Here is a 142,126-nt window from a genome sequence, read left to right as displayed (position 1 = left end):
TCCGCTTCTGTTTTATGGGAGAGTTCATCCCATTCATGTTCACAGTTATGATTACTATCTGTGTCTTTCTCTCCATCCTATTTCCCCCCCCCGTTTATGCTTTTCTTTCTCCTTTCTCTCTTTCCCTCCTCACTAGTGTTTTGCTTTTGACCACTGTCTCCCTCAGTCCCCCCTCCCTTCTATTAGCCCCCTCACTTTTCTTCTCCTTTACCCTTACTACTTCTTCTCTCCCTTCTATCCCCCTCCCTTTTCTTTTCCCTTTTCCCTTTTCCCTCCTCTGCCTATAGGGCAAATTAGATTTCTATACCTAACTGATTATGTTATTCCCTCCTTTAGCCTGAATCTGATGAGAGTAAGGTTCAAACAATGCTCATCTCTCTCCCTTCTTTCCCTCTACAGAATGGGTTTTTGTGCCTTTTCTTGTAACATAATTTACCCTTGTCTGCCTCTTCCTTTCCTTTTCTCCCAGTACTTTCCCTTAGTTAGATTAGGTTAATCCACTTACTTAGATCCATTTAACCCACTTGATTAGATTTTTTTTATCATTCCATCAAAGTCAACTTATACTCACACCCTTTATGCATACTCCTTTAAAGTGGTGTAATAACAATACAATTCTCAAGAGTTACAAGTGTCATCTTCCCTTGTAGAGATGTAAACAGTTTGCCCTTATTAATAACATGGTTTTTTTTCTTGTCTCATTTACCTTTTTATGTCTCTCTTGAGTCCTGTATTTGAAGATCAAATTTTATGTTGAGCTCTGCTCTTTATTGATCCTTGGTTGTAATCCAAGCTCCTTTGCCTTACAGAATATTGTATTCCACACCCTACTGTCTTTTAATGTAGAAGGTGCAAGGTCCTGTGTAATCCTGACTGTGGTTCCATAATATTTAAATTGTTTCTTTCTGGCTGCTTGCAGTATTTTCTCTTTGACCTGGTAATTTTGGAATTTGGCTATTATATTCCTTGGCGTGTTCAATTTGGGATCTTTTTCAGGCGGCGAGCGGTGGATTCTTTCTGTGGCTATTTTGCCCTCTGGTTCTAGGACCTCAGGGCAGTTTTCCTTGATAATTTCCTGAAATATGCTGTTCGGGCTCTTTTTTTCATCATGTTTTTCAGGTAGACGAATAATTTTTAAATTGTCTCTCCTGGATCTATTTTCCAAGTCAGTTGTTTTACCAATGAGGTATTTTACATTTTCTTCTATTTTTTCATTCTTTTGTTTCTGTTTGACTGATTCTTGCTCTCTCATAGTCATTAGCTTCCACTTGTCCAATTCTAATTTTTAACAAATTATTTTCTTCTATTAGATTTTGTACCTCCTTCTCCATTTGGCCAATTATGCTTTTTAAAGAGTTGTTTTCTTCAGTGTACTTTTTTCCAGTTGGCCAATTGTATTTTTTATGGACTTGTTTCCGACAGTTAATTTTTGTCCTTCCTTTTCCAAGCTATTAACTCTCTCTTGCATACCTCTCATTTTTTTCTTCTACCTCTCTCATTTGACTTTTAAAATCTTTCTTGAGCTCTTCCAAGAAGGCTTTTTGGGCTTCAGACCAGTTCCTATTCCCTTTTGAGGTTCCAGATGTGGGTTTGTTGACAATGTCGTTCTCTTCAGAATTTCTGCCTTGATCTTCACTGCTCCCATAATAAGAATCTATCGTACGTTTTTTTTTGCTCATGGTGTTTGCTTATTTCCTGGCCTTTAAAGAGACTGAGCTCTCTTCCTGGGGAGCACGGGGACACTGACCCAAGCTTCTTGTGTTGGGAGCCTGGGGCCTGCTCGCTGGCTTTGTGTGCTGGGGCCTCCAGTGCTAGCGGTTGGAGGCTGTGGGGTTCTGGCAGCTTACCTGGTGTTGGGCTGGAATCAGCAAGGCTGGAACTCTAGGGGTAGGATTGGGTAGTCTGGCCCCTGGAGGCTGCCTGCTCACCTGGGCCTTTCCTTCCTCTTGCTTTCTTCGCCTCCTTTCAGATGGATGTTTTGCTGGGGTTGTTGCTCCGCCTGCAGGGGGAGCCCCTGGAACACTTCCCAGAGTTTTGCTGGGGCACTGGGAGACTTGGCTGCTGTAGAACACTTACTGAGGCACTCGGGGGTCCTGGAGTTGGTGTTTGCCTGCTCCACCACTTGGGGTTCAGGATCTCCCCCTAGTATGCTGAGGTGGGGCTTTCTGCTAGCTTGCTGGGACTCCTCCTGTTCTGTACTGTTCCCCTTCCCCCAGGGCAAGAGGGGCCTTTCCCATTAATCCCTCAAGCTACCTGGGCTACAGGCCTGCTGCACCCCATCTTTCTGCTGATCTATTCCAGGGTTTTTCCTGGGGCGATATTTTCTGGGCTTTCAGATGTTAATAAGGGTCAGTGAAAGCCACTTACTTCTTACTCTGCCATCTTCGCTCCCAGAAGTGGAACTCGAGAAATTTGGAAGAGAAGGGGGTTAAGGGGAAAGATATAGAGTTCAGTTTCAGACTTGTTCAGTTTGAGAAATCTCCAGGACATCCACTTGAAATATCCAATAGGCAATTGGTGACATGGGACTTAGTCTCTGGGGAGAGATAGGCTGGGTATGTAGATCTAAGAATCTTCTGCACAGAGATAATAGTTAAAACCATGGGAGTTGATGAAGTTATCAAGAAAGAGAGAAGAAGAGAGGAGGAGGAGGAGAGGAGAGAGGAAAAGAGAAGAAAGGAGAGTAGCAGATAAAGGAGAGAGGAGGAAAGGGGAGGAAAAGAAAGGAGATAAAAGTCAGAACCTTGTGAAATACAATTAGAGGGCCTGATACGGATAAGATGGTAAATGAGACTGAGAAGAAGCAGCCCGACAGGTAGGAGGAGAGAATATTACAAAAACCCAGAGAATAATAGTCAGCTGTGTCAAATGAAGCAGAGAAGTTGAGAAGGATTAGGCCTGAGACAAGACCATCTGATCTGGCAATTAAGAGATCATGGGGGTAGGTAGGTGGTGCAATGGATAGAACATCAGCCCTGAAGCCAGGAGGACCTGAGTTCAAATCTGACCTCAGACTAAACACTTGACACTTACTAGCTGTGTGACCCTGTGCAAGTCACTTAACCCCAATTGCCTAAAAAAAAAAGAGAGAGAGAGAGATCATGGTTGGGGCAGCTAGGTGGCACAGTAGATAGAGCTCTGGCCTTGGAGTCAGGAGGTCCTGAGTTCAAATCTGAAGTCAGACACTTGACACTTACTAGCTGGCAAGTCACTTAATCCCAATTGCCTCACCACAAAAAAGCAAAAAGAGAGAGAGAGAGAGAGAGAGAGAGAGAGAGAGAGAGAGAGAGAGAGAGAGAGAGATCATGGTCTTTGAAGAGATCTAAGGTGGCCAAGGGTGGTCAGGTGGGTTAACAGTGATTCATTCATTAGCTGTGTTGAATTCAGAAGTGAACTTGGTGGTGCAAATGTTACATAGAAACTGCTTTAAGTATAAGCTCCCTTTTCCCAGAGAGTGAGGTGGTAAAAGGGAGAGTATGCCACCAGACATTGGGGGAAATGTCTATACTCCCATTCTTACTATATTTTCACAGTTAATATTAATTTGTAAAAAATGAACTGATATAAATTGGCTAAATGAAGTTATTCATATTAAATGTTAATATGAATAAATAGCAATTGGTTCAGTGAAACTGAAGTCCTAATCTGAGGCAGTTAACATTGGGGAAAACATATCAGAATAGGGTCTGACGCCCCAAGAAGGACAGAATCAGGCACTCACAGCACCTACAACGTGCCAGGCACTGTGCTAAGAACTTCATCAAGATTGTCTCATTTGATCCTCACAACAATTATGGGAGGTAGGTGCTGTTATGGTCTCCATTTTACAGGTGAGGAAACTGAGGCCAGACAGATGCGAAGTGACTGGCCAGTGGTCATACAGCCAGATTTGAACTCAAGTGTTTCTGTCTCCAGGCCCAGCACTCTATCCACTGTGCCACTTAGCTGCCCCATAGCAACTACAACCTCTTAGAAACACCCTTAGAATCAGGTGAGATAGAGCTAGCCTTGTTCTGGGGTACCTGACTCATCAGTGAGCGTATGAGTCAGGATGAGGATCCTCAGCATTTATAAAAACCACAGTCTCTGTCTACTATACCATCCTCTCTCTACCGTGTATTGTAGAGGGATTTCTTATTCACGTATTGCTTAATTCAGTGGCCTCTGAGATCCCTCCCATCTCCAACGACCGGGGAGAAAGTGTTTCAAGTTCCAGTTGAGAATGGAGCTTAACAATTTGGGTACTTAATATGTGCAAGGTTGAGTACACAAAAATTCCTATGGTTCTGTGATCTCCTAGATGTGAGGAGAGGAATGAATAAATGAGTGAGTGAGTGAGTGAGTGAGTGAGTGAGTGAGTGAATGAGTGAATGAATGAATGCATGAGTGAGTGAGTGAATGAATGAGTGAGTGAATAAAAAAAGAATCATTAAGCACTAATTTTATGTCAGGTACTATGCTAAGCTCTGGAGATACAAATATTTTTTAAATAAGACAGCTCTTGCCCTCAAAAAGTTCACATTCTAATGGGGGAAGACAATCCACACAGGGGAGTGGTGAGCAGGGAGGGCCATTTTGTTCCCAGATGATAGAAAGGGGAAGCAAGAGACGGTAGCAGGAAGATGGTGAGAAGGCTCGGGTAGATGGCTGGATCTCTTGTGAAGCTAAGGCAGATTCTGACTCAAGGTCCAGAGCAGGCTAAGTCAGCTAATTTACAAAGTATTATTAAGCAATTACTCTGTGTTAAGCTCTGGGTATAAAAGAGCATACTTTCGTATTAAAAAAAAAATCATCCCCAATCATGTGGTTTAGGCCCTAGAATTAGAGCTCCAAAGATAAATCGACTATTTTCCACAGGAACTAGGAGCTTGAATTGGAGATGACCTGGGTCTGGGTCGGGAGTGGAGGGCTCTGGTCCAACTCCAACCCGTCCATGCCTACCTTTCCTGGGTCCATCTCCTCTTGCAAGTTCATCCTAGGGGTTCCTCCCAAATGGAAGCCTTCCTCAATTTCTCTTGACACCACAAAACTATCAGTGGAGCCCACGAGCTTTTCTTTACTCATCTCTCATTCTTACCCTGGGACCAGCTCATCTTCTGCCCATACATGTCTTTGATGACACACTTTATGCCAGATCGCCTTCATAATTCCCTGTTTGCTTAAGCCGACTCACACCTGCCATGGGCATCGTCCTTGCTTTCTGGGCAGTATAGCTTTTCCATTCTTAGAAGGCTTGCCCCCAAACAGGAACAGCAGTACCTCTTACACAACGCTTCAAGGTTTGCAAAGCGCTTGACAGACGCCTCCTTATTTGATCCTCACATCAACTCTGGGACATTGGTGCTATTATTATCCTCATGTTGCAGATGAAGAAACTGATGGAGACAGAGGTTAAGTGACTTCCCCAGGGTCACACAGCTAGTAAATATCTGAGGCTAGATTTGACCACAGGTCTTCCTGATTCCATGTCCTGCACTCTCTATCCACTGGGTCTCCTAGCTTTTGAACAATAAAAATAAAACAGTCTCTGCCCTTGTGGAGGCTAAATTTAACCAGGGATGGGAGGAAGATAGGAGGGAGATTTACAACATATATACAAGTAAATAAGACATGAGATAGCTCTGGCAACGATAATGCCCACTGCCATAGTTACTAATCCTATCACCTGAGGATTATTCCACCTCCTCATTAAAACGGCTACCGATTGTGACTGCCATGATGTAATGTCAGGCCAATCAGAAGAAGACGCTTATAGAGCTGAAGGTTTTGCTGTTATCTTGCTGATAAAGACCCTGTCAGCCTTCACTTGGAGCCTTTGGTCATTGAGAGAGGCCATTGGCCTGATTTATTGATTACCACTTTTCTGTTTCTGTCCTGTCCAACTCCTTTTTTCCCCATTTGGAGTTTTCTTGGCAGAGATACGGGTATGGTTTGCCATTTCCTTCTCCAGCTCATTTTACAGATGAGGAAACTGAGGCAAACAGGTTTAAGTGACTGGTAACATAAAAGTTCTTATGAAGGAAGCACCCCTCCTGGTGCCCTAACTTGACAAAGAGAAAACGGCACCACTCGGGACCAGCTCTGACTCCTCCCAAAAGGTTCATTACAACTTTTCTTTTTCTCTTAGGCTTTTTACTTCATCCAGTGGCAAAAGGATGGTAAGGATCCTAAGAAAATTTGTTTCATAGGAATGGGACACAATTACATCAGGAATTCAATTCAACTGAATTCAATTAAAAAAGAAATATTTTAAGCACTTACACACCTACCAAGCACTATGTTAGACTCTGGACATACAACAAATGTTCAAAATGAAACCATTACAGATCATATTCTACTGGAGGACATACTTTGGAGAGTGTGTTGTTAACATTTTCAGTGTGAGCATTTATACTTCAGAAATGGCCAAATGCTATGATTTATGGCTTTGTTGATTGTCTCTAGACGTCAGAAAGTGATGCAGAAAATGTCAGTGACATAGATTAAATGCAAAAGTGGGTACCACTGGGTACGTTTTTCCCAGAGAGAACCTGTTGTTAAACATTCACTAGCACTTCCCTGGCCAGATATGATATGTAAACAGAGAAGTAAATATACGAAAATTTGAGAGAGGAAAAGAGGATGGGGAAAAGAGGTTTCCTGAAGATTCTAAGAGGCCTGGACTCACAGTCAGGAGACCTTGGCCTGGATCTCAGCTCCAGTGCAAACTAGCCAAGAATCTTGCCTCTTTTTTTGCTGAAAAAGTTGAGGTTATTAACTGAGAGCTCCCTCTCCCAACCTCCTCAATCCCCATCACTCAGATGCCCTCTGTCACTGTTGTCTCCCATGGTGGAGTGGCCCTTCTCCTCGCCAAAGCTAACCCCTTTTCTGGTGCAAATATTTCCATTCCATTCCTTCTTCTCCAAGAGATTGCCTCTTTTATTATCTCTCATTGATCTTTTTTGGGGGGGGGTTAGGCAAGTGACTTGCCCAGGGTCATACAACTAGTTAAGTGTTATGTGTCTGAGGCTGGATTTGAACTCAGGTCCTCCTGAATCCAGGGCTGGTGCTCTATCCACTGCGCCACCTCACTGCCCCTCTCCTTGATCTTCAATCTCTCCCTGTCCACTAGCTGCTGCCCTACTGCCTACAAATGTGCCCATGACTCCTCTATCCTCATGTGGCAAGGCTGCCCCCCCCCCACAGCAAGGGAGGCAGAATAGATTTCTCTAGCCTCTTCTCCCACTCTTCTCTAAGGGAGATTTTAATTCCCAACAGGAGGATGAGACCAGAAGCTCCGCCATTCTGTTCCCACCAGAGAGAGAAGGGGTACTGGGCTAGAATTATAGCTATCTGCTTCCCTAAATACTGTTAGTCTAAAGCAGTTCCCCTACCTCTGGTCTAGAGGATATTTTCAGTTTCAAGCTAAACCTCTAATCCCTATTCATCGATGGGGAAATGAAGGCCCCTTGTCCAAACCTTGACTTCCTTCCTACCAAATATCAGAGAGCTCCGGTTGAAAAACTCCCCCTGCCAATGCAGAATTACCCCTCCTAGTTTCAGAGAAGTGCTTCCATCACTGAGAATTTTAGTGACTTGGGCCAGGATCACACAAGCAGTACCTGGCAGAGACAAGTCTTGAAGTCAGGTCTTCCAGACTCTGAAGCCATCTCCCTATCGACTCTACCATACTACCTATCCCCAGTCAGCTGCTTATCAGTCACAGAGCCCAAGATGACCTGGTCACTTTCTTCTAAAGTTGTTGTTTCCACTTAAAAGAGTGGTCATGGGGGTGCTCTATCCACTGTGCCACCTAGCTGCACCTATTCCTATGCTTTTTAATGTTTTTTTAAAAGAAGTATTATATTTTATCAAAAGTTTTTTTTCTACATCTATTATTATGATCATGATTTTTTAAATGTTAGTATGTTGTATTATGAGTCAGACTTTCCTAATATTGAACTGCATTCCTGGTAGGAATCCAACCTGGTCACAATGAACATAATTTTTTAATATGTTATTATAGCCTCTGAGCTAATATTTTATTAAATATTTCTGCATCTATATTCATTAGAGATATTGATCTGAAGTTTTCTTTCTCTGTTTCATAGCTCCCTGGTTTAGGCTTCAGGACCATATTTGTCTCAGAAGGAGTTTGGTAGGGCACCACATTTCTCTATTTTTGTAAATAATTTATGAGTTAATTGCACTTTGAATGCTTGAAAGAATTTATTTATAAATCAATATGGTCCTGAGGTTTTTTTCTTCAGAAGTTCCTTTTTGGCTGGTTCAATTTCTTTTTTGAAGATTGGGTTATTTAAACTCTCAATTTCTTGTTCTATAAATCTGTATATTTGATATTTTTGTATGTACTCATCCATTTAATTTGTCATCAATTTTGTTGGAATGTAGCTAAATAAAATAGTTTCTAGTAATTCCTTTTCCTTTGCTTTCAATTATCCTTTTTCAGTTTTGATTTTGGTAATTTGGTTTTCCTCTTTTTTTTTAAAAATCAGATTAGTTAATAGTTATATATACATATATGTATATGTGTATGTGTGTATATATGCATATATACATATATACTTATTCATTTTTCAAAAAGCCAAATCCTACTTTTATTTATCCATTCATTTTTTTTGCTTTTAATTTTATCTCTGATTTTCAAATTTTCTATATTTGTATTTAGTAGTGGTTTTTTGATTTGTTGCTTTTCTGTTTTTTAAAGTTACACTTCCAATTCCCTGATCTATTTTTTCTTTTTTTTGTTGATAATAGTGTTGAGTGATATAAATTTTCCCTGAAGGATTGGTTTGGCTATCTCCCAAATGTTTTGGGAGATAGCCAAAGTTGGATATAGTCAGTGTTGTGCTATCTATTTCTCCCTCTAATTTAATTAACTTTTCCTTAAAGTATTTAGATGATGTGATGATATATACGATGCTATAGATATGTGGTACGTAGATAGCAAGTATTTCTATGACTCGATGATTTATGGTGCCATCAAACACAATGCAATTTCCTGCTTTTCTGTTGCTTTATTGGGGATCATGATTTCTACTCCTATTTTTTAAAATAAAATTTACTTACAGCATAATAAGTTTTGCTCCAGCTTCTTTTTCAACTGAGCGAATCTTTAGGTTTCAAGTGTTTTCTGTAATCGAGTAGATTTTGTTGTTCAGTCATGTCCTACTCTTTGTGACCCCATTTGGGGTTTTCTTGGCAAAGACACTGGAGTGGTTTGCCGTTTCCTCTTCAGCTCATTTTACAGATGAAGAAATTGAGGCAGACAGGGTGAGGTGACTTGCTCAGGGTCACAAAGCTGGTAAGTGTCTGAGGCCAGATTTGAACTTAGGAAGATGAGTCTTCCTGACTCCACAGTGCTCTAACCACTGCACCACTTAGCTACCTAGAAGCTACCTAGAAATACTTATGTATTTAAGTGCTTACATGTCCAAGCACCGTGCTTAGTGCTGGGAATACAAACAAGTCAAAAGAAAGCCAACCCTCAAGATGCTTCCATCCTGATCAGAAAAGAAACACATAGGATGGTGAGGACCTTCCCTTCCCCCCCCACCTCACCCAAGGACTGTGGAAATGAGTCATCAGGAAAGGCCTGGCAATCTTCCTTAAAATGAAGAGTCTGGGGGGAACTAACCAATTGGAAGTTGCCCAGGAGTGAACTTCCGAAAGGGAGAGCTTTTTATAGAGTGGCAGAGAAAGGCCGGTGAAGATGAGTCAACAGTACAACCTGGAGAAACTGTTCTGAAAAACAGCACATGGTGGGTCCTTGGTGGATGCTACTTTCTATTCCATTCATCTGCCTTCCTCCATTTCATGAGTCAGTTCTTCCCCTCTAGTTTCATGGTTATGCTTGTTAACTATTTCCCTTCATCATATCCTTTCATTGTTTTCCTCCACATTTTGCAGAGAAGGAGGTGGAGAAAGTCAAGGAATATGATTCACCCTTGGAATCTATAATTGAAGTTTCTTTCTCTACTCGTCTTCACCAAGACCAGATCCCCACTTCTGGCTCTTGCATTTTCTGTCTCTTTTTAATCCTCCATTTATGGCTAACCTTCTGAGGTTGCATTTGTCTGTCACTATTCCTTCCCTAGCTCTGCTTTCCCCCCTTAAGCCACTCTCTCCTCTCTCCCTTTCTCCATTTGTTCTTTTCATTGAGCTTAATGTATTCTACACCACACTCTGCATGTGTGTTTTCAAACCTTCTTTGATTCAGATGAGTGAAATTCATGAGATTTCCATTCCTTCTACCCCTTCCTCCATTTTTGTAAGTTCTTTTCTCTCACCTACTTACATGAAATAATAGTAAATTCTTCATCCTTATTTCTCATCTCTCCCCTAGTATAATAATAATAACAATAATAATAATAATAATAGCTAGTAATAACTTATATGACACTACAAGGTTTACAAGGCCCTTTATATTAAATATTGTCTTATTTTATCACAACAGCTCTGTGAGGTAGGTGCTAGTATTCTTCCCATTTTTTTCCTCTTTGCTCATATCTTCTCTGTACAATGCCTCTTCCTGAGCTCAAATGCTACAGGTCCATTTACTGGGGTTGGGGATGACTTCTCTATGCAAAACCTCTCCCACCTGGACATTTTTCTTTGCAGTTCTGTATTGGATAGAATAATTACTTCTGGGTTGTTGTTTTTTTTCTTTTTTAATTTCATCTGGAGTCCCCTTCAAGATCTTTTCTCTGGTGCTGTGGGAGAGATGTCTTTACTTGGTAATTGGGATTGGATTTTATTTTTCAGTCTCCATGGGATGGTGTTGGGGCAAAAGGTGAAGGGTGATGGGTCTTGGTCACCAGGCTACTCTTCTGGGTTGACTAGGGATAGGATAGGTGGTATAGGAGGAAGGGAAGTTTAGGAGAATTGAGAGTTGGCGGGGATGAGGGGGAGAAAATAATAGTTCTTCTGTTTTGGACTTGCTGAGTTTGAGATAACTGTGGAACACACAGTTAGGAACATCCAACAGGCAGCTGATAATGTGGGACCACATTCAGGAAAGAAACTAGACTGGCTATGTGGGTCATATATCAGCACAAAGCTAATGAGATGACCAAGAGAGGATGTGTGGAGAGAGAAGAGAAGCTGGATCAGGACGGAGTCCTGGGGAGCACCCACACATAGTGAGTAGAACATGCATGACGATCCAATGAAGGAGACTGAAATGGCACAGCCGATAGGTAGGAGGAGATCCAGTAAGGAGGGGTATCTCAAAAACCTAGGGAGCAGACAATAACCAGGAAAAGGGTTTAGCTAAGCAGGGCTAGTGTTATGACTTTACATACACATATAAATATATATAACATATATGCCTATATATATATATGGAATGACGATCATATTTCTTGCCTTCTCAATAGATAAAAGAGGGGTTTAGAGAGGGAGAGAATTTAGAACTGAAAATAAAAATAAAATTTGAAATTATAAAAAAGAGTATCTAATGCCATAGAAAACTCAGGAAGGATGAAGACTGCAAAAAAGCCTTTGGATTTGATAGTTAAAAAAAATCACTGATTGATGATAATAGCTAGCATTTACAGAGCACTTTATAAATATTGGGGCAGTTGGTGGCACAGTGGATAGAGTGCCAGGCCTGGGGTCAGGAAGATTCAAGTTGAAATCCAGCCTCGGACACATACTAGCTGTGTGACATCTGGCAAGTAACTTCACCCTATTTGCCTCAGTTTCCTCATCTGTAAAATGAGCTGGAGAAAGAAATGGCAAACCATTCCAGTGTCTTTGACAACAAAACTCCAGAAAGGGTCACAGAGTCGGACACGACTGAAATAACTGAACAGCAACAAATTAAAATATTGTCTCAAGGAGCAGTGAGGTGGCACAGTGGATAGAGTACCGGACCTGGAGTCCAGAGGACCTGAGTTCAAATCTGGCCTCAGACCAGACACTTGACACTTACTAGCTGTGTGACCCTGGTCAAGACACTTAACTCCAATTGTCTCACCCCCCCCCAAAATATATATATTATATATATTATGTGTGTGTAAGTGTGTGTGTGTGTATATATATATATATATATATATATATATATATATATATATATATGTATGTATGTATATATTCATTTGATCCTCATAACAACCCTGGGTGGTTGGTTTTATTATTATTACCCCCATTTTTTAGATGAAGAAATTAAGATGCAGAGTAACTTGCCCAGAGTTATAGATAGTAAGTGTCCGAGGCTGGATTTGAACTCAGGTCTTCCTGATTCCCTGTTTAAAACTCTATCCACTGTGGTCCCTTGCAGCCTAAATTGACGTCTTGGTTTGCTTTAGTTTCTCTGCCAAGGGCAATGACCCACGTGCTAGAAGTGGTAGAGCAAAAATGGCTAACAGGGAATTGATAGCCAAAATAAGTCAGGAAATAATAAGAGAGTAACTTGGTACCCTTGATGTATTCAAGGCTTTGACCCACATGAGGTACATCTTCAGGTAGTAAAAGGCTTGATTGGTGTTGTTTTCATACTATACGACTCTTAGTGACCCCATTTGGGGTTTTCTTGGTAGAGATATTGGAATGGTTTGCCATTTCCTTCTCCAGCTTGTTTGACAGATGAGGAAACTGAGGCAGACAGGGTGAAGTGATTTGCCCAGGTTCACCTAGCTAGTAAGTGTCTGAGGCTCGATTTGAACGCAGGTCCTCCTGACTCCAGGCTGGGCACTCTATCTACCGCACCCCCTAGCTGCCCCCAGTAAAAGGTCTGGAAGATGTGATTGTTGAAACACTCTCAGTAACATCTGAAAGGCTGTGAAAAAACAGGAGCTGTACCAAAATATCAGAGAAGGGACCATTTTCCAAAAAGGGAACAGAATAAAACTTTCAAACTTGAGAGCATCAATATTTGTCTTCTGTTCCTGGCGAAATCCTAGGACAGATCCTTAAAGAGACGGTGAAAAGCTAGAAAGGGAAGCCGTGCTTACTCAGGGCCAGCAAGAATGGTTGTGCCAAGAACAGATGGCTTCTGCCCAGCATCACTTCCTTATTTTTTAACAGGACAGCTAAGCTAGTAGATGAGGGGGATGCTGTGGACATTGTTTTCTTATGTTTTAGCAAAGCTCTTGATCGGATATTTCATATCATTCTTGCAGAGGAGACGGAGAAATATGGAATAGATGATAAGACAGTCATATGGTTCAGAACTGGTCTGTTTTTGTTGTTATTGAATCATTTCCGTCGTGTCCAACTCTTTGTGATCCAGTGTGGGGTTTTCTCGGCAGAGATACTGCAGTGGTTTGCCATTTCCTTCTCCAGCTCATTTTACAGATAAGGAAACTGAGGTAAGCAGGGTTAAGTGACTTGCCCAAGGCCACACAACTAGGAAGTGTCTGAGGACAGATTTGAACTTAGGTCTTCCTGACTCCAGGCCAAGCACTCAACCTACTGTGCCACCTGCTCTATGGTTATACTGTAAAAGTAATTGGGTAGTAGGAGATCTCTGGTAGAGGGCCCCAGGGATCGATACTCAGTCTTGTGCTTGATAATATTTTTATTGGTGACCTAGATAAAGGTATGGATGATATGCTCATCAAATCTGCAGATGACCAGAAGCTGGGAGAATCAGCTAACACAATGAATGATGGTCAGGAGCTGAAAAGAATTTATAAGTTAGACCAGAGTTAAAATAAATCAAAACAGATGAAATTCAATAGGGGTAAATGTAAAATTATATATATGAATTTTTGAAAATCAACTTCACAAATTCAGCTGACTCAAAACAGATGAAATTCAATAGGGGTACACGTAAAATTTTATACTTAAATTTTTAAAAAATAATCAGTTTTACAAATTTACTTGAATTGAAACAGCGGAAATTCAATAGGGGTAAATGTAAAATCATGTACCTGAATTTAAAAAAAATCAAATTCACATATATAGGATGGGTGAGGTATGGTTAGAGAATATCTGGGAGTTTTAGTGAACAGCAGTCCCAGAATGAGTCAGCAGGGTGATACAGAAACTATAAAAAAGTGAATGTGATCATGGGCTATAAATGAGAGGAAGATAGCTTCCAGGAATAAAGAAATGCGTCACATTGTTTTCTGCTCAGGTCAGACCACATCTGTAGCATTGAGCTGAGTTCTGGGCACCACTATTTAAGAAGGGTATTGAGAAGCTAAAGAGAATTCAGTATGGGACATCCAGGACGCTGAAAGGCCTTCATATCACGCCATATGAATATTAGTTGAAGGCACAGAAGAAAAGAATATGGAAGGGTGAGGAGGGGAGTGAGAATTAAGAGCTGTCTTCAAGTACTTAAAGTGTATTGAAGAAAGAACAATCACTTGATTTTTAGCTAACTGCTTAGGGCTTGATTCACTCATTCAACCCATCTGGAATACTCTTTTAGAATAAATAACTCATTTTAAGCCTAGGAGGAATGAAAGGGTTGCTAAGATGAACGTTTCCCTCCTCGGAAGCTCTAAGAGTTTATTTTAGACAAAAAAAAGTTGTAAGTTCAAGCACAGTCGCTCCAAACCCCCAGGTCAGTCAATTTTTGATATTTAGGCAGCAATTGGTTGGGCTCTTTAATTCACATTTATATCTGTCTCTGGTTAATCCGTGGCCTCTTTAAGGTTGAAGAAAAATTTAGGTTGCTGGAAACATTTGGATAACGAAACAGTGGTTGATATTCTAACGTCTGTAGATAGACAGACGTAGAGAAGAGACATTGTGGAAAAACCAGTCCTTTTCTTGGGACTTCCCTTAATCTTTGGGTAGGTAAACTGGTGGCATTAGCTGGAGTCTTCTGCTCCAAAGGGGCCAAAGGGGTTCTTCTCCAGCTCTGCCACAGCTCAATCCTATCTTCTTTTTCTCTATCTGCTTGTACCTAGGCTATCCATTCATTCTTTTTTATTTTTTAAATTTTATTTTTTCTGCCCATCCTTTCTAAGTCAGCTCTCTATGACTTCCCCTCTTCTTCCAAACCCTCAGAAATCTCTTCCTGGATGAGATAGCTCCTCCCTTTTATATGTGTTTCTTGGAACATGATCAAGTCTCTCATTAAATGGCTTTGATTAACTCAAGGTGGTGTACAGGCCCTGTTTACATTTTGTTCAGGTTGTCTGACTTAGTCAAGAAGGGTCCTTACCTAACAAAGTAAAATTATATTTAAGTGAAGTAGATAATCAATGGAGTCCTAGGCTTACAAATCAACCTGCAAGCGTTTCTTAAGAGCCTTATTTATTTTACTCTGCAGATGACAAAATGAATCTGTCAGAGATACATCATTTGTTAAACATATACGCATCTGCTTGAAGAGAGATTCTGACCTGCTGAGATTCTTCTCCAGGTAAATCAGAAAAGGCTCTTCCCTCAAGCAATTCAACTTACATTTTGTAATAATTATGAAACAAAAGATGACATTCCCCAGCTGTGGTGAAAACAGAAGTACCTAGCTTAGGTTAGGGTTTTTAGAATGATGAAACAGAGAGCTCAGTGTCGATGTAGGCACACAGTCATAAGGAAGACACCTTTTAGAAATTAACTGCTCCCTCTAACAACTCACTTTTTCAGTGTGGTCCAGTAAACAAAGGGGATACCTATAACTGGTTAACAAAAAAGACTTTCTTTCTCTTAGCTTGGCCCATCATGGATTCTCTCTAATGATCCAGCTGCCAATTCTGCCTCCTCTGGGGAATTAAATATATTAAGTATATTTTGATGAAGTGTTCTGTTCAAAGGAGGCTGATTAAGTCTTTATTCAATCAATCACCAAGCATTTAGGAAGCACTAATTATATGCCTGGCACTGGGGATGCAAAATTAAAAATGTAGATGGGCATACTGGTAGCATCGGGCTGAGTCTTCTGCTACAAAGGGGACAGTGGCTGTCCTCCAGCCATAGCTCAATCCCACCTTCTCTTTCTCTTTTATCTAGCTGTACATAGGTTGCCCATCTTTCTTAATTTTTTTATTTTTTTCTGCCCATTCTTTCTTTTTTAAAAAAATAATTTATTTTTAGTTTTCAGCATTCACTTCCATAGGATTTTGAGTTTTAAATTTTCTTCCCCTCCCTCTCATCCCCCCTCTCCAAAACGATGTGTAATCTGATATAGGATCTACTTATACATTCATATTCAGCATATTTTCACATTAGTCATGATGTAAAGAAGAATTAGAACCAATGGGAAGAACCACAAGAAAGAAGAAATAAAACAAAACAGCAAAAGAAAAGGAGAAAAAATAGTGTGCTTCCATCTGCATTCAGACTCCATGGTTCTTTTTCTGGATGTGGATAGCATTTTCTATCATGAGTCTTTTGGAGATGTTTTAGATCCTTGCATTGCTGAGAAGAGCCAAGTCTATGAAAGTTAGTCATCACACAATGTGGCCATTACTGTGTACAATGTCCTCCTGGTTCTGCTCATTTCACTCAACATTAGTTCATATAAGTCTTTCCAGGTTTTTCTGAAGTCTGCCTTCTCATCACTTCTTATAGCACAATAGTATTCCATTATTCACGTACCACAACTTGTTCAGCCATTCCCCAATTGATTGCCTATTCTTTCTATGTCTGCTCTCTATGACCCTGTTCCTTACCTTACAGGGGATGTGACATGGTACATTGTGCATGTATGTTCTGGCCCACTCTTCCAGAGTCAGACTGCTAACCCTGCCCCTCAGGCTTCCAAGGTACCCTGAAGGATTTGGGGGAATCTCTCTTCTCTCTTGCCATTGGCTTAAGCCTTCACTGGCTGTGGTTCTCCACCCCTGTTAAGTGACAAAAACTGTCAGTTCCACTTGACTACTCAGTTAGCTTTTATAAAGGGATATTTACTTCAAAGATGTGGTGAGAACAAAGTCCAGGCATTTCTCCCAGTACCTGAGACTCCATCTTGGTCTATGGAGGGTAAGCTCAACTTAGCTCAGTTCCTACACAGTATTGGTCCCACCAAGGTCACGTTCAAACACACACATCTTGGCTGCGTGAGTCCTTATCTCAGCTCCCCTTGGGCTAGGTTCCCAAAACTCTTAATGCTTCACTGGCTCCAGAACCCACACTTTGGAGCTGGAAGACCAAGGTGTCCTCCAGGCCTTTCGAATTAAAAAAAGTCACAGAGGTTCCACTCCCCAAACCTAGAATGGAAAAGAACAAATGGGGGGGGCAAAGATCAAGGCTTGCTTCTTGGAGCCACAAGGCCTCAGAGGGGAGAAGGCCCCATGGCTTCTGTTCGTACAGTATGGACTCTCACTAGATGCTATGGGAGAAGGAGACATGATGCTGGGAATACATAAGCCTAAAGAACTGAGGCAAGAGGGAGATGGTGCAAACCTCCTAGATCTTCTGAATGCATCCATACCTGGTTAGCCAACCAGTTACAGAATGTCTACACCTGCTCCACAGTTTCTCCAAGGGCACTCCCCTTATAAGTCATGGAGAGTTTCATCAACCTAGCAAGCTGACATTACACACACACACACACACACACACACACACACACACACTACACACACATACAGTATATGATATATAGAGTATATAATTTGTTATATAAGTATATACAGAATATATATATTATATATATATATATATATATATATATATATATATATATATGCTTACTATAAAAAACAGATATAGGAATAGGGTTTGAATCTGTGCAGCATTCCCCAGATGAGAAACCTCTTTGAACCTATGCAGGTCAGTACCTTTTCTATAACTTACAGTCATTGGATAATAAGGTTCTATGAAGAACCTGCTACTTGGCCCACAAGGTCTAGGATACTGCATCCCTTCCCTATTCTGGGCCCAGACACTCAATTTGGACCAGCTTCAATCCTTGAGAGCACGACCTCCAGTGAAAAGTGTGGTCTCATACTCCCCTGCTTATTAACTCCTCCTTCCCATGTTCTAGAGACAATTTTACTTATGGTATATAGCCTATGGCTCACATCTAGTGTTTCCTCAGAAGGGAAGGAGTGAAAAAAGATACTTACTGTACAATATGAATCAGGTATGAGACAGGTAATTCATTCTTACACACTAAAAGAATGCTAAGCATAAAGTTCTCTCAAGGGAGACTTGATTAATACATATGGAAAGACCAATCAGTCAATAAACATTTATTAAGCACCTCCAGCCCAAAAAAACAAACTTAAGAAAGAATTTACTAACTTAATTTATAACTACTATTTACATTTCACTTTGGCTTTGCACTGTCCAAATAACTCCTGGGCTAGTACTTTCCAAGAATACTGGAGAAGCTGCCAGAGACTCCATTCAGAATCAGTTATTTGTGCTGACTCAGTCTGGGGAACTCCATTTTTGAAGTTAACCTTGAATAGGAGGTGGGTAGCCAGCCTAAGATGGTGGTGGGGAATACTCACTAATTCTGGAGTCTTGGCAGTTGCCTAAGACATGCTCAGTGATTCCATCTGCCCGATATACTGTAATGAGGGAGTGGCTGAGGCAACCCTAATTTCATCTCAAGGGGTGAGGCAACATTAACCTGGGACAGTAGGGGTGGCCCCCATTAATGTAGGAACACAAATGGACAGGATGGTCTGAGCAAGGGTGGGGAGTCTGCAACCTGTAGGCTACGTGTGGCCTTTTGACTGAGTCCAAGTTTTACAGAAGAAATCCTTTTACTGAGGAGATTGTTCTGCGAAGTTTGGATTCAGTTAAAGGGCTGAGCTTGAGGACCTAGAGGGCCATATGCGGCCTCCAGGCTGCAGGTAACCCACTCCTGGTCTAGGGAGATGATGGAGAGGAAAGTGGCCATCTTGGACATTTTCTCCTTAAATTAATTACTCCTGATAACTAATTTCTACACTACTAAAGGAGAGACTGTGATATTGAAATGCAAACGAAGCCAATTTCAAAACTGTATTATCTTTCAAAATCACTATATTAGTTTGGGGGGGGGGCACCTTTTAACTTTCAGCTCCGTGAGATAGGGCATTTAGCATCCTGCCCTAGGTAAGGCTCTGCTCTCTTATTTCCCAAAGGATTCTCTATTTAACTCTGCAGTTATGTGGAATAATGGTTAAAGTGGAGTGAGAGAGATCTGGGTTCACATCTTGCCTCTGTTTCAAATCATAACCCTTAGTTGTGTGACCACAGACATGCCCCTGGATCTGTCTTTGACAAATTTTCCTCCTCTGTAAAATGAGGGGATTGAACTCTAAGGTGATGATGATGACGATGATGATGATAGACATTTATACAGTGCCTACTGTATGCCAGACACTATGCTGAGTGCTCACAATAGCCATGGGAGGTAGGTAGTGTTATTATCCTCATTTCACAGATGAGGAAACTGAGGCAAACAGAGGTTAAGTGGCTTGCCCAGGGTCACCCCACTAATAAGTGTGCAAGGCCAAATTTGAACTCGGGTTTTCCTCACTCCAGGACAGGGTACCTTCTTGCTCTAAATTACAAAATCATAACCTTTCATTAACTTATTTCTGCACTGTTGGAAGACGGGTTGTGGCTTCCTGTTTCTAAAGAGATTGTAACTTTAAGCAAACATGTGCGGTGAATGTTTAACAAACTCTTCCTTCCCCACCCCACCCCCCAAAATCCATTATGCACACATCAGACTTTTAAGGTGACTCTGCCTTATTGAACATTTTCTCCATCACTGTCTTAAATCCAGACAATCCACAATCAGCCTTTGCCAACTTCCTAGTGCAAATGATCACCCTGAACATTTAACCATCGACTCCAGGAAGGCAGTTCGAGCAGGCTCAGAATACACCAATTTAAGCTTTCCCTCTCTCCCTCCTCTTTCTTGTCCCTCTGGGTTAGGTCACTTCTCTGCTCACAGACCTCTGCTCTAACTCCTCTGACATGCAACGCCTTTCCCCCTTGCCCCATCCTCATGTTACCAAACCTTTCTGACCTTAATCTCAAATTATCATCCTTCATGCCCTCTATCATTTGGCCAAGCTCTTCCATGCTTTGTCTCCCAAACACTCTCCCACCAGCCCTGCGTATTTCTCAGGCTGCTGTTTGTTTCTGAAATACCCCTTTTTTCACTTCCCCGAAGGTGGAATTCCTACCCAATCATTAAAGGTCAACTTAAATGTTCGAAAACTCCCACCAGGAAACTTTCCCAAATCTCCACTCTCCTGTCCCTTCCCTCTACTCTTCCCCACCCCAACAACTTTCCCCCTGGAACCACTGTTTCTTCATTTTTCTATTTTTCTAATGCAGTGACCATATAATGTTAGAGAATCATACATCATATAGACTATTGCTCTGGGCTCTATCTGTCTGTCTGTCTTTGTCTGTTTTCCTGTTTTTCTTCTTTGGATGACAAAGCTGGGCCTCTGGACTCTGTCCCACTACCATTCTTTATTTTATTTTAATTTTTTTTCCTTTTTTTAGGCAATTGGGGTTAAGTGACTTGCCCAGGGTCATACAGCTAGTAAGTGTCAAATATTTGGTCTGAGGTCGGATTTGAACTCAGGTCCTCCTGACTTCCAGGCTGGTGCTCTATCCACTGAGCCCCCTCCACTACCATTCTTAAAACCTTGAAGTTTTAAAGCCTCTGACAGCCTAGGTTTTGCTCCCTCAAACAGTTCCACCCCCCAAGGTCCTAAGACCATGATGTCTCTCCCCCTCAGGGTGGGAATGGGGTGTTTCTTCCCTCTTAAAGCCTCTGAGGCTGTGAAGGCAGCTGTCTCTGGGGATGGACCACCTCTTGTCTTGGCACAATCATGTGTGGACCTTCTTGGAGGCTTACCCTCTTCTCCTACCATCCTCTTCGTCATCCCCCCCAAACCCTATCCCAGGACTCATAGCTGATGGGATGATGGGACCTGGACCCCTAAAAGGAAAAGATCATGTCTTTGAAAGCGACCCATATATTTCAGTAGCTCAGATCACTGGCACCTTCACCCAAGGCATCTGGCCCACCTCAGCCCACCTAGATTAAGCTTAATTAGCTTACTTGACAATCCTTTCATTAATGCACCTGACCCACCCCAGACTACTTTAATCCCAACCAGATCCTTTCACTGTCCTTTTTGTATATAAGCATCAGTCTCACCCCCATTAAGTTGCAGATTCCCTGAGAATCTCACTCTTGGCCTTACAATAAATGTTGCCACTTTGACTGGAAGGTTTGAGTACGTGAATTCTTTTCAGCCCTATGCCTTGACATTTCAGGGTTCCCGGCAACCCCAAACCGCATCACTACCATATGGAACCAACTTGGACATCTCAGGAGTCATTCACTGAAAATACTCCTTCACCAGCTTCACTCATGCTATGCTGGAGATTGAACTCTGTTTCTCCACTGCATTCTGTCCTGTTCATTTTTCTATCCCGCCCCACCCCCCCCCCCCCCCCCAGCCCTGGGGCTTTGCAGTTTGGGAACAAATTAGTAGCAAGACAAAATGCTTATCAAAGGGGCTGAGCTGAAATTAAATTGAATTGCCTTAAACACAAACCTGATCTTCCCTGCTCCAGATCCCAGATGCTAATTCGCTGTTCATGGTATCTCTCTCACTCAATAATCTTTTTTTGGTTCTTATGTTGTAACCACATCAACAGAGCCCAAGGTATGTGTCGTGTCCTGCACCCACGGCCCCCTACTTCTGCAAGGAAGCAGGGAAGTCAGAACATTCTCATCTCCTCTTTGGGGCCAAGCTTGGTCACTATCAGAAGGCCACCTTCTGTTTGAGGGGTTTTGTCCATGCCATGTGCATTGTTGTCTTTGTCAAGGTCAATAAACAGTTACAGCAATGACTAGGCAATTGAGTGTGCTGGGAATATCCCCGGAGGTCAGGTGACTTGGTCGAATTTCTTAGTTCCAACGTCTCTGCTATTGCCTTTCCCTGCCCGCCGAAGAGGGAGAAATAAACCAATCCCTGCTAATTAAGACCGATGTTACGGATCATAATTTACGATATCGGTCCCTAAGGAAAGAAGGAGAAGCAAGGGGTGAGAGCAGCAGGGGAACAGATTTAGGCTTGATCTTTGGGAAAACTTCCTAATAATTACAGAGGGCCTGAGTAGAACGAGCTGCCTCTGGAGGTTCCTATTCATGTGTTCTAGGAACCTAGAACTGGAGGAACCTCAGAGGTCGCTAGTCCCTCCATTTTCAGGGGAAGAATCTAATAGCTGTCTCAGAATGGGGAAGTGACTTGCCCAGGGCAGGCAGAACCCATCTCCCCAGCTGCAATTCTCTGCCCTATGCACGAGGCCTTCTTGTTCAGTTAACCAGGAGCTTCCCCAGGGCTGGGCATGGCCCTCAGGGGCAGTCTTGTTCCTGCTTTGGTTGACTTTCTTTCTTTCTTCCCCTTCCTTCCTTCCTTCCTTCCTTCCTTCCTTCCTTCCTTCCTTCCTTCCTTCCTTTCTTTCTTTCTTTCTTTCTGTCTGTCTGTCTTCCTTTCTTCCTTCCCTTTTCTTTCTTCCTTCTTTCCTTTCTTTCTTTCTTTCCTTCTTTCTTTCTTTCTTCCTTCCTTCCTTTTTCTTTCTTCCTTCTTTTCTTTCTTTCTTTCTTTCTTTCTTTCTTTCTTTCTTTCTTTCTTTCTTTCTTTCTTTCTTTCTTTCTTTCTTTCTTCCTTCCTTCCTTCCTTCCTTCCTTCCTTCCTTTTTCTTTCTCTCTTTCTTTCTTTCTTTCTTTCTTTCTTTCTTTCTTTCTTTCTTCCTTTCTTCTTTCTTTTTCTTTCTTTCTTTCTTCCTTTCTCTTCCTTTCTAACATTCATTTTTTTAAACTTTGATTTCTAAAACAAACAAATAAAATAAACTTTGATTTCCAAATCCTGTCCCTTCCTCTTGTCTTAGCAGTTTTATAACTAAATTGTTGAAGCATTGAATTTTAAAATTTTTTTTCAATTACATGTAAAAATAATTTTTAACATTAATTTTTAAAAATCTGAGTTCTAAAATTCTCCCCCTCCCTCCCTCCCCTCCCCCACCCATTGAGAAGGCAAATGATATATCAATTATACACATGAAGTCACTCAAAACATTTTTATATTAGGCATGTTGTAAAAAATAAAAAACTAGGAACATTAAGAAAGGGAAAAAAGTATGTTTCAGTCTGTACTTAGCGTTCATTATTAGTTCTCTCTCTGGAGGTGGAGAGCATTTTTCATCCTAAGTCCTTTGGAATTGTCTTGGATCATTGCCTTGATTTGAGTAGCTAAGTCTTTCACAACTGATCATCCTTACAATATGCCTGTTACTGTGTACAATGGTCTTCTGGTTCTGCTCACTTCACTTTGCATCAGTTCATGAAATTCTTCCCAGTTTTTCTGAAACCATCCCGCTCATCATTTCTTTTCTTTCTTTTTTTTTTTGGGGGGGGTGAGGTAATTGGGGTTAAGTGACTTGCCCAGAGTCACACAGCTAGTAAGTGTTATGTGTCTGAGGCTGGATTTGAACCCAGGTTCTCTTGACTCCAGGGCCGGTGCTCTATCTACTGCACCACCTAGCTGCCCCTCGTCATTTCTTATAGCACTATAGTATTCCATCACAATCATATATATTCTTTCAGCTATTCCCCAATTGATGATCATCACCTCAATTTTCATTTCTTTGCCAGCACAAAAAGAGCTGCTATGTTTTTGTGCTTGTGGGTCCTTTTTCTCTGATCTCTTTGGGATACAGGCATAGGAGTGGTATTGCTGGGTCAAAGGGTGGAAACAGCTTTATAGCCCTTTGGACATAATCCTGGAGGTCTTGGAGCAAAGGTTAGATGACCATTTGTCAGGGAGATTTTATGGGGGATTCCCGGTCAGGTACAGTTTGGAATAAATGGCTTCTGTGGTCCCTGCCATCTCTGAGACTCTATGATTCTGTCAGGACTTGGCACTTTGGGATGACACAGAAAACCTTGGGTGGTTCCTTGGTCCCCACCCTTCTGATGGAGGGGCCTGGCTGGGTCAGTTTAAAAGGAATGACTCCATCCTCTGTCCCTCTCTCTTCTCTGACTCTGAAAAATGTAGCATATACCTGTGTGTGTGTCTGTTTGTCTGTCTTTGTCTCTCTCTCCATCTCTCTGTTATTCTGTCTTTTATTTCTGTGTCACTGTCTCCCTCTGACTCTCTATCTCTGTCTCTGTCTCTATTTCCTTCTCTCTGTCTGTCTCCATTTGTTTTTATGTCTCTCTCTGTTTCTGTCTCTGACTGTTGTTCTGTCTCTGTGTGTGTGTGTCTCTCTCTGACTCTCTCTCTCTCTCTCTCTCTCTCTCTCTCTCTCTCTCTCTCTCTCTCTCTCTCCTCCCTCCTCTCTCCCTCTCTCCCTCTCCTTCTCTCTCTCTCCTGTCTCTCCTGTCTCTCTCTCTCTCTCAGAGTTGCCTGAGACACAGAGAATTTAAGCGATTAGCCCAGGGTCACACAACCAGTACATGTCAGAGGCAGTACTTAGATCCAGGATTCCAGGGCCAGCTCTGACCCCACTATGGCATGCTGCCTCTCAAAACCCATTAAAATAAAATGAAAACAAACGAATCCCCCTTCCCCTCCCCACCAGCTTTCCTTAAGGATATGTCTCAGACACTGGGCTTAATCTTTTCCTGAACATCCTCACTGTAGCCATGGCCATCTTGTAATTAATCACCCTACAGAGCTGATTCCCAGCCTCTCTCTGCTGGGTCTCCACCTTAGGCATCCAGCTTCACCAAAGAAAAGTGTTTCTTCTTTCCCTCACCCAGCTGTGGGCAATGCTCTGGGCCCTGGCCAACTCTGGGCAGAACAGCAAGTGGGGGTGGGGAGGGGGAGCTGGGAGCGACACTGTTGTTAGGGCTCAGAACACAGGCTGGGAGAAGCTTGGCAGGCTCCCTTTCTCTCTCTCCCCTGATGCCTTATTTGAAGAACACAGCACTGGGGCCTGACCTTTAAATGGTCCTGCAGGATTCCCCTGGCAAGCAGCCCACGCCACCCTACCCTCTCCTCATCCCCTTCATGGGGACAGGAATCTGCTCTCTGAGAAAATCTGCTCTGTTTTTCCTTGCAGCCAATCATAGACTTTGTCTTTTCTTTCCTTCTATCCTTCTTTTCTTCCTTTCTTTCTCTCATTCTTCCTTTCTCTCCTTTCTTCCTTTCTCTTTCTTTTTTCTTTCTCTCCTTCCTCTCTCTCCCTCCTTTCTTTCTCTTTCCTCCTCTCCTTTCTTTCTGACTTTCCTTCCTCTTTCTGTCTTCTCTTTCTTTCTTTCCTTCCTTCCTCTTCCTCTTTCTTTCCTTCTTTCTTTTTTCTTTCTTCTTTCCTTCCTGTCTCTCTCTTTCTTTCTTTCTTTCTTTCTTTCTTTCTTTCTTTCTTTCTTTCTTTCTTTCTTTCTTTCCTTCCTTCCTCTCTTTCTCTTTCTCTCTTCCTCTCTTCTTTCTTTCCTTCCTTCCTTCCTTCCTTCCTTCCTTCCTTCCTTCCTTCCTTCCTTCCTTCCTTCCTTCCTTTCTCTCTGTCTCTCTCTCTGTCTCTCTCTCTCTGTCTCTCTCTCTCTGTCTCTGTCTCTCTCTGTCTCTGTCTCTCTCTGTCTCTCTCTCTCTCTCTCTCTCTCTCTCTCTCTCTCTCTCTCCCCCTCTCTCTCTTTCTTTCCTTCTTTCTTTCTTCCCAACCCTGTTGCCAGGGGAAGAAGCTGCTATCACTTTGGCCCAAAGCAGGCCAGAACATGGGGGTATAATTTAGGATGGATCACCCTATTTGATCCAGTCAATCAATTCAATGAACATTAATTAGGTGCTGTGTGCCAGTACTGTGATGGAGGTTGAAGATACAAAGACAATGAAACATTCTCTGCCCTCAAAGAGGTTATATTCTACTAAGTACAAGGTTACCACCTACAAACTGGTTATATGACCTTGACCAAGCCTGTTAACCAGCATTTTGAGGGGTGGGAAGAGGAAGGTTACAGACCTGTGAATTCATTTCTGTAAGTAACTACTGTGTAAAGATAAATAAATAAATGAAATCACTCCACTTGAGGAAGATGGCAACTAATTATTTGAGAGCTGTGTGTAGCACTGAAAAAGTAAGTGACTTGTCCAGGGTCACACAGGTACTATATGTTAGAGGCAAGACTTGAACTCAGGTCTTCTCAACTCCAAGGCCCGACCCTCTAGAGAGCCTTGTACCATGTGGCTTCTTGCAAAACAACATAAGAGGAAGAAGTGGTCTAGGGGAAAGTGTGTGATAGAATCATAGAATCTATAGAATTCCATAGAATCACAATCCTGGGTTCAAAGCCCAGCTCTCCTGGGTGATTTTTGGACAAGTCACCTCTCTGAAAGATTGGATTATTGGGCCTCCGAGGTCTCCCACAGTGCTAAGTCTTGGATCCGCTGATTTCATGTCCTCCCTAGTCCTGAAAACTAGGCTTATCAGCACATCCCAACACTGAAGAAATCTTGGCTACCCAATGGTATTATTGCCTTGGGTTGTGCTTGGAATCCATTAAAAAGCCCAGGTCATTTTCTTCCCCACCTGTAACAACATCTCTGGCTCTCTGGAAACCATGTCCTTGTCCTCCCAAAGAGAATTAATCCACTCATTTTGGGAACTCAGCCTGAGACTGAGCGGTGCTAATTTCTGAGACCTCATCTAACCTACAAGTTATGTCTCCTGTTCATTCTGCCACCCAGAAGGCTGCCAAAGCCTACCCAGCCATCTCACCCATCTTCTTGCTACAGGCCCAGCACCTACCTCCTCCTATCCCGACTGTGACATTCTACCTTTTTCTCTGAGAAGAGTAATCTGATCAACATTACCATTGCAACCCACATGGTCAGGAAAATCAACTCTCCTCAGCCCCTTATTCACTCTCCCTGTGACTCACTGGGCCCAAATCTCTTCCCTATTATGGCAACTGGTCTATCTCATTCTACTTGAAGGTTTTTTTAAAAATAACAGATAGGTCATCACTCACCTACATATGAGCGTTTGCTGGTAACAGTTTAACAACAGCTCTTCAAAACAAACAAACATGTATTCAAGGTACACTTTTAAGTTCAATGTTAACATTTTTCTCCATCATTTTCTTAATTCTAGCCAACTGACAAAACAATAAATCAGAAATATAAATGCTCACATTAAAAATTTAAACTATAGAATATAAGCTGCTAGAGGAAAGAGACTGTCACATTTTTATATTCCCCAGGCTTAGACAGTAGGTGCTAAAATACATGCTTTTTCATTCATTCATTCATTCATTCATTCATTCATTCCATTCCTTGGGCAAGATAAATAGGATAAGGCAATAATATCAAACTCAAATACACACAGATCCTTGCAGGATACATAGTGACTTAGAAAACCACAAGTTAACATTATCTATGATGTATCACATTTTAATTAATTTTTGTTAAACATTTCCCAATTATATTTTATATATTATATTATATATTGTTATGTATCATATATTATTATAATAATGTATAATGTATAATACACATTCACTATTATATATGTATATATGCATGCATGCATGCATGTATGCATATATCTATCTATGTGTATATATACATATAGATATACATACACATACACATACACACATACTCACATACACATACACATACACATACATATACATATACATATACATATACATATACATATACATATACATATACATATACATATACATATACATATACATATACATATACATATACATATACATATACATATACATATACACACACATACACACATACACACATACACACACATACACACACACACACATACACATACACATACACACACATACACATACACACATACACACACACATACACACATACACACATACACACACATACACACACATACACATACACACATACACACATACACACATACACACACATACACACACATACACACACACATACACACACACATACACACACACATACACACACACATACACACACACATACACACACACATACACACACACATACACACACACATACACATACACATACACATACATATACATATACATATACATATACATATACATATACATATACATATACATATACATATATCCTGGTCCACTCAGCCAGAGAGAATTAGTTCGGGCCATCAGGAGACAAGCTGAAGAGAGGAGGCGGTTAGGGAGCCCAGCAGAGTGTCCCAGAGAGAAGCGTAAGGCTTCCCCAAGAAGAGAAAGAACATTGTCCCTTCCCCCTTCCCCCTTTTCCCCACCCAGCAGCATCAGAAGCCAGTTTCCTTGGGTATATGTAGGCACCGCAAGTGTGTCTCACTAACTACGTAGTCTGCGTATGAACTCACTCTTCCCACTGTGTCATGTATATCTGTGGGGTGGTGTGTCCTAGGTTAATGGGGCTAATGTTTTATCACCATTTTTCTTACGATGACATCTCAGGAGATTCTTTGCTTGCAGCTAATTGTGCCTACATGACTGTTAAAGATTCACCGGCGCTGATGAGTTAGTTTTTAAGAGTATGGACCCACAGAGTATCTTGAACTTGAAGCAACAATCATCCCTCTGAAGACCCCATCCTCTAGAGCAGTATGAGTTTGGGAGATGGGACAGGGAGGGAAGCCTGGAGGCAACGCTGTATGAGGTAATTTGGGTGAGGACTGGGGACATAAAATGCTTTATGGAGCTGGAGATGGGGCTGTAGCAGAGTTTTGAAGGAAACAAAGGATTCTGGGTAGTGCTGATAGGGTGATGAGACTTGGACCCCTAAAAGGAAAAGACCATATCTTTGGAAGCAATTCAATCTCTGAATTTTCCCATACATATCCACAGCCCAGATCACTGGCGCCTTGTCCAAGGGTAGTTCTTGGCCTACCCCAGGCCACTTACCTCTCCTTAATCCCATCCAGATCTTTTCACTCTCCCTTTGTTGTATATAAGTGTCAGTCTCACTCCCATTAAGTTGCAGGTTCATTAGGAACCCCGCCCACTTCTACTGGCGTTACAATAAACCTCATCATTTGACTGGAAAAAGGCTGGAGTGATGCCCTGTACCTTGACATTTTGGGGTTCCCAGCAACCCCAAACCGCATCAGTGCAGTGGATAGTGCACTGGGCCTGGAGTCAGGAAAACTCCTCTAGATGAATTCAAATCCAGCCTTAGCCACTTACTAGCTGTGTGACCTTGGGCAGGTCACTTAACATCTGTCAGCCTGTTTCCTCAGCTATAAAGGAATCAATAAAATCAAAATAAAATCCTTTCTCCCAGGGTTGTGAGTATCAAACACTCTCTGTAAAGTACTCATGATCCCTTAGTTGCCCAATCCAATGGCCTTTTTTCAATCCTCATCCTCCTTGACCTGTCCTCAGCCTTTGACACTGTGATCTCTCTCCCCTCCTGGATACACTCCTCTCTAGGTTTTCAGGACACCCTCCCTTTCCTGGTTCTCTTCCTACGTCTCTGACCACTCCTCCTCTGTCTCCTTTGCTCCGTCCTCCTCCTCATACTCTCTAACAGTAGGCATCCCTCAGGCATCTGTCTTGGGCCCTCTTCTCTTCCCCTTCTATACTATTTCACTTGATCTCATCAGCTCCCATGGATTTAACAACCATCTCTATGCTGATGATTCTCAAATCTACCTTTCCTGCCTCAGTCTCTCTGCCAACCTCCAATCTCACATCTCCAACTGTCTTTCAGACATCTTAAGCTGGATGTCCAGTAGGCATCTTAAACTCAACATGTCGAAAACTGAGCCCCCCAAACCCGCTCCCCTCCTCCCTTCCCTATTACTGTAGAGGGCAACACCAACCTCCTGGTCCTTCAGGCTCACAACCTATGGATCTTCCTGGGCTCTTCACTATCTCTCACCTCCCCATATCTGAGCTGTTGCCAAGACTTGTCATCTTTGCTGTCTCTCCAACATGCCTCCCAACAAACAGTAGGCACTTAATGTTTATTGACTATCTGAAACACTTTTTTATTCAATTTGCATGCATTAAACTCTCAAAAATTTAGGCTAAGCTTGTGAGGTAGGGAGGACTACGTAGTATAAGCTAAATTAATTAATTTAGTCCTATTGAACAAGCACTGGGGATGTGCAAATATGCATGCATATACACACATGTGTGCGCACACACACACACATACACAAAATAGTTTCTGCCCTCAGGGACCTCATGTAACACTGGAAAAGTCTGTTATGGGACATTTTAAAGGAAAAGCCATTTTGCTACTTCCAAGAGCATAAAGTAACTCCAACCAGGGCTGTCGAGAAATCCTACCGAAGAGTTGATCTCACCTTTATAACACAGTTAGAATCATCGACTCATAGATCTACAGAGCTCTAAGGGACCTTGGAAATCATCTAGTCTAATCCTTTTGTTTTACAAAGGAGGAAACTGAGGCCCAGAGAAGTTTAGGAACTTCTTCAAGGTCATACAGATGGTAAGCGTGGCAGTCACATTTTTGGTGCTTATTTCAATGGGTGCTTCTAGTATGTAAACATTTCCCGTATATCTTGCTCATTTGCTTATCATAAGCCTTTTCCACTGATAATGGGAGGGTAAACTCCTCCTGGGTGCCCCTGCCCCAAATATCCATCAGTCTGCAAGCATTTATTTATTTGTTTCTGGTGAGGCATATTTTGGTGACTCCAAGGCCAGAGCTTTATCCACTGTGCCACCTAGCTGCCCCCAGCAAGCATTTATTAAGTACCGACTAGGAGACAGCTAGGTGGCTCTGTGGATAGAGCACGGAGTCGGGAAGAACTGAGTTCAGATCTGACCTCAGACACTAGGCGTGTGACCTTGGCCGAGTCACTTAGCCTTTGTTTGCCTCAATTTCCTCATCTGGAAAATGAGCTGGAGAAGGAAATGGCAAACCACTCCAGTGTCTTTGTCAAGAATACTCCCTGTACAATATGGTCCTTATGGTCACAAAGAGTCGGACACATTCGAACAACGAGGTGCCACACATTGTGCTAGGTTGGGGACATGAATAATTGGACTGGTGGCAGGGAGGGGGGCTCTGAGTTCCTGGAATTGTGAGTGGGATTCTGAGTTAGTTATCACCTGAAAAGTCCTCCCTCCTCCCCTCTATAGAATCCTCTGCTTCCTTTAACATTCTACTTGGGTACCTCCTACAGGAACCTTGCTCATGGTCTTACCTTGCCTCAAATTATATTGTATTTACTTAAGTTACTTAACAACAGATGTGGTGTCCCTCTAGCATAAGAGTTCCCAAACATTTTTGATCCCAGGACTCCTTTATAGTCTATTAAAAATTATTGAAGATCCCCTTTTGCTGATGTAGGTCATATCTATCAATATTTACCACATTAAAAATAAAAACGGATACATTTTTATTGTTGTTGTTCAGTTATTCCAGTCATGTTCGATTCTTTGTGACCCTATTGGGGGTTTTCTTCGTAAAGATACTGGGGTGATTTGCCATTTCCTTCTCCAGCTCATTTTTCAGATGAGGAAACAGAGGCAAACAGAGTTAAGTAACTTGCCCGAAGTCACACAGCTATTAAGTGTCTGAGGTCAGATTTGAACTCAGGAAGATGAGTCTTCCTGATTCTAAGCCCACTGCACTATCTATTTTGCCACCCAGCTGGATATGGATTTTTAATAATAATAATAATAATAATAATAAACTTAATAATATGAATAAATTTAATTTAATAATTAATTCATTATAAATAACAAACCTATTACACGTTAACACAAATAGCATATTTTAAATAACTATATTTTCCAGAAGAAATAAATCAGTGAGAAGAGTGGCATTATTATATGTATTTTTGCAAATCTCTTTAATGTCTAGGTTAATAGAAGTTAAGTGGATTCTTCTATCTGCTGTGGCATTCAAGCTGCTGTGATATGCTATTTTAGTTGAAGTAGATAAAGAAAATCTGGCCTCACTCAGATGGGTAGTTGAAAAGGAATGGAATATTTTGATAAGCAAATAATATCTTAGTATTGTTATGAAAATAATTTTGACCTGAAACTATCTGGGGACTCCTAGAGGTTGGACAACACGAGAACTGCTGAACCACTGATCTAATGGAATGTAAGCTCCTCGAAGGGACGGTTGGTTTTTCATTTTTTCCCTCTATACCTAGAACTGAGCTTGGCATATAATAAGCACTAAATAAATGTTTGTTGTATTGAGCTGAAGTGAGCTGAGCTGAAGCTACAGTTAGTCAATCAATGAACATTGATTCAACACTATATGCTAGGCACTGTACTAGGTGCTAGGGATACAAAGATAAAAAATGAAAAATCAATCCTTGCCTTCAAGCAACTTATATTCTATTAGAGATGCAAAAACAAAGCAAAAAAAAAAAAGACGCATCTGCTCACAAGGAGTTTACAAGAGGACCTGGACTTGAGAACCAGATTGAATACTATGAGACCTTGGGCTCCACACAATTTCTCTCTGGGCCTCAGTTCCTTCCTCTGTAAAATGAAGGTGTTACACGCTGTTGTTAAGTTGTGTCTGACTCTCCGTGACCCCATTTGGGGTTTTCCTGGCAAAGATACTGGAGTGATTTTTGTCATTTCCTTCTCCAGCCCATTTTACAGATGAGGAAACAGAGGCAAACAGGATTAAGTGACTTGCCCAGGGTCACACAGCTAGTAAGTGTGTGAGGTTGGATTGAGTGTTCCTAACTCCAGTGCTTTATCCACTATACTACCTAGCTGCCCTGGTGCTGGACTATGTGACCTCTGAGGTCCTGTCTAGGTGAAAGTCTTACTATCTTGGTAATGGACTTCAAGCTCATGTTATATGAGGATTAGGAGAAGGAACTGGTGGGGAGAGGGGTGTTTATCTTGGCAGCTAGCTCTGGAGTCAGGAGGACTCATTTTCATGAGTTCAGATCTGGCCTCTGACACTTACTAGCTGTGTGACCCTAGGTAAGTTACTTCACCCTGTTTGCCTCAATGTGCTAGGGAAAGAAATGGCAAACAAGTCTAGTATCCACGCCAAGAAAACCCCAAATGGAGTCATGAAGAGTCGGACACGACTGAAAAATGACCGAACAAAATCTTGGAGAAGAGAAGGCTAGCTGTTTTCCAGGGCCTTTTAGAGGGGAGGTTAGCCCTGCTTTGCTTGACCCCAGAGGGCAGTACCAGAAACATGGGTAGGAGTTGCAGACCCCACAATTATTGCTGCCCTGCAGTAGAATGGGCTGAGAAGTAGCTAGTTCTCCCTTGTGGGAGGTCTTCAAGCAAAGACCAGATGACCTCTTGTTAGGGGTGCTATAAAAAGTAGGAGTTGGAGAAGATAGCCACTGGGGTTCCTACAGGCTCTGTCTCTGAGTCTGAGAAACTGATCTGGTTAGTTACTGACTTTGGCTGGAACCAGAGGAGAGTTTTACATTTATGCGCCACCTGGTGGCCTTGAATGGTATGGCACCTCTGGTCATCAATTCGTCCAAGGAAGCAGGCTGGAATGTTTACTTGTGTTCCCTCCCCTGGACCTTGGATATGGATGAGAATGCGTCAGGGGACAGATCAATCTTCAGACCTAGATATTCTCAGGGAGCAGATGAGACACACTCTGTCTGCTCTTCCTAAGGCAATTGTGTAGAGAGGAGAACTCTGGACTTGGGGGGGAAAAAAAAAGACCAAAGATTTGAATTTCTCTGTGTCTGAAAAATGAGAGGATTCACCTAGGTCACCTCCAAGGTCCTGACAAACTTTAATCCGGGTATTCTTAGCTTTTTGGTGTGTCCTGACCCCCTCGGACAGTCAGTCTGGTGAAGGCCGTGGACCCCTTCTCAGAATCATATTTTTAAATTCATAGGATTACCAAGGAAACTTATCCTATTGAAATACAATTATCAAAATATTTTAATTAGTTAATAAATCCCAGATTAAGAACCCCTGCACTGAATTCTACTGATTGCAGGAGATTGGGGTTTGCCCTTACTGGATGTGTGAATTTCAGCAAATCACTCAGCATGGTCTCTCTCTCAGGGCCTCAGTTTCCTTCTCTGTAAAATGAGGGGGCTGAATAAAGTTTAACCGCCCTTCTAATGCTAATTGATTATTCATTCTATTGCATACTGCATATTGAAGGTACTCATTGCCAGTTATAGACAGAGTTGGGTATATACTTAATTTTTTCAATAGTTGATATAGTTAATTTTCTTTTTTAATTCATCTAATTTTTATTGACACCTGTTTTACATTACATTCATTTCCAAATATAACCTCCCCCCTTCCCCTTATAAGAGAACTATTTCTTATATCAAATATTTCAAAAGAAAGAGGGGGGAAATCAGCTTAGAATGATCTAACTGTAGCAAGTAGACTTCAACCTCACTGTCCCAGAGAGAGGGGGACATTTTTCCCCTAAGGGATCTAGGAATACTCCTGAGAGATTGCCCCCATTCTCTGGTGTGTTTCCTCCCATAGTCTGCTTCTAATGACTAGTACTCCAGCCCTATTTAACCAATGAATATCAAATAGCTTTCACAAAAGCATATTGACTTTGAAGATATAACAAGAACAAAAGGATATTTGACCCCTTAAAGCCTTGGGGGCATGTTCTCCCATACCACCTCAATCCCTGGGGAGAGTGCTCTCAGACAGCACAGTTTCTACATTACAGCAGTTCCACCAAGTTCACATCTAGATATGGCAGCATTGACAGATGAATCCTGTCTCAGCAACAGCTGGGCTGGGTACCAACATTTTTATAGTAATTATAGATATTTTTCTGATCCTGTTTATTGCACTCTGTATCAGTTCATAGAAACTATCAGATGCTTCTCTGAATTCTTCATATTGACTGTTTCTTACAACACAGCCACATCCCACTACTTTCATAGGCCACAATTTGTTTGGCTGACATGGGAACTTACTTTGGTTTACAATTCATTCCAATTCAACAAACATTTGCTAAACACACTTGTTATATCTTGCCACTGGGCTCTGATGACTCCGGAGGAGAGAGTGAGGCCGATGACTTTGCACAGCTCTGCCTCACTTAAATCCAATCCACTTGCAAGCGAAGATATCGCCTTCCTGATATGAACAGTCTTCTTAGAGAAAGAAGGATAAACAATAACCTAGTATATGCTGGGTACTGTGCTAAGCACCGGGGATACAGTTAAGAAAAAGAAAGCCAGGTCCTACCCTCAAGGAGCTTACAATCTAACAAGAAACGTACAGTTCTTTCCTGACCCAAAAAGTGCTTCTATGAATATTTTGGTGTGGCTTTGACTTTCTTGGGGTATACACCTAACAGTGGGTCTCTGGGTCAAAGGGTATGGACGATTAGTCACTTGTTAAAGTAAGCCACTCAATTTCTCTTACCTCAGTTCCCACATACGTGAGTTAGAGTGGAACTACATGGTATGGTACAGACAAACACAAAGAAAGTTAGGAATGGGAGAAATTATCCCAGCAAGTGGAAAGGGAGATAGATTTAGAGTCAGAGGACCCAGGTTCCGAGTCTGGTTCTGCTAGTTGGTCCAGTGATTCACCTCTCTGAGCCGTACTAAAGGGAGGTGGGCTGGAGGGGACCTAGAGTCCTTTCCAGCAGGAGATCTATGAGCCTGTGATGTGTGAACTTACGGCATCGACACCTTTGCTCAAGAAGAAGCTGGATATCCTAATTCTATGAGAATCAATGCCCTTCCAAGCCAATTAATCTTTAGGTGCCTCCTATGTAGAAGATGCCATGCTGGGCGCCTAGGATACAGACAAAAAGAAAAACAATTCCTGTCCTCAAGAAGCTCACATTCTGCTGAAGGAGATTTAACATGTGTGAAGAGGTTCCCTCATGGAGCAGAGACCATGTGGGTATTATAGGGAGCCATCTAGGCAGGCAAGGCTAGGTGCCAGCAGTAACATCTAAAAGGGCATTTGGATGCAACCACATCAAGCTCTCAACCTCTCTGCTAACAAGCTGTTTCCTTTTTAAGTTTCTCTCTGGGTTCAAAAGCAGTCTAGCATGGATACATTAAAAAATGGCCAAAAATGCAGAAGTGCTCTCTCTCTCTCTCTCTCTCTCTCTCCTCTCTCCTCTCTCCTCTCTCTCTCTCTCTCTCTCTCTCCTCTCTCTCCTCTCTCTCTCTCTCTCTCTCCTCTCTCTCTCTCTCTCTCTCTCTCTCTCTCTCTCTCTCTCTCTCTCTCTCTCTCTCTCCTCTCTCTCCTCTCTCTCTCTCTCTCTCTCCTCTCTCTCTCTCTCTCTCTCTCTCTCTCTCTCTCTCTCTCTCTCTCTCTCTCCTCTCTCTCTGTCGATCTCTCTTTCACACACACACATTTTCTGTCTCTCTCTCTCTCTCTCTCTCTCTCTGACTCACTCTCTCTGTCTCTGTCTCACTCTCTCTGTCTCTATCTCTCTCTGTCTCTCTCCCTCCTCTCTGTCTCTGTCTCTCTCTGTCTCTCTCTCTCTCACACTCTGTGTCTCTCTGTCTCTGTCTGTCTCTCTCTCAAACTCCCTCTCTCTCACTCTCTGTCTCTCTGTCCCTGTCTCTCTCTCTCTCATTGGCTCATGACAGCAGTAGTCTGAACTGGGGAAAATCTCACTTTGGGCTAACTTCCCTGCTCAAACTTGAATTATAGGTTTGATTGTTTGATTATTAATGCCCCTGAATCAGATAGCATGGAAACATAGATGTTAATACATGCATAACTAGGGCTTCTCTGGGCATACCCAGCTCCCTTCACATGGAGCCCAATATGTCCCCTACCGGCCTCCTTCGATTGTCTGCCAGTCATTCCTTTTTGACTCTAGTCTTCTGGCTACACTCTTTTCAATGCGTGTTACTGGCTACACCGGGCATGGACACCATGAACTGGACAGATGAAAGGGAGGGACCCTCCTTGCCTTACTCCGTCTCTCTTACTCCCAGCACTGAGAAATAGGCCTGGGGGAGTTGCTTCTGCTCTGTGTTGTTTTGTCGTCCTCAGTTTCAGGGGCCAGAGGTGATCCTCGTGGGACCAGGAATTTGAGCCACGGCAACCTTTGGAGCCAGGATTGCAGCAGAGTAATGCAGCCAGCCCAGCACGGATGCTCCAAGAAGCCAGGATGGGCTTTGTGCATAGAACCAAGCTTGTACTCCATAGGAAGAGAGTGGAGCTATGACGCTAATCCTCTTCACCTCCCTAGAGACTGAGGCGGTGCAGGGGCAAAAGGGAATTTATAAATTCTACACATTTGGGAGGCAGCTAGGTGGCACAGTGGAGAAAACACTGGCCCTGGATTCAGGAGGACCTGAGTTCAAATCCGGCCTCAAACACATAATACTTACTAGCTGTGTGACCCTAGGCAAGTCACTGAATGCTAATTGCCTAAAAAAAAATTCTATGTATTTGGGGGATAAGTTTCTATATTTGTGATTATACCTTTAAAAGTAAATGTTTCTATGTTAAAGCTAATACATTAGTGACTGATGGGAACTGAGGTGTAGAGGCTACTCCCTATAATTGAGGTAATGTCATAGAGGGCTGAAGCCACTGGTAGACAGTCTAGATACCCCAAACCTCCTTAAGAGATTTCTTCTGGGGCAGCTAGGTGGCGCAGTGAATAGAGCTCTGGCCTCGGAATCTAGTCTCAGACACACGACACTAGCTATGTGACCCTAGGTAAGTCACTTAACCCCCATTGCCTCACCAAAAAAAAAGAAGAAAAAAAAAACAAGAAAAAAAAGAGATTTCTCCTGAGGGGGAAATGGTAAAATCAGGCGGGGGAAACCAGGATAGTCTGGGTTACACATGGTAGAGCAAGCTATAATATGACTTGTAGCCAGTGGGGTTACATTCTCCTTTCCTCCTCTGTCCTCCTCACCAGTTAGTCAGAGAGGAGAAACGAAACGCTAGTTGGAGTGGGAGTTTTCCCAGACGGTGTCTCTCAGGCAAAAAGAGAAGTCTGGGGGCTGCGGTCATCTCACTCAGTGTGAATCTGCTGCTTTGGCCTGGTGGGCTCTCTGCCCCTCGCCCAGCCCAGGCGTCCATTCCCATTCTGCTTCCGTCTGGGCAGGTCTCCGCTGCTAGGCCTGGTCTGATTGTGTCCGCCGGTCCCCGCCTTAAATAACAAGAAGGACGTGTGCCTATCCCAAGCTCCCTGTCAGACATGGCAGGAGAAGTGAAGAACCAGATGTAATCACGTGTCCTCTTCCTTCCCTATTTCTCTGTGTAGCTGCCATCTGGAGGGAAGTCCCTTCAAGGTCAAAAATCCCCCCCAAACTGGGGAATTCGGGGCAGTATGCAGATCTGTGACACTCATGGTCCAATCAATCAACCAGTAAGAACATATGAAGCACCTGCTGCGTGCCAGGCACCATGCCGAGGGCTAGAGATACAAAAAGAGGCAAAAGACAATCCTTTCTCCCAGCGAGCTTACAATCCAACGGGCGAGACAATAACAAATACACACAAAGCAAGCTGTAGACCAGAGAAATAAGAAATAGTTAGTAGAGAGAAGGCACTAGAATTAATTAAAAGAGCCTGAGGAAAGCTTCCTTTAGAAGATAGCATTTTAGTTGGGGCGCAAAGGAAGTCAGGAAGGTGAGAGCAGAGGAGGAAGAACATTGCAGGCATGGGGGATGGCCAGAGAGAATGGCCAGAGCAGAGAGATGGAGGGTCCTGTTGGGGCACAGCCAGGAGGCCAGAGTTACCAGACTGAAGAGTGTGTGTAGGGGAATAAGGTGTGAGAAGACTGGAAAGGTAGGAGGGGGCTAGGTCACAAAGGGCTCTGAATGCCAAACAGGGCAGTTTGTATTTGATGCTGGAGCCACTGGAGTTAATAGAGCAGGAGGATGTCATAATCGGGAAAATTATGGAGGATGGATGTGAGACAGGCAAGCCGCCCAGCAGGCATTGCAATAGTGCAGGGGAGAGGTGGTGAGGGGCCTGCACCAGCATGGGCAGTGTTGAGGAGAGAAGGGGGAGTGTTTGAGAGACGCCTTGGCAGCGGCTTGAATGTGGGGGGAGACAGGGAGGAATCCAGGATGACACCTAGGTTGGGAGCCTGAAGGACTGGGAGGGTAGCGATGCCCTCTGCAGTCATGGGGAAAGTGGAGCAGGGAGGATCTGGGGGAGAGAGCTCTGTTTTGGACACGGTGAGTTTGAGATGTCTACTGCACATTCAGTCTTAGATGTCTGAAAAGCAGTTGGAGATGCGAGACTAGAGATCAGTAGAGAGTTTGGGGCAGGATAGCTAGCTAGCTCGATATAGATAGATAGATGGGTAAAGATAGATGGATGGATGGATGGATGGATGGATGGATGGATGGATGGATGGATGGATGGATAGGTAGATGAATGGATGGATGGATGGATAGATAGATAGATGGATAGATGGATAGATGAATGGATGAATGGATGGATGGATGGATGGATAGATAGATGGCTGGATGGATGGATAGATAGATAAATAGATAGATAGATAGATAGATAGATAGATAGATAAATGGATGGATAGATAGGTAGATAGATAGATAGATAGATAGATAGATAGATAGATAGATAGATAGAAGAATGGATGGATGGATGGATGGATAGATAGATAGATAGATAGATAGATGAATGGATGGATGGATGGATGGATGGATGGATGGATGGATGGATGGATGGATGGATGAATAGATAGAGATAAATAGCTGGATGGGTAGATATAGATAGGTAGGTAGATAAATAGATAGGTAGAGATAAATAGATGAGTGGGTAGGGATAGATAGATATAGCTGATAGATAAATAGATAAAGATGATAGACAGATAGAAATAGATGGATAGGTACAGATAGGTAGAAAGAAATGGATGGGTAGATATAGAGATAGGTAGGGAGATAAAACATTAATTAAGCACTTGCTATGTGGCAGACACTGTGTTAAACACTGGGGATACAAATACAAAAAATGGGACAGTTCCTACGCTCAAGCAGCTTATAGTCTAATAAGGGCAGGCAACATCTACAGGGAAGTTAGAATTAGGGGAGAGGGAGGAATCGTGGATGGGGCACGCCATGAGCATAGAGGAGGTTCCCACCTAAGAGTGTGGTCTGGGGAAAGCCGTCACAGTTGGGTTCCTTGGGATAGAAGTTTCTCCGGGTTGGGGAGTGAAGCCACCTAGGAGGTCGAGAAGCCTGGGAAGTAAACTGGGCCATGAGGCTATTGCAATAGTCCACGTGACTGATGTGGACCTGACTTATGGGTGAGTGCAGACCAGGGAACGGTCAGCCGCTCAGTAAGCATTTATTAAGCATCTGCTGTGTACTCGGCACTCTGGTGAGCGCTGGGAGTACAAAGAAGGGTAAAAGACAACTCCCTGGCCTCAGGAAGCTCACGGACAGAAAGACGTCGCGGCGGCAGAAATGACGAGCAGCATCAGGCCCTCATCCTTCTACCTTTGGTCCCTATTGCTTGGAAAAGTGAGAACAGATGGAGACACGGTGACATCTAACGTTCTCCAAATAAACCACAGTTTCAGCTCAGAGTCTCTCAACGCCACCACAGCCTTTCACCATACACAGCCTACAATCTGCCAAGCGCTGAGGGGGATGCCGACGATTCCAGCCACCTGAGCACCGGTTGGAAGAACGCCCTGGAAAGGATGTAATAGCGGTTTGCGAATGGAGGATCCGGTCTTAAGGAAAGAGGGATTTGTCAAGGCCTAGGATTCGAATCCCACCTTCAACACCTCCCTTTTCAGAGCTTCAGTGTCCTCATCTATAAAATGGGGATGCTACTGACTTACCCTGCAGAGTTGTCATGAGGATAAAACGAGATAGCACGTGCAACTTTAAAATCAACCAATAAATGCTGATTAAGCACCTACTATGTGCCAGGCAGCGGGCTAATCGCCGTGGATACAAAAAGAGGCAAAAGACCATCTCTGCCCTCAAGGAGCTTACAGTCAAATGGGTGCTTATGCCCTAATGGGATGTCACATACATGTTAATTATTATTTTCCCAATAATTCCAGATGGTAGAGCTCAGGACTGGTAAGTAGATCAATAATACCCTGCATATAGGTAGCACTTTAAGGTCTACAAAACCTTGGGTGACCCTGCTAGGTAAAGGATTATTATCCCCATTTTACAGATTAGAAAACTAAGGCTTTGAGAGATGAACTTCCTTAATTAATGGTTTTTACATCTAGTTCTCCTAAATCCAAGGCCATCACTCTTTCCTCTACTCTGCACTATAGATTTTTGCATAATGTTGCCATCCAACTCTTTGTGACTCCATTTGGGTTTTTCTTGGCAAAGATACTGGAGTAGTTTGCCATTTTCTTCTCCAGCTCACTTCACAGATGAGGAAAACGAGGCAAACAAGGTGAAGTGACTTGCCTAAGGTCACACAGTGTCTGAGGCCAGATTTGAACTCCAGAAAGATGAGTCTTCCTGACTCTAGGCCCAGCACTATGGCGCACCTCGCTGCCCTAAAGATCACCTTATAGATAGTTTTACAGATGATTAAATGAGAGGGACCCAGAAAAGGGAAATGAGCTAAGGGCACGGATAGTGTGAGCTCTATGGTCAGAGCACCTGGGGGAAGGAACTGATAACTGGGGGGGAACTGCAAAAGGCATTGAGTAGGACTTGGGACTTGTTAGTGTGTTCTAAGAGGCAGAGGTGAAGAGAGAGACAGCTGTTGCTTCGCTAAGCCTTCCCTTCCCTACACTTGGACAGTTGACTTTTTGAACCCAAGAGAAGGACTTTACATTGATTTCTATTTTAGGGTCCCACAGCTAGTAAGGGCTGGAGCTCTCTTCTCTGAATGCCCACAGAACCTGGTACTTTCTCCAGACAGACAACACTAAATAACTTTTTATAATTAAACTAAACTCCTAGGCACTTATCACATGAATATATGTAATTTGTGTAAGCATTTTAGCCTCCCTTTGAGATTATAAGCTCCGTGAAGGCAGAGGCTCTTCCCTTCTTCATCTCTGTCTCTCCAGTGTCTGGCCCGGTCGATGGGAGGTACTAGTAATCCTTAGGCAGGTGAAAGAACGGAAGAGAGTGTGAGATGGGTGTGCCAGCCTGAGAGTGTGACAAAGAGCTCCCAAGGAATCAGCTTGCAAGTGCAGAGTGATTCAGGTTTGGCAAAACCAGCGAGGGAGATGAGGCTTCCTCCCCGGGAGGCTGTCAACAAACCCAGCGGCTGGCCGCCTGACTCACAGCCCAGATGCCAGTAGCAGCGGGTGGGCACAAAGCAACAGAGGACAGGCGAAGGGCACAAAGTGAGACACGGGGTCTTTCGAGGCCAGCTGGAGTGGTTTGCATTTCCTCCTCCCACTATAGCTAATAGTAGCTAACCTGTAGGTCTGCAAAGGGACTCATGTATATTATCTTGAGTCTTTGAGGTAGGTGATATTCTCTCCATTTTAGAGGGTCATAGACCAAGAGCTAAAATGTGCTCCAGGGGCATCTTCTGCTTCACAGCTGAGGAAACTGAGGCCCAGAGAGGTTAAGGGACTGGTCCTTGGCCTGAGTGGCAGCGAGACTTTTGAGCTCAGGGCTTTGGACTCCAAATCCAGTACTCTCTTCCACACTTTTGTTTCCTCATCTCTAAAATGGGGAGATTGTGGATAGAGCACCAGCCCTGGATTCAGGAGAACCTGAGTTCAAATCCAGCCTCAGACACAACACTTACTAGCTGTGTGACCCTGGGCAAGTCACTTAACCCTATTGCCTAGCCAAAAAAAAAAAAACAAAGATAATTAAAATGGGGAGATTCAGCCTCTGAGGTCATTCTACCTCCAGGTTTATCATCCTGTGACCCAGGTTCAAATCTTTCCCCTGATCCTTACTACCTTTGTGACCTTGGTCAAGTCAACCTCACTGAGCATTGGTTTCCTTCTCTGTAAAATGAAAGATTCAGACTACATTTCCTGGGAGGTCCCTAAGCCTAGGATCCTGGAGGACATCAACTCTTTATCCTTTTTTTTTCTTTTTTGTCTTTATCTCCCCAGTCCCTAGCACAGTGCCTGGCGAGTAGTAGGGGCTTAATAAATATTTGTTGATTGACGTAGTGGTTGAGATTGAGTTCAGGGACTTCACTGAATACTTAACGCCCCCATCCTCTAAAACAACAAGGGAGTACTTTAGAGGGGAGAGGGGCAGAGGGCCTGGATGAGCATCTGAGGAGGAAACCTGAGTAAAGGACTGAGTCCCATCAGAGGCTCTCTTGTCTGGCCCCGTCCCAGGGGCTGTACTTTTCCATCCTGGGAGGCTCCGACTCTCAGGTGATACAGGCTCCCTTTCACCACGGCCCTGAGCTGAACCCTAACTCTCCTCCCCTCCCTTTTCAGACCCACATTCAGTCTCTCTCTGCCCACCCCACAGCCTCACCAGCTAGACCAACTCCGGTTGCCTCTCAGAAGAACATGGGGCAGGCGAGGGCCGTCCAAGCTCACTCTTGAAGGGGCTGGGAGTTCTCAGTGGCGGGGACAAGTGGGGAGAGTGTACTAGATGTGGGGGATGGCGTGGACAAAGTCACTGAGGTGCAGATGGAACGCTGAGGCTGGGGAACAGCTAGGAGGCCAGTTGGACTGGCAGAGAGAATTGAGTTCAGGGAACCAGCTCAAACTTCTTGAGTTATTACAACCTCAGGCCTCTTGGTTCCCCAAACCAGAGTCAGAAGACCTAGGTTTTCAGTCCTGACTCTGGCCCTTGGGTCCCTTATCTTCTGGGAGAAGTCCCTTCCCTAAAGCTCAGTTTCTTCATCTGCAAAATGGGCAAATGACATCTAAATGAGAGGTTAATTAAGGTTAATTAAAGGTTAAGGTTAGCCCTTCTAAATGAAGAGGGTTAAGCTAGGGAATATTAGCAACAAATCACACTTCTTTTTTTTTAATAACTTTTTTTTTTTGGCTAGGCAATGGGTTAAGTGAGTCACCCAGGGTCTCATAGTTAGTGTTATGTGTCTGAGGCCACATTTGAAACTCAGGTCCTCCTGAATCCAGGGCTGATGCGCTATCCACTGTACCACGTAGCTGCCTCTAAAAAATCACACTTCTTCATCAGCTTAAGATTTCCAGAAGGGTTTCCTTCACAGCAGCTGGTAAGGCAGATAGCCCCAGTGACTCCCTCCTCCCCTCCACCCCCATTTTTCAGATGAAGAAACTGAGGCCCCGAGATGTCAAGGGACTTGCCATGATTATACTCAGCTAGTAAGGTCCGTCTGAGATCAGGTTCCAACCCTGGTCTCCTGACTCTTAATCCAGTACTTTGTCAACACTGACTCTGTGGACCCCTTTGGCAATCCCATGAAGCCAGAGGAGCCCTCTTCAGTATTAGGTTCTTAAATGAATAAAATAAAATACAGGGCATCACAAAAGAAACCAATTATGCTAAAATGCAATTATTACAATACATAAAAGACCCCCCTGATATGGCTGTAACTCCAGGTGAAAAATCCCTGTGTCAATTTCTGGCAGCCCCAAAGCCTGTGAAATGTGCTAAGTTCTCAGAGCTCATAGTCTCTGGACAAACTTCTCCCAGTGGTCACACGACAGAAGGAGACCTCTGGGTCCTCCTGTCCGCTGGAATGTCCTCACTGTTGTGGGTAGGGGTTTCGAGTCCCCTTGACTCTCGCGCCTGAGGGGCTCTCCAGAAACCGCCAATGCTCAAGGCAACCTTGAAACCTCGTTGAATTCGAGAATGTCAGAGCTGGAGTAGACCTGACATCTTCTTGTCCACGACGCCTGTTTTACAGATAAAGAAACAGGCTGAGCAAGGGGAAACGATGGTCCCATAGCAGATCCAGGGCTTAAATGGAGGTCTTCACACCTCCATATCAGTGTTCTTTTCACTAGACTGCAATGCCCTCTCCTTATCTGCCTCTTAGAATGGTAGAAATAGTACTAGAAGAAGTCTTGGACATCATCTTACAGATGAGGAAACTGAGGCCCAGAAAACTAGAGACTTACCTAAGGTCACCTGAGGACTATCCTTGAACTAAGGTCCCTGTGGCTCCAAGTTAAGCCTTCTTTTCACTGTGTTATGTTTCCTCCTAGGTTGGGAAGAATGGATGCTAGATAAATGCATTAAACAGCATGCATTAAACACCTACTGTATGTCAGGAGCTGGGGATACAAATCCAGGAATGATATGGTTCCTGTCCTCAGGGAGCTCACTTTCTAATGGGGGAGACAACACATACTGGGGAAGCGATAGCCAGGGAAGGCGAGGAAGGTGCTGGACAGAGTGCTTGCTCTAAAGAGACCCAAGTTCAAATCCCGACTCAGATGCTTTTTAGCTGCGTGATAATAATGATAATCATAATAACAGCAAGCACTTACATAGTATTTTAAGGTTTACTGAGTGCTTTGCATCACCTGATCCTCACAATAACCCTGTGGGTGTAGGTGCTCTTAGTAGCCCATTTTACAGATGAGGAAACTGAGGCTGAGAACGGGTAAGTGACTTGCCTGCCACCACTAGGGGGCGGCAAGGCACAAACCAAGCAGATGTGCTGTGGGAGACTGCTTAGTTATCTGCAAAGTTCTGAGCCCTTCATGAGGAAGGCTTTGGGAGGAGCTTACCCTCCACCCTTTGTTTTCCCGGAGCTTAGCCCGCTGCCAGGCACACAGTAGGTGGGACTGTCTTTTGCCTTTCCCTAGTTTCCCAGCGCTTGGCACATAGTAGGTGCTTAATACATGTTAATTGACGGACTGTACAAAAAAGTCAGTTGGACTAGATCAGGAGTTGGTCTTACACCTTGGAAAGGACCCTGGATTTAAATCTCACCCCCATGCTCAGTCTCTGTGTGACCTTGGCCAAGTCATTGACCATCTGTAAAAGGAGGGCTTGGATAAACTGGCCTCCCTGGTCTATGAGATCAAGACGTGAGTTCAAATTTTGCTCCAGATGCTCACATCTGGTATGTGACCTTGGGCCATTCGTGGGGCAACTTATCCTGGCCTCCATTTCCCCATCTGTAAAATGAGGGGGTTGGATTAGAAGGTTTCTGAAATTCCTTCCCGATTTAGTTCTGTGACTTGGGTTCAAATCTCACCCCTGCACCTTGTAACGCAAGCAGCCTCTCTGGGTCTCGGTTTCCAGCTCTAAGGCTATGATGCCAAGACCTGAGTTCGAATCTCACACCTGACCCTTGTAAGTCATGTCACTCCTCTGGGCCTCAGTTTCCCCAAGTGTAACATCAGAGGTTTGGCGCTTCCTCCAAGCTCCCCTGCACTAAGATGCGGCCCGGGGGCCGGTGCGGTGCATCGGCCCAGCAATGGAAGCCCCGGACCAGGCGCGTGCTCCTGTCTCGCCCCACAGGCCCGAGGCCAAGGGCTTGGACGACGGACCTCGCGACAGGCGACACGTCGCTCGCCCTGTCGCGTCGTTAGCTCATACCGCGATCGCCGAGCAGCCGAGCAGCCGAGCGCGGCGCTGGCCCTTTAACGGCCCCGTCCCGGGGGCCGGCGCCGCGCCTGCGCACTGCGGCTCTGCGCTTGTCATCATGGCGACGCGGGGCCATGTGCAGGACCCTAACGACCGGCGCCTCCGGCCCATCTACGGTGAGTGGCCCCGGCCGGCCGCCGGCCCCGAGCGCCGCCGGCCGGGGCCGAGCCCGCCCCGGGGGGCCCGGGGGGCGGCCGGGGGCCGGGGCCCGGCGGGCGGGCGGAGCGCGGGCCGCTAGGCCGCGCCTCAGCCCGGGGCCTCGCGTGGCCGCCGGCCCGGCCTCCCCCCGCCCCGGCCCGGCCTGGGCGTCCGGCCCGCCGGCAGCCCCGCGGGCGCGGGCCTGGCGTGGGACCCCGGCCGTCCTTCCGCCCGGGCGGGGAAACTGAGGCCCGGGGCGGAGGGGGCGCGCTCAGGGGCGGCAGCGCCGGGACTCGAACCCGGGCCGCCGCTTCCCCGAGGTCATCGGAGGGCTCTTGGCGGGCATTCCCCTCCCCGCGTTGTTATAAGTGGGGAAACTGAGGCCCGGAGGAGCGGGGCAGGCACTTGGCGTGGCACGTTGGGGCAGGACCGAGGCCGCCTGCTTTCTAAGTTCCGGGAGAGTCAGGGGAACTTCATTTACAGAAAGGGAAACTGAGGCCGAAGGGAGAGGAGGGGGCTTGGGTTGTAAATGGTGGGGCCGGGCTCGGGCCAGGCGGGACCCTTGATTTACAGGTGATTCAGTGGTGGAGGGGCCGGGCTGGAGGGGATCATGAGCACCAGACCCTCTTCTTTTACAATTAGGGAAACTGAGAGCAGAGAGAGAAGGGGAGGGCTTTGGCTAGGGTCATGAGGTCAAGGACTCGAACGGGAATGAATGACCAGCTGACCTAAAGAGATCGCCTAGTCTGCTTGGAGCTCAGGGAGGGGGCTTGGGAGAGTCAATGAGAGTCAGAGCGGGAAGGGACCCCAGAAACCATGGGGAGGCTACCTCCCCTCACGGAAGGAGGGGGTGCATCTAGAGAGGCCGGAAGTCTTGATTAGACTCTGGCTAACCAGCTTGGGGGCCTGGCCAGTGTTGGGGGTCTCCCGACCTCGGGGCCCCCAGGATTCTGGATTGAATGACTTTCAGCTGGAAGGCCTTTCTAGACGCAAAGGGAGAAGGGGAATCCCAGGGATTGGAAGCCGTCCCTTTGTCTCTTATCTGTCCTTCCTCTCCTACATCTCCCATTGGTGGTGGCCTCCTTAGCAAAGTCCTGCCTGGCATCCCAGCCTTATCTCCCCTCTCCCCATTCTGCTCCAGCCAGACTGTGGTCCTCTGAAACACTCGGTGCTCTTCTAGCCCTGGGAACGGCTCTTTGCTGTTCTTTATTTGGGCAGTGCCCTCCTCGCTGCCTTTTATCTGTGCAAAGCCTGTCTTATCCTTTCAATCCTGACTCAGATGCCCGCTCTTCCATGAAGCCTCCTGGATTTCCCCCAGTCAGTAAAACCTTTCCTCTCCCAGCAATTGAAGGCACTTGCCTCGTTCTCTGTTGTGCATTCGAGTTCTCTGCCTGGGCGTCCTGGCCCTGGGGTCGTGGAGACTTCTGAAGAGCTCGGGGGCTCCCTAAAATTGACTGGAGAGAGCCTTGCTGCTGTGTCTTTTCCCTGAGGAAGCCTCCTATTAATCAGAGGCTTGCCATCTATGGGACCCCTTTCTGGGGCTCAGTTCTCTTAGCTGTAAAGTGAGGGGAGTGGACTGGCCTCCAGGTAGGGGCCCTGTCCACCTCTGGACTTTGATCCATCCCGTACTTTGCAGAGGTGCAGAAGGGAACCCCCTAGAGAGGCAGGCAGGAAGTGTCTGGTATTGATCTCCTGGACTCTGGTCAGGAGGCCCGGCTTCACAGCTGAGCTCTTCCGCTCACGGTCTTGGACCTTGGGCAAGCCCCTCGACCCTGTACGCCTCAGTTTCCCCACCCACAAAAGGGAACAGTCAGACTTGAATGGCCGAGCATCCTGGGTTGTTGTGAAGATCAGATAAGATGCCTAGTATCCCTTAACCCTGGCCCGGCTCCTCATTCCAGATGAGACGCAGGGCTACTGTGGGGTGGGCAGCTCATGATGACTGACCTCCCCTGTGTTCTGGCTCTTGGAAGTCTTGATTAGACTCTGGCTAACCAGCTTGGGGGCCTGGCCAGTGTTGGGGGTCTCCCGACCTCGGGCCCCCCAGGATTCTGGATTGAATGACTTTCAGCTGGAAGGCCTTTCTAGATGCAAAGAGAGTGTGCCGAGCACATCCCCGCCGTGCCTCTTCGGGCCTTGCTGTGCAGTAATCGATCGGAGGGATGGACTAAAGGAGAAGGACCTCTGTAGGCCAACTTTGGGGACCTCCAGGTGCACTTTGGCTGGCCTCAGCCCTGGGCCTTCTTCTCTGCTGGGACGAATGGGTGCTTTGTTACTTGTCTTTTTAGGTTGAAGCCGGAGAAGCTTCGAAGTCAGTGTTTGGCTTGTGTTTGGGTTTTTGTTTTGCTTGGCGTTGCCAATTGAGGACCTGAGCTTATCGGGGAAGGAGGGTGAGGCCAGCTCCTTTTCTCTGTATCCCAGAGGCCAGGTTTCTTTGTGTGCTAGAACTGATGTACTTTGGTAGCCGCATTCTTATAATGCTTGGTGTGTATCACGTCCTTTGGAGCTGATAGTAACCCTGGAAAGTGGGGACTCAGAGATCAAGGTACACAGCTTCGTGTTGGAGCTGGGATTCAAACTCAGGGCCCTAGGACTCCAAGCCTAACCGTCCACTATGCCAGGCTTGCTGCTTTTCAGTGTGAATGAGTGACCCAGCTGACCTAAAGAGGTCCCCCAATCTGCTTTGTGATGGAGTGGAATGATAGCTCACATTTGTCATGCTTTACAGTTAGCAAAGCACTTTTCTCATAACCCTGTGAGATCAGGCCATTGGACAGCTGACAAAGCTAAGCCATGGAGAAGGGATAGAGGGACAGGGCCCCGAGGTTGTGAATCATGGCAGGGGCCAAGCCTGGGGCCTAAGGGAGGCCTCTGAAGTCCTGGTCCAGGTTTCTTTGTATAACAGGTAACTGTCCTTGGGTTTTCCAGAGGGAAGAGATGCTAGGTAAACTTAGAGAGAGGATCACAGTGATGAGAATTCTGTGGCTGGTAGGGCCTCCACTAACCTTTTTTTTCTCCAAAAGATTATTGATGACTTTTTCTTTTCTTTCTTTTTTTTTTTTTGAGGCAGTGGGGGTTAAATGACTTGCCCAGGGTCACAGAGTGTCTGAGGCCACATTTGAACTCAGGTCGTCCTGGCTCTATCCACTGTGCCACCTGGCTGCCCCCAACTGATGACTTTTTTTTACATCATCCTTCATTCTCTTCCTCCCCCCCACCTCGTGAAATCATCCCTTGTAATTAAGAAAAATAGTTAAGCGTCCTCTGTATCTGACGAAACACCGGCAGCATTTTGGCATTCTTTACGCTTACGTTAATCCTAGTCTTTGCGAATATTGTTCCCGTAGTTATGCATACGTTCCTCCAATTGATCACTTGTCGGTGCTTCATGGTAGATGCCACAAGGTCGCAGTATACTGTGGTCTCCCTGTATGCTTCTTAAAATTGGATTTGTTTGAAAAAGGCTCTTAATGACCAAAGAAGGAACCATTGGTTCCTAAACAGATATTTCAGAAAACTTTGGATTTATCCCACCAGAGGCCCTTTTCTGGTGCCAGATCAGGTGGCCCTGGAGGCTGGTCAAAGGTGATGCCAGCGTCTGGCAGGTCTTGACCGTGGACTGTCAGCGAAGGGCCATCCCAAGGAGACAGGTGTGATTCACCCGGTGCTGCTGTGGGAACCAGGTGGTAGACTTAGAGCTTGTTGGGGATGTCAGGGGTGGAGTTGAAATTCTAGTTGGAGTGCTTGGATTTTGGGTGGGTTTTCTGTGGATAATGGGATTACTTAAGGTATTTCACAAAGCATCTTGCTTCCTTCACCATAAGCTGTGGCATATGCATGATGAGCAAGCTTTGGGTTTGGAGTTTTGGTGTCTAAAAGCCTCCACCCACCCAGCTTATTAGAAACCCTGTTCCAATGGCCTCCTTTAGCAAAATTATTAGAATAAGGGAAATTGCAAGTTCCTTCTGTTCTCAGCAGATTTTTACTCCTGTGTGGGTTGATGGGACATAATGAAGCTTCACTACCAGAGTTTTTGATGAGAAGGGCTTGATTTTAATGCTAAGAAATTAAAAAAGGTAAAACACAACTTCTTAATAAAAGGGAATGACTAGATAATAGCTTTTATTAGGAAGTAAAGCAGAAAAAGGTGCCCTTACAAAAGCCTTGAGATTGGGTTTGTCTTAGACACCAACCTGGCTTCCGGGGGGCAGAGGGGGGACCCCTAGCTGGTCCTGCCCTGGCTGAGCTGGAATCAGGCCCAGCGAGTCTTCTTGGCTTTTTGGCCGAGGCTAGCCTGGCTTTGTGGTGATTTCGATGTTTCTCCCGGGGCCTGGCCAGAGTCCAGCCCAGGTACTTATTCTGCTGCCACTCTGGCGTAAAAGCCCCCTGAAGGTTTGGGGGATATGAGAGGCTTAGCCCTGTGCCCCACCCTGGAGATCTCCTGCAGGTGCCAGGCCCGCTCCCAAGGGACCTTGGTGCTTCAGGCTCGGATGGTGGCCAGCTTCTTCATGAAAAGGGCGTCTTTTGCTCTCTTTTAAAAGCATTTGGCCTTTCCTAAACACTCTGCCTTTGAATTCCCCTGATACCATTTCCACCCTCAGAATGTATTTTTGAAATCTTCTTGAAGAGAATGCAGAACCTTCAGTAACTGGATCCTTATGTTCTACCTGGAGGTACATTTATTAAATGAGCACTTATTAAGCTCCACCTGTGTGCCAGGCACTGCTAGGAACACACAGACAAAAACTGAAATGACCTGTGCCCTCCAGGAGCGTCCATTCCGCTAGGGAGAAACACTGTGAACTTGGATTAGTTAGTATGTGCGTATGTGTGTGGATACACACACGTGTATCCACACACACACACACATTTAGAATAAATCCGCAGCGGTTTGATGTGTAGGGCAGTGGTCAGGGATGCTCAGATAACAGGGCATCAGGAGAGGAATTCCTTGAGCAGCCTTGAAGGAAGCTGGAGATTCTCCCAGGCAGGCGAGGTCAGAGGGGGACCTCTCAGGCATTGGGGGAGGGTACAGAGGTACCAAGATGGGAGATGTGGGTGGGCAGCAGCAGGGAGGAACACTGGGCTGACCAGCAGAGGGGGTGGAGGAGCATGATGACCGGTAAACCTGGGAAGGTGGGCAGGAGTTAGGCTGTTGAGGGCCAGCGCCGCCAACCTGGGGAGATTGTATTTTATCTTAAAGGAAAGAGGGCCCCACGGGAGCCTTGTGACGGTTGGAGCTGGTTTGGAGAGGAGATGGTGAAGGCAGCAAGATAAAGTGGGAGCTGGCTGTGGCCAGAGTCTGGGGAGAGGCAGAAGGCTGACCTGGGCTGGGGGGGGATGGAGAGGTGTTGGGGGGGCAAAGGTCACAGAGAGGCCGCTGTAATGGGAGGAGAGAGTTAGGGCTGCAGCCTTTAGCTTCCCCAGGCTCGGGGAGATGATAGTGTCCATGGGGCGGCTTTTTTTTTCAGTCTGCCATAAATAGTGATTTGAGACTTTAGTTTCGATTGCATTTACGCTTCTTCCGAGACTGATGTGAAGCTTGGAGAAATGGGGTAAATGAAGCCAGATGATGGTTTTTTGTGGGCAGCCTGGCAGGACCTCTTAGGTGATCTCCATCCTTCTTATGACAGTCAGAAATGCCCATGGCATTGGTAGTGACCAGGATGTCCTGGAGCCAGACTGATAATTAGTAGTTCTAGGGTTAGGGCTCACCTGGGCCAGGCACTAGACTCCTGCCCACCTGGGGACTGGGGGGAACTGGAGGCTTCTAGGCTCATGGACTGGCCATCCCAGGGGTGGGGCCAGTGACCGGCCACTGCTGGCAGAGCTGGGGAAGGATGTGTGGCGGGGGAGTAGCTCCAATGGGGCTGACACTCATCTCAGAAGACACATTGAGATTTCTAGGCTGCTGAAGGGGGAGGGAGGCTTTCGTGTTGAATGGAGCCTGCTCCAGGAAGACGCTGTGGGCATCCTCTGAATTTCCCTTCCCTGGGCCAGGTCCCAGTGGCCTCACCCTAGTTACAGCTCTGCGTCATGCTTGTGTGCTGCTGCCTCTGAGCACCAAGGCCGCGGAGACACCAGAGACAGCCTCGGTCCTCCTGCAGCCCTGGGAGGGAGCGTTTCACTTTGGCTCTTCGGGCAGCACTTTCAGATCCCCTTCCCGATGGAGCTCCAGTGTCAGCCGGGCCAGGAGGCTGTAACCCGAGCTGCCATTTCTAGAGACCCAAAGGCGCGGCTCTTTTGCTCCTCAGGAAAGCTTCCCAAACCCTCTGTTCACTAGGAAAGGGAAAGAGTTTGCAGGGCATGTGCACATAAAAAACAAAAAAAGTTTGGGCTCCTGAAGAAAACGTGCTGATTTGATAGCACCTTTGTCACAGAAGTGAGTGAGGCCCTTGCTTCTGCTTCTTGCCCGCCCCATTGCTGCCTCTCTGGTGCCTCGGTGCTCCACACAGGTTCTAGCTTTGGCTTGGGTTGAGAGCAGAGCTGAGAATCCCGACTCCCAGACACAAGGTGGGGTAGACAGGCGGAAATCCCTGGGAGAAGAAAGTTTATGGGAATGAGGTGGGGTTTTCCAAGGGACACCAAAAGTTCCCCAACTTTATGGATTGGAAATTGCTTCCGGGTCTTTGGTTAGTTCAGAGATCACTGAGCTCCTCTTTGGATGTCTCACCATTGCTGATTTTTTTCTAGCTCAGTATGAAAGGGTTTCGTATCCAAACCTCATTTGTTTGGCTTTAGTTGATAGGAATTCTTCCCCCAGCGGTCTCTTTTTAAGACTTTTGCGGTGTGCCTGCATGCCTCTTGCCCACTTTACCTCCAGTCTACATGTTTTCACTCAGGCTACTGCTTTTGGAATTTGTCATGGGACATTGGCACCATTTACCAAATATTCCCCTTGGCTCCTTGGCAAACTTCTCGAACCTCATGTTGAGAACACCTGCTCTAAGGTTGGTCACCCCCTTTCTATACTTGGCCTTCTTGGGGTCCCACGACATCCTGTGTAGAAGTTCTACAGCTAGGGAAACTGAGGCTCCAAGAGCCCATGGCCACACAACTAGTAGCTATCAGAAGATGGATTGGGGCTGACAGCCTCCTGACTCCAAGGCTGTAGAGAAGGGAAGGGCCATGCCCAGGGCCGGACAGCTGCCCAGCAGCCCAGGGAGGACTCGCACCTGGGTCTTTAGGGCTTCAAGTTTAGGACTCAACTCTGTCAGGCCTGGGGTCTCCACCTTCTGAATCGGTGTCTGTCACACACTGGCCTTGCACTGATCTGACCATCTGCTGATATCTCTTCCCAACCTATGGGGGCTTCAAGCCATGAGCAGTAATGTGCTGCTACTGTTCCTTCTCCTCTGCCTTGGCTCGCTGCTGTGTGGACTGAGGGGCTCCTGGTCGTTCATCCCTCTCGTGCGCAGCAAAGTTATGAGGATAATTTTGAGATTTATTGCTCTTCCTCATTCAGAATCCAGTTCCATCTCGCCGGCTAACAACGCAAAGGGTGAGTCATAAACTTGGCCAGGAAAGCTTTTCAGGAAACCTGTTGTGGACTCGATAGCAGGACAGATAGCGATGGAATGAGTGTTGACCAGTGGTGCTAATGTGCCTTTGACTTGGTCCGGAATATGTATGGAAAGGCACGTGGCAAGTGGGAAATGAATTGTGGAGGCCGGCCTTGTGAGTGAGGTTAAATGAATGACTGGCGTAGAAACATCTTTTACTAGGCTTGTTCTCTCACTGGGTTATGCTGCTTGTACGGTAAAGCATTAAAGTTCAGGAGTGTGTGTGTGTGTGTGTGTGTGTGTGTGTGTGTGTGTGTGTGTGTGTGTGTGTGTGTGTGTGTATTTAACTGTTGACCGGTTGGCACTTGTCCAGGCACTTGAGCCCTGGGACTGTAATACTGAGAGAAGGCAACCCAGGGGGCCAACCGCGTGTGACTTTGCTCTTCTCCTTCACTTTGGGTCATCTTTAGGGCCAAGGGCGTCTGACCCTGGATGGACCAGGTACAAGAAGCCTCATTCGACCAGCAGATGTTCACGTTGTGAACACTTGTCAGTATGGGAAAATGGGCTTGCAGACGTTTCACAGGTTTGCTCAGAGTTTGCTTGTCCAGTTGGTTCCTGGCTGGAAGGGAGAGGGTTACCCTCTTCAGAGTCACCAGAATAACCTTTGGGGAGGCAGCAGGGTCATTGCCCTAGGATCATCACCTCTCTGAGCTAGAAGGGAACTAGACAGCCACCTGTCCATCGCCTCCTTGAATTGATGAGGAAACTGAGGTCAGAGAGATGAAGTGTGCTTGTCATGGGCTGGCCTGGAGCAGATCCAGGTCACATGAGCCTCTCGGCTTGGGGGATCCAGGATGCTGCTCATCCAGCTGGTTTGATGGTCCCATGCTGGTGGGCAGATGGCCACCCTGGAGACTGGCTTTAAACTCTCCATCTTAGATATTTGCTGGGTTGTTTATTCTCAGGGGCAGATCTGTACGTGGTGGTGGGGTGGGAAGACCGCCAGACTTTGGGAGTCAGACGCAGGTCATTGGGCTTGTCAGAACCTCAGTGTCCTTACCGTTCACAGTGGAGTAAGGTCACTGGTGGTACTGTCTTCCTGTTGTGGTGAGAAGGGCCTTGGGAAGCTTTTACCTTCCGTCTCCCACGAGCTGTGGTTTTTGACTTTTGCTCTGGCCTTTGATTTCATAGGTTTATGGGGACTCTTGATTCATCCCTGAAGCGTGTGCCTCAGCTGAAGCTTCGGGCTGCCTGCAGGCAGTGGGACAGCCAGCGTGTGGTCAGGGGCAGCCCTGGAGAAGCCAAGAGAGGCCTTTCCCCACAGCACCAGGCTGCCCCTCTGTTGTTAGCCTTCCCTTTCTTCTCACCGTCTGCCTAGTAGAGTTCAGATCGCAATGGTCCAGGCAGAAATTGCCACCCCACTGTTCAGAGACGGTCGGTGTTCAGTAGGCTCTGGCAGAGGGTGAAGTGATTGCCTTCTGTAGTTGAGTAAAAATCTGGAATTCAGTCCATCCTGGGAGGGGCGGTTCCAGTGGCAGTTAGGACTGTGTATGTCCTTGGTTTTATTGCCATGTGGTTTTTATTTGTTTCACTGAGTCTCATTTGGAGAGCTGTTTGTTCTGGGTGACGTTAGAAGACTTCGCGTTTATTATAAGCTTTGTCCCTAAATTTTTACGTGTTATTCTATCGAGGAGATTTAGACCGGTTGTTTTGCGTGTGGGCTCTCCAGTTGTGATGTAGTCACTTTAGTGTGAGTGAGCTTTAGTTATAATTCTGTCTGCTTGATTGTATCTTTCAAGGTATTGAGAAAGTACTTTTTTTTTTTGCAACCAGCAGAATATGCTGCACAGTTTTTTACAGTTTCCTTGCAAAATTTCCATTGATCAGTAAGTCTGGGCTCCTTAAGGCTAATTTTTTCCCTCCTTTTTGGTGAGGCAATTGGGATTCAGTGACTTGCCCAGGGTCACACAGCTAGTAAGTGTTATGTGTCTAAGGCCGGATTTGAACTCAGGTCCTCCTGACTCTAGGGCCAGTGCTCTATCCTCTACACCACCTAGCTGCCGCCTGCCTTGTAGACGTTTTACCAGCCCTGCTCCCAGAAAAGAAGGGGGGCCACTGAGGGAGGAGATGGAGCTCAGACCCAGACATTGGCTGCAGAGGAGCATAGACTCAGATCTGGAGCTGAATAAACCCCAGAAGTCACATCTTACAGATGGGGAAACTGAGACCCAGGCCGGTGAAGGGACTCGTACAGTCACGCAGGCAGGATTTGACCTGGGGGCCTCTGACTCCAGAGCCTAGCTCTTCGCACTAGGCTGCCCTTCCTCTCTGTAGCCATGTCCTGATAAAACAGTTGTGGGGAGAAGTTACACCTTTTGTCTGAGATGGGATTGGAAGGTTGCCTCCAGATTCCAGCACTCGGTATGACTGAGCTCCCCCTATCATAGGATGGACATTCTAGAGTTACTGGGATCTGTCTTTCATTCTGGGCTGATTCAGGAGGGACTTTGGTGATGAGCCCAGATTATGGTGAGGATCCCGGCATCCCACGCCCAGTCATACATCCGTAGTTAGATGGAGGGGACTGTGGGTAGTACGTGCTTTTTGTTTGGAAGTGTTTCTTTTCTTTCTCTAGGCCAGAAAATCACGTTTTTTCCTCTGTTCTTGAAAATCAGCAGCACATGGCCTATCAGTTCTCCTAAACCAGACTCTTAGGGTGGGCAGGGGTTCCCTCTAGAAGCCAGCCCGCTGCTGATGGCTGTGCAGCCTTGGCTCAGAGGCCTGAGGGAAGAGGAGCCCCCCTGCCCACGCGGGGCAGCTCTCCTGTCTCTGACTCTTGTGTTTTCTTTCCGTCGTCACAGATTATCTTGATAATGGCAATAATAAGATGGCAATTCAGCAAGCCGACAAACTGCTGAAAAAACACAAAGATCTTCACTGCGCTAAGGTGAGTCCATTCAGCGTGAGGCATTTTTGATTTGTTGAATTCAAATACACACGCGCACACACCCCCCTTCCTACTGCTCACACGTGGCCTTCCAGCCACTCTAAAGTCATTTGCTAATTAACCTACGAAGTATCTATTCACCTGTGGCTTTTCAGACTGTATTGGCGTAAAGGTGAAATACTCCATGTGCCTTTAAGCGTTTATTTCTATACGGTCTTGTCTTTTCTACTTCTGTATTATACATTGAGTCCATGTCCTTCTCTCCATTTATGAGAATTCAATTCTTAAATCCGTTTAAAACTCTGCTCAAATGCCACCTTCTGCTAGAAGCTAGAAAACTCATTTTTCCTTTTTCTGTACGTGGCCTTTCACAGATCACTTGCTATGAGGTCCTGTGTGGTCCCCATGCGTCTCCAGTGAGAGAAGAGAGGCCAGCAGATCAGATTCACCAAAAAGCGAAACTCTGTTTCTGTCTTCTGCTTTGGAATGAAATCTCTGGGTTCCTTTTCCTTCCCTGAGTCTCTTCCATTCCCTTTCTGGCAGCTGGTTCTTTCCTTCCTCCATAGGTATTAAAAGCGATTGGGTTACAGAGGACTGGGAAGCAGGATGACGCCTTCGCCCTGGCACGAGAAGTCGCCGCCCTCGAGCCCACCGATGACAATTCCCTGCAGGCACTCACCATCCTCTATCGGGAGATGCACAGACGTGGGTCTTTTGTTCAGCTTTGTTTTTAATAACGTTATGTCTCTTTTAAAAGTGGAGAGGCACTTTTGGACATTATGATTTTGTGCACACTTGGGTTTTGTCTGCTTGAAGTATCCCTTGTAATTTAGATGTCCAGAGGGGAGGTGAGCGCTGGCAGCTGGTGTGGGGGCTGGGCAGAGGAAAGGAATGAGGGACCAGGAAGGGAGGAGCTGGGCAGGGCCGAGCCGGCTCCACTCAGTCCTCCCAGCTGTTGGAGCCTTGAGAGCAACATCTCGGGGCAGTGGTCGGGGCTCATAGAACTCTGGGTCCACTGAGAATTGCAGGCTTCCTTGTTCGCTCATTTGCTCATTCCTTCCTGCTCTGTCCACCAGCCTTGACCTCCTTCTCCCCATTCTTCTTTGCTGTTCCGAGTTGCATTTAGTTCCTCTTCAGGGGAGCAGGAGGTCACTAGGCCCACTCGCGTACAACAGCGCGACCATCAGTCCCGTTCCTCGGGGCTTCATTTGTTAGGGGCCTGCTGTGTGCCAGTCACACAGAGGGGCAGTGGGTCAGACAGAGCTCACTGCTTTGCCTCGTCCTCTGAGGGCAGTGCCTCCTTCCGCCCATGCCCCCCCCCCCGGCCGTATCCAGTCACGCAGAGTCAGGCCCTAATTTCATTGAGCTCAGCTCAGATGTCACCTTTGCCTCTCAACTCTTTGGAAATTCTGTTGTCCATATTTCAAAGTTAATTTTCTGCGGAGATGTTCTCCCTGCAGTAGAATGTAAGCTCCCTGAGGGCAGGATGGGTTTGCTGGTCCTTGTATCCCCAGGGCCCAGCACAGTGCCCGGCTATTGTAAGCCCCTAACAGATGCTTGTTGACTGAATGGAATCGAAGCCCCTTTGGCCAGCAGTTGGTCAGAGCTGCTGTTCGTGAAATCTTACCCATCTCGCCTGTTTCTGTCACAGCGGAACTGGTCACCAAGCTTTACGAGGCCGCTGTGAAGAAGGTCCCCAACAGTGAGGAGTACCACTCCCACCTCTTCATGGCCTATGCTCGAGTTGGGGAATACAAGAAGATGCAGCAGGTATTGGTGGCCGCGAGGGCTGGGGGACTGGTTGGGGGTGCTTCTCTTGTGGGTTGGACAAGTGATCTGGCACTGTGTTATCTGTCCGTTCCCCTGGCTTGGAACACCCTTTGTTTTGTTTGGCAAAGTTGCTTCATGAGAGACTGAAAAGGGCAAAAATCCTGAAGTAGGCCTGAAACAGCCAACTGCATGGCTTATGATGTAATTTTATTAATGTCGGTGCTAGTTGGCATTTGTTAAGACGCGAGGTTTACAGAGTACTTTATTTACATTGGATGCTCACAACCCTGTGGTAGGTGCTACTATTCTCATTTCACAGACAGGAAGCTGAGAGGCCTAGAGAGCATAAATGACCTATCCTAACACAGCTAGGAGCAGGATTTGAACCCAGGTCTTCCTAACTCACAAGTTCCAGCTTCTCCCTCCCTCTTCCAGGCCACCTCAGGCCCTACCTTCCATCCTGTGGTATCTGGAAAGCCCCAGCCAGACCTGGTGCCGAGCTGGATTCTGCCCTCCCTCCCCCTCGCCCCAGATCACCCCAGACCCAATGGGCTTCCTAGAGGCCCCTGCCAAAGCCAGAACCTAGCTGCAACACTCTTTTTCCCCTCCCCCGAGCCTACCCTCAACCTTCCTGTCCCCTTGCTGGCGGCCCATCTTGTGAGGAGCCTGGGCCTTGCCTGCCCCTCCAGCCAGACTCTTGCCCTACTCAAAGTGATCTCCCCGAGAGCAGGGGCAGCCCCCCTCTTCCGTCTGTACTCCCGGCTCTTGGCGCATGGGAAGTAACAGGTTAATAAATGCTCCCGTGTTTGTTCCTTCATCATCCATCCTCTCCGGTGGGCTCGACTGCCTCTCACTTACTTTGTCTGCAAAGTGTCTTTGGTGCAGAAAGAGATGCTCGTGGGCTTTTTTGAAGTTTGTTAGTGAATCCACCATTTACGAAACATCTGTTCTATGTAAAACATTTCTGTGAGAAATGACCAGATGACTGGGGCGAAGCTCTGCCCTCTGGAAGTTCACAGTCTGACTGAAGGAGTCCACAAACATGTGACAGCCGTATAATGTAGTGATGATAGGAAGTGTGTATCCTTAAAGCATCTGTTGGGACTTTAGTAAGCTGGCTCTGGTGGGTTACAGCTTGTTTCAGCATTTTCAGATTAGGTTAGTTGTGCCTAGAAATGAGCATGTCTCTGAAATTTTTCCCCCTGATTTTTTAAAAGTGAAGGACTCAGGTAGATGAGAAGCCTGCTATGTCCCAGCACACCTAGAAAAGAACCTTCATGCTAAGTAGATTCGCCTAGAAAAGCTTTCAGGTCCGCTTTATTTTTAGTTGCTGGCTTGCCTTGCCTTTCTGTCATTTAAATGGATTTGTCTTCCTGAGTACTGTCTTCTTTGCTACTTAGGTGTTTGTGGGACCTAACTCATGCCCTTTAATGACGATGCTTTCTTTCGATCCGGTGTTTCTCCTGTGATTGCACATGACTCTCTTCTACAATAAATGTGATGTCAGGAGCCTGTGGGGCCATTTGAGAAATGCCAGGCAGCCTGGCTTTAGGCTTTCTTGTGGCAGCTCCCTTGATGTTCACGGGGTTTGGGATCATATTAAACAGAAATCTTCCCGGCCCAAGAGGAGAGCCAGAGAAAGACCACAGCAGTCACGCTTACCCTTTAGGATTCCCATGGCAGACCAGTGTTCACAGTGGAAACTGTGGCCCCCGGGTGGTCATTGTTAAAATCATCAGGTAAACTCAGAAAGCGAGGCCTGGTCAGGGTGACCTGAGGCCCGGCCTGTTTCTTGCCTCCTTTGGCTTAGGCTGCTTACCGGGCTGCTTTTGACTTTGACTCCCTCAGCCCTGCAGAAGAGAGTAAGAGCTTTGTCCCAGGGGACCTTGTCCTTGATCATGCACACCGGTGTGATTGGCACGCGAGATCTCACATGGCAGGAGCGGCCCAGGGGTGGTGGTGAAATCTTGGGGCACCTGTGTCTTCTTGCCCTGCTCTCAGATGCTCTAGGCTGCTCTCTTTCCATTTTGAAATGGGAATGCAGTGTGTGTTGTTTTTTGGAGCTGGTTTCTTTTGGATCCATAGCAATGTGATGTCTCAGATAAAGTGGGTTTGTTTAGGCAAATCCCCAAGCCAATATCTGGTGGTTGCCTAGGGAGAGATGGCTGCCTATCTCAGACCAGCCAGGAGCACTGGGCAGGGTGGGGCTTATATTGATGATCGTTTAGCACGGTGGTACAGGGATCGTTGAGTGCTTTCATTGGGTCTGAAAAGTTTCCTCAGTTGAAGACTGTCTCTTTGTCTTTCAGGCTGGAATGGCACTTTATAAGATCGTACCAAAAAACCCTTATTACTTCTGGTCTGTCATGAGTTTAATTATGCAGGTGAGTATGGGGTTCAGAATGCCATGGGGGGAGGGGGTGCTTTTTGGACTCCCTGTTAAGCCCTGTCGTTGCCCTCAATAACTTGCTTATCTCATGTTCTTCTGGTAGGGATATGGGGTTAGGGCCGTTTTCAAATATGTACTTTGAGTATTGTCTGTTTACTTTTCACAGAGTTTTTATTGCCTCTCCTCACTAGCAGATAGAGTTTGTTTTTATGTCCTGGTTGGCCTTTTCCACTTGTCATCTTAGCATCCAGTGATATTGTTGTCCCGGGTCATGGCAGCAGATCCTGGGGGAGAGGGGGTTAGGGAGAGCTAACAAGGTGTTTGAGTCATCAGAGATGAGTTAATTAGCCAGCCCAGAACTCAAGAGTTAGTTAAAAAGCCTCGCTTTCATCTGCTTTATTCATAAATAGACATAGTCTTGAGTTGCCAGCAGTGAGGTCATGTTGGGGGTGGGGTGAGCACGGACGACCTTCAGTAGGATTCCTAGAGGTCTTCTGGGGATACTCTATGCCTACAAACCATGTCCTGGCCCAGCTGCCAAAGAGAAAAGCTCAAAGTGCCCCACACCTAGAGTGTTCTCACATTTGGACTCTGGCCACCCTCTGAGGCAGCTGCTGCTGCTCCATTGGATGGGTGAGGGGATGGGGGTCAAAGGTTCCATGACTTGTGTGTAGCCATGTGGGTCATCCCGGGCGTGCTGACTGAGCCCAGCACTTCTCCCACCATTCCTGGCCACCTCCGAAACATCCAAGGGAAAAGAGATTCGTGGCTTCCAGCATAACCCTGTGTGGCTGTGCCTTCATTTACAAGATAGACATTCTGGGGGATTTTGTGTGCTAGGGGAGCTCGCTGTCTGAAGAAGCCCCAAGGTGAATTTGTTGTAATGAGTATTTTCGCAGAGCTTAAGATCAACCCTTGCTTGGATCGGCTTTGTAGATCTCAGTGAGGATGGCTAGTTGTCAGCATTGATGGGCTCTTGACGGAGTTGGGTTGGGGGAAACGTCTTGCTCAAGGCCGCTCATGTGGCAGCTTGACCGATGTCTTTCCTTTCCCGTAGTCCATATCGGCGCAGGATGAGAACCTCTCCAAAACCATGTTTTTGCCGCTTGCTGAGAGAATGGTGGAGAAGATGGTGAAGGAGGACAAGATCGAAGCGGAGGCCGAAGTAGGTATTCTGAGGTCGGGTCTTCTCCTTGTATGACCTTGGGGAGCGGCAGACCCAGCCGACGATGGCTGGGGGTGCTGTCAGTGCTGGGGCTCGTAGTTCAGCTCTGGTGCTTATTGGCAGGAGGATCTCACGCAAGGCAAGGAAACAGCCTCAGTTTCCTTGTTTGTCAAAATGGACAAACATTCCACTGCTCAAACCAGTAACCTTACAGGGTGGTTTTGAGGATCAAATAGAGAGTGCAGGAGAATGCTGGCCATGGTTTTTGTTACCGCTGTGCCAGAATGGCCTTCAGTGTGACCCTGCTGGCCAGGGCACTGTGGCTTCAAAGTCTTTCCACAGGGTAATGTGGGTTTAGATCCCGCAGCTCGACAGCTTTTCATTCTGGGTGGTGTCCCTGGCACTTAGCACTTCACAAATGGCCCACTGGAGGATTCAGGGATTTGCAAAGCGACTCACCCACGTGCTCTGTCTCTGCGAGCGAGGTGGGGTGCCCGGCCTATGAAGGGGCTGGAGAATGTGTTTTTGTGGGGGCTCAGAGCTGTGCCTTGCTGTCATCATCTGTGAACCTCTGGGTCCTTCTCAGCCCGTTGCCTCCAGGCGGCAGCCAGTGTCTGTCTGTGTCCTTTGTGAAGGCGTTCTGCCTGGAAGTGTCTCACTGGTTCTCGTTTTCTTTTGGGCTTTACTCCTCAGGTCGAGCTTTATTACATGATCCTGGAGCGCTTGGGAAAGTACCAGGAAGCCTTGGATGTCATCAGAGGAAAGCTAGGAGGTGACTGCGTGTGGGTCAGGGCAGAGGGTGGGGCATGCAGGCGGCTGCATGCCTGGCGTGGGCCTTCAGACCATATGAGGCACTGTCACCAGAAGGGCTTGGTTTTCTATGATACGAGATGTTAAGCAATGACTTGCAGCACCCGTCACAGACGTCACCAATCTTTTCAGCACAGCACAGGGTGGCGTGGTGGGCTCCTTTCTTCGCGGGGATTGATTTTCACAGGATCCTCCACGGAGCCCTAGAGGGGAACCCAGGGGCCATCGTTGAGACCCCTCCTTTTACGGGGGGAGTCAAGTGACTGGCCTGAGTCCGCACAGAGCCAAGATCTGACCCGGGATCCTCTGACACACTGCTCTGGGCTGGCCTGGGTTGCCTTTTCTTTCCCCACTGGTAGCAGCTTGTTCCATGGATGGGGAGGTGCCACTTGCGGGTTGGCCTTGGGCTGGGCTTCCCCCTTTTGTGATGTCCTCAGTCCATGACTGAGGTGAGAACAGGCCCAGTGTGACTCTTGGAGTCAATGCCACAATTCCATGTTGGTTAACAAAGACACGATCTGTGTGCACCTGCCCTCGTGGCCCATCCTGGCTTTTATTGGCCTTTGAGCCCCGTGATCCTCCAAACCTGACTTGTTCTGAAGGAGAAGAGACAGCAGGATGTGGTGGGCAGAGCGCTGGGGAGCAGGCAGGGGGCTGGAGTGGGGGAGAGGCGTTCTTGTGGGAGGCAGGCAAGGCCGTATACCTGTGGCTACAGGTTGCACATCGTGGAAGGGCACTGCTGAATTTGCAGTGGCTTTCTATAGTTTATTTTCCTAGTCAGTGGAGTGCAGGAGAGGGTTTCCAGGGGCTTTCTAGCCGTGAATCCTGTGACTCTGTGCCCAGCATTAAAATCCTTTCTAACCCTTACTTGCCGAGCTATGCTGAGGTTGAATTGCCAAGTCTGATTGGATCCCAGCTGTGGCTTCCTCTCCCCTCTGGTTCAGCCCTGGGAATTGGGATGTCTGAGGATTCCTCTTCCTCCTTGGTGTCACCTTCCTCCTCATCACCCCATCACCCCTTCCCCCCTGCCCCTCTGGCCAAAGCCATTGGTTCTGCCGTTCTGCCCGGGCACCAGCCTGGGCCTCCTCGGGAAACACATCCCTCATTCCTGCTCTTTCACAGATGGTAGAAGGAGGGAAGGGAAGCTTATTGACCCGCAGTGGATTGTTGGGAAGATGGGGTCACCTCCAGGGTCCCCCCAGTGTCATCCACAAAGAGGCCCCCCAAGGAGACCTCTTCTTAGGAAGGGAATCCCTGTAAATGAATCCCTTTTGTGGTTGTAGAGAAGCTGACCAGTGAGCTCCAGAGCAGAGAGAACAGGTGTATGGCCATGTACAAGAAGCTGAGCCGGTGGCCGGAGTGCAACGCACTGTCAAGGAGGCTTTTGTTAAAGAAGTGAGTGTGCTTGCCACGTTGGCAGGGTGGGGTGAGCGGTGGCCCCCACGCCACCTGACGGGACACGCACTCTCCCCCTCTCAAGCTCGTGGCCCAGGTGTGGAGAAGAGCAGAGGGGCGACTTTAATGGTCTCTGACGCCTTGGTCTTCTTTGATTTTAGCTCAGATGACTGGCAGTTCTATCTGACTTACTTTGACTCCGTCTTTCAACTCATCGAGGAAGCCTGGACCCCTCCTGCAGAAGGAGAACAGTAAGTGGGTTTGTTTCCTGTTGGGAGGGACGGGCAGCCCCTCGGGCTCCTCTCAGTCCCCAGCAGCTCTAGATGAGGGGCAGGCCAGCCTTTCTGGGACGACGGCACTGATCTCTCCCAGCCTCTCCTGAGCAGAATGACGGGCATGCTTCAGAGACAGTGGAAGCGGCGGGCCCCTGCCCGGTGGGGAGGTGGGGAATGCCCGGGGTGGAGTGTGGTCCGCATTGTCAGGCGTCACTCACCTTGGTGGGTGATCCCCAGGAGGGGCGTCTTCACAGAAGTGATTGTGCTGTAAAAACAATGAGCTGTCAATAAAGCTTGTCAACAAACAAGCCGATGTGGCCGTGTTCTCCTTTGTTGTCTGGTGCTCTCTGCTTCCTCCCTGTTGGCAGTGGCCTCAAGTTGGGAGGTGGGGGAGAGGCCCAAGAGTCTGTGTGTCTGTGTATCTGTCCCCAGCTCCCTGGAAGGAGAAGTTCATTATTCTGCAGAAGAAGCTGTCAAGTTCATTGAAGAGAGGATCCTGGAGGAGTCAAAGAGCTCACGGCACCTTCGGGGCCCGTACCTGGCCAAGCTGGAGCTCATCCGACGCCTGCGGCATCAAGGCTGTAATGATGAGCACAAGCTGGGTGAGGAACGGGCAGGCCCCTGCTGGGGTGCCCTCTGGCAGGGAGGCGGGGGGGTAGTTTCTCCTGTGCTTAGGAAGCCCCACTCTGCCTGTCTGCTTAAGGACATTCTGAGCATGTAAATGTAAGTAAGCAGGTAAGATCACCCACTTGTGAGGAGGGGACTGAATCTACTGCCAGAGAATGGGCCTTGTGCCAAAGGCTGACAGAATGACTGGCCCATAGTTCTTCTGCCCTGCCACTCAGGAGTGCCCAGCGCACACACGCACATGCACGTATACTCACACTCATACACACATACACAAGTGCACACACTCATACACATGCAATACGCAATACACTCATACACATGTGTGCACACACAAATACACACACGAGCATAATGCACACGTGCACACCCTCATACACATACACAGGTGCACACACACTCATACACACACGCACATGCACACATGTATGCACACACAAGCATACATGCACACATACACATGTGTGCACACACTCACATACACATATACGTATGCACACACACAATCATACATGCACACATACACAAGTGCACACGCTCATACACACACATGCACAGTCACATCAGTACATATATACATGCACACACATGTACACATGCACACACACTCTTTTTTGCAGGTGCCCAAGTACACGTCATCTTTCATACATTTCTTCCTACTAAAATGGAAGGGCTTAGAGGCACCATAGGAAGTATTGCAGAGAAAGGATTTCCTTAAAATCTGGATCACTCTCTTGCACGGATTCGATGTGTCACTATTTGGCCATTAGGTCTGTAATCTTGAAGTACGATTTTTTGGGGGCAGGGGGCTGGTCTAGGCCGTGACCTCACCAATGTGAACCAGGGTGGGGGGGGGAGGTGAGGAACCTGTTTATGCCGGTGTGTGGGGCCAGTGTAGAGTGTTAGGGTTCTGTGTGAGGTGACGTGAAGCCCCTGGGCTCACCCGGCCAGTTGGTGTCAGAGGTGGGATTTGAAAGCAGGTCTTCCTGACTTGAGACAGAGAGGTTGGCACTGGGGGTAGAATGCTGGGCCTGGAGTCTGAAGACCGGAGTTCAGATCCTTCTCCTCGAATCAGGCCTTGATTTCTTGGTTTGTTCTAGACGGGCCAGTCCTCTTTTCACCCTCCCTGCCCATCATGCCTTTGCCACTTTGGAGCCAGTGAGTGGTCTAGGTTTGACGGCTCACCAGCACCCTGCTCACAGCTCTCCGTAGTTTCCATTCTAACGTGCCCTGGAATGTTCTTTGTCTTTTCGGTAATTTGGTGATTGTATCTCCTAGGTGATCCAGAAGAGTTAATGTTTCAATATTTCAAAAAATTTGGAGACAAGCCTTGTTGTTTCACCGACCTAAAGGTGTTTGTTGACCTCCTGCCCCCTTCACAGTGCACAAAGGTAAGCGTGCTGCCACCAGGGTAAGGTCTTGGAGCACAAAGACAGGCCCCTGTCTGGGAGTGGAGCACTGAGGACTGGCAGCTTTTCTGAGGTAGCCTTGATTTCACTGGGTTGTTTGAGAATCCCAGAAACTCTACCAGGTCATTTCTGAGTCTCTGTTTGCCCTGTGTTAATAAGGGACATACGGGACATACGACGGGTCACGTCCTCCCAGCCTCTGGCTCTCACGGTCTCTGTAGGCCGAGCCTGGCGACCTCTCCTCTCCTGCCATCCAAGGCCCAGCTTCCTGAAGACGCTCGGCGTCTCTCTTGCCATACCACCACCTCTTTTCTTCCACCCTGTGGAATGTGGCTCCTCCCTGCGCTCTTTCTTAGGTGACTCAGTGGATTCTGACCATCCAGTCCAGTGGTCCTTTTTCTATTCTCTTGTCTCCAGGAGAATGCAGGCTGCTCCGGGGTAGCCTGTGCCTTGTAATTCCAGTGCCTTCCCTCTGTTCATTACTTCTCACTTATCCTCTGCCTAACTCGCTGTGTGTGTATTTGTCTGCATCTTGTCTCCCCTGTGAGATCTTAAACTCCTTGAGGGCAGGGGCGGTCTTTTGTCTCTTTCTGTCTCCCCAGCGGTAGGTGCTTAATCAGTGTTTATTGATTGACCAGTTGGCTTTGTAAACTCTTAATCCATGTTTATGGGATTGGGACATTTGGTGCCAAGTTCCCTCTTGGAGATGCCATCTCTTTCCTTGGCTTTGGAGGCACCATGCCATCCTTCTCCACTGTGTGTCCCTGGTCCTGCTGTGAGCTCCAGCCTGCATCTCCCATGGCCTGCCTGTCAGAGCATCTTCTCCTTCACTGCCTCAGCACTGACGCCGAGCGTCCGGCTAGGTCTTAGCTTCCTGTGTCCTGGCCCCCTCTGGCGTCCTGGAGAAGCCTGTGTACCCCTTCTTAGAATCCTCTCTTAAATGCACAAAGTGAAATAGGTAGAATTACAAGGAAACCAATAATGTTGAAATGCAGTTATCAAAATACTGAAAAAGTGTTCACGGACCCGGTGAAGAACTTGTGCTCTCGTCCTCTCCAGACTGTCCCTTACCCTACGGCCCAAACCCACGTATTCATAGATCACTCTTGGCCAGCACAGTGGCTTCCTGGGCCTGGCAATCAGAGTTACGGTTGGTTTCCTCACCATTCAAGGCCCCAAACACTGCTGCCATGCTTCCTCCTGCCTCAGTGAGCAGCGTGGGGTAGTAGGGACAATGCTAACATCACCTGGGGCTGCATTCAGAGGGGCAGAGCATCTAGGAGGGAGGAGGCAAGAGGCTGTGGTACCATGTGTCGGCTTCTGGGGGTGGTGGGGGGCCTTGAGTTCTCATCACGCTTGGTTGAAGGCACCAGGGATGTTTAATCAGGGAAGCCAAGAGAGCTGTGTCATGTGTTTGACAGCACGTCCCACAGAAGAGGGGTTAGCCCTGTTCCCTTTGACCCCAGAGGCAGGATGAGGGGCAAAGCGGCTGACCTCAGACAGTCACTAGCTGTGAACCCCAGGCAAGTCACTGGGCCTCAAGTTCTCACCTGGAAAAGGGGATGATGACAGCACCCACCTCACAGGGCTCTTGTGAGCCTTAAAGCATTTGCTGAATGCTAGCTGCTGTGAGGGTGAGGCTGAGGGTGACGGTGATGTGGTGCAAGAAAGGTCTGCGTGGGTCTCTTCACACTCAGATATTCGGTGTGGTTCTGTCAGTTGTCCTCTCACTCTCCAGCCAGCCTGGCCTCTGGCTGCTCCCCGCGCTCCACCCTCACCCCCCAGCTCCCATGGACCTATGTGATCATCGGGTGGTGTTACTTACCTCTCTGTTTCTTATCTGCCTCTGAACCATAAGCTCTGTGAAGGCATTCACCTTGTCCTGTCTCCACATGGCATCTCTTCTACACCGTGATCTCTGCACACAGTTGTTGAAACAAACTTAGCTAATCCTGGAATCTAACTTGAGCTGTCTAAGATCTCACTCATTTTGTCAGTGTGGTTAGCTCCAGCTCTAACCAGGCCATTACATGGTGGCCTGGCTCAGATGGGGTGCAGGGAGTTAGGAGGGAATGAGCTCCAGGAATGACTTTAACCTCTGTGAGGCCAGGTCTGTGTCTTCTCCGGCCCAGACTACAGGGCTTGGCCCTCACTGGGCTCTTTGTTAAGTCCACAGATCCAGGGCTCCAGCCCTGGTGGTATGTGCCTTCATCGGTGGTGGTGGGGAAGATCAACACTTGGAGGCTGCCCCAGGGAGAGGACCCTCTATTTCCAGGCTGCCAGAGCTAGTCCTGCCCAACCCCGGGGAGAGGCCATCCCGGAGCAGTTCGTGAGGCTGCAGGATGGTCAAGTCTAGCCAAGCTGGAACAGATATGACCAGGCCCCGGGTGGCAGACGGGGGGGAAGGACCAGGTTGACTTACAAGCTTTGCCATCTGTTTCCCCTTGTCAGTTTATCAATCAGCTCCTGGGAGAGGTGCCCCTGTCCACCCCCACAGAAGATAAGCTGGCCCTGCCCGCCGACGTCAAGGGCCTGCAGCAGCACCTGTGTGTGGTACAGCTGATGCGCCTCCTGGGCCTCTACCACGGCATGGATAAGGATCAGAAGCTGAGGGTGGTCCGGGAGCTGATGCTGAGATACCAGCACGGCCTGGAATTTGGTGAGCTGCCTTCCCACGTGGGACTCGCAGGGGCCATCCAGGGGCCCCCTTGGCCTTGAGGTCCAGGCTGTCCTCCCTTCAGACTGCGGACCTCCTCGTGGCACTCTGATAGGACACAGGCTGGGAAATACGGAGTTTATTGTATTCGCCCATTTTTTGGCTCATCTTAAAATACACAGTGAAATGACATGATGAGCATCCTCCTCTGGATAAAACAGTGTGTCCCTTTATAGACAGATGTACCCTTCAGACGCCCACAGGCTTTTGGTTTCATCCGTGTGGGTATAGCCCCTGCGGCCATAAGCAAAGGGTGACTTTTTCTCGGGGCTGCGGCCCGTGTCATGGCTGGTCCTGGTACTGCAGACACCCGGCTGCCGGCTCTAGTGTTCAGAAGCGTTCCCAGAGCTAGGCCTGGAAGTGACAGATTAGGACGCTGAGGCCAGGAGAGGGGAAGGGCCTTTTCCGAGGTCACACAGGGAGGCAGTAGGTAGCAGAGTCAGGATTGGAACACAGATCCTCCACACCAAACCCAGCATCCCCTATACTGCACTGTTTTCCTCCGCCTTTGCTTTCAAGGTCCCAGGGTCACCCCACCCCACCAAGCCATCCAAGTGCAGCTGGGCAGAAATAAAAGCTGGGGCTGTAGTCGACTTAGTTGTGTAACTGCTTGTTTGGTGTTTTGTTTTTCTTTAATGATGCCTTTTTTACATCATGTGCGTTTCCAAACATGCTTCCTTTGGTTCCCCTTAATCCTTCACCTCTAGCAGAGATTAGGAAAGAAACCAGTTTTAGTGAAACATCGCTTGCATCTGAGAGCGTATGCCCTGTTCCGTGGCCACAGTGCCCACCTCTGCCTTGAAGGGAGGGAAGAGCGTCTTCTCCCCTCCCCGAGGCCTAGTTGGGCATTTTAATTATTGCCCTGCCTTCAGCCTTGTTCGTGTTGTTGTCATAAGTCGCTGTGTGCGGGGTTTTCCTGGCTCCCCGTCAGCGTGTCTTCTTCTGTTTCTCCAAGATCTTCATGTGCTCATGCTGTTTCTTAGGCCCCAGTAATAATCTCTTAGGTTCGTGGGTCGCAGTTTATCTGGGCAGTCCCCAAGGGGACCTCCTTTGTTTCTAGTCCTTTGCCATCATAAAGTACTGCTGTGAATCTTTGTTTATTGCTGGGGTGTTTCTCGCCTCTTTGGAGCATGTGCCCAGAGTGGGATCTCTTGGGTGTTGCAGTGTATGTGCGTTTGAAGTCACTTTTTGGGGGAGGCGGAGGGAGGCAGGCATAATTGCCTCCCAGAACAGCTAGCTGGATCGTTAGGCCGCCTGCCTTCCCATGAGCCCGACAGCCCCAGCCATTGCTGTCCGTTGTCTCTGGCTGCTGTGTGAAACTTCAGAATTGTTTTGATTTGCATTTCTTTACTGGTGATTTGAAATAATTTTGAATATGGTTGTTTATGGTTTGCAGTTCTTTTGAGAATTGTTCATATCCTGTAACTACTTAGCCATTGGGGAATTGTTCTTGATTTTCCACAACTAACTCCTAGATATCTTGAATATTAGACTAAGAAATATTTGGTGCAAGTATAGGTGTATATATTTATATTTTTACTAATCTGTAGTTTCTCTCCTTTTACTTCCTAATTGGATTGATTTTGTTTGTGCAAAAAAGCTTCCTAATTTTTTTATTAAGAAGTCTCCCCCTTCCTGGAGTTGTGAAAGATCCCCCTGTCCATTCTACCTCCTGCCCATTTTTTTCTGTTTTTTGCTGAGTGTCCGCTTGGGCCTGATTGTGGCCTGTGGTCCAAGGTGTGGCTCAGTAACTGCCTTCTGAGAATGTTCTGTGAGGCGCAGGGGGTCACGCGTGGGCTCTGAGCGCAGGGAGGACAAGTGAGGCGTGAACACAGTGTGTGGGACAGATGTTTTCCCTAATGCTGAGACAATGCTTTTTTCCCTTTCCAGGAAAATCCTGTTTGAAAACAGAGCTTCAGTTTTCAGACTATTACTGCCTCCTTGCCGTGCACGTGCTCATTGACATGTGGCTAGAAGCAGGTACGCCGTCCCCGCTGGCAGGTCTGTGGGTCCCTGGGGCCCTCTCTGGCGGGATGACTGCACCATGCTGGGCATCTGATAGAAGTGCCCACTGAGGGGGGGTCTTCATTCTGTGCTCCTGTAGAACAGTTTGCTCTCTGTTTCTAGAGCTCTTCCCTGTCTGTTCACCCATTCTCAAAAGGTGGCTTGGCACTTCTTGTCACAGAAGGTGAAAGCCAATGTGAGACTGAGACAGTTACAGGACGCCAGCTCACCTCACTGCCTCCCCACTGCCCTGGGCTGCACTGGGTGAGGTGGCCTCCACAGCCCCTTCCCTGCAAGGCCAGGGCTCAGGAGCAGCACCATCGAGGTGACCCTGCTTTGCAGAGGAACCGGAATGGGCCCATCGAGGCTCCAGATCTTGGTGGCATTCCCTGGCTGACAAGGGTGCGCAGCAGGCGGTCTTCAGGCAGTCCCTCCCGTTGGAACCTCTCCTCTTGGTATCTGGGCATGTGATGGTTTGTATCCATTTTCCTGGTGGTGGTGTTGGATCATTTGCCTTTTTTTTTTAAATCTCCAGGTGAAGAGAGGGCTGCGTGGCAGGCCCTAACATTGCTAGAAGAGGGTTTGACCCACAGTCCTTCCAATGCCCAGTTCAAATTGCTGCTTGTCCGAATCTACTGCTTACTCGGGGCGTTTGAGCCTGTGGTGGACCTGTACTCCAGCCTCGATGCTAAACATATCCAGCATGACACCATCGGGTGGGTAGTAGATACTCAGAATGCTGCGCACTCCACTCTGCCCCCCTCCTCCAGGGATGCTGGGACAGAGCTGTCCTCTGTGCTAGAGATAGAGAGGCCCAGGGAGTCTTCAGTGGGGATTTCAGAGAGCGACGTTCTGATCCTGGCTTTGGGACGAGTCCTCCACCTTCTCTGGGCCTTCTGTAAAATGGGGGAGTTAGACTGGATGGGTCTCTGAAGTCCTTTCTAGCTCTAAATCCTAGAATCCTGTGACCCGCCGTAAAATGGGTCTCACTGGACCTGCCAGTGGTCTGCAATGTCCTATTGGCTTGTTAGAGCTGGGGTTGGCCCGGGGTGGGGGTGAGGGGTCTAGGTTCTAGGGCATATTTGTGGCTGACTCAGTGAGTCCTTATTGTGAAGTCTGTCTGTTTGTTCCCTGGAGATGAAGGTGAGGCCTTAGCTGGCCACCTGTTAAAACTCAGATTTTTAAAAAATATTATTTTTTTTTTGCAAGAAATCCTTTAGCATATCTGTTTTCTACCTCAGTAATAAAGGTTGGAATCCGTCCTTTAAAGCATGCTTTTGGAGAAGTATCAGGTTCATTGAGAATAATCCCAGGTTGAGATCATAGCTCAGGGAGCCCCTTGAGGCCGAGCTTCCCATCGTGAGCCCAGCCGCATAGTGCCTGGCAGCCTCCTGGCCCCAGTTAACCAGGGCAGAGCTGCCCCAGGGGATGCACCGTCATGACATGCCTGTGATCTTTCTTCCAGCTATCTTCTGACCCGCTACGCAGAGCCTCTAGGTCAATATGCTGCTGCCTCCCAGGCCTGTAACTTTGCACTCAGGTTTTTCCACTCCAACCAGAAAGATGTAAGTGAAAACCTTTTCTTCTGTGGTCTCAGCTAATGAATGCCCCAACTCCAGTTAGAGCAGAATGTCCATATTGGGAGGGATCTAGGAGGCCATGGCTAGGCGGGGCTACAGGAACACTGTGATTGGGAGGGCTTTAGGTTCAAGGACCCTCCTCCCCCTCCTCCTCCTGGGGCCAAGCCTGTGAAACCTGTTACATTCTGCGGGGACAGATTCCCCAGTGTCTCTGATTACGTCCTTAGAACTTGGCTGGGTCAGGCCTGTCACTGACATGATAGGACATAGAGACGGGGCATGCCTTTCAGATCTGTGTCTGTTAATGACTGAGCTCTGTAGGGGTGCGCTCTCTCGAAGGGGGTGACAAGTAGTTCATCAGAGTTTTTCAGCCTTGGAACTGAGCAGCCTGCAGACCCCACTGCTCTTCATCGTTGAGTCTGTCAGCCACTGGACTCTGCTTTCACATCATTGGAATATGGAACAGACCTTTTAAAAAAGATGGTTTCATATAGTTTGAACTCGGAATATTACAGACTAAAAGGATGGGCATCATGTTTTCCACTTCAACTGGCCAAGCTGAACAGACTTTCCCCAAACACCAGGATCGGTGTGCCGTGGGCATTGCTGATGGTGTGATGGCCCTCATTGAGGGGCCGGCTGGGTATCTGAACAGATCGGGATTCAAGGGTCTCCATGTGGAAATGATGAGCAAAGTTGGGTTCTGCCATTTAAGAAGGGAAGGAGTCCCCCAGACTGGGAATGGGGGAATGTCTAGATGGGAAAACCTCTCTCCTCAAGTTCCTTGGGGCTGGCATTTGGAAGTCATTGGGAATGCGTGCTGTTGATCCCAGCTGTCAAGAAGGTTCCTAGAGAAAAGGGAGGCTTGTCATCTGCGGGACAGCTGCAGGGCTATCAGAGTGACTCATCCCGTTGAGTTCCGAGGCCTCATATTGTGCATGGTGCCCACAGGTTTTCCCCTGTTGTTTTTGATGCTTAGACTCTACCCTGCTTCCAGAGCCCTTGGCAGCTAAACTAACTTAGCTCTCAGCACGGTGCCTGGCACAGAAGAGGTGATTAATAAACGTGGATGGATGAATGTGTTGTTGTTTGTGAACGTTGTCAGTTACAAAATGAGATAAAAATCTCAAAGCAACAGCTCTGGCAGATGACTTGTCTGTGTTCTGATTAAGGACATGGAGGGTAGTACGTAGGAAGGGTGGCCAGCGTGCTTTCTGAGGAGCTGGCTGCTGGGATGTGGAGGGTCTCCGCTCGGGGGCCTGTGGCTCCCCCAAGGAGGGCGCATGGTGAGAGCTCACCTGTGGCTTCCGGCTTGTTGGAAGGAGAAGTTGGGCGTCAGTGAGTGGGTGTTAGATCAAGGAACTGTTTGGTGCCCAGCACATGACTGACCACAGGCCCTTGTGGGCAGTGACTGGTGTGCCTGCTGCCAACTCTCTTGGTGGGGCTGGTATCTGTTGGTGAAGGAGAAGGAAGGGCAGGTCCTTCGTACACCCGCTGGGGGAACGGGTGCAGTGGTGCTTGTGTCCCAAGGGAGTTGGCTTCCAGAATTTCCTCCACTAGCAGAGCCTGCAGGAACAGTTGGGCTCTGTGCTTCTCACGGACTGTTTACAAGAACATATTTTTAAAATACGAAGACACAGCACGTTCTGAAGAAAACCCCAGTATGCTCCTGGTTCTTATTCCAGCTAAATGTAGGAATGACTGAAGAGATGAATGCTTTCATCTGAGACGCCGGACTGCTTGGGTGATTCGAGCTAGTGGGACGTCTTGGGAGTAACCCAAGGGGGCAATTCAGCCCCATTCCCTTGTCTTAGGGCCTGCTCAGTTCTGTAGGCAAAAGGCTCTATCTTCACCAAAAAGTGGATTTTCATGGTCAGTGGGCAATGACGATGCTTCATTGCATGTTTATAAAGGTGGTTCTCTGATCTTTAAATGTGTCAGAAGTCAGAGGTGGTTGTCTTAAAGTGTTCTTCCGGCTTTGTGTCCAGAGAGCCAAAGGGATATTTAAGGTAAGAAGAATGTGTAGGAGACTCACCAGTGAAAAGAATCTCACTTTCAAGATGGAAGATGGCTGTGAATAATTTGTTCTTTCTCTGTGACATTCGGCCAGTGGTGCCTGGTGGTGGGGCTGATTCGTTGCCCTGAAGGTATAGGATCTTATAAAGTGGGACAGCAGCAGCTCATTCCACAGCTTTCTGCGGAAGCAGGAACCAGGACTCCTCTTAACGCTGATGTATTTTCTAATGTTTTCCATGAAGATGATCCGGTTGATTCAGTATTGATCGAGGTGCTCTCTACTCATAATGGACCTAGGAAAGAGGGCCATGCCCACGGGTGACAGCAGAGCCACAGAAGGTGGGGGCAGGGGGCAGGGGCCAGAGGCCACCTCTGCTCCATGGGCACCTGGATCTTGTGGCCAAAGGCAGTGACTCCTGCCTGTAGATTAATCCACTTCAGCTTGAGTTTAGCTTGTGACAGCTGCTACATGAGGAATTGCAGATGGCCCCAGGGAGGGGACCGCCTGCAGCCTTTTCTGTGGTGTGTGTGCTATTCAGAGCCTTCTATGGAGAGCAGAGTGACATGTTAGAGTATTCAGTAGGCAGAGTATGTTCTAGAGATTCAGAGCCATGCAGCGTGTGTATGTATGTGTGTGTGTGTGTGTGTGTTTGTGTTCATTGTTTCCCCAGCAGCACATTCATAAAGTGTTGCTTTGAAATGGATATGGCGAAGCCCTTGGGGGCCAGAGGGGTGGGGTGAAAAAAACACAGGTTTTTTTCCTTGCAAGACTCTAACTGGCAAGGTCCAGATGAGACCTTCCCTCTGGAAGTGTGAGCTGCTCTGGTTTCCTGCAGCTGCTAGAAATGCCTTTTTATTACTTTGGAATCTGCTGTTTTAAAAGTTGGCCTAACCGAATAGGTGAGTTTGGCATCTATGTCTCTCCTGCCCTCTCTGCAGTGACCAGGGTTCATTTCAGGAGTCCACAGGGGACCCCCATCACCTCGGTGATCTAGAAATAAACAGATGGCTCTGGGACCACCTCTTGGGCTTGCGCACCGAGCCGACTTGCCTGCAGTCTCTAGCCTGGCCTCCTCTGGGCTGGCTGGGGCGGGGGTGCCCCTTTCCTCCATCTGACACTCTCACTCTCCTGATCCTCCTCCAGGGGGACTGTGATGCAGGCAGACTTGAAGGAGATCTGTCTGTCTTTTGGAAAGATGAGTCAGGGGGCTTCAGGTGCCCTCCAGTTTGGTAAAGTAGCGTGGCCTCTTTCCTGCTGAATCCTCCCATTTTTCTTCCTCGCATTTAAATTGTACTCAGCCCTTGTATTCCCTGGGCACCCAGAAAGGAGAATGACCTCGTACCTGAAGTCATTAGTTTAGGGTGGGGTGGGTGCATTTAGCCATCGTAGTCTCCTCCTGACCGCCTGTGGAGTTACAGGCTCCTGGGGAGTCCTTCCTCTCCAGCTGTGACCTCTCGGGGCATGCACTGTCCTGAGCCCTGCCGTGTCTGTGTCCTGCTGTCCCCTGCCCACCCAGGGCCCGTAGAACCCAGGCCTTTGGGTAGAGTAGCCCGCCCCCTCTGTAGGCAGCTAAGGAAAGAGGCACTCTTGCTGTCCTTGAATTGAGCCAGAAGGTAACGTGAGGATTTTCAGGTAGTCCTTCTCTAAGCCCGCAGGATCACAAGTAATCTTTTTAATTTTCTTGTGTCCGTCCGTCTTTAATTTCTCCAGATACTGCAGGCAAACAGCTCACCGAGGTGTCCCGTGGGGGTTTAAAAGCCGCATCGAATGCAGTTGAATTAGCGCCCCTGGCGCAATCCCGCGGCCTGAAATGAACCCTGCGAGGCTGTTTATCAGAGGGTATGTTGTTGACTATTGCCCTATTTTCCTATCATGCAAATTATCCGGGCGTAATGGAGATGGGACAGAGGAAACTGAGGGAGGCCAACAGGAAAGAAGCAGGTTTAGAGAGTTCTCTTGGCAGCGTGCTTGTTTTTTGGCAGGCGTCGGCCTTTTTTGGAGGTTTTTGGAGGCTGGCGCTTTCTTGGGTCCTGATGCTGTGGCCTGCCTCCCTCCCTTGAAGCTCCGTTCTCCATGATACACCAGAATGTCCATCTCTCTCTGCTCTCTGGGGCTGCATCTCCTAGGGTTTGTGTGCATTGACTTCAGGTCACAAACGGGTTGTGTCCTCTGCATGGTGTCACTCAGTGCTCCAGATATTTGGGGTTTTAATCTTTCGTGTTCTGCGAATAGACTGATGGTGGTGTGAGCCTTTGTGGTTAACATTGTTCGGCGTCTCACTTAAATCTTGGTGTTATGTGATATTGTATTCAAATAATAAAATGAGAAGAAGGAGCCAGCATGTCTGTGGGCCTTTTTTTTAGGTTTGGGAGGACCAGGGAAGGCAGTGGCTGTATTTTTGAAACCTCACTAGAAACAGGCTATCCCTGTCCTATTAGGAAGACCGAGTGTGGTCTCTCCTGGAGTGGCTCGGGGCAAGGGTGGCTGCCCTGACAGCCTGATCCAGCCTCTCAGTCAGTGGGAGCGGACCAAGGGGCGGCTTCCTCACTGCCGCGGATGGCAGCCATGTCTGGGTTGTTCTCAGCAAAGGGGATGTGCAGAGAAGGGGGGGGGGGAGGCTGGGAGAAGGTGGGGAGGGAGAGGAGAGAAGCCGGGTTTTCGAGGCCCACATTCTCCTTCTTGATTGTGGCCTTCTGTTTACTGTTGGGTTTTGTTTGGGGTTTTTTGGGGAGTTGCTTTGCTGGCGAGGTTTGCCACAGGCATCTGATCTGTTGAAGATCTTCATGCCGAAGTGATGTTTTTTCTTCCCAGACCTCAGAATATATTATTCAAGCCTACAAATATGGTGCGTTTGAGAAGATCCCAGAGTTCATTGCTTTTAGAAACAGGCTGAACAACTCTCTGCACTTTGCCCAGGTGCGCACGGAACGGATGTTGCTGGACCTACTGCTCGAAGCCAACATGTGAGTCGGGGGGCTGCGATGGTGTGGGGGCGGGCGGTACGGCCACAGACCGGCCCCCATGGCCTGCGTGTCTCAGGGCTGCTCCGTCTGTTTTGTGGGGATTGTCTGTGGGGTGTGATGGTCTTTAGTCTTTGGCCCAGCCCAGACCCTGCTGGCCCTTCTGTGGCATCAGCAACTGAAGGGAAGCCCCGCACTAGCCGCCACTGCACTCCCCTCCCTTTGGGCTGCCTCTGAGAGGCCTGATGTCACGTGGAGGGCTAGCTCCTTCCGCAGGTCGTTTTTTATCCCAGCATAAATGAAACCTTACGATGAGCATAGGTGTTAAGTCCAGGATCAGTATGCATTAGTGCAAAGACAGCTGGATTGGCAGTGAGAGGACCCAGATTCAAATCTCAGCTTTGTCACACGGTCCCCTTGGGACTGTGAGTGAGTTTCCTCACCTTTCATGGTCTCCTGTTATTTCTCTCTAAATCGATCATCCCTACAGATCCTTCCAGCTCTGACACTGGGCCCTGGGATCCCCACTTTTGAGATGTTTGCGAGCATGTAATTTAATGTTCTGGTTAGTTCTCTCTTCTTCCCCTTGCATCCCCTCAGCCTCCATGTTTATGTTCCCATCACAGATCGACCAGCTTAGAAGAAAGCATCAAGTCCATGAGTCTGAGTCCTGAGGAGGACGACATCCCGTGGAAGGATCTGCGTGACAACAGAGACCTCCACGTTTTCTTCACGTGGGATCCCAAGGAGAGGTGACTCACATTGAATTCCAAATCGGACCCACCTCCTTGTGTTTTGTCTTCCTAACTCACTGAAGTGTGGTCCGGCCTGTGTGGTCTGAGGTGGTAGGGGAACCACGGGCAGGCAGTGGCCTCTGGAAAGCCTGCAGGAGCCCCTTCTGTTTGCTCACCTGCTGCTGGGGCTTCTGTCTTCAGGGATGTTTCTGAAGAACATAAGAAGCTCTCCCTGGAGGAAGAGACCCTTTGGCTACGCATCCGTTCCTTGACCCTGAGACTAGTCAGCGGGCTTCCAACTCTCAGTCACCCCGTGGAGCCGAAAAACTCAGACAAGACAGCAGAGAATGGCGTCTCCTCGAAGATTGATATTATCCGTTCACTTCTCCAGCAACTGGAAGGAGTTCTGGATGCGGGAAAGCGATTTGTTGGACGGAAAGTTCAGGTACGGTCTGAAAAGCAGAGCTGGGCCCGGGGCTGGGTTGCCTTTGTGGGAACAAGGGAGGTTTCTGAGGCCTCAGAGCTGAGGGTGGGGCTCTGCGAGACCTGGGTGAATCCTGGTTCTGCCCTTTCCTACGTCATGGACCTGGAGCAAACCCCCTGCCTGCTAGATCTGGGCTTCTGTAAAATGAGGGCATCGGACCAAATGACCGCCTTGCTCCTGGCTAGCTCTGATCTGTGACCTTCAAAGTGATAAGTGTGAGCAAGGACTGTGCCACTTTCTGCATCATGAGCAGAGTCCATCAGCAGCCAGGAATTCACATGTGCACATACGCGTGCACACACACACACACACACACACACACACACACACACACACAAACATACATACATACATACATACGTACATACATACGTACATACATACATACATACATACATAACAGAACCACGGGAACCTCAGAGGCTGTGCAGGCCAGGCCAGGCCCACAGGTTTCCTCTGTCACAGACCAGGTAAGCACTGCCCTGCTTCAGCCTAAAGCCGTCCAATGAGGACGCACTACGATGTGCTTTTGAGTAGCGTTTCTCCTGACCTCAGCTCTCAGCTTGCCTCTTCCTCTCCCTTGCTGCTTTGATGTCTTTTCTGCGGGGGTTCAGAAGCCATCTAATCTGTCTGTGCTGGACCTCTATCTTGGAATCCCTGGTGACAGTCTTGGGTACGCGGCCAGCCTTCTCTAGGCTAAGGTGCCCTTTCTCAAGTTGGGCACCCAGAGGAGACCACTGTCCTGCAGATTTAGCCTTCCTCCCACTATCCCCCAGCAGGACAGGCACCTCCTTCCCGGCCACAGCCCAGCGTGACATCCTTTTTTTGGCTGCCAACCCCTATTGACTCATTATGCCTGCCATCCACTAAGCCTCTTGAGTCTTTTTCTCCATCCGGTCTTATACTAGTGGAGCTGATTGTTTTGAACCAAAGCATACGATTTTATGTTTATTTCAAATTCTATTTCATCTTAATTGATTTTGTCCTGGGTCAGGATATTTTTGAGTCATCAGTGTAACTTGGTCATCCAGTGTAACTTGTTAACTGTCCTTCCTATCTGTGGGTCATGCAGATTTGATAAGCATGCCATTTATGACTGAATTCATATCATTGAGGAAATAGTTAAACATTGTCATGACAGACCCTGGAACCCTAGGCCACTCCTCAGAGAATTCTTTCTAAGGTGTCATGGAACCAGTTAGATCTACCCTTTGGGTCTGGCCATTTATTCAGGTCCCAGTCGGTCTCGTCCTGTCGTTGAACCTGCATTTTTATATCTTTGCTTAAAGAAAAACATGTGCTGTTTTGGGCCAATGCTTAGGAAACTATATCTACAGCATTCCTATGACCCGCAAGTTTATTAAACTTATCAGAAAATTAAATAAAGTAGCCTGTCTTGGCCTGTTTGTGATTTAGATGTACACTGTGGCTCTTTATGGTGACTGCTTCCTTGTCTACATGGGCACTAGCCTTGCCTTTAATAACACACTCGGGCTTTGGCATGCTGTTGTCATCAGCGCCCCCTCTTGCCTTTCTTGAAAAGCCTCTGTGCTTGCCTGTTAACTTTGTTAGCAAATCGCCATTGGTGGCTTGGCGGTCTGCTAGATCTTTGAGGACATGAGAGTGGAGTCATTGTGTGCCTGGGGTTGAATTCCTCTGGGCCAGCTCGTGCTTTCTTACCATCTCCTGACTTGGGATCAGCTCCCCATTTCCCCGTTAGCCGTTTTTCTTCTGACCATTCAGGCCCAAAAATTGTTCTTGTTGGAAAAAACAGAAGCAAAATAGTGATTCAGTGACACCGTCACCTTGTCCAGCCCAAGCAGTCGTCCTGTCCCTTCTTTGGTCCTTTTCTTTTCCTGAATATATCTAAAACTGCCTTTCACCCCCACCCAGCCCCAGCCAATAACCCAGGCTCCTCCCTGGCCCCAGCACCTTCTGAACTTGGTCATTCTTGATGGGATTTTTAGAGGATTGTCCAGTATTACCTGTTCTGGCTCCCAGCTTCCCTTCGTGTCTTTCAAAAATTAACATACATGTGTTTCTGCCTTTGAGCATGCAAAATCCTGCTGTATTTTTGCTTGATTTTTTTTTAAAGTGTATGACTTGGTAGAGAATAATGTTTCCTTTTAGATTCTCCACCAAGTGTCCTGGGTCTGTTTAAACCTTGTGGTGCAGTGGAAAATGTACTGACTGGCTGTGGTGTCTAAGGATCTGTGTTCAAATCCTGATTCTAATGCTTACTGTTACTGCCTGTGTGACCTTGGGCAAGTCACTTATCCTCCCAGGCTTCAGTTTTGTCCTCTGCGGGGGGGTCAGACCAAATGGCCTGTGAGGTCTCTTATCCCATGTGATAGATTCACAGAAGACGTCTTCAATAAGCCACCCGCAAGGCTTGGCTTGCGTCAGTAAGGCCAGCTCGAATCCCTCCTGCCCTGATACTTATTAGATTAGGCCCCTCCATAGAGACGCCCTGAAGAGATGACCGGTCAGCATCCCTGTGGAGCCTTACGGCAGATGTGTGCTCTCTGGGGTCGGTGCCACCATCAGGGGCTGCTGTCTTCTAGGAGCAGTGGATGTGGGGAAGGCCCCCGCACCCTCCTGCCTCTGGGGGACACTTTGCTGATTGCATCCAGGTAGCCGCAGAGGTTGGCTCTTCTCCGACAGTGCATACAAAGTAATGAGGCCTTTTTTCCCTTTCCCTCCCCAGTATCCTTTCCTTGGTCCTGTTCCCACCCGGATGGCCGGCTTCTTCAGCAGTGGCTGCTGTCAGTGCCAGACTAGCTCCTTTTATCTTGTTAGCGATATTTATGAACTAGATACCAATGGCCTAGGTAAGATGCATGCGTGTGTGTGTGTGTGTGTGTGTGTGTGTGTGTGTGCGCACGTGCATGCAAGTGTGGGAGTTTGACCAGATAAATTTTGCTGTTTTTTCAGAGATGGGTTGATTTTGTGTTCCCAGAAAATAAATTGAGCATGATGGGAGGAAGCCCTCTGGACAGCAGAAATTCTAAACTTATACAATAAATGACATTTTATTTCAAATGACAGAATATATTTGACTACTTGGAGGACCTCTGATTTTCCCCCAGCATGTGAGCTTTGCCTGCACAGATAATTCTGTTTAGTAGACAGCTGGCAGGGATCAGTCTGGCTGGAGCCCTTCATCCCTAGCTGCCTGGCCTGATCATAGCTCAGATGGCAGCCAGGGCAGGCTGTGTCACCAGCCTCTCTCTGTAATGTGGAAGGGCCAGATAATGCGAGGCTGGGGAAGCCTTAAAGAGCCTGAGTGGGGCAGCTAGGTGGCACAGTGGATAGAGCACCGGCCCTACAGTCAGGAGGACCTGAGTTCAAATCCGGCCTCAGACATATAACACTTAACTAGCAGTGTGACCCTGGGCAAGTCACTTAACCCCATTGCCCAGCCAAAAAAAAAAGCCTGAGGTCCTGGAGCCTTCCTGCTGCATCCTCAGTGGGGTATAGTACCCATTTGTTTAAGGCAGATCATTTAGGTCTGTTAACAGACATTTCACATTTCACAGTGGCCCATAGCCATGTTAATGTACCAGTTAATTGGGAGATTTAGAAATGGAAGGAATCGGCTTGTTGAGCCTGTGTTGGACAGCCACACATTTGTCGTAGAGAACACGGATCGTCTGAGTTTCTGACCAGTAGAATCACAGTTCTCACCAGCTCAGAATCAGGAGTGTCTTGGTGGAATGTTAACCCCAAGCTTGTACTTAATTCCATTTGCCTTTTTAGCTATTTGAAAGAAGTGGATTTTAATCTCCTCTTCTTTTGGGGTGATTTTTTTGGCCAAGAAGGAATGAGGTTTTTTTTCATTTTGAATGGTGACTCTGGGGGCCAGAGGTTAGAAGTTTGAGGCCCACAAGTGCACTGAGGCCTGCAGAGCTGAGGGTCGGGAAAGTTCTTCAGTGGCTTCCAGAGTTTTGTGTGTCTTTCATGGTAGAATGTGACTACTAAGCTCGAATTTCTTCTTTCCATTTCAGAGGATACAACTGAGATCCAGGAGAGAATAGGAAATAGTTTTGAATCCTTACTAGAACAATTAAGGGGTAAGTGTCTGGACACCAGTGACTTCTTATGGACACACACACACACACACACACACACACACACACACACACACACACACACACACACACACACGTCCTGATTGGCCTTCTTTCTGGGCTCCTGGAGATCAGGGCAATGGTTCTCCTGGCTGTGCCTCATTCTGTGGGTCGGGTGCAGTGTAGATGCTGTGCATGGAGGGGCTGCCTTGCCTTCCCAGGAGCCCTCAGCCCTCTGTGTTACTGCCCAAAGGGGGAGTGTTGGACAGTGGAAATTGGTTATCTGAGGTGATGGGGATTCCCAGTATAAAGCTGGGGGCCCTGAGTAGAAAAGGCACCTTTGGCCTTTTCCTCAGGAGTGGTGCCCATTCTTTCCCAGCTGTGGCCCCTGTGATTTCACCTTGTTCGTGGTCTGGGCGTGTGAAGGGCCCAGAAAGCTCTGGGGCTGCCCTTGTGACGGTGGGGAGGTGGTGAAGAAAGAGGAGGTGCTCAGGACGTGGTCAGCTGGCTGGGAAAAGGCCTCCACTCCTGGGCACTGTCCGCCCCTCAGTGTCCGACAGATGACAGACGCCACCAATCAGCTATCTCGGCCGGAGGCACGAGGAGAGACAAGCCAAGCGTTCCTCCTTTTCTTGCAGAAGTGTTCAGTCAGTGCAAAGGGGACGTCTTAGAAGTAGAAGATGGGAACCTGAAGACTCATCCCAGCATCTTAGAAAACCTGGTGTTCTTTGTGGAGGTCAGTGCTCCGTGTGCTTCCCTCCTGCCTCCTGTTTACTCACATTTGTGCTTCACGGGGAGCTTTGGTTTCCCCTTTAGTCCAACAGACATTGCTTAAACTCCTCCTCGGGGGAGGCCGTGGGCCCTCAGCAGGGCACCCGCCTGGACCAAAATGCCCAGCCTCCGTGAGGCCAGGTGCTTCTAGTACAGCAGCAAAGAGACCCAGAGCCTGGCGTGAGGGGCGTGGCCCCAGACTCCTGCCAGCCAGGGGCCCCTGGCACGTCCCCTAGCCCTCTGCTGGCCTCTGCTTCCTCGTCTGTAAAATGGGAGTCGTAACAGCAGCGCCCTCCCAGGATCCTTGTGAGTGTCCAGAGAGATACTCATCGTAAAGCGCTCGGCCACCCTTTCAGGGTCACATAAACGAGCCCCTCCTGCTGCTGCTGCCGGCCTCTTACCTGCCTCTCAGGCTTTGTGCTCGACCCTGGGAGGAGAGAGAGCAAAGCGAGTTAGAGCTTGGGGATTCTGGGGTGTCTATCAAAAGGCTCCATTTTGAGTCTGAGGACTTGAATTCAAGTCCCAGCAATGCTATGAACTAGTCAAGTCAGCCAGCATTTATTAAGCACCTGCTGTGTGCCAGCCACTGGGCTAAGCGCTGGAAATACAAAGAAAGGCAAAAGTAGTCCCTGTCCTCAAGGAGCTGATAGTCTAACGGGGCAGACACCGTGTGCTCCCTTGGTGTCCTCTTCTGTGAAGCAGGGGTGGTGCTGGAAGATCCCACAGTCCCTTCCCGGCTCGGGATCGTGTCATCCTAAGATCTCCTCCCCTACCTGTTAAATATCTAGATTAATTCATGTTTTCTTTCTTTTCTTTCAGACCATTTCCATTGTCCTCTGGGTGACTAGTTACTGTGACAGCATCCTGCAGCCGTATAAATTAAATTTACAGAAGAGGAAAAAGAAGAAAAAAGAAACCAACGCCCTCATGGTAATAACACCAGATGAGGATCAGTTAAGATCCCCTCACGTTGCCCCCACAGAGGAGCTTTCGGGTAGGGTGTGGGACTCAGATTAAACACAGCCCATGGGGCAAGGAGAGCTTCCTAACTCCCTGGGAAAGTCACAGAGCTGGACGTTTGGAAGAGACGGAGCCAAGGCTCTGCCCTCTCTCTGTCGAGGGCACCGCCACGTTTTCTGTCCCCTCAGCTTCGAAGCCCAGGGGTCCTCGGCCCTGCCCTGCCCTGCCATGTCCAGCCAGGTGCTGGGTCTCCCTAGTTCTGTCTTCATGGTGTCTCTGGCCTCCCCTGGTTAAACCCTCACTTTCCATCTGCTGGGCCAGGAGAGCGGCCTTCCAGTCGGTCTCCTTACCTCCAGTGTCTCCCCTTTCCCCCGCCTCTCATCAGTCTCTTTCTCCTTCTAGGCTGTTCTCACCTTCCTCGCCCCACACACTCCAGCCCCAAGGGTTATCTTGTACATGACATCCCATCTCCCACCTCCACCCCTTTGGCCAGGTTGTCTCTCACACCCAGAACCTTCTTTCTCTTGGGATCCCTAGTTCTTCTCAAGGGTCAGCTCAGGGGCTACTTCTTGTGGAAGAGCATTCTTAATTTCCCCACCCCACTATTTATTTGAGATATTTTCACATATTTTTGTATTTATCTGTGTCCCCATGTCAGATTTCCTTTACCAGATGGAAGCACCCTCAGGGCTTGTTTGTGTTTGTCTGTCCCCAGTGCCTTGCACAAAGTCCAGGCCTGATAAAATCTTGTTGCATCGATGGCCTGGTACAGGAGGGTGTGTGGGCTGAGTGACAGGACAGTGAGGTGGAGGTGGAGGCAGTGAAAGCACGTGCCCCTGGGAGGCGCCATTGTGGAATGGGTGCAGCCTGGACAAGGCCTGTGGGCGAGGGCCACGGGCTCTGCGCTCTACCTGTGGGGCAGGGCATTTTAATTGGTGCATTGGGAGATCTGCCGCTGGTGTTTCTGGGTGACACAAAGTTAGGAGGGACACGGTCATTTTGACAGTCCCAAAACAGGAAGCATCACCAAGACAAACGTACTCAGTCTTGGGGGGCCATCTCCAGTCGTCTTGATCCATATCTGGGCACTGGACCCAGAGGGCTCCGGAGGGGAAGGTGAGGCTGGTGACCCTGCACAACTCTGCCTCACTAAAATCCAACTCACTTGCAAGTCATGGCATCACCTCCCTGATGTCATGGTCCTTGTCCAGGACAAAGGACACAAAACAACTCTTTAGTTTAACAAACAACTTGAGGTGGATAAGATGGGAAAGACATGATTCGTTTGCAGTTATTCTGAGAAAAAGATCTGGGGGCCATAGTGGTCTGCAAGCTCAGGAGTGAATAACATGGCAGCTGAGAGGGGTGTCCCTGGCAGAGGCCCAGGCTGCTTTGCTCTGAGTGCTGGGCTCAGTTCTAGGCACCACATTTTAGGAAGGAGGAGAGCGTCTGGAGGACACCAGGACAGTGAACGGGCCATTGTGTGGGAGAGCGCTCAGGCCCCAGGAGGCAGTATGAAGGCCGTGGCTGGTGGGCGCTGGAGGCACGTTCAGCTCTGAGGGGAGCCTGGGCTGCACGTGGCCTGGGGTGGATGTGGACTTCAGAAAAGGCTGGGTGACCACTCTTCTGCTGCGTTGGGGAAGGAATTCTGGCTCGGGCTGAGTGGGCTAAGTAATCCTGAGGCCCCTTCCCTTTCTGAGATGCTGACAGCCTGAGTAATGCAGAGGCCCAGGCAGGGCAGAGGGGTCAGGAGAGCCCTGGGTCCAAACCCACTTTGGACATCCATGAGCCAGCACTTAACCAAAGTCCTGGAGCGTGTGTTTCCTCATCTGTAAAATGGGGCCAGTGCCTGTAGGTCTGCCTTCCTCGAATGGATGCAGAGGACTCGAGGTGCCTAAAGAAGAGACAGGCCTGCTCTCCGGGGGCTCCTGTTGGGACGGGGGAGATGACCCCAGGAAGCTTGGAGCTACACGTCCCAAGGGGAGGTCCCATGGTCCTCAAGCTGCACTGGTGGTGTTATCTCCACTGAAACATTGGACAGCCAAGGACTGCAGCGACAAGCCCCATCTTTTCTGGGCCTGCGGGAGCAGTGTGCAGGCTACATCCCTAAACGATGGCTGTGGACCCTGGGCTATGGGCTGTGCCGGGAGGGAGGCCTGGCACCTGCTGGTGCCTCCTGTCTCTCCTCAGCAGAACCTGGCTCCCTGAGCTTCACTGCCTGTCCTGGGAGTAGCCATGAGTTGGCAGGTAGTGGGGATGGCTGGCCTCCAGGAGACTACGGGAACTCAGCCCAGGGGTCTGTGGGGTGCTGCCAGCCCCAGGCTTCCTCGCCCTGATGGTCACAGTTGGTGAGCGGCTAGTACTGGGTGCTGCCAAGGCAGGGGCCCTGAATTCAAGTTCCTGGGCTCTCTGGACCATCTGGGTCTGAGGGGAGATGTGTTCATGGTGGCAGTAGTGGTCTGACTTGCCTGGTCCATGATGGCTCCTGCCTCTCCTTCCAGGGGCCTCACTGCCTTTGAGACTCTTGTGGGGCCTGAGAATGGTGACCCTTTGGTCTCTTCTGAGCCTCCCCCCATCCAGTCCATCAAGGGCCTGTGCTGTGGGCATGACCCTCACTGGGCCCCAGGGCTACAGAGGCAAAATGAAGACCAGCCCCCCCCATTGAGGAGCGCCTCTTCTCCTCGGGGATAAGGACGGGTAGGATTATCTGAAGCTGGAGAGGGAAGAGTCAGAGAGGCCTTCCTGCAGGAGGGGCCGGGGGCCCAGAGCCAGAGGCTGCAGGACCTAGTTTGGAGAATGAGGGAGCCAGTCTTGACTGGAAGGTTGTACCTGGGGAGGGGCGGCGTCCCCCCCAGGGAGTGCTCTGGCCTCCAAGGCACTAGGGAGTGGCTGGAGCTTCTGGAGCAGGAGGGTAGCGAGGGGAGGGGAGGGGAGGCTGGAAAAGTGAGCAGGTCTGCCCAGGCTCTTCTCTCCCATGACTGTCGTCCGGGTCGTGGCGGCCTGCTGTGCACATGGGGGTCACTCGGGGCTCTGGGGAAGCCCTGCCGGCCGAGGTCTGGTCCTCGTCTCACTCTCTTCTCCTGTCCCTCCAGCCGCCTGTCTTCTCCAGCTTCCAGCACTACGTGGCTGGCCTCCAGCTGCTCATCTCCAGTGTCCTGGAGCACCTCAGAGGGCTCGAGGCTCTTCTGGCTGCACTTAAACTTGAAGAATTGTCCCTAGAAGACCCTGCCCTTTCCCAGGTAAGAGCCTGTGTGGGCCCCCCCCTCCAGGGTATCGCCCCACTCCGTGCCCCAGGGAGAGGAGACGTACTTCAGCTGGGTGGCCTTAGTTACAGGGCTGCTTCTTCACGTGCACAGTGAGGGCTGGGACCAGGGTCTGTCTCAGGGCCCTCCAGCTCAGAAGCAGCTGTCAGCTCGGGTTTCTCAAAGGCACTTCACGGGTGGGACATTCTAGGACAGCCCTCTTCTTACTTGGGGGGGGTGGGGGTTGATACATACAGTTGTCAGAATGTTAAAACAAAGTTAGCAAGTGTATAGACCCCTTGAAATCATGGAGGGGGGGAGGCAGTCCTTGGACCCTGAGCTAAAAATCTTAACGCTGACTGCGTATGAATCTAGCGCAGCACCAACCCGGTGCCTTAATTAAAGCAGTGACGATGCTGGTGATGATCTTTGCTGCTACTTAGGCAGTTCCTTGACCTTTGCAAAGTGCGTGTTACATGCTTGGCCCTCACACCAACCCTGGCAGGGAGGCACTAGTGTCACCCTTATTTTGCAGATGATGGACCTGAGACAGGTGGGTAAGGTGACTTGGCCAGGGTCACACAGCTAGGAAGTGATTAAAGCTGGATCTAAAGTGGGCCTTCCTGACTCCAGGCCTGGTTCTGTGCCTACCTTAGCCTTTTCCGAGCTTAAAGGACATGGGCGTGGCCTCCTAGCCTCCTGCAGAAAAATGAAAGCACAAAGAAGCCTTTTAAATACTTACTGTGTGCCAAGCACTAGGGCTACCCAGGGAAGAGGGGCCCCCATTTCTGCTCTTGAAGATCTCCCAACTCCAGTACATGAGGGAGGGGTCAGTTGTGTGGCCAAAGAGAAAGGGCCAGGGGCCTGCAGCTGCCACAGTGAGCCAGATGAGACTGAGGGGTCACCGGGGCCAGAGGAAGCACATTTGCACCAAAGTCAGTGCTTTTAGAGCCTCAGGGAATTAGCGGAAGACCTGGGAGGGAGATAGTTTATCAGATCTAGTACCTTCCTTCTCTCCCTCTCTCCCTCCTCTTCTTCCTCTCCTTCCTCCCTCCCTCCCCTCCCTCTCTCCCTCCTCTTCCTTCTCCTCTCCTTCCTGCCTGCCTCCCCAGACCTTACAGTGGAAGTGTGGGGCTTATGTTTGGCCCTGGTGGAGATGGGCGGCTGACTTGTTTGCATCAGGAGCTTGGGCAGGCATTGGTCCCTAGGCTGGTGGGCTTGGTCAGTGTGGGGGAGGGGGCACTGCCTAGGACTGCTCTGATTTTAACTGGAAAGGAGCCCCAGCGAGGTCGCAGGCTGGCCCAGGCGTGTTGGGGTGGGGACGGGGGAGGCCTCATTCTTGTACAGGTTGTCACCGGTCTGTTTCATTCTCATGTCCCTTCTGTTTCCCTCCATATACCTTTTATCCTTTATAACAGAGGACAAAAAAGAGGACCAGGTGTGGTTCTGGAGCTGCCAGGGCTCCTCAGGGCTGGTTCAGGGGCTGCCCTGAGGTCACACGTGTACACACACACACACACACACACACACACACACACACACACAACACACACACACTCTCCAGGGCAGGGACCTCCCTAAGGGCACACGTGTGTACACACACACACACACACACACACACACACACTCACCCTCCCTCTCTAGGGCAAGGGTTTCCCTAAGGTCACACATGTACACACACACACATGGCCCACCCACCTCTGCAGAGAAGGGGGAGGGGTGGCAGCTGTGCTCCAGGCACTTGCTGGGGTGGAGGGGCCCGGGCAGGCCCCGCGGGCCTTGGCCATCGTCCTCTCGTCCCTCTGTCCGCAGGAGGAGAAGAAGTTCACAAAGACTGTGCACGGCAAGGTGCAGAGCAGCTACCAGCACTCGCTTCAGGAAATCGGGGAGCTGCTCAAGAAGAGGCTGGAGACGGTAAAGAAGTTCAAAGTGTAAGCAGTGAGGCCCAGACTGCTCCTAAAGACCCCGGCCGAAGCATCGCCCAGCCGCCGCCGCTGCCGCTGCCGCCAGGAGCCAGAACTTCCTCCTAAAATGCATGAAGGACTTTGATCTTGAATTAATTTTTTTAGGTATTAACTACATCCAGCTGATTAAATTATTGTACATAAAGCGGAAGCCGAGCCCTCCCCTAGGTTTGACCACTTTTTATACATGTTCATTATTAAGCATATGGCAGCAACCAGAGAAACCCTCCTTTTCTTCCTTTCTATCTCCAGAAACTTCTGGGGGTTGTTTTTAGAAGCAGCGATAGCAGCTCAGAAATACAAGCCTCCAGCCCAGAGCAGCCAGACAGCCCTCCCCAGGGAGGGAGAGCAGGGGTCTGGCCTGGAGGCCTGTTGGCCTTGAACTTGTGTCTCTGCCCCCTGGAGCTTCCCAGGGGGTGGGTGCCAAAGAGCCTCCGCCCTGGACGTGCAGGTATGTCCTGGCATCAGTGCCAGCCGGTCGGGCACAAGAGGGAAGGCTCAGGCTGCCCCAGCCTCTGGCCCCTGCCCCATGCCCGCCTCTGAAACCTGAATCAGAGATAGGGAGGCGGAGGAGTGCCCTGTGCAGGGGAGAGAGAGGCGTGTGGACCATCTCCAGGCCCACTCCCGACTAGCCCGGCCTCTTGTCCGTGCATTTGAGAACGACGTGACGGGAATTGCTGTTGGAAAGCCAGAGACACGATGTGCACAATGTGCCGCTGTCACTGATTTCTTCAGCCACATGCTACAATCGGTTCATGAATTAAAAACAGCCAAACAGGTGCTTGAAAATGAAGACGTAGCACTTGAGGGCTTTTACTCGTGTCGGCGGGGCAGGGAGGGAGCGGGCAGAGCCCTGGCCAGTGTCCGAGCCTGCCAGGTTGGACCAGAGTCCCTGGAGCTTCCTGTGTGATCTGAGGTGGAGGGACCCCTCCCCCTAGCACAGGGGAAGGGAACCCCCTGCCCGCTGGGAGGAGCCCGAGATGGCGACTTTGGAGGCAGAATGCCCCTTCCCCTGCCTGGGCACCATGGCATGTGGGAGGCTGGCTTCTTCCTTGACCCTCCGACTACGAGCAGAGTAATAACTGCATCTTTTTCTCCGATGAAATTTGACCTTTTTTTTTTTAATGTCTTGGAAAGGTTGAAAAAAAATCTTCCTATGCAAAAACCACTTGCTTTTTTGGTCCTCCTGGCTTCAAGAGACCTTTGAGGCTTTCAGCAATCTGTGATTTGGCTTAGAGTAATTGATTCTCCTATTTAAACTCTGGAAGAAAGTTGAAAAGGGTCACCCCCCCAAAAAAAAAGACTTAGTAGAAATGCTCGATGTTTGACAGCTAGGACCCTGGAAGAGAGAAGTTTTTGTGGGAAACACCAGTGGTCAGTCTCCTGGGCCGCCGTCAACCAAGGAAGGATGAAGACTGAATGTTCAAAGCGTGATGGACTTGAACTAGGGTTTGGCTACAGTCTCCAATCTCTTCGGGGGCTGGGGGGCCAAAATGCAGCCTTTCGAGTCAAGCTTTTGGAGGGGGGGAGGGTGTGGGTGTGGGTGGACGTGTGTCTGTGTCTATGCGTGTGCTGAAGTGATGCTTTCCATGACCGTCTTGAAATGTACAGTATATAGAAATACCCTCTGAAAGGTTAGAGATTGACCTCAGTCCATTGAGCATGCACAGGGTTGGGGAAGCTTGGCCTCCTGGGGGCACCTTTCCAGCCAATCTCTGCTTCCTGGCGGCGGTCACCCCCACCCCCCAGTGGTTCAGTGTCAAATGATGTTATGGGGGGGGGCAATTGTTATCTCCTTTGTTTCTTGTTGATTTTTGTATTAACTGTCGCATTGAAATCAAATTCAACCTCTTACATCTTGCGATGTCTTTGTATAAAAAAAAAACCGAAAAACTAAATTGTGTGCAGAAATGGCCAATACCTTGTTGATCTAGTCTTTTGGAAACTTTGTCACACCCTATAAATTGTGTACAGTTAAAAAAATCTATATCTATATCTATATATTCTTACATGAGTAAAGAAACACCCTCAACACAATGGATGTCATCTGGTATTTGACAAGGAATCCCAAAAGATCCTTTGCTGCTGGTTTTCGTTGCGGGGTTTGGGGTTTTGGTTTGGTTTTTTTTAAGTGTGCTGAATTGAAATTTTAAAACAAGGGAAGGTGGAGAAGAGAATAGACAAGCCAATAAGGTCACACACCACCACCACCCCTCTCCCACCCCACCCCCCAAAGCTCTTGGCTTGGTGAGTTTGAGATCCGCTCTCCTGAGTGGCATGGAGGTGACGTCGCTTGTGTGGACAGCACGCACATGCACAGGAGAGAAAGTTCTCCAGTCTTGTTCCTGGCAGGACCAGTGTGGGATGCCCGCTCACCACCCCCCTCACTTCCCTCCATTGCGTCTCTTTCCACAATTTTGACTGTTCAAACATTGTGTTTCCATTTCACAATCATTTTGTTCAATCAGAATTTGTCTTTTTTTTTTAAACACATACTGGGTTTCATTGTACCTGCAGCTTTTTTTTTCTCAGCTCTCCTGAATTCTTTGATGTAATTTATGAGGGTAGAAGGCCTGTATCTGTCCTTCAGGAAAATTAAGTGACCCGGGTACAGCAGACCTGCTTTAAACTGGATGGTTGTTTCATTACAAGTTAGCCTACCTGCCTTCTTCCTGTCATCGTCGTTGTTCCGACCCCGTAGGGACCTGCTCCTTTCTTACTTTGGAGTGACCCAGTTCTGAGCTCCGTGCTAAAAAGGGATTATTCATGAATTTCAACGTGCTTTTCCAAGACAATCAGTCTTTTTAAAAAGCCAAATAAGAGTGAAGCAACTTGCAACAGAGAGCCGACCTTGAAGTTAGGACAACCCAGTGGGGTCTGACTTGTACTGGCCATGTAACCTGAGCCAGGGGAAGTCCCAGGGCCCTGCCGTCACTCAGAACACATTCAAGATAAGGGCCCAGCCTGTATTGGTGGAGGAAATTGGCGGGCATTTCCTACACGAATCGAATCACAAGTTTGGGCAAAAAGATGACGAGGGTAATATTTTGCATCAGTAGAGAAGTCTTTCTATATTAATGCAACCTTCCCATTTCTAGGATGCTTTTCAGGTCTGCAGAATTTCTCACACTAGCTCTTGGTCGGTAGTGTGAAGGTGAATATTCCTGTTTTATACATGAGAGAACGGAGAATTTCCGGGGTCTTGGCCCAGTCCCAAGGGGTGCTCCACTGTGTGGGCCATGGCTTGAGACATATGTGGCCATGTGGTTGGTGCAGGGTGCTGGATGTACAGTCAGACCCTGCCTCTGCTGTTAACTACCCGTGTGGCCTTGGGCAAGTCACCTTCTGCCTCCATTTCTGTGAAAAAAAAACAAGAGGGTTGGACTCAACGGCCCATGAGACCCCTTCCAGCTCTGGCCCCCTACGACCACCCAGTCCAGGTTCCTCTGTCCTGTAACATCAGTCGCCTGGGATTCTGTGCTGACTGAGATCAATCACTGTAGGCCAGGTCCTTGGTCATCGGGCAAGAGGCAAACGATCCCACTCCAGCCGGCCCTTGCACCTGGTGCAGGACAAGCTGAAGTAGCCTCTGCTGCCATGTTCCCCCCTCCCCCACCCATCCCCCAGGACTTAAAAGCTGGAAGAGACCTCCAGTAGTGTCCAGTAGATGGAAGGACTAGGCTGGGGCCAGATTGTTAACCCCTGCCAGCCGTGCAGCCCCCTCCGGGCCTCAGCTCCCCCTCTGCCTGGGGATAATGCTGGCGGTGCCTACTGCCAGGCTGCTGGGGAGGAAAGCACGGTTTGAGCAGAGCACTGTTGTCCCACCTGAGGACCGTTCTGCACGTGTACGCCTGTAGGTCAGGGAACGAGCATTCATGAAGTGCCTGCTGTGTGCCAGGTTCTGCTAAGTGCTTTATAAATAGCTCGTTTGGGGTGTATGTGTGCGTGTGCGTGTGTGTATGTATGTGTGTGTGCATGCGTGTGTGTGTGCGTGTGTATGTGTGTGCGCCCAGAGGAGAGCAGGTGGGCCATCTAACACATGGCTGTCACACACCTGGCCAGGTCACCTATCTGTAAAGGATTAGGTTAGGTCTGGATACAACACGTGCACACCTGTGTGTTCATCCTCCTATGGACCTCACCCCCAGCAATGCTCGTCACTGGGCCAGCCCACTGTGTGTGACTCCTGAACGCGCCTTGCCTGGGTCCACTGCTGTTCCACATTGGGAGGATCCCAGTGGGACCGTCCTGGGTGAACCCTTGCCAGCTGACCAGCACACCTTCTTTTGCAGTTTTCCATTTCCTCGTTATGTTCTAGACTCCTCCCAGTACCCCTGTCTCTCCCCATTGTCCCTGGCCCCCTACAGGATACTCACTCCAAACCTAACGAGACAGGTAGATGTGTTCTGGGTCTCACAGTCATGTAGAATGTTCGTATCAAAGGGACGAGCCTTTGTTCTGTCAGGGAATTCGGTGTCAGTGAGGGAGCTTTGCAGCTTCCTGGAGGAAATCTGGTTTGCTCTTTGCCGGCTGTTCAATTCTGGGCCTGATTCTCCCATGTGAACTATTTGTCCCAGACATGTAGATCTCTCTGTCTTTGTGTGTTTCTGTCTGTCTCTTTCCCCTCCTTTCTTTGTCTTTCTTTTCTGCCTCTGTCTCATCAATCTATTTCCTATCACCTTTCTATTTCTAGATCTATCTTATCTATCCAAAATCTCTACCCTCTACCTACTTCCCTATCTTGATATCTGTCATCTGTTTTCTACCTTTGTATCTTAACCTGCCTCTCCGTCTGTTTTCCTGTCTGCTTTGATGGACAGTATCACCTGGTTACCCTTCTCACTCCGTGTCCTCATCTGGGCCCTAGACATTCTTCATCCACTTGGCTTTGCCTGTGTGGATGGTCAAGTCGGACTCCTCTGCCTGGTCCAGGACCTCTCCCAGGAGGCTCTTTGGCATCCCAGCAGCACTCACTTTTGTCCTCCGACCAGAGCACCAGAGGGATCTCAGCAACCCCAGGGAATGCCAGTATGCTTCTCACAGACGACAGGAAGAAGAAATGGACCCAGAGGGGAAAAGCAGCTTGCCCAGAACCACCCAAATGACAAGCTGAACTAACCTTCCACACCACATTTCATGGCTCCAAATCCACGGTGCGCTGAAATCTATCCTTTTGAGGTGTTCCCTTTTTCAGATCAACCATAGGATCACAGACTGTTGGGACCATGTAGCCCGGGGCCCATGAGTTTATTTTTTGTTTTAATTTTTGATGACTATATTTCAATATAATTTTTTTTGGGTAATCATACATTTTATTCATTTCAGGCCATGATTCTGAGACAGGGTCCGTAGGCTTCTCCAGCCTGCTGCCCAAGGGGCCCAACATGCAGGCAAGGTGAAGCAGCCCTGCCCTAGGCCACCTAATGCAACCCCCTCATTCAGCAGTGTGGTGTCATGGAAAGGAAGCTGGCCTGGCCATAAACCTGGGTTCGGATCCCTCCTCTAACACAATCACTGGTGAGTCACAATATTTCAGAGCCTTGGTTGCCTCATGTAGAAAATGACGATGTTTCCTACAATCACCTCTCAGGTTTGATAGAAGCAGCCAGATGTCCTAGTGGATAGACCGCTGGGCCTGGAGTTAGGAAGGCCAGAGTTTGAATCCCGCCTCAAACTAGCTGTGTGAAGACCCTGAACAAGTCATTGAACCTCTGTTTGTCTCAGTTTCCTTATCTGTAAAATGGGGATAATAATAGCACCAATCTCCCAGGGTTGTCGGGAGGATCAAATGAGTTAAAATGTAAAGAATTTTGCAAACCTTAAAACATCATATAAAGGCTAGCTATTATTATGATTGAGATCAAATGAGAAAATGTAAAATGTATATTTTAAATCTCTGCAAATGTCAGTTAACTTCAGGGGCCCTGAGAGTAAGAGTAACTTGGGAATGTTCTTGTAGGTCATCCATAGTGGAGCGATGACCTCTCCAATGAGGTATTTGTAAAGAGCTTAGGACTGGGCCTGGCACATAGTAAGTGCTTTGCAAATCTACTTCTTCCCTTCCCTTCTCCCCTCCCCAAAGTGACACTAAATTGGACTTGTAATCGTTCATATGGAACAATATTTAATTATTTGTGGTTTAGCAAATTCAGGTCCTTCTTATATATGATCAAGGCTGGCGATCTGTACTGGTGAATGACACCACCACCATAACCCTGCCCCAGCCGCTGACGCAGCCCTGACCTCTCTCCTGATCTCCAACAATACCGTGTAGGCATCTCGGGTGCAGGGGGATGCTGGGAGGATCACTCGGACCTCTCTGGTCCTGATTCGGAGTAAGAGCATCTGGGCTCTCCGTTCTGCCGTGTATTACCTCAGTTTCCTTATCTGTAAAATGAGGGCTTCCCTTAGAGCTCTAAATCTATCATCCTGAAACTAATGATTCCCTCTCCCTTTCCCCTTCCCCAAATTTCCCTGTTTTCTGTTGAGGACACAGAGAATGATGCATTTTCTAGACTCTTACTGGTTAATATCTTTGCTAATATGTAGGCTCGTAACCTTGGTCCTTCTTCCTTCATCTTCCCTCTCACATTCAATCTGTTGCCGTGTCTTACTGATTCTACATCATAAATGTGTCCTCTCCCTTCACTTAGCTGGGCCTCCCTCCCACCTGGACTGCTGCAATAGCCTCCTAATGAATAATTTAAAACTTGAAAAAAAAATTATTTTCTGAGAGGCAGTTGGGGTTGAGTGACTTACCCAGGGTCACAAGTGTCTGAGCCTCCTAATAAATAATAGTCTCCTCTCCATCCATCCCCACCAACACAGCTAGAAAATATTCTACCTAAAGTGAAAACCTGACCGTTTACACTCCTGCTTGAAAAATCCTCGGTGGCTCTCCGTTGCCCCAAGACTCCATCACAATCTGCCTCCAAGCCCAGGGTCCAGGCTCATTCCACACTGTTCCCCTTCACACACTCTTTATGTGGCCGCCAGCCTGGCCTCCTTGAGATACCTGATCTTGGCCTCCCCTCTCCCTCTGTCTCTTTGTACACGCTGACCACTTCACCTCCAGCACCTGCCCTCCTCACCTCCGCACCCACATTGTTAGATTTCTGAGTGGCCTTCTCCCAAAGGAAGCATATTCCTACTTGAGCTCTTTGTCTCCTGAAATAAACATACACACACTTCACTTTACATGCCATATCCAATTCCTGAAGGCAGCGACAGTTTGTGTGTTTGGGGATTTTTTTTGTCCCTGCATCCCAACACCCCACACCTGCTAACCCATAGGAGTTCAATGCCTGCAGGCAGCAATAGGATAGAGTGGATTAACTGCCCCCCTTTCCACTTGGGTCACAGGATCCTTAACAGAAGGGAGCCATCATGTCCAATCCCTCCTTTTACAAAAAAGGAAACTGAGGCCAGACTTCCCTGAGTTCTTTTAGCTGCTCATTGTCGGGGATGGGATTTGAACCCACATCCTCTGGCTTCAGAACCAGCCCTTCAGCAGAGCTATTGGCTTGATGCCTTTTGACTTGGCCTGGACACCAACGCGAATAGCATTGAGGTCACTCTGTGGTTTGCGATTATTCTGGCCTGTGAGGACCACGGAAATCCCATCTGGGCACAGAGCCGACGTATTTCCCCTTTCTGGTGGCTTACTTTCCTGCTTGCTACTACCTCCCTCCAAAGGTGGGTGTGACCTTAGGGGCCTGGGGGGCAGTCCCGGAAACACTGTGACCCAGGGACTGTTAGATGTTTCATTTAGAGCTGACCTTAAATAGGGGAGTGTGATAGAAAGAATGTTGGATTTGGAGTCGGGGGACCTGGGTTCATATCCCCACCCTCCACCTGCTTCATGCTAGCTGGGCAACCTTGGGCAGGCCAACCTCTCTTAACTTGTTTGTGCATCTGTAAAATGGGGGGGGGGTTGGGTCATATAACCTCTGCTGAGTTTTCTCTAGCCATTAATGTGCGATCAAATTCACCCTCTCAATTTTAGAGGAAGAAACTTTTTTTAAAATGCCTTGTTCAAAGTCCCACAGCCATTATGTTGCAGAACCAGAATCTGAACTCAGGTCCCTTGTTTGCAGATCTAGTTTTGAACCCACACTGACTCTCCTCACACGCGGTTCCACGTGCCTCCTCTCCTCCGCCAAAACTGCTTTGATAATAATGTGGCCCATGGGAAGGGAGGGGAAATGGAGCCCTTGGGACATGGCTGTGTCTGCTGACTCAGTTGGACCTAAGCGACCCTCGAATGAGGGCAGTTGTACATTATCGGGAGCCAGGAGGTTTGAGGACGTCTCAGCTTAAGCTCGCGTTAAGCCTCCCAAAGCCTCTAATACCCCTGTGGATGATTGCTTCCTTCTCCAGGAAATGTCCCTAGAAGCCATGACAGTACAGTGTGCTCCGGACTGCGCGTCCTTCCAAGGACATCAATGGTAACAAAGTGATCTGTGCAGGGCAGACGAAGGGGCTGGTGAGAGAGCGTGCCTGGGCTCAGCACACCCGGACCTGCTCTGGTACTGCCCCGGGGGCCTCAGTATCTTCATCTGTAAAATGAGGTGGGACCAGAACAGTCACATCTCCCCGGGCTTGTTTCATAACCTGCAAATTGAGGGCGTTGAGAGGTCCTTTCCTGCTGTAGAGTTATGATCTTATAGGGAACTTCCGTTCAGCTTTTATTAAAAACCTACTTACTATGTCAGGAAGACCTGATTTCAAATCCAGTCTCAGACACTCACTAGCTGTGTGACCCTAGGCAAGTCACTTCATTCTGTTTGCCTCAGTTCCCTCATCTGTAAAATGAGCTGGAGAAGGAAATGGCAAACCACTCCAGGATCTCTGCCAAGAAAGCCCCAAAGAGGGTCACGAAGAGTCGAACATGACTGAAAACGACTCGACGACAACTACGTACCAGGGTCTGTGCTAAGCGCTTCACAAATACCTCACGTGAGCCTCACAACCACCCTGGGAGGTAGATGCTATTATTTTTACAGCGGGAGAAACTGAGGCAAAAAAGGATGACTTGCCCACGGTCACAGGGTCTCTGGATAGAGCCGAACTCTGGTCTTCCTGATTCCAGGCCCGCACTATCCACGGTGTCACCTAATTGCCTCAGCACCCCCTCTATCTTCCAGTTATGTCTGACTCTTCATGAGCCCATTTTCTTGCCAAAGCTACTAGAATGGTTTGCCATATCCTTCTCCAGCTCATTGTACAGATGAGGAAACTGAGGCAAATAGTGAAGTGACTTGCCTGGGGTCACAGTTACCAAGTATCTGAGATCAAATTTGAACTCAGGTTTTCCCAACTCCAGGCACCACCTAGCTGCTCCCTCCATAACGATTTTCCCCCCATAAACCTTTTCAAATCAAATCTAAGATTCACTGAAGCTATCTTAAGTACAAGAGGAGCCAACCAATTTATGGGTCTACACCTGCGAGCCCCCCACACTCCCAAGCAGCTCTGTAACTCTGAACAGTTAGAAAATGGCCCGAGACACCCAGGCCTCTCATGGCTTTTTCAAACTACTCGAGAGTATGAGGTGTATGGCACTGATTTCATCATGGCAGTGGGAGTTAGTCCCCAGTGTGGAAACCACTCCCCATGGACCTAAGGAGCGAAGATGTAAGGCTAGAAGGGTCCTCAGTCCAATCCCCCATATCTTACCGCTGAGACGCTGAGGCCTAGGGAGGGGACACAGCCAAGTTTTGAACCCAGGGCCTCTGCACCACTCCAACCTCAGAGCTGCCTGGGGCACTCAGAGGTTAAGTCCAGAGTTAAGGAACATATGAGAGGCAGAGCTAGAACCCTGGCTCTCCTGCTACTCCCACCATGATGCTTCTCCCAGGCTATTTATGATGAATTAAAAAAAACAAATCACCATGGGCAGACACTGGTACAGGCAGTGAGAAAATATATTGTCATGTAGCAATGGTTCATAGAAAACACAGCGTGGTCCATCCTGCAGTTTAAAAGCAGCTCACATCCCCCAGTGACCCCATCCTCCCGTAAAGACTTTGGTAGCTCCCACGGAATGCCCAATGTGGACCATGTAGGAAAGGATGGGATTCGAACCTGGACCCACTTCTGAATTAACAAAGAGGATGTTCATTGCCCTGGACTGCTACCAAAAATGGCGGGGAGGGGGATGGCAGAAATCGGAGTCCAGGGCTAGGGGATCCCCAGGCAGCAGGAGGGAGAGAAAACCCAAAGAAGGAGAGGGACTTGGGGAGAGGGGGCTACCAAACTGGGTCATCGAGACTTTTAATTTGGGAAGAGAATTAGACTGTCCGGGCCCGAGCAGTGCACTGTTTACTGTGGGTGTTAGCACCAAGTCTTCTCTGGGGGCAGCTTGACAGGTGTTCTCCCCAGTTTCACCATCTGGCTGCAGGGGAGGAGGATCTCAGGCGCTTCTGGTACCCGTATCTGGAGATCTCTGATGTGAGGGTCACTGGACCAGTCCCACGGATGCCTCCCCTCCTTCCTGCTCACGTCCCCCCAGGCCTCCCTCCCCCAGGCCTCTTCAGAGCTCCTCTCTCCCCACCCCCTTCTTCTGAAAGGCAGTGAGGATGTTCAGGGTCTTCTGAAGCCCCTCCTTCTTCCCCTCGCTCATTTTGTTCTTCTCAATCAGCTTGGTGAGCCTGGCCGTCTCCATGGCAACAAAGCCCTCACCCTGGTCCAGGATCTTCCCCATGATCTTCAGGTACTGCTCGGCCCACTTCTTCTCGGCTTCTTTGACACCAGCCAGGCTGTCCTGGCCTTGTTTTATCAGGGCCTTCCGTTCCTCTGCCCTGGCAGCGCTGAGGAACTGGGCGGCCAGGGTGTCATAGGCGAGCAGGCAGCCGGGCATGCCCAGGTAGACGCCCTGGCTCTTCAGCCAGCGCTGGATGGCGCCCACCTTCACCGGCCCCTGGTAACGCACTGGCTTCTCAAAGTCCCCGTTCTGGAAGAGGAAGAAGGCCGGGTAACTGTCTTTGCTGAGCTTGTACTTCTCGCTGAGTTCCATATTCAGCTTGTCACCATAATCTGTGAACGGAACCAGTCGTGAGGGGCAAGGCAGCAGTGAGAGACCGGGCACCCAGCGTGACCACGAGAGGTCCCTCCCAGCCCCCTGTCTTTCCTTGGCTGTGCCCCTAGAGAGAGGGAAGGCCACGGCTCCGGGGACTGAGGCAGTCAGGATGCAGTGAGAACTGGGCCCCTGGAGCCTGGAAGGAGCTGCATCTTCACAGGAGCTGGACAGAGAGAGGGGGAAGAGAGGGACAGAGAGGAGGGAGGAGAGAGAGGGAGAGAGAGGGACAGAGAGAGAGAGAAAGAGAGAGGGAGAGAGGGGGAGAGAGAAGGGGGGGAGAGAGAGAGAAGGGGGGGAGAGAGAGGCGGAAGGGAGAGAGAGGAAGAGAGAGAAAGAGAGGAGGGAGGAGGAAAGAAGAGGGAGGGAGGGGTAGAGAGAGACAGAGAGAGACAGAGAGAGACACACACACACACAGGGAGAGAGGAGAGAGAAGGAAGGGGGAGAGGGAGAGACACAGATAGACACACAGACACACGACTGCCATAGGACCCAAGGACCAGAAAGAGACTGCCACCCCCCACCCCAACTTTGGCCTCAGGTCATGAGAGGCCATGGGCAGCCACCCGGGAAGCTCCCTCCCCCCAGCCCTGCTGCTGATTCCCCACCCATCTTGGGATGAGAAGGCCAGGGGTCTCCCCTGCTCCACAGGAGGGATGGGGAGGGAAGCACCTCCTTCAGGGTCTGCCCAGCCTGGGGCTCCTCCTCCTCCTCGGCCCTCCCGAGCGACCCAGCCATACCTGAGATCCCCACCTCGGCGATGAGGAGGTCCTCACTGGAGGCCGAGCTCTCGGCCAGGGTCTTGAACTCATCCTGCTTCTCCCCATAGGGGTACTGGGTGTCAAACTTGACCAAGACGTACTTGCTCCTGGGGAGGACCTGAGGGAGGGGAAGAGGGGGGCTGAGCTGAAGCGGATGGGGGGCGGCCCAGCCCAGGGAGAATTTCAGAATCATGGGATGTCTGAGAGTGGGAAGGACATTGCCTCGGCCCTGGGTTCAAATCCTCCTTGACCAGCAACCTCAGCCTCAAGGTCCCTCCAGGATCAGAGCCACAATCTGATCTTACAGAACTCTCAGGTCATCTAGTTCAACCTGTTCATTTTATTGAGGAGGAAACTGAAACCCTGGGAAGAGGAGGTGACTTGTCCAAGGTCATCCAGCTAGTGAGCAGCAGCACTTGAACCCAGGTCCCTGGGCTTAAAATCCAGCACTCTTTCCACCTGGTTATTTCATTCTTTGTGCTTATATCTCCCGTGGCTGCACACAGTAGGTGCTCCATAAATGTTTGCTGGCTCAGTGTACCACATGGAAGCCTGGAACAGAACTCCAAGCCAGGAGGGAGGGCCAGGCTCAAAGGGTCCTCAGAGGCCATCTTGTCCAACCAAGGGAATGAAGCGACTGTAGCTAGGCCCCACAGATAGAAAAGCATGAGGCAGAATCCGAACCCAGGCCCCGTGACTCCAGAGCTAGGCGCCAGGCAGCAGGAAGGGCAGCCTGGGAGTGCAGGGCAGATGCCAGGGCAGAACACTGAGGGAGGGCGAGGCGAGAGGGCCAGAGGACAAACACCAGGAACACTGACCAGTGAGGATGGGGGAGGGGACGAGACAGGCCGGGCTGCCAGGGGGTGGAGGGGGCAGGAGGGCCCCCCGTCAGCGCCCAGCATGAACCTCGTGGGCCCTCCCGGCCCTGACATCTCCTGTTCTAAGGTCTGTCATCCCCTGTTCTAAGGTCCTTCCCGGCCCTGACGTCCCCTGTTCTAAGGGCCCTCCCAGCTCTGACATTCCCTGTTCTCAGGCCTCGCTAGAACAGGGCTAAGTGGCAGAGGTGGGATTCGCACTCGGGCCCAAGCTCACAGAGCACGTGCCCTCCCCCAGGGGCCCCGTCTGCAATTCACAAAGGCCGTGGAAAGGTCGGGGAGGGGTCCGGAGCTTGGGAGCCTCAAGGGGGTTTCAGGGCGGCCCAGAGCGGCCCCGGGGGTGGGGCTTTACCAGACACCTCCCCCCCACGTGAAAGTCTGGGGGGAGATCCCACCAGAGACCCCCAGCCCTCCCCCCAAGACCTCCTGGGCTCCACTCCCCTGCCCCCCTCACCGGAACCTCGAGCCCGTCTCACCGCGGGAGTCCGGGGGGGGGGTGCGGGCAGGGGCGCAGGCGCAGTCCCTGGGGCTCGGGCTGCGGCTCCCACTTGTCCCCCGGGGATTGGCCCCCACGTGTGGCACCGCCCTCTGGGAAACTCCGCGAGGGGCGGCCTCTGGCCCGCACTAAAATGAAATGGAGCGGAGCGGCCAGCGCCGGCCTCCGCCCGCATGCCCCCGCCGTGCCCCTCGCCCCGCCCGCCGTCCCCGGCCTCTCCCGGACCCGGGCGCCCACCTTGTAGAAGGTGATGGTGTCCAGGGGCAGCGCGCCCTTGGTGTGCAAGCCGCGGCCGCCCGGAGGGGCGCCCAGCAGCAGCAGCAGCGCCAGCAGCAGCTGCAGCGCCCGCGGGGAGCAGGGGGTCCCGCCACCGCCGGCCCCCGCCGCAGCCATCGCGCCCCCCGGCCGCCTGCACCAGCCTGTCCGAGCCGCAGACGCCTGGCCGCGGGGGGCGGGGAGGGTCACGTGGCGCCCCCGCCCCCGCCCCGGAGGGGGAGGAGCAGCCGTCCGCCGCTGGCCCTGCCCGGGACTCGAGGGAGGGGCGCGGTGGGGGGAGGGGGAGAGGGAGGAGGAGCGGCCAGGAGAGGGAGGGGGAGGGGTGGGAGGAGCAGCCTGGAGAGGCTGGAGTGGGGTGGGGGCGGATGGGAGGAGCAGCCTGGAGGGAGAGGAGGAGGAGTGGGGGCGGGTGGGAGGAGCAGCCTGGAGGGGTGGTGGGGGAAGAACGGCCTAGAAAGGCTGGAGGGGGAAGGGGGGAGGAGCATCCTGGTGAGATTGGGCTAGGGGCGGGGGAACAGCCTGGAGAGGCTGGGGGGGCGGAGTCCCAGCCAGAGGGTCCGGCCCTCCCCCCTTTACACATATGCACAGTCACCCACACGGTTAGGAAGAGCTGGGCGGACCTTAAGTCCAGCCCCTTCGTTTGTAGAAAAGGACACGGAGGCCACGGGGTCGTGACCAAGGTCACGCTGGGACTAGGTGGCCGAGATCTGGATCCCGGCCTCTCCAGGGGTTGCTGTGAGCTCTGGCCTGTCTTCCTTCTGACCTAGAAGGGAGTGGCTTCTCAGCCAGTCGGGCCCCAGCAGGCCTGCTTCAGCCAGGCTATAATTTAATGCAGTAATTATATATTTTGAATGAGCGAATGACGTTCAGCTCTGAACAGCTCCCCACAGAAAGTCCATTATTCATTCATTCATTCAAGGTAGCTAGGTGTGTGCTGTGGATGGAGCTCCGGTCCTGGAGTCAGGAAGAGTTATTTATCATTATTAAAGACTTTTTAACATTTTTTTTATTTTGAGTTACAAAAAAGCTGAGTTTAAATCCAACCCCAGACACGTGTTAGCTGTATAACCCTGGGCACGTCATTTAGCCACTGCTCACCTCAGTTCCCTCATCTGTAAAAGGGGAAAATAGGACCTCTTCTGCAGGATTGCTGTGGGGATCAAATCAGATAATGATTGCAAAGTCCTTATCGGAAAGCCTGGAGTAGGCCCCATATAAATGTAAGCGATGATTCTCATTATCGGCATTATTAATGGGACCTACCTCCCAGCGGCATTGTGAGGACCAAATAAGATGTTTGTAAAGTGCTTTGCTGACTTTAAAGTACTATGTAAATGCTAGTAAATATAATGCTACATTGTATATAATTCTATATACTTACACGTCATACACATTTTCATATATTACATATAATCATGTGTTATTAGCTATCCATCCACTTAAGCATACTTGTTAAATATAACAAATCATATAAATAATATAAATATAATAAGCCCTACTGTGTGCCAGGCAAACACCTAGTGTGCTGAGTGCTTCGGATACCCCATGAAAATGAACCAGTCCCCTGCCCTCAGGGAGCTCCTGGAGGTCAGGCATGGCTTCATGTTTGCCCTTCCCTCCCTGGTGGCCCGCAGAGTGCTTGGCAGTCAGCTGGCATTGAATGGATGCTTCCTGGCCTGAACTTCTGGAGAACTTTGAGGGTTGAAAAATTTCTTCTGGGAAGTAGGTTGTGGGAGAACACTATCGCCATTTTCAGATGACAGCGAAATTCAGAGATAAATGAAATCACTTATCCAGGGTCACACAGTCAAATGTCTGAGGCGAGATTCAAACCCTGATATCCTGACTCCAACTCCCATCAGGCGTCCAGACTTGCCATACCATTTCATTACATAAACGTGTATGTATAGGCATATACAATAAGTATTTCTTACCTGCCTACTATGCACAAAGTGAGAGGAAGGGTGGTAGAATGGATAGAGAGTCAGCCTTCCTCTGGGAGACCTGTGTTCAAATCCTGCCTCAGCTGTTGATAAACTGTGTGACCCCAGGGCAAGTCACAACCTCAGTTTCCTCACCTGTAAAATGAGGGGATTGGATTCAAAGGTCTCTGCAATCCCTTCCAGCCCTATTATCCTTTGATCCAAGAGTCTAGGGACTCCTAATCTAATTGGAAGGAAGGCAAATAACTGTTATGCAAGGTAGAATGAGATCCATACAAAGGAGGGATCCAGGCAAAGGACTTGAGAAATGTGAGGAGGAAGAAATCACTTTTACTTGATGCTGGCCACAGAGAATCAGCTGATCCATGTAGTTAGTAAACAAGCCCCTACTAAGTGCAAAGAGAAAAGCAAAACAGACTCTGTCCTCAAAAAGCTTGCGTTCTAACAGGGATAACAAGGTGTACACGTGTAAGCAGACAAAAGACACGTGTGATGGTGGGGGGGAGGGGGGACAGCTGGCCGGGTCCTTATGAGCACAAGCAGCGCCTTCACGTGGACTTGAGCGTGCACACATTCTACAGACAGCTCCAGTCTGCAGCAGGAATCTTGACTCTAGGTAGGGTCTTCCTTCTCCCAACTAGGGTCCTGGTTCCTCCAGGCATTGGCTTCTCAACTCTTTTTGCCGGCTTAGCTTGATTCCAGTTGGACTCTGCTCCTCAGGATGCCGCCAAGCGCCTTTACGCCGGATGATGTGGCACTTAGCACGGGTGCCTGGGTGTGAGGTGAAGCCTCAGAGTTGTTTTAATCTGTACTTTTCTATTTGTGACTGAGTATTTTCATGTGGTTATTGATTGCTTGGACTTCTTCCTCTGAGTCATATCCTTTGCTCATTTATCTCTTGAGGTCAAGTGGGAAATAGTTCTTGTTCTGATAAATTCGGTTCAGTTCCCTGCATATCTTAGAAATGAGACCTTTATCAGAGAAACTTGGTGCAGAGATTTTCCCCCCATTTACCTCCTTGCCTTCTAACTTTAGCTACATTGGTTTTGTTTGTGCAAAACCTTTTTAATTTTATATGAGCAAAATCAAACCTTCTTTGACCCTCTCTACCTCTTACTTGGTCATGAGCTCTTCCCCTATCCAGAGAGGTCAGGTAATTTCTTCCTTGCTCACTTCATGTGTTATGATGCCAGGCTTTTGTCTAAGTCACATACCCATTTGGAAGCTGTCTTCATGTGTGGTGTGAATTGTTGGTCTATACCCAGTTTCTGCCAGACTGCTTTCCAGTTTTCCCAACAGTTTTTGGACCAATAGCTGGAATCTTTGGGCTTCTCAAACACTGCATTACTATGTGCCTAATCTGTCCCACTGATCGACCTCTCTCTTTCTTACTCAGTACCAAATTGTTTTGATGATTTTACGGCTTTGTAGCATAGTTTGAGATCTGGCTTTCCTGAGCCCCTTCCTTCCCACTTTTTGAAGCTGACTCTTTCTTTCACTGATGCGGCATTCATATCCTGCTGCTGTAGAGGGGCAGGAGAAGAACAAGGGACCTCTCTGGGTTTGTCACATCATACCAGAGCAGCTAGGTGGCACAGTGGGTAGGGCATTAGGCCTGTAGTCAAGAAGACCTGAGTACAAATCTGGCCTCAGATACTTACTAGCTCTGTGACCCTGGGCAAGTCAACGTCTATTTGCCTCAGTTTCCTTATCTGTGAAATGAAGATAATAACAGCATCTATCTCCCAGAGTGGTTGTGAGGATCAAATGAGATCATAATTGTAAAGCACTTAGCATGGTGCCTGGTACACAGGAGGTGCTAGACACATGGTTGTTTTTGTTACTAAAATGCCAACTCCTGCGGCAGTCACAGGCCCAGAGCTCCAGCATGGTTCACCACGAGCCCTCACGCTCTGTGGCTCCTATATCCTAATTTAAGCTCACTGCACAAAGGTAAGAGAGACGTGGGGCTGTTCGTAGGCGGTAGGAGAAGAACAGTAGATGAAGACTGAATATTATTGACGTACTGAAAGCCATCTGTCGGAGAAGATGGGATGGGAGGGGATCACAGGTTCAGAAGAAGGGCTACCTCTTCATCTGAAACTAGAGAAAGGAGGAAAATGGTGGGAGATGACGTCGAGGGGTCGCGAGATGAGGAGGAGGGGAAAAGAGGAAGCTCCGTGAATGATTTTCTGGTCATAGCACCAAGCAGAATCTCTAGTTAGGAGATTGGGGAGGGTAAGGTGTGGGGGACTTGAGAAAGTGCGGAACAGCCATTGTGGAGAGTAGGATCGATAATGAATTAAGGAAGAGTAACATAAAAGGTCTGTGCTACAGTGGATAGAGCTCTGGGTCTGCAGTCAGGAGGGTACCTGAGTTCAAATCCAGCTTCAGATACTTCCTAGCTGTGTGACCCTGGGCAAGTCACTTCACTCTGTTTGCATCCGTTTCCTCGTCTATAAAATGAGCTGGAGAAGGAAATGTATCTCTGCCAAGAAAACCCCAAATGGCGTCAGAAGAGCTGACTAAATAACAATAAAATGATAACAATAAAATGATTCTTAGAGAATCCACAAAGGAGATAAACAAGAGAGAACAGGGCTGTGAAAGCCTAGAGAGGAGAATGTGGTAGTCAACAGTATTGAATGCTGGCTAGAAGGAGGTGAAGCAGAGTTATCTATTCCCAGCCTGGGGAGAGGGTGTGCAAAGGCAGTGGGTGAGACAGGAATGGTGGCAGCTGATAAAATCCTGAGTTCAAATCCTTCCTCTCCTGCTTATTAGCTGTGTGACCCTGGGCAAGTCACAACGTCTTTGGGCTTTATTTCCTCCTTTATAAAAAGAAAAGATTGTACTAGATGGTCCTTCTAGCTCTAAATGAATGATCCAGAGGGCAATACTGTTTGGAGGTCAGACAAGATCCTAAGATTTAGAGCTCGGACAAAAGAGACCGTGAAATCCAATGTCACCATGTTGTTGGGTCACTTTTCAGTCGTGTCTGACTCTCTGTGACCCGGTTTGGGGTTTTCTTGGCAGAGATCCTGGAGTGGTCTGCCATTCCCTTCTCCAGCTCATTGTACAGATGAGGAAACTGAGGCAAACAGAGTTAGGTGACTTGCCTGGGGTCACACAGTTAGTCAGCATCTGAGGCCAGATTTGAACTCAAGTCTTCCTAATTCTCAGATCCATGCTGTATCTGTTGTGCCACCTTGCTGACTGTCATCATCACTTTGCAGAGGTGAAAACTGAGTCCCAGAGAGGGAAGGGGACCTATGTAAGGTCATCCAGTAAGGGGCAGTCCTTAGGTTCTTTTGCAGGTCCTCTGCTGTCAACTCAGAAAGAACAGTATCTGGGCAATGCTGTTCTCCAGCCTTACAGCCCTGCCTTGGGCCAGTCCGAGGGGGAGGGAGGGGAAGACAGGATCAGCAGATAGGGTGAAAACACAAACCCTGTGGGAGATGATGTAGAAATGTGGGCCCCCAGTGTTGGCAGACGGCCACCTGGTAGAGGAGCTGGGGCTACAGAGAAAAGTTCTCAAACTAGCTGATTTCACAGCCAAGAACATGGGCTGCTGTGGACCATTCTAGCCCAGGTACTCCTTGAACAATTTGAGACTGTTCTTGGCAGAGACAAAAGTCCTTTGTCTGAAGGCATTTTTTATTAGTTGGTGACGGTCATTAGCACCGTCACCCTTATTGGAGACCTGATTCGGGGCCTCATGTGAGCTCTTTCAGTGGGGATTTCTGACTCAGCAACTTCACCTCTATCATGAACTTTTCGGACACCCTTTTCCCCGCTCCAGTCTTCCTCACCTAGTATTGTGTGTGGTATAGCTGAAAACACACTGGAAGCCATCAGGAGAAATGGGTTTGTGTTTGGGGTCTGCTATCTGTGTGACCTGGTGTAAGTCCCTCGCCCTAGCTCGGCCTCAGTTTCCTTGGCTGTAAAGTAAGGAGACTGGATTAGATAACCCCTTAGATCTTTCTAGCTCAGTATTCCGTGAACAATAATGACAATAGAAATAATAATAGCTAACATTTATATACCACCTACTATGCGTCAGCCACCTACTATGTGTAAGCACTTTACAAATATCTCATTTGAGTCTCTTTTTCTTTTGAATTCAGTGCAGCAGATATTTGGGAGCCACACCTTGGAGTGCAAGGCCTCTCGGGGTGCAGTCCAAGAGTGGAATATGATCCCCATGTAAACAAGCATAGAATAGTATGAGGTGAGAACTTCCTCTATTCTTTCCACCATGGCAAGAGTTCTGTGATTGGTAGGTAAGTCTGAGGGAATTGTCTGAGGGTCAAAGAACTTAGCAGAGTTAAATGGCACACACTCGAACCCTGGTCTTCTTGATTCTAAGGCTAGCCCTCTGTCTACTTCCCTCACAAACACTTGTTATGGTAGAACTGGATCTGGAATCAGAGGACTTCCGGCCTTGGTTTTCTCATCTGTAAAATGGAGAGGTTGGATTTGATGGCTTCTGAAGTCTAGATGAAGCAGTGGATAGAGCATTGGACCTGGAGACTTATCCTCCTCAGTTCAAATTTGGCTTCAGACACTAATAAGCTGTGTGACCCTGGGCAAGTCACTTAACCCTGTTTGCCTCAGTTTCTTCATCTGTAAAATAAGCAGGAGAAGGAAGTGGCAAACCTCTCCAGTATCTTTGCCAGGAAAAACCCAAATGGAGTCATGAAGAGCCAGACACAATTAAACAACTGAGCAACAAAACCTTGTCTTGCTCTTAAACTGTACTCCTAAGCAAAGGCCAGATGACCACATGTTGAGTATATTGTAGCGAGGATCCCTTTCGCAGCTGGATTGGACGAGGTGGCTACTGAGATGCCTTCCAACTCTCAGATTCTGGGATTTGTCCAACTTGTCTCAGTTGCTTACTCTACGCCTCAGTTTCCTCCTCTTTAAAATGATGGGGTTGGACTTGATGACTTCTACTACAATGTCTTCTGTCTCTAGGTCCGTGATCCTATAATTCTTGAGAGTTGTAATCTACATTTTATGTACTATTTCTAGGTTTGAAAAATGCTTTCCTTATGTAAGGAGTGTGTGTGTGTGTATTATACTACTAACCTTAACCCCTCCCCCCCACTTCAATCAATACACAAGAGAGAAGGAAGGCCTGCACGTGTCTGTGGAATCAATCTATCAAAAGCATAAACCAGGTGTGAGAGGGGCTTAGCTATCTCTGTGGACTAGTCAAAGGTATAAAACTAGATGTAATAACTTTGGGAGGCCTGCGTCCTCTCTGAACCCATTGGATGAAAGCGGAAGGGCCGTTGGGATTGGTTGAAAGGATGCTGCACACCTTTGGGTCTGTGTCTATATCAGAGAAGGGATTCTAGCAGGAAGGCAGTCAGGCGTCAGGACAGGGGTCTTGAGGAGAAAGACCTCACCTTGTGCCTGTTCCTTAGGGCGGCAAAGTGAAGGAGGGGTGAGCCCAGAAGGAATGTTACACACACCACTCCCAACCCCACCCTGTTGACCAAGGGACAACTTTATGAACTTGGGAAGGTTGGAAGATTTGGACTTCCCTTTGGCTTCAGTAGCAGAGTCTCCCCAGGATCCTAGAGGTGCCCTAAAGACAACTAGACACACTCAGAAAAGGTGATTCTGGGATTCTGTAAGGAAACTGGCCCTTAGAGCCTGGCAGGAAGCTACCCCCAAGTAATCCGAAGCTGTGAATTTACCTTTTTGGCTACCTACATTTGAGTCCACCTTTAACAGAGACCTTGGGTATGCAAGGGGAGAGAGTGCCCTGGTTTGGGGGGATGTTTCTATGACAATTCCTTTTGCTATGCTTGCTTAGTAAATGCCCCTTTCTTTTTTTATTTTTGTTATCTTTTATTTTATTTTTTCAATAAAATTGATGTATTTAGTTTTTTAAGTTTTCAACATTCGCTTTTATAAGATTTTGAATTCCGAATTTTTTTTGGAGGAGGGGCTAGGCAATGGGGTTAAGTGACTTGCGCAGGGTCACACAGCTAGTGCGTGTTATGTGTCTGAGACTGGATTTGAGCTCAGGTCCTCCTGACTCCAGGGCTGGTGCTCTGTCCACTGTACTACCTAGCTGCCCAAATTCCAATTTTTTTTCTCCCTCCACAAGATGGCATGCAATCTGATATAAGCTATACATGTACAATCATATTAAACATATTTCCACATTGGTCATGTTGTGAAAGAAGAATCAGAACAAAAGGAAAAAACCAAGAGACAGAAAAAACAAACAAAAAAGTGAAAATAGTATGCTTTAATCTGTATTCAAACTCCATAGCTCTTTCTCTGGCTATGGGTAGCATTTTTCAATGTGAGTCTTTCAGAGTTGCCTTAGATCCTTGCACTGCTGAGAAGACCTAAGTCTATTAAAGTTAGTCATCGCACAATGTGGCTATTATTGTGTACAATGTTCTCCTGGTTCTGCTCGCTTCACTCAGCATCAGTTCATGTAAGTCTTCCCAGGTTTTTTCTGAAATCAGCCTGGTCATCATTTCTTACAGCACAGTAGCATTCCATTACACTCATATACCACAACTTGCTCAGCCATTCCCCAATGGATGGGCATCCTCTCAATTTCCAGTACTTTGCCGCCACAGAAAGAGCTGCTATGAATATTTTTGTACATGTGGGTCCTTTTCCTGTTTTTATGATCTCTTTGGGATACAGCCCTAGAAGTGGTAAATACCCCTTTCTAAAAGCTAATTAAATCTGGTTGGCTAACTGAAAACCAATGGGGAGTATATCAGATGGGGTCTCGTGTGCAGCAATAGAGAATAAGGGAAAGGAGGAAGCATTTATAGAGCACCTACTGTGTACCAGGCACTTTTACAAATAGTCTACCATTTGGTCCTCATAACAACTTTGGAAAGTGGGTGCTATGATGACCCCCATTTTATAGCGGATGATAGTGAGGCAGACAGATGAAGTGACTTTCTCAGGGTCACACAGATAGGAAGCATCTAAGACCGGATTTGAACTCAGGACATTTTAACTTCAGGCACAATGCTCTATCCAGTGAGCCACCTAGCTGCCTTGATGCTGGAAAGTCCTGAAACCCTTAGAGTTACCTCAAGAGCCCTGAGGGAAGATGCAGTGTACCACTGTTTGGGGAATCAGCCTTTAAATGTTCATGGGAGTCTGGGGAAATTAAGCTCAGCAGGACGCTATACTTAGAACAACTTGGTGGGCAGCTCACCCAAGTATTTTCATCCCCATTTTACATATGGGAAAACTGAGGCTCAGAGAAATGAAGTGATTTGCCCAGTATTATATAGCTCGTGAGCAGCTTGTAGCATCATTTGCACCCAGCCCTCTTGATTCCATACGTAGAATTCTTTTCACTGCACCTCAAAACCTGCTCCCCTCCTACTTTCCCAGTCTGCTTATGCCTCCTTCCTTTCCATGTGCTCTGCAGTCCGGGTATACTGACCTACCAGTTGTTCTTCAAACAGGGTACGCCATCCCCCATCTCCATGCCTTTGCCCTGGCCGTTCCCCTTGGCTGGGATGCCCTCCCTCCTCGGCTCTACCTCCTGGTTTTCCTGGCTCCTTCCCGGGGCTCCCAGGTGCTGGCATTGCCTCCTCCAGACTTTCCCTCCTTCTCCTCTGTCTGTATCTTCACATTATCTCTCCTATTAGAGGAGAGTAGATGATCATGCCGCTAGAGTGTAAGCCCCTTGAGGGCAGATGCTGTTTTGCATTTGCTTTTTTTTTTTTTTTTGCTGAAGCAATTGGGGTTCAGTGACTTGCCCAGAGTCACACACCTAGAAAGTGTTATGTGTCTGAGGCCACATTTGAACTCAGATCCTCATGATTCCAGGGCTGGTGCACTATTCACTGCGCCACCTAGCTGCCCCTTATTTTTTTTTTTTTTGCTTTTTTTAGGTGAGGCCATCGGGGTTAAGTGACTTGCCCAGGGTCACACCCCTAGTGAGTGTTAATGTGTCTGAGGCTGGATTTGAACTCAGGTCCTCCTGACTCCAAGGCCAGAGCTCTATCCACTGTGCCACCGAGCTGCCCCCTACATTTGCTTTTGAATCCCTAGAGTTTGGCCCATTTAGTAAATCTAACTTCAGAAATTCAACAGGTGGTGAAGGGAAGGGAGGATGTTCCAAGGACAGGGAAAAGAGCGATCAAAAGTATAAGATAAGCCTATTTAAGGGTGCCTGGTGGGTTCAGCCTGGTGTTGGTGAAGCCTGAGTTCAAATGCTGCTCTGAATACTTATTAGGCATCACCCAAGTCATGTGGCAGCTAGGTGGCACCATAGTGCACAGAGCCCCAGGCCTGGGGTCAGGAAAGCTCATCTTCCCAAGTGCAAATCTGGCCTCAGTCACTTACCAGCTGTGTGACCCTGGACAAGTCACTTGACCCTATTTGCCTCAGTTTCCTCATCTGTAAAATGAGCTGGAGAAGGAAATGGCAAACCACTCCAGGATCTCTGCTAAGAAAACCCCAAATGGGGTCAGAAAGAGTCGGACATGACTGGAATGACTGAGCAACAGCGATCAAGTCACTTAACTGCTGCCTGACTCAGTTTCCTCATCTGCAAAATGGGAATAATAAGGGCACCCGCCTCTCGGGGTTGTTGTGAGGATCAAATGAGATAGCTCCGCAAATCTTAAAATGCTACATAAATGCTACTTGTTGGAATCAACTCTAGGAATCTATAGGAAAGGAGAAGAAGATAAGGTTGGAGAAGTAGGATGGTGCTTGATTACAGAAACAGTGACAAGCAGAGTAGTTTAAACTTTGTTGGTTAGGTAGTGGGGAGCCATGGAAGATTCTTGAGCAGAGTCAGGAAATGAACTGAGCAGTGCATAGGGAAGAAGATTCTGGTACGAAGAGCACACACAGCAGAAGGAAGGGGGGAGACCTGTTGTGTGTCCATGGGAGGAGGAGTCCTAGTAGGCAGGATTTTAAATCACAGATTTAGAGATGGAAGGCCAGCCAGTCTATCCCCCTTGTTTTAGATGGAAGGAAAGGGGTCTAGGATAGTTAACTGACTTGCCCCCCAAATCCCCCAGGAAGTCAGTGGTGGAGTTAGGGACTGAACTGAGGTCTTCCGACTCCATCCTTCTTTCCACCATCCCGGGGAGTGATGGCACCTAGCCTAGAGTGATGGCATGAGAACAGAGAGGCGAGACCCAAGGCAAGAGATACTGCTGGAAATGGAGCCTGCACCAGATCTGGCAGCCAATTAGCCATACCAGGGGAGAGAGCTCAAAGGGTTAAAAATAGCATGAGATCAGATAGGAGAGCCTGGCTGAGTGGTGAGGTCGCCAACAGAAGGAGGAACAGATGAGGAGGGAAGGCATTCAAGGCAGAGGAAGAGAGTGAAAAAAAGGCATGGAGGCAGGAAATCCCAGGATGAGTTTGGGAAGCAGAATAGTCCAGCTTGGTCTTGTCTGAAAAGCATGAAGATGATGACTGAAAGGAGGGGGCAGGGGAGCTAACCACAGAGGGCCTTGAATGCCAGGCCAAAAAAAATGTCTGGATTTCATTCAGTTTGATCATGGAAGGAAGGAAGGAGGGAAGGAAGGAAAGAAACAATAATTTATTAAGCATCTACTATGGACCGGTCGCTGTACTAGGTTCTACAGGAATATTATCTCATTTGATTCTCGTAACAACCCTGGGAGGTAAGTGCTATTTTAATCCCCTTTTTACTATTGAGGAAACTGAGGCAGACAAAGGTGAAGTGTCTTGACCAGGGGCATATGCTATTGTTATCCCTATTTTACAGATGAGGAGACTGAGGCCAAAAGTAGTTAGATGACCTGCCAAAGGCCACACAGATAGCAAGCTGGTGAGGATCCAGGCTCAGGTTTACCTGAGGTGCCAGGTGCCATCCACTGAACCACTCAGCTGCCTCTGCATAGGATGATCGCTATGATTTCATGGGTATAAGGAAGTCCTCTAAGGAATATCAGACCATTGCAAGGTGGCATCTCCTCTTAAGTTTATAATCTTAACAGAGTTGCCTAGGGCACTGAGACATTAAGCACCCGACAGAGGGTTAGGTCACATGGGATCTGTCAGAGTTGAGATTCGAACCCATGTCTTCCTGGCTCTGAGGCCAGCTAATTAACATGTTAATTTTTTGCGGGGGAGGGGCAATTGGGTGGCTTAGGAATATTTTCATGTAGAAGATGGCACCTGGGCAGAATGTTTAAAGGCTTGTAAGAGGTGGAAGTGAGGTGGGAGTGCATTCCAGGAATGGGGTGTAAGAGTGTGGATGGACAATCGTGTGAGAAACAGTAAGAAAGCAAGATGCCCACTCTGCCACACGAGAGCTTAGCTCAGGGGTCACACAGCTGGTAATGTTAGAGGGCAGTGTCCCGGATGCTATCCCCTGGGAAACACTGCCCCTCATTAGAGTTCAATCCAATCCATCCCAACAAGCATTTTCTGAAGGCCTGCAAGGCCTTTTGTCCTGGGACAGGGATGCAAAGATTCAAATGTCCCTGCCCTCAGGGAACCTACTGAGACCTCCTCCTCCTCCTTCCTCCTCCTCCTCCTCTTCTTCTTCTGTCAGGGTTAAGTGACTTGCCCAAGGTCACACAGCTGTATCTGAGTATCTGAGTATCCCCAAGTATCAGTATCTGAGGCCAGATTTGAACTCAGGTCCTCCAGACTCCAGGAGAAGTGCTCTATCCACTGCACCTAGCTGCCCCTGACTATAAACTTCTTCAAGGCAGGGATATGCCTGATTTATTTCGTGTCCCCCACAAAGCCTGGCCTAGAGTAGATGCTCCATAAATATTTATTGGAATCATAAACGAGAGATGTATCCTTTCCCTCCCACCTCAGCCACCTTTGTCCAGACCTCCAAACTCAGAGAGGGCTGACCAGGCTTATCTCCCTTCCGCAGGTAGGAATAAGGAGCTTAGCCCCCAGTTCAACTAGCCAGGTGCCCAGACCTTTCCACCGTGGTCACCAAGGTAGCAGGTAGGATTTGAACTCGGCAGCTGCTGACTCCAGAGCTAACATCCTTTCTGCAACACCATGCTGCTGTCTAGGTCTCGGGCTCTTCCCACACTACAAAAACACATCTGTCCAGACGTAAGGAGTGTTAACTTGTCAGAAGCAGCCATCTACAGCCGAACAAAGCAGGCTAGAGACAGAATCAGAGATCAAAAAGGAGTTTGATTTCAAAGTGAGGGAAAAGGCTTGCCAACCAGAGAGTGCCAGGGCCCCGCCCCTCATGGGGGGACCCAGGGCAGTGTGGGGAGATCCGCAATACTTGTACCTACAGCTGTGCAGTGAGCTGTAGCCCGGACAATGAGGATGACTGCAACAATGTGGCAGCTCTGATTCCTAGCAGGGCTTTGACTGGAAACAGTTCTGTAATTTTGCTGGGGCTGAGATCATCCAGAGGCTGAGTGCAAAGGATTGTTGTTATGCCAAGCTCAGGGCACAGCTTGCTCGCTGGACTTAGCTCTGGAAAAGTGTCTCCTAATATAGAGGAGTCTATATGCCCCAACAGGATCCTTGCCTTCACAGATCAGAACTGGAAGGGACCCTCAAGCCCACTTAGTCCAACTTCTCATTTTTCAGAAAAAGAAACTGAATCACAAGGGAGTAAAATGACTTCATGAAAGTCATACAGGCTACTGAGTCAGAGGTAAGATTTGAACCCAGGTCCTCTGACTCCAAAGCCAATGCACCTTTCCCTGTCCCATATTACCTCTTCTTACTTCAATGCTTAGCTTGGGTACCTCCTCCTCCATGAAGCTTTTCCTGATCCACTCCTTCTCCCCCTGATTAGCACATGACAAGGGAAAAAAGTGTAGGGCTTGCAGTCCAAGGATCTGGGTTCTAATCCTGCCTCTTGCATTTATTCCCTAGGGACTTAGCAGCTATGTTCTGGGGTCTCTGCCTCTCCACTGTGGGGAAATACTCCATGGATTTGGCTTCTCCAGGGGGCCTTGTGTCCCCAAATCCAAGCTCTGTCCACCTCCTTTCCTTCATTTGAATTTGTCTTGAGGGAACGTGGAGGGACCTTTCCTGCTCCTGGGGCCTGCCTTCTACTGAGCACGAGAACTCTCAGTTAAGGCTCTGCCTGTAGCTACAGTAGAGTCCCCTCTCTGGCACTTCCTCTTTTCCTTGGGGCTTAGCCCCCCCCCCCATGATGTCCTCTTCACTTTCTCTCTTCATTCAGTTTGTCTCCTGTTATTCCCCTCCCCCTCCCTTTCCCACTCTTTTTCTCACTGTTTTTCATCCCTTTCCTCCTCTAAGTCTTTATTCCCCCTTTACTTGCTCTCCTAGACTCATTCTTTGGGTGAGCTATGAGAGGTCCGCTGTGGGCCTCAGTCTCCTCATCTGTAAAGTGAAGGCTGCTGGACTGCCTAATCTCTAGGGCCCATAACAATTCTGTGTGTCAATGAAATCAGAACTCAAGTGAAGGAGGAAATGGGTTTACCTGGGCTTTCTTCCTTCCCCTTTCTCCACACTCTCTCCTTGACCTCAAGGAGCTTGGCTGGATGGGCAGGGGAGGAGCTCTCCGGGGCTGGACTGGGGGAGGAGCTATCTGGCAGAGGCCGTAGGACTCAGAGCCAGGCAAACTTCTGTGGGGAGCACTGGGACCCGGGGCCCCATGGCCCTCCCATCGGAGGCCAGCTACCTGGAAGACAAGTGGGACTCGGTGAGGATGCCCCGGGGACCCTCAGGGAAGGGCTAGCCCTCTTTCTTTCCTGCCTCCTTTCCTTCCTGTCCTCTGCCCCTCGTCCCTAGGCGCTCCTTCCTTTTTCCCTCTGTTTGCTAGTTTTCTCCATTCTTCTGTTCTCTCCCCTCACTCTAGTACTATGGCAATTGAGCTCTGTTGAGTGTCTCAGCCCCACATAGCCCCCTCCTCTTCATTCTTTTTCCATTTCTCATGTTAGCGCTCTCACGTTTCTTTCCTTTCATTGATTTTCTTTTCTCTCCTCCTCTCTTCTCTTCTCCTTTCTTCTCTGTCTCTGGGTCTCTGTCTGTCTCTGGGTCTCTGTCTGTCTCTGTGTCTCTGTCTCTGTCTGTCTGTTTCTCTCTATCTCTCTGCCTCCTCTATCTTTCTTACTCTCCTCCCCATCTGTCTCTCTTATTCCTCTCTGTCTCTCTCCTGTCTGCTTCTTTCTCATCTCTCTGTCTCTTCCTCTGTTTCCCTCCCTCCTCTATCTCCCTCTCTGTCTCTCCTCTATCTTTCTCACTCTTCTCCCCATCTCTCTCTCTCTCCCCCCTTCTTTCTCTCTGTCCCTGTCTCTGTCTCTCTTCTTCACTCTCCTTTCTCTCCCTCCCTGTACTTCTGTCTCTCTGTCTCACTCACTTTCCTCCCCATCTCTTTGTCTCTGGCATTCCTCTTCCTCTCTTTTCCCTTTTCCTTCTATTTATTTTCTCACTCATGTCTCCCTTTTCCCTTTCCTCCTGTTTCTCTGTTCTTCCTGTTTCCCTCCCCCATCTTGTAGGCACATCCCTGAAGGCGATGCAGGAGTCTGAGCATTCCGAAGCAATCAGGTCATCCAGGCCCCAGACTGGCGCTTTTACCCCACTAGCTTTAGGGCCCTTTGGGCTCTGGGATAGGTGGTGAAGCCCCCGCCTCGGCAGCTGTTTCTCCACGCCTCCGTTCTGCTCCCCTTCTTCTCATCCCCATGCCTCGTCCTATTTAGTCTTCATTTTCTTGGAGCTTTAAAGAACCAAATCAAGGACCGTGTTCTACCACAAGCCTTTACTGCTCCCCCAGCTCCTAGTGCCCACCCTCCCCAACTTGTTGGTGTTCAGTCGTTTCAATTTGTCTGACTCTTTGTGATCTATTTGGGGCTTTTTGGGCAAAGATACTAGAGTTGCTTGCTTCTCCAGCTCATTTTATAGATGAGGAAACCAAGGCAGATAGGGTGAAGTGACTTGTCCAGGGTCATACAGTTAAGTGTCTGGGGTCACATCTGAACTCAGGAAGGTGAGTCTTCCTGACTCCAGGCTCTATCCATTGCAGCACCTAGCCTTCCCCAACTACCTTGCTTGTATTTATTTGGGTTTATTCTCTTTATCTTTATTCTGTATATTTTTGCTTATCTCCTCGATTAGAATGCAAGTTCCCTGCAGAGACTGTTTCACCCTTGGTACTTGTTTCTCCAAGTGCCTAGCTTAGTATCTAGCACACAGTAGCCATTTAATAAATGCTTGTGGGTTGGTTAATTAGAAATGTCTTTTGGCTGGACAGCTGTGTACTAATAAGATAGGAACATTTGAGTGAAAGTGGAAGCAGCTCTGGTGGTGAGTGAGGTCAGAGGGTTTGGGTTCAAATCTCCGCTCTGCCTCCCTGCTACCTGTATAACTTTGGAGAAATCACTAAACCCTCTCTGGGCCTCAGTTTCCTCATCTGTAAAATGAGAGGGTTGGGTTAGATAGCCCCTAAGGTTCTTCTAGCAGGAATTCTTAACCTTTTTTTGTGTCATAGACCCCTTTGGCGGTATAGTGAAACCTAGGGATCCCTTCTCAGAATCATGATGTTAAATACGTAAAATAAAATACATAAGATTACAAAGGAAGCTGATTGTAGTGTACAGTTATCAAAATATTGAAAGATGAGTTCAGGGACCCCAGATTAACAACTAGTGCCTAGGATGTTGGGCAAGTTACTACAACTCCCTGGGCCTCAGTTTCCCCATTTGTAACATGGGTGGTTGTTCTGTGTGGGCTCTAAAGTCTCTTCCAGCTCTAGATCTGGGCCCCTATGACCTCCTTGGGCCTCAGTTTCTCTATCTGTAAAATGAAGAGGTTGAAGTAGAAAACCTCCAAGGCCCCTTCCAGCTTTCAGATTCTTTTTTTTTCACCGAAAATCTCACTTTCATATTTCTCCTCTTTTCCCCCTCCTCAGATTTTTTCTGCCATACAATGGATACAGTTTGTCATGGCTACCCTCAGGTACGTCTACTTCACCTGGTGGAGGAAGGGTGGGCATGAGGGAGTCTTAGCGAATCTGGAGCCCCCGACCCTGGCTTCTTTTATCTTTTTTCTGCAGAGTTGTAATGTTCTTCCCTTCAGAGTGCCCCAGTGCCCTTTCCCCTAGTGACATCTTGAAACTAAAGAGTGATGCAATGAAGTTGAGACTTTCCCCCCTCCAAATGAAATGGTTGATGTTAGCTGAATTATTTATAGCACTTTAAGGTGTGTGGATCTATTTGACTTAATGTCTGCCTCACAGCACTCCTGGGAGGTTGTTGCTATTATTATCATTCCCATTTTACAGATGAGGAAACTGAGGCAGACAGATTAAGCAAGCTAATAAGTTGTATTACAGGAGCAGAGTGTCATAGATCTAAAACTAGAGAGAAGGGTCTTGTCCAACCCCTATTGTTTTAAAGAGGAGAAACCTGAGATGCAGTGACTTGCCCAAGAGCACACACCTACTTAAGTGTCTGAAGTGGGATTCGAATCCAGGTCTTTTTGGCTCTAAATTCACTGCTCTAGTCATTTCTTGCAAAACCTCCTTAAAGTCAAATTTGATGGCCAAACAAGGTCTCCTAGTCTGTTTTTAATTAGCTGCCTTTTAACCAAAATCTTTATTAATGCCTTTTGGGATTTATGGGTTGGTCATGTTAGATATAGCCTCACCACCACTTAGAATCCTCTCTTGTAACAGAGAAAAACAGTCAAGGAAATCTAACTGCACAGTGCCCACATCTGAGAGTATACACAACATTCTGTCCCTGTAGGCCTCCACCTTTTTTACTCAGAGGGGAAAATGTGTTTCTTCCTTGGTCCTCTGGAACCGAGTGACCAATGCCTTTAAACTGAGTTGTGATTAATGCATAGCTGCTTTCTTCTTTTCTGCCAGCATTATGGGATCAAGTTCAATCATTGCCTATACTATCTTCCAGAACATAATGAAGTCCCCAGAGGTAAGTAAGCTTCTACCTTTGTTTGGATTCTGGGTATTTTGACGAGGGAGCTCTTAGAATAATAAGATCGTAGAGTCAGGGATGGAAGGGACCTCAGAGGCTGTCTCTAATCCCCTTGTTTTTACAGGTGAGTTTTTACAGCTGAGCTAGCTAGCTAGCATTTATGGAATGAAATGCTTTTCAAATATTATTTCATTTTATCTTCATGACAACCCTGGGAGAAAATGCTTTTATTATCCTCATTTTTCAGTGAGGAAACTGAAGCCAATAGAATTTAAGTGGGGCAGGATTCCTGAGGAATCTTGAGGAAGGATTAGAACTCAGGTCTTCCTGACTCCAGGACCAGTGCTCACAAGGATACCTAGCTGCCCAGGGAGATAAAGTGACTTGCTTGAGGTCAAGTGGCATCCAGTAGGCAGATGCTTACCTATGTGTATACAGTTAGCTTGTTAGCTGGTTCATGCTGATTATGTGGCACCCATGATATACAGTGTCCTATGCTAGGTCTGATGAGGATGAGGAAAAGTCTGTCTTCAGTTCAGCTAGCTGGATGCAGATGTTAGAGCCAGCCGGCTCTAACAGCTCAAGAAAGACACTAGAACAGGGTGGGCAACCTGTGGCCTCAAGGCCACATGTGGCCCTCTAGGTCCTCAAGTGCAGCCCTTTGATGGACTCCGAACTTCACAGAACAAATCCCCTTAATAAAAGGATTTGTTCTGTAAAACTTGGACTCACTCAAAAGGCCACATCCAAGGACCTAGAAGGCCCATGTGGCCTCAGCTTCCCTACCCCTGCACTAGAAGTATAATACTATTAATAACAATAACGATGGCTCACATTCTTACAGCATTTTGTACTTTCTTAAAGCCTGTCCCTACAACACCCTGGTAGGGTAGCACTAGACTTGGATAGAGTTGTAACCCCAACTCTGCTAATGTTCTGGCCTCATGGTCCTGGGAGAAGTCACCACCTGTGAACCTGTTTCCTCATCTGTTAAATGAGGGAATTGAACCAGATGACCTCTAAGATCCTTTCCATCTCTAACTCACCAGGATGTGGATTTAGAGCTGGAAGGGAAATTAAAGGTCATTTGATCCAACTCCTTTGTTTTACAAAGGAGAAAAATAAGGTCCATTTGAGGACATTCAACCAGAGAAGCCGTGATGGTATAATGGATAGAGCAAGGGAGTTTGAGTTGAGAAGACCTAAGTTCAAATTTTGCTATAGACACTTGATCCTGTAGTTATATTACCTTTATGAGCCTCAGTTTCCTCATTTGTAAAATAGGGGGAGTATCAGAGTCAATAAACAGTTATTAAGCACCTACTATATGCCAGGCACTGTGCTAAGTGTTAGGATACCAAAAAAAAGGCATAAGACAGTCCCTACCCTCAAGGAGCTTACAGTCTACTGGGGGGAGGGAGACAACACAGAAAAAGAAGCTGAAAAGGGATAGGAGGAAGGAAGGTGGGAGGGAGGTGGTACCCAAGCAAGGGATATGATGACTTTATGACGCCACGGAGAGAAATGATCTGAGGAGGTGTGAGTTTCCAAGTCTTCATCTTTCAGAATGATGGGTTTCTAGATAAAATCCAGAAAGACAGGACTGACCCCTCCCTAACTCACAAGTGGGTCTTCCTTTGTTGTGGGGATCAGATGAGATAATATGTTAACTGCTTTGCAAACTTGAAAGCACTGTATGAATGTTATCTCTTATTTTTGTTGACATTGTCCTGGATCACACAGGAGGAGTTAGATTGGAACCCAGGACCTCTGAGCCCAAATCCAATGCTCTATCCACTGTACCACGTGGCTTTATTGGGAGGCCTGGCTTCAGTTTCTGCCTCAAATAAGTGGCAGAGTTGGAATTCAATCCCCGTCCTCTGGCTCAAAGTCTAGCACTCACTCCTTTGCATCAGGATACTCTATAATTCTATTTCACTAACGAGGAGACTGAGGTGGGGTGGAAGTTGCAGAAAGGCAGAGTGACACTTGAGCAGCTACATGGCACCCTAGTGTACAGAGCCTAGAGTCAAGAAGACTCATCTTCCTGAGTTCAGATCTGACCTCAGATACTTACTAGCTGAGCAAGTCACTTCGCCCTGTTTGCCTTAGTTTCTTCATCTGTAAAATGAGCTGCAGAAGGAAATGGCAAATCGCTCCAGGATCTCTGCCAAGAAAACCCCAAGTGGGGTCAGGGAGAGTTGGACACATCTATAAAGACTGAACAACAACAAATTGGTACTTGATGCAAGGAAAACCTTTTAATGATTAGAGCTATCTCATGTGTGATGAATGGGTTTTGACCCAGAGATACATGAACTGTTTGTGATCCAAGGATCATCGAGGAAGTTCAGAGACACTTATTACCATGTTGGCTTCAGAGGCATGACATTTTTGGCCACAGTGGCTCTTAAAGACCATCTTACAAGCTGTAGCAGGATGTAGGAGCTATATCACAGAAAGGTAACCTAGGCCAGTGAAACCTAGGATTCTTTTTTTTTTCTTTTGCTTTTTGGTGAGACAATTTGGGTTAAGTGACTTGCCCAGGGTCACACAGCTAATAAGTGTCAAGTGTCTGAGGCTGGATTTGAACTCGGTGTCCTCCTGACTCCAAGGCTGGAGCTCTGTCCACTGCACCACCTAGCTGCCCTGAAATCTATGATTCTTAAAATACTCAGGTATTGATGGGAAATAGTCAAGAGTTAGGTCAGTTCCATTTAATTCAAGTCAATCAGCATTTATAAATCCTCAATTATGTGCCAAGGGCTAGGCTGCAAAGAAAAAATGGCTCAGTCCTGCTGTCATAAAGCTAACACTGTACTAAGGGAAAAAATAATGCGGTGCACATATGAGTAAATGTGAAATGCGTATATATGAGCAAATAAAAATATAGAAAGTAAACACAAGGAAATTTCAGGGTGAGTTTGCTGTTCAGTCATGTCTGACTCTCCATGAATCCATCTGGGCTTTTTTTGTGCAGAGATACTAGAGTGGTTTGCCATTTCTTTTTCCAGCTCATTTTACAAATGAGGAAACTGAGGCAAACAGGGTAAATTGACTTGCCCAGGGTCACAGAGATAGTAAGTGTCTGAGGCTGCATTTGAACTCGGGTCTTCCTGACTTTGGGCCCCGAGCTCTATCCACTGCACCACCTAGCTGCCCTTGGGTGCTGAGGGTGGGTAGAGGGGGCATCAGCAAAGACCTCATGGAGGAGGGGGCTGGCGTGTGTGTTTTGAGTGATGCTCTGGGTAGAGGTGAGGAAGGGGAACATTCTGGGCATGGAGGCTGGTCTTTGCAAAGGGATGGACAGAGGCAGACGGAATGTCAGGGAGAAGGCCAATTCCCGTGGAATACAGAGGACGCTTGGGGGGAGAAGTAGGAAAGCAGATTGGAAAGTTATCACAGAGTCTGGTTGTGGACGGGGGAGCTACCTGCCCTATTGTTTTTGTGGTATAAGGAGCTCCTTGGTGAGGAAGCACCTTCTACCAATACAGATTGGCATGGGGGGGGGCAATTTGCTGACCCAGCAGTATTCCTCAAATTTTTTTTTGTCCTCAGGACCCCTTTATACCTTTAAATATGATTGAGGACCCTAAATAACTTTTTTTTTGTTTATGTGGATTCTATCTATGCCATATTAGAAGTTAGAATATCTTACTATTATTAGGAAAGTAGTTTTGACCTCATGGAGACCCTGAAAGGGTCTTGGAGAATCCCAGAGGTCCCTGGGCTACACTTTGAGAACCACTGGCTTAGAGAGTCACTTAGAAAACTGAAAGGTTAAGTAACTTGCCCAGGGAGGTGGCAGGGGCTTTGAGGCCATCCACTACTGTGATGCCGCCACAGGGGGCTGGAGTCTGGTCAAGAAAGGCTTTAACTGCCAAACAGATGTTCACATCTTATCTTAGAGGTAATAGGGAGCCATGGAAGGTGTTTGAGCATGGAGAGTGATACATCAGAGCTATCAATGAAGACTCTGCTGACACTTTCAAGGGGAAGCTTCTATGGAAGGTCAATTTGACTCATGCTGATGGAAATGGGAAACTGGGGGACTAGAAAAGGACCCTCAGATGGAGGAATCTTCTACTCTTGTCAGTCAATCATTGACGATGACTGAGCTCTGACTCAGACTTCCCTAATGTTTCTTTCCATTGTGGGAATCTGAGTCCGGGTGTGGGTCGAGGACTGTGCAAGCGTGATTCAGGGAAGGCTGAAGTGCTCTTCACGAGTAAAGAGGGAACACAACCTTCTGATCCAGCATGGGCCTAAGGCTGAGCAAAGAAGGCACCAAGAAACAGATCCTGGAGGATGCTGGATCCGAAGGCCCAGGGCCTGGGTTTGAATCTTTGCTCCCTCAACTGCTAACAGCTCGTTTCTTCATTTGGTGTGTGTAATGGTTTTGTTCCCTCTGCTAGATTGTGAAACAAGGGACGACAGGATTTCTGTCATATTTCCTTTGCATCTTCTTTCCTCTCTGGGCCTCAGTTTCCAACTCTGAAAAATGAGGAACTTGGATTGAATCGATCAGCAAGCATTTTTAAAATTATTTGTTTCCAGTGATCGAACATCTATTTTTCTTCTTTTCAACCCCCTCCCAGGGGAAAAAAACCTTCAACAAGCAATTATTAAGTGCTTACTATGTGCCAGGCACTGTGCTAGATACTGGGGGAAAAAGACTCTAATGAAATAGTCCCAGGAGTTTACAATCTAACCAAAAGAGAAAACATACAGATAGACACAGATATAGATATATACAAAATAGATACAATGTAATTGGGGGGCATTATTCATTGGAAAGTGGAATCGGGTACGGCCTCATGTAGGAGATAACTCTTTAGTTGAATATTGAATAAAACTAGGAATTCAAGATTGGGAGACAACATACCAGGCAGGGGAAACAGCCAGTGCAAAGGCGTGGAGGAGGGAAATGCGTGATGAACAGCAAATCTGTATGAGAAACAGTTTGGCTGGACCATAGAATAAGGAAGGTTGGGGCGGGGTGGGGTCAGCCTGGAAAGGTAGTTTTGGCCAGGTTGTGAAGAGTTTTGAATGGCCAGTGAAAGAATTTATATTTGATCCCAGATTTAATAGGAAGCTGTTGGAGTTTAATGAGGGTGAATGGGTGACATGATTAGACCTGCACTTTAGAAAAGTTACCTTTGATTTTCTCTAAGGTCCTTCTTAATCTAAAACCATGATCCTTCATTAAAGATGAATGCCTAGACTGTGCAATTTTCGAGAATTAGGGGTTGCTGTGGAACTTGCTGACTGGCTGGTGACTCAGAAGGGAGCTGGAAGGAAAGAAGGAAGCGGCCAGACACTTAACTTCTGTCTCCCCAGCTCTCCTGCCAAGACTGCTTGAACTTCGAGGACAGCCAGGATTTTGAGCTGCTATAAAACTCCTAAATCTTCTCCTCTGTTCCCAAGCCCTCTCCACCCCCTTCTCCCACCTGCTTATTGGCAGAGGATCTCGACTTCCCTGAAAAGATTGGGGCCATCCATTGGGAGTTCCCTCCTCTCCCCAATTCCAGACGCTCACTATGTCCTCATTCTCTCTTCCTTTGCTTCAGTCTCAGGGGAAGGTGTGATCCTTCTCCTTACCAATGGCAGTTTCTCTACTTGGGCCTTTGATCCCATCATTTCTCTTTTCCTTCTCTAGCTTGTCCCTTCCATCCTTCTTTGTCCCCACTGCCTTCAGAATTTTCAATCTCTCCTTATCCATGGCTACCTCCCTATTGCCCAAGACCACTCCCAGGTCTCCTCCATCCTGCTGAACAGCTTCCCTTGAACCTAGATCCCTTTAAGCCACCATCCTGCGTAATCAACCCTTCCCTTCACAGCCAGCTGGAGTACTGGATTTGGAGACAGAGGGCGTGGGTTTGAATTCTGCCTTTGCTATTTACTATCTCGGTAAGCTTGGACAAGTCATTGGATTACTCTGGGTCTCAGTTTCCTCAAATGTAAAATGAAGTTTGACTTGATGTCTTCTAAGTTTCCTTCCAACTCTAAAGCAATGGTTCTGTGATCCTAGAAAAAGCCGTTTACCTTTGTGGCTTCTACTCCCCCTCTCTCACTTCCTATTTCTCAAGTCCTTGCAATCTGGCTTCCATTTCCACTCCTGAAATTGCTGTCTGAGAGGTGACCGGTGATGTCATTATTGCTAAAGCCAAAGGTTTTCCTCAGTCTTCTAGGCTTCTATCTAGCTTCTGACTTTGATGACCAGACCTCATCATGGCTGACCTTCCATGACATTATTCTGTTATGGTTTTCTTCCTACCTGTCTGAACTTTCCTTCTCAGTCTCCTTTGCAGGGCCATTGCCCATGTCCTAAACCCCTAAGCAATGGCAGAATCCAGGGCTATCTCTTCTCTCCTCTCTCTTCATCAGCTCCCATGGATTCAACTCTCTTCATTCAGGCACCTCCCAAATCCACATATCCAGCTTTCAGTTCCCTCCCAAGTTCCAGTTCTAAATCTCCAACAACTTGATGGACATCTTCCCAATGGATTGCCAGAAATGTTCCAAATTAACATGAACAAAACAGAATCCTTTCTCCATGAATCCACTCTCCTCTTCCCTTTTCCATCTAAGACTCCTCCATTCTTCCAGACCCCCAGATTTGCAACCTAGGAGTCATCCGTGTTTCCCTCTCCCTCACCCCTCCAGTTGCCAAGTCTTCTTGATTTGACTTCCACAGTATTTCTTGTATCTGCAGCTTTCTTTCTACACACATTACAACCCTCCTCATTCTGACCTCATCGTCTCTTGCCTAGATTATTGCAACAGCCTCCACTTTGGCCTCTCAGCCCTAAGTTTCTCCCTTCTCTAAAAGCCTGCATGACCTTCATGGATTCTAAGTCATCCTGTCAATCCCTTGCTGAAGAAGCTTCAAGGACTCTCTTTGCCTGTCTGAAGGAATGCAAATTCTTCACAGTAGGCATGGCATTGGATTTAGAATAAGGAAAGCCTGGGTTCAAATCCTGCCTTAGACCGTGGGCAAGTTGGTGCTTAACTTCTTAGTGTCCAAGCTTCCTTCTCTATGAAATAAGGTTATGTTCAATGACCTTCTAAGGCATCTTCCAGCTCCAAATCTATGATCCTTTTGATGACAAGCCCTCCACCATCTGCCCCTAGCCTGTTTTCCAGACTGATTTTATATGATTCTCCCTTATTTACTCTCTTTCCCGCCAAATAGTTCTACTTGTTCTCAGAGCATGGAATCTCACCTCCAGCCTCTGGACCTTTGTCCTGGCTGTCCCCCATGCTTGGAATTCCCTCCCTCCTCAACTCTTCCTCTTAGCCCACGGCCCAGCACAAGGGCCACCTCCTTCAAGACACCTTTTCTGCTTGCCTAGGTGTTACTCCTTCGCCCTACAAAAAACGATTTTGTATTTCTTTGGTACAGATTGTGAATAGATTGTACTCCCCACTGGCATGTAAGCTCCTCGAGGGCAGGGGCTAGTTAGCTTTGGTCTTTGTCTTCCCAGCATGAGGCACTTCTTTTTGTTAAGTCATTTCAGCCGTGTCCAACTCTTCCTGACCCCCTTTGGGGTTTTCTTGGCAAAGAGCCAGAAATGGTGTGCCATTTCCTTCTCCAGCCCTTTTACACATGAGGAAACTGAGGCAAACAGAATGAAGTGACACAGCTACTAAGTGTCTGAGGTGGGATTTGAATTCACGAAGATGAGTCTTTCTGACTCCAAACACGGTATTCTGTGTACCATGGTGCCATCTAGCTGACCACATTAGGTACTTAGTAGGTGCTTAATAATTGCTTGCTGATAGATATGGCTGATTTGCTACAGAGTTTAGAGTTGAAAGGATCCCAGGATCCCAGATTTAGTATTAGAAGAGGCCTTAGAGGCCATTCAGTCCAATCCCCTCCTTTTGCAGATGAGGAAACTAAGGCCTGGGATGGGGGGAAGGTAAAGGGTTGGTGAATGGTTGTCAATGACTTGCCCAAGGTCTGAACCCAGCTCCCCAGTCTTCAGATCCAGGGTTTGTAGCACTACCTTAAAGGGAATTTGGTGCAATCCCTTCATTTCACAGGCACAAAACCTGAAACCCTGAGGCGAGAGTGTGCTGGAACAGTTCTAACAGGCTTAGCATTGTTCAGTTTTCAGTGTGAGCATTTACTCCTCAGAAATCACTACAAATGAGGCCTGATTTATTGCTTGTCTAGAATAGAGACTTTGTGAAGTCTACTGTCTACACTTAATAAAGTGCTGACAATGCAATTAAACTTCAAAGTGTAGGCGCCTCCAATTTCTTCCCTGAAAAAGGCCTGGTTGTTATACTTTTATCAACACACCCTTGGCCAGAGGAGAGGAAGTGACAACTCGATTAATGTCATGTAGACAGTAAATAGCAGAGCTGAGGATCGAGTCCAATCATAGTCAGAGCTCTCACTCTTAAGTCCACAAGGAAGCACTACTGTTAGTGAATGGACTGCCTTAGCGGGGAGGGAAATCTCTAGTGGAGGTCTATAAAGCAAAGTGTGAATGACCACTTATTAGTAATGTAGGGGAGAGGGGTCTTTCGTTTAGTTACGGATGGACTCAGCCACCTCTGTGATTCTTCAATTAAAGCACAGCCATTTTTCAACTCTACCTTGCTGCATTTTTAGCCTGAATTCATCCAGATAAAAATGTTTGAAGGGAGAGGGGTAGACAGCCAGATTTGGCCTAGATTGGCACCTTCCTTTCCCCTCCCATCTTACTCAAGATGATTCTGGGCCCTGACCCTCCCAGGGTATAGCTCTGGGCCAAATTTGAGCAGACTTCCTGTTTACTTAATTCCTAACATTGTTCTTAGCTTAAAATAAAGGGCTGTGCAAACATTCTATTGCATTCAAAGCTTTTGTGTAAGTTTGTTTTTAATATTTTCATAGTTTCCCCTTATAGCCATGTTTTCTCCTTCTTTGCACCTGGCCTCCCTGGGACTGGGATGGTACACACAGTAGGGATTGAATAAATACTTGTGGATGGTTGATCAGATTCTTATCTCCAGTTTACAGAACAGGTGGTTTTCCACCTGAGCACAGATGGGCACTTTCTGCACCCCTCCCGTCCTTGCCTGGGGCCTCTGCTACATTTCTCTTCCCAACAACTCCCTGGGCAAACAGAGCGGTTTCCTGGAGCTGTGACCACTCACACTCTTGCTCTTAGAAGCCTTGTCCCCACCTCCCTTAGCTTTACACTTTATTATTTGGTTTTAATTTCTCATCCATTAACAGCAGTATGCTCGGGACATATCACAGCTCAGTGGGATCTCCGAATGTGTCAGTTTGCTTTTCCTTAGTAATTCAATCCATTCATTAAACTCATGCAGTGGGTCAAGCAGTGCTGGGGATGAAAATAAGAAAAAAGAAAGACAATCCTTGCCCTTAAGGAGTTTACAATCTAATGGGGGAAGACAGCACACAGAAGGAAGATGACAAGGGGATGTACCAAGGGGCACCCAGCACAGGGCTGGGGGACTGAGCCATGATATTCCATGGAGTCAAAACCAGGCAGACCAGCTGAGACTTACCTGGGAAGTTCACATCTGAGCCTTCTAGGCGGGAAGGATTTGGGAAGAGCTTATTGCTCCACCTTCCAGGCCTCCAATCAGAGAGGACAGGCAACTGAGGTGGCTGAGAGGGTATCAAAAACTGAATCAGTTTCCTGGCTCAAGAGAACCAGGGACAGCTTTGTGCTTGTCTTTGTATCACCAGCTCTTGGCATGGTGGATGGAACACAGTAGCATTTATAGAGCACAAGAAAGTTTGCAAACTGCTTCGGGAATGTGATCGCATTTGAACCTCACAACTAGCCTGGAAAAAAACTATCGTGCCCAGCACTGAGTTGAGCACAGAACTCTAGATGTTGTCTGGCTGGGGCAGAGCATGGTATGACTCTCACCTCCAAGGACCTGGAAGCTTAAGACAACATTAGCTATTTGGACCTCAGATCTCCAGCTATTTTGGGAGAAAGTAAGTGGAGGAAAGCAACCTGCAAGGGGATACTTCTGGAAGATGTGTCGCCCAGACACACAAATTGAGTTCTCTCTCACTGAAGACTGCAGTGTTAAAACTTGACACTCCAAAAATAATCCTCATGCAACTCCTACCCAGTGTTAACCAAGATGCTGCAGACATTCAGGGGGCAGGTCCTCATTTTGTTCCTGTTTTCTCAGCTAAGGAGGATGCCCTGTGGACTGGAAAGGACAGAATGAAAGGGCTAACAGGGACTTGGTAGTCAAGATGATTAGGGAGATGTTAAGAGAGTCCCTACCTGTCCTTCCTGAGTTTGACACCTTGCCCCGATGAAGACCAAAGAACTGATAGATGCGAGGCTTCCTCAGCTATGGTTATGAGTCAGTCTTTGAGAGATCATGGGGAGTGGAAAAGTACCACAGGATTGGAGAAGGGCAAATGTTGTCCCAATGTGAAAAAAAGGGAAAGAATGGAGATTAGAGGCCAGACAACTTGACTTTGATTCTTGGTCAAATTCTAGGATGGATCTTGAAAAGGATGGTTAGTGAACATTTGGAAAAGGAAGAAATGATCACAGAATGTTAAGCACACAGCTTTATCAATTACAGGTTGTGGCAGCCTCATTTCATTTCCTGCCTTGACAGGGTTGCTAGACTGGTCGATCAGGGAAAGGCTGTGAATGCAGATTATAGCACAATGTGATAGAAAAGCTTTCATGAAATTCTTGTTGGGGAGTGGGCAGGAAAGGAAATAAGCATTTGTTAAGCTCCTATTATGTGCCAAGCACTGGGCTTCGTGCTTAACAAATATAAACTCATTTGATCCTTACAACAACCCTAGGAAGTAGGTGCTATTATTCTTCCCATTTTACAGTGAGGAAACTGAGGCAAAGAGACGTTAAGTGACGTGTCTGAGGTCACACAGCTAAGAAGTGTCTGAGAGCAGATTTGAACTTACATTTTTACAGAAGAGTAGATTAAGTCCCAGAGATATTAAGTGATTTGCCCAGGGTTGCACAATAAATATCAGAGCCAAGATTTCAATCCAGCTTCTATGATTCCAAGTCCAGTCCTCTTTTCCAGTATACCATATTTCCCTCTTATGGCAGAGCAAAGTTGCCAAAAAAAAAAAAGTTTGCCAAGCAAAAAACACTGGGCTTAATTAGGAAGAAATTTAATTAGGATAAATATCAGATCTTACACCTGGTTTCAGAAAGTCAATTTCATGAGTACAAAATGGAGGAGGGCAACAGTTCATGTGAAGAAGGGGATGGCAAACTCAACCCTATGACGAAGTAGCCAAAACAGCTAACCTTATCTTAGGCTACCTTAAGAAAACCATAGCATCTAGGGTAAGGAGGTGATGGGCCCTCTGCACTCTGCCCTAGTCCGAGCCCATCTGGAGGACTACGTTCAGTCCTGGGAGCCACATTTCATGAAAGATATTTATATGTCAGAGAACATCCACAGGAAGGTGGCCAGAATGGTGAAAGGCCTTGAGTCCAGGTCATCTGAAGACACTGGGGATGCTTAAATGCCTGGAGAAGACCCACGCGAGCCATGAAAGGTATCTTCAGTATTCGTAGGGCTATCACATGGGATTATTCTTATTCTCTTTGGAACAAGGACAGAAGGTACAAAGAGGGAAATTTAGATTTGAAGTCAGGAAAAGTTTCTGAACAATGAGTTGTCCAGAAGTAGAATGGCTTGCCTGGGAGGTTCTGAACTGGTCCTCTCCAAAGTTTAGAAAAAGAGCCTAGAAGAGCATGTCAGATATGCTGAAGCAGAGATTCCTTTTTGGAGGTATGGGTTGGACAAGATGGTCACTGAGCTCCATTTCAGGCCTAAAATTCTATGATTCCAGTGCTCAGAGGAGGATAAGTAACAAATCAATTAATCAATTCATTAGGCATCTACTCTGTGCCATCCAGAATGGTAAAGGGGTTCATGTTCATGCCATAGAAGGATTGGTTGAAAGAATTAGGGATGTCAAAGCCTGGAGAAGAAAAGATGGGAGGGCATGATGGTGGTCTTCATGTCTGTTGTGTAGAAAAGGGATTATCTTTGTTCAACTTGTCCTCAGAGGACAGAACTAGAAGCATTGGGTGGAAATTACAAGGAGGCAGGTTTAGCCTTAGCACAACTTCTTAATGATTAGAACCATCCCAAAGTGGGATGGGCTGCCCTGGGAGGTAAGAAAGGACATGAGAAAGTGACTTGAGGGAGACAGTGAGACAGAAGAGTAGTGGGCTCCCTCTCACAGGAGGTCTTCAGGCAAAGGTTGAATGAGCACTTGTTGAGGGTTTTTTGGAGGGAATTCTTCTTGGAGAAAGGGTTGGATTGTATGGTCATGAGATCCTGTCAGACTTGAAGATTTTCTGATATATCCTCTTCCTTGACTTTTGCTCTAAATCAAAGGTCTTATCCCTGCTCTTTCCTTCCATCACTCAAAACAAATGGCCTCAGCTCCTATTTGACTGAAAACATATCTGAGGGCCTTCCCATGATGAGAGGAAATGCCATCAATTTTCTCCCTACTCACATCTGTTGCCCTGAAGTCCACTTCACCTGTCTTCCTGAGTTGTCGTCGTCTCCTGTTCCTCTTCTGTCTCTGGGTTCTTTTCCTCTATGTCCTTAATTTTGACATTGCCCAAGGCTCTTATCTCAGGCCTCTTCTCTTTCTACAGTTTCCCTCGGGGATATTTTGCCCCCAGTCCCATCATTTCATTGTCGATCTTGGAGGACTTCTATATCGATCTAGTTTTCATGACACTGCTCTCTCCTGGATTTCCTCTTACTTGTTGGACCACTTCTTCTCACTTGCCTTTGCTGGATGTTTGTCCAGGTCATGTCCATTCAATGTGGGTGTCTGCTAAGGAAGTCTCTGCCTGGGTTCCACTTCTCTGTCTACAGGTGATCTTGTCAGCCTCAATAGTCATCTCGATGCTGATGATTCTGGCATCTTTTTCCAGCCCTAAACTCTCTCTTAACCTCCAGTGTCACATCGACAACTAACCACCTGTTCAACATCTCAAACTGGATGTCTCCTAGACATCTTAAACTCAACATCTCCAAAACCAGATCCATCAGCATCCCCCCAACCCTCCCCTCTTCCTCATGTCCTATCACTGTTGAGGGCATCATCATGATCCCAGTCACCCACACCACCAAACCAAGTGTCATCCTGGACTCCTCATTCTCTTTCATTCCCTGTACCTAATCTGTTGCCAAATGTTGAGCATTCTGCCTCTTGGCACCTTTTCTATACATACACTTCTCTCCTCTGTCACTGCCACCAAGCTCTCTCCACTCTAATCAATCCTTCACTCAACTGTCAAGCTCATCTTCCTAAAGCACTACTCTGATCCTATCATCTCTCTATTCAGTAAACTCCAGTGGCTCCTCGGGCCCTCCATGATCGAATGTAAAACCTTGTGTTTGCTGTTCAAACCCCCTTGTAACCTGCCTCCTCCTTCCAATCTTCTCACACCTTCCTCTTTCTTCCCTACTCTGTGATTCCATGACAATGGCCTCCTTTGGTCAAGTCACTCCATCTCCTGACACTAGGCATTTGCACTGGCCAGCCCTCATGCCTGGAATGCCCTCCCTCCTCACCTCTGCCTCCTGGTCTCCCTGGCTTCCTTCAGGTTTCAGCTAAAATCCCACCTTCTACAGGAAGCCTTTCTCAACCCTTTGTAATTCTCTCTAACTAAGTCTTAATACATAAATTCTCTCTCTTCACTCTTCCTAATTGCCCTCTAGTGACTATTTCAAATTTATCTCTACACATCTTGTTTGTACACAGTTGTCATTAGCCTGGGAGCACCTTGAGGGCTGGGACCATCTTTTGCCCATCTTTGTGTCCTAAGTGCTTACCAAAGTGCCTGGTACATAGTAGGTGCTTGATAAATATTTTTTGAACAATACATTGGTCCATTATAATGGATAACTGAAGGTGTATCTAGATGTTGAAGTGGATACAGCACTGGCCCTGGAGGCAGGAAGACCTGAGTTCAATTCCAGCCTCAGACACTTGACACTTAACTAGCTGTGTGACTCTGGGCAAAGTCACTTAACCCCAATTGCCTTGCCAAAACTAATAATAGTAATAATAATAGCTAATTGAATAATGAATGAGGGTCCATTCCTACAGACTGAGTTGGATGGGACCTCAAAGGTCACCTAATGCAACCCATACCTTACTGGAAACCCTTTGAGTAGTTTTGGAAGCTCTCTCCACTTCCTGCATAAAGATGCCTCCCTTTGCTTTGACAGGTGAGGCCACTTCTGTGTTTGAGTTTCTCGGACCTACTTCTGGGGACGTGTTGGCTCCTGGGGGCTCTGCTGTACGGGACCCCGATGGCCAAAGAGGACGTTGTCTGTTATAACCTTCAAACCACAGGCCAGGTGAGTCTGCCCAGGTGGCCACTCACCTGACAAGGCGGGACTTCCTGAGATGGGAACAGGAAGCCAGGATGGGATGATTGCCTCCTAGGGAGGGGTCTGCCAACTCTTTCATTTGGTCCCCAAAGCTCACCATCTTATTTCTGGAGTAGATCACCTGGTCAACTTTGCTCATCTCTCACTATTAGCCAACAGGTCACAATATCCTGCCCAGCAGCCTACAGACAGAATGAATCTTTTGTGTGTCCAGGGCATGCGGACTAAGGGTGTCAGGCATAGTGCCAATAGCTGATAAAGGCAGAAGGTTTTAATAGCCAACATCTCTGTAGCATTTTAAGGTTTGCAAAGGGCATTATGAGGGTAATATATTCCATTTGATCCTTATGACAACTCTGGGAGGTAGGTGATGTTATAATTCCCACCCAAGAGATGGGGCTGAGCAGGATTAGTGCTCAAGTCTACCTAACTCTAAGTCCAGTGCATTATCCCCTGTGCTGCAAGGGACCATTGAGGGAAGTTGTAAGTGGTAACTAAGAGTCGGATGGAGAACAGGAAAGGTGTAACACACCTAAAGTCACAAGAAGGGGGAAGAAAGAGAGAGAGAGAGAGAGAGAGAGAGAGAGAGAGAGAGAGAGAGAGAGAGAGAGAGAGAAGGAAGGAGGAAGGGGTGGTCAAGTGGCCAAGGCTTCAGAGAAGCAAGGAGGAGGAGGCCTGAAAAAAAAGCCACTAGATTGGATGATTTGAAGGACATCTGAATAATAATAATAGTGATAATAATAATAATAGCATTTTTTTTGACTAGGCAATGGGGTTAAGTGACTTGCCCAGGGTCATACAGCTAGTAAGTGTTATGTGTCTGAGGCCAGATTTGAACTCAGGTCCTCCTGACTCCAGGGCCAGTGCTCTATCCACTGTGCCACCTAGCTGCCCCAGTAGCTAACATTTCTATAGCATCTTCTATGTGCCTGGCACATAGTGCTAAGCACTTTACAGATATTACATTTGATCCTCACAACAGCCTGGGAGGTAGGTGCTATTGGTATCCCCATTTTGCAGTTGAAGAAACTGAGGCAAACAGAGGTTCAGTGATTTTGCCAGGATCACACAGCTAGGAAGTGCCTGAGGCCAGAGTTGATTCAAGTCTTCCTAATTCCAGGCCCAGTGCTGTACCCACTGACCCACCCAGCTACCTCTTTGAATGATAATAATAATAGCTATCATTTCTGTAGTGCTTACTTAGCTGTGCTAAGGGCTTTACAATTATAATCTCGTTTGATCCTCACAACAACCATGGGAGGAAGATGCTCTCATTTATCCCCATTTTATAGTTGAAGAAACTGAGGTTAAATGACTTGTCCAGGGTCACACAACTAATAAGTGTCTGAGGCCACATTTGACCTCAGATCCTCCTGACCGCAGGCTTAGTGTTCTATCCACTAAGCCTCCCAGTTGCCTTTTGGAGAGCAATTTCAAGAGAATGGAGAGTGGGAGGTTGTAGCAGAAGCCTTATTTCAGGGAGTAGGAAAGAGCGTGCTCTTGGAGCTCTGGAGGCTTTGGAGTAGATAATTCTTTTAAAAGGAGAGGAAGAGATAGTGACGGAGTAGAGGAGCCAGAGCACGTGGGCTGTGTCACTGAGCTGGAAAATAGGAAGACAATCATTGACCATGGTCAGCATTCCCTAGGAGGGGCACAGACAGGGCAGACAAGGCCTCCAGTGTCCCTGCCCTGGCCACAGCCCTGTCCTCAGCCCCAAGCTGTTAAATAAGCCAAGGTGGGAATCACTCCGCCTGTCAGAGAACAGGAACATTGCTGGGCCTTAGGGATCTAGAGATAAAAAAATGAAGCTGTCTCTATCTTGAGCTTATGTTCTGGGAGAGATGATATGTGCATAAATAAATAGATAAAAAATCAAAAGGTAAATGGGGTGAGGGCCTGGGAGAGTTCTAATAGTCAGGAAAAACCTCCTGTGGGAAGAAGGGGGTGCTGGAGCATCTCTGAAGGGAAAGAGGGCTTCTCTGAGGCAGAGGCAGGGAGTGAGGACACTCCAGGCCCAGGGAATGGCCGGTGCAAAGACTGGGAGATGGAGAGTTAAGTTGGACCAGAGCAACAATTCACCCGCATTACAGAGGTCAGAAAGAAGAAAAAGGGAAAGGTAGATTGGGGCGAGGCCTAGAAGGTAAACTGAGGGGGATCACGTGATCTTGATGAGGTCTAGAGGTTTAAGTGTGCTGGGACCCCAAAATCACAACACACGGGTCCTGAGTAACAGAATTGGGAGGAGGAGAGAGAGGAAGAGAGAGAGAGAGTGCTGGGTTGTTTGGTTCAGGTAAGGCCTTATGTGGCAGATGGTGGCTGAGCCGTGTTTTGAAGGAAAGGAGGGTTTCTACCTGTTGACCGTTTCTAAACTTGGCCTCAGGTCAGTCTGTGGCTCATCTGTCCAATGCTGACTTACGTCCAATCTTGATCTATTGAGAATCCCACTAGAATCAGTTCTCAGACCAGCAAGGCAGCTTAATGACAATAGAATCCTCAGCTATAGCAGGGATGTGCTGCAGGCTGCTGGTTCTGGCTGTGAGAGCCAATGGTCAAATTTTCAGTCTGAGAACTTATAACTTGGAAATCTACAAATGCTACAAATTAAGGTTTGATTTCGTGTTTTTTTGATTGTCTAGAGTTCAACTGATGGAGAAAATATTAACAACACAGGGTTTTTTTTCCCCTTTGGAAAAACTGGCTATTAAACATTTACCAGCACATGAACACTGGGCCTGTGGTCAGGAAGGCCTGAGTTCAGATGTGACCCCAGACCCTTCCTAGCTGTGTGACCCTGGGCAAGTTACGTAACTCCTGTTGGCCTCAGCTTCCTCATCTGTAAAACAGGGATAATAACATTACCTCCCTCCCAGGGTTGTTGTGAAGACCAAATGAAGTGCTAATTGTAAAGGGCTTAACACAGTGCCTGGCACATAGTAAGTTTTATATAAATGTTAGCTATTCTGCCCCTGCCTTAAGAGTTAAGGGCCCACCTAAACCTCCCAAGACAAATAAGAATCTGGTTTATTTTAAGAGCTCTGAAAGGGTCGTTCTTGAGTCACGTCCAACTGTCCTTGACCCCATTTAGGGTTTTCTTAGCAAAGATACTGGAGTGGTTTGCCATTTCCTTCTGCAGCTCATTTTACAGTTGAGGAAACTGAAGCAGACAGGGTTAAGTGACTTGCACAGAGTCACACAGCTAGGAAATGTATGCAGTCAGATTTGGACTGGGGTCTTCCTGACTGCAGGCCCAGCACTTTATCCATTGGGCTATCTAGTTGCCTCCAATGATTAAAATTGGAAAATGTAAATTAAAAAATAGTAATGCAATCCAGGTTCCACTAGAAAAATAAATTGGGGGGGGTGAGGCAATCAGGGTTAAGTGACTTGCCCAAGGTCACACAGCTAGTAAGTGTCAAGTGTCTGAGGCCGGATTTGAACTCAGGAACTTCTGACTCCAAGGCCAGAGCTCTATCCACTGTGCAACCTAGCTTCCTCAAATATACATTTTTTAAAAAGAGTAATTAAAAAAAAGAAATTAAAGATGACATCAAAGTTGAAAGTCTGGATGCCTGGAAGGATAGTGGTTTATTTGACAAATTGGGGAAATTTGGAAGTGAGGAGGATTTTGACAGAAACATGAGTTCTATTTAGCTCATGTTTGAGACGCTTATGAAACAAGATCTTGTTCAAAATGTCCAAAAGGCAGTTGGCGATTCCAGAGCTCAAGGAGAAAGTCTGGAGCTGGGTATAGAGAGCACAGAAATGGTTGTGGAGCCCATGGGAGCTGATGAGATTGATTGGTGAGAGGCCTCAAAAGAGAAGAGGGTCCAGGAAAGAGCCTTGGGGGCCCTGGGCTTGGCTCTGGGGAAACAAATACAAAAAAAGAAAACCATCCCTCTAGCTTATTTTTCTTTTCTTCCCTTAAAGAGCGAACAACTGAACAAAAAGCTAAAATCTTTAAGATAAAGTGTTTATGTATTCCTCACGTTATGGTCTGGTGCATTAACTGCCTCATTTAATGCTCTGAGGGAATAGGTGCATCCTATAGCAGGGCAGGATTTTCATTTCTTTTTGTCCATTTCATTGAATATTAAGGCTTTTTCCTTCACTCATATTTTCTTTTAAGATATTCTACTAATTTTGTAGCTAGGTGGTGCCGTGGGTAGCGTGGCAGGCCTGGAGTAGGGAAGACTCATCTTCCCAAGTTGAATTCCAGCCTCGAACATTTCCTAGCTTGGTGACCCTGGCCAAGTTGCTTCACCGTGTTTGCCTCAGTTTCCTCACCTGTCAAATGAGCTAGAGAAGGAAATGGCAAACTGTTCCTGAATCTCTGCCAAGAAAACCCCAAGTGGGATCATGAAAAGTCGGACATGACCAAAACGACTGAACGATAACAAATAATTTTGCTCCTTTTTCGCATCTAGTCCAACCCTGTTATTTTACAGATGAAGAAACTGAGGCCCAGAGAGGTCATAGCATCATAGGATCACAGCTCTGGAGAGGGTCCCCTAGTCCAACCACCCCATTTTACAGGTGAGGAAACTGAGGCCCAGGGTCACTACTGGTTTGGGATATCCTAATGGGCTGGATTACATGGCCTTAGAGGTCCCTTCCAGCTCAGAGCTATGATCTTTCCCAAGGCCTCAGTTTCCTCATCTGTGCAGTGAGGATGGACCAGATGACCTCTGAAGACATTTCCAGCTTGGAGATTCTGGGACTCCACTGCCATTCGGGGTGAGGGGAAGAAGGGAGGAAGAGAGGTTGGGGAGCTGAGAGGCTCTTCCACAGCCTTTCCCCCAAAGCTGACAATTTTAGTTTCAAAACTGAACCCACAGAGAGCTTTCTTGAATGGAATCCTGAAAGATACCCTCCAGAGGGAGAGACAGAAATAAGGCAGAATTATCTCAGAACTCTGGCAAGGTTTAGACCAACTTCCCTGCCTTTGGGCTGGTCCTGGCTGCTCTTGAGAAGTAGGGCTGACTTAGCCAGCTTAGCCTCAGGTGATCAGTCACACAGGGAACTCCTTGTTTCTATAAGTGGATGGTGGAGAGCCCCTAGACCTGGGAGTGGCACAGTATCAGGAGAGCCTCTTAAACCAAGACCGCCTATGCTAAGAGAACAGGACAGGGAAGCTCTGAAAGGCAGTACTACCTCCCTATAGCTATACAGACTTATCTGCCGTCTGCCTCAGTTTCCTCATCTGTAAAATAGCAACAACAGCACCAACACAACTGCCAGGGGTACTGGGTTGTCATGAGGGATAAAATGAAATGATATTTATAAAACGTTGTGAATCTGAAAATGCTACTTAAATGTGATTTTATTGGTGAGTCATTTCAGTTGTGTCTGACTCTTTGTGACCCCATTTGGGGTTTTCTTGGCAAATATACTGGCGTGGTTTGCCATTTCCTTCTCTGGCTCATTTTACAGATGAGGAAACTGAGGCAAACAAAGTGAAGTGATTTGCCCAGGGTCACACAGCTAATAAGTGTCTGAGGCTAGATTTGAACTCAGGAAGACATCAGGCCCAGTGCTCTAAATAAAGTCGATGTACAAACAAAAGGTATCCATTTGAAAAATGAGTCAGAGGATATAGGATTTGGGGGGATTATATCAATTGCATAAAGCAAGGTCACTCTGCCTTGTGATGTTTATAAGGTTAGTGGCAAAGACGTCACCTTAAACAAACTCATGAGTCCTGCATCCCTAGTAGAGGATGAAGAAGCAGAGAGGTTTTACGAAGATGCTCCCAAAGTCCTCCAAAGGAGGTTGGCTGACATGACTTCCGAGTAATGATGGGCACAGATGGGGACTTGGGGAAATCAGTACATTGGAAAATGAGGTTCAGGATGAAGAAATAACAATCACCGCTGGAAGGCGGTGTCACAGAGTGGACGGTGAATCATTCTGGTGAGTGTACTGAGGCTGGATTAGAGTAGGCAGACACCTGAGGCAAAGAGACCATCGCGGAGGAGACTGCAATGGTCCAGGTAAAAGAGGATATCGTTTAATCATTTTTCAGTTGTGTCTGACTCTTTGGAGTTTTCTTGGCAGAGACACTGGAGTGTTTTGCCATTTCCTTCTCCAGCTCATTTTACAGATGAGGAAACTGAGGCAAACAGGGTGAAGTGACTTGCCCAGGGTCACGTAGCTAGGAAGCGTCTGAGACCAGATTTGAATTCTGGTCTTGACTCCAGACCC

At 47.8% G+C, this 142,126-nt stretch overlaps 3 protein-coding genes across 6 annotated transcripts in view; 2 read left to right on the top strand and 1 right to left on the bottom strand.

The window, feature by feature from the left end:
• The first annotated feature begins 46,271 nt into the window (after positions 1-46,271).
• Positions 46,272-92,229, top strand: NAA25 (N-alpha-acetyltransferase 25, NatB auxiliary subunit). Its single transcript, XM_020979889.2, has 24 exons — positions 46,272-46,376; positions 56,765-56,850; positions 57,417-57,555; positions 58,502-58,620; positions 60,930-61,004; positions 62,067-62,174; positions 62,868-62,946; positions 64,268-64,379; positions 64,541-64,630; positions 65,087-65,256; positions 66,560-66,672; positions 69,142-69,349; positions 71,297-71,386; positions 71,946-72,126; positions 72,876-72,975; positions 77,819-77,970; positions 78,594-78,719; positions 78,903-79,146; positions 81,893-82,016; positions 83,193-83,258; positions 83,894-83,991; positions 84,846-84,956; positions 88,079-88,225; positions 90,041-92,229. Exons 1-24 carry the CDS (start codon positions 46,319-46,321, stop codon positions 90,161-90,163), a joined length of 2,919 nt encoding a protein of 972 aa, XP_020835548.1. The 5' UTR covers positions 46,272-46,318; the 3' UTR covers positions 90,164-92,229.
• Positions 92,230-100,100: 7,871 nt separating this feature from the next.
• Positions 100,101-103,843, bottom strand: ERP29 (endoplasmic reticulum protein 29). Its single transcript, XM_020979902.2, has 3 exons — positions 103,639-103,843; positions 102,010-102,148; positions 100,101-101,229 (listed from the first exon to the last, which is right to left on the bottom strand). The coding sequence occupies exons 1-3, from the start codon at positions 103,792-103,794 to the stop codon at positions 100,727-100,729; spliced, it is 798 nt and encodes a 265-aa protein (XP_020835561.1). The 5' UTR covers positions 103,795-103,843; the 3' UTR covers positions 100,101-100,726.
• Positions 103,844-118,149: 14,306 nt separating this feature from the next.
• TMEM116 (transmembrane protein 116) overlaps positions 118,150-142,126 on the top strand; it is a 47,207-nt gene continuing 23,230 nt past the window's right edge. For 2 of the 4 annotated variants that reach the window (XM_078154314.1, XM_078154318.1), the window contains exons 1-4: positions 118,153-118,278; positions 120,484-120,530; positions 121,444-121,507; positions 135,761-135,892. In XM_078154314.1, coding sequence (XP_078010440.1) covers positions 118,231-118,278; positions 120,484-120,530; positions 121,444-121,507; positions 135,761-135,892 — 291 coding nt within the window. In that variant the 5' untranslated portion in view covers positions 118,153-118,230. Of the gene's footprint in view, positions 118,279-120,483; positions 120,531-121,443; positions 121,508-135,760; positions 135,893-142,126 lie in introns of all 4 variants that reach the window. The other 2 variants (XM_078154317.1, XM_078154315.1) reach the window with 2 other exon arrangements.

Source organism: Phascolarctos cinereus, unplaced genomic scaffold, assembly GCF_003287225.1.
Source record: "Phascolarctos cinereus isolate Bilbo 61053 unplaced genomic scaffold, phaCin_HiC Scaffold_4;HRSCAF=312, whole genome shotgun sequence".
Lineage (NCBI taxonomy): Eukaryota > Metazoa > Chordata > Mammalia > Diprotodontia > Phascolarctidae > Phascolarctos > Phascolarctos cinereus.
Note: the sequence above shows the minus strand (reverse complement) of the source record. Positions and strands in the feature narration are given on the sequence as shown.

Coding starts and splice junctions, on each gene's coding strand:
- NAA25 (XM_020979889.2), top strand. CDS start 46,319: ATGGCGACGCGGGGCCATGTGCAGGACCCTAACGACCGGCGCCTCCGG. Junction 72,127..72,875: donor ATCCAGCATGACACCATCGG/GTGGGTAGTAGA, acceptor TCTTTCTTCCAG/CTATCTTCTGACCCGCTACG. Junction 79,147..81,892: donor TTGTTGGACGGAAAGTTCAG/GTACGGTCTGAA, acceptor TTCCCTCCCCAG/TATCCTTTCCTTGGTCCTGT.
- ERP29 (XM_020979902.2), bottom strand. CDS start 103,794: ATGGCTGCGGCGGGGGCCGGCGGTGGCGGGACCCCCTGCTCCCCGCGG. Junction 102,149..103,638: donor ACACCATCACCTTCTACAAG/GTGGGCGCCCGG, acceptor CCCCTCCCTCAG/GTCCTCCCCAGGAGCAAGTA. Junction 101,230..102,009: donor CGCCGAGGTGGGGATCTCAG/GTATGGCTGGGT, acceptor TTCCGTTCACAG/ATTATGGTGACAAGCTGAAT.